Source organism: Camponotus floridanus, unplaced genomic scaffold (assembly GCF_003227725.1).
Source record: "Camponotus floridanus strain SB8 unplaced genomic scaffold, Cflo_v7.5 scaffold77, whole genome shotgun sequence".
Classification (NCBI taxonomy): domain Eukaryota; kingdom Metazoa; phylum Arthropoda; class Insecta; order Hymenoptera; family Formicidae; genus Camponotus; species Camponotus floridanus.
Genome location: NW_020229846.1, coordinates 122,700 through 236,756, shown reverse-complemented (window position 1 = coordinate 236,756; position 114,057 = coordinate 122,700). Strand labels below are relative to the sequence as shown.

Genomic DNA, 114,057 nt, shown 5'->3' with positions numbered 1-114,057 from the left:
TCATGTATGAGGTAGTAAGTGAAATCTTTTCTATTTTGTTTCAGAGAATAGATATGTTCGTAGATCTTCAAAAACGAGATTTCCTATGTAATGTTAGATTAAATAAACTTGTGACATAAAAAATATATTATATTTTATAAAATTTAATAACATCCTTAACATGTTAACAATAAAAAAGTAATAATATTTTTGTATTAGTATTTAATATATACCTGAAATATGAGCAAATGCAAACTTTATATTTAAAGTATACATATTCTTTGATTCTTCAAATCTTTAAATATTAAGAAACGGTGAAAATTCGTTTATTAAATAACTTTCTGTTGTTTCCATCTTACCATTATTGTTTATAAGCGAGAACGAACCTTCGATATTTTCTAACGATATTTCCGAATAATTTGTATTATCTTCCGATATGTTTGTGCAATACGTTTGATCGGTATTTAAAAGATTGTGAAATTCTATATCTTGATAATCCGGTAAATTTAATATTTCACTGCAATTTGTTCCAAATTGATCAATTAACTCGTTGGTAGATAAAAATTCCGGATTGGCGACTTCCACAGTAAGCACTTGTCCTGTATTTACATCTACTAATGAAAGAACCTGCGGAATGGAATCGATAACGGATAAATTCGTAAGTTCTGTCGATAAACTTGAGCATTCAGAGTTTTCTTCAGAATTTGACAATGGCCGTATTTTCAATGGTGAATCAACATTTACAACTTGTTCATCTATATTTGTAATTGAGCAATCTTTCTTCTTGTTCTCTGCAATTGATTCACACTCTTTTTCAGTTTTCATTTTATTACAGTCCTTGTTTAATTTTTCCGGCATTGGCACAAGATGACCATCTTCCGTTTTCATGAGTTTTACTACCTGTGTACATAATCATAATTGTATTAGATATACAGGGTACGCCAAAAGTCTGGATACATGTAAATATCTCACAAACGGTGCATTTTAGAAAAAAATGTTTCAGGCAGAAGTTGTTTGGTTTCGAGGGGGCCATAAGATGATACCATCGGTTTAACCTTGAAGAGTCCTTTGAAGGTCACGTGAAGGTCACATCAATTTTTTTAAATGGCACCCCCTATTTTTTATTACATATTCTTGTAGCTGACCTCGAGAGCTTTCCAAAACACTATAATAAAATATTTTTTCATTGAGTACTTTTTGAGTTATGAGCTTGAAATCATTTCTTAATTTTACATAAACCGTAATATATCTATCTAGTAAAATATTCATTTTTCGATTATCTTGCCTTAATACTTTTATGTATAAAATAATGAGAAAAATCAATTAGTGTAAAAAAAAACACATAGTTGTTTCAAAGAAAAAAATATGTAATTGTTAATTGCAAATTATGTATTTTTTCTTAAAAATAATTATTTGTTTTCTTTACACCAATCGATTTCTCATATTATTTTATGCATAAAAGTATTAAGATAAAATAATCGAAAAATGAATATTTTACTAGATATTTTGATTTATGTAGAATTAAGAAATTATTCAAGCCTCATAACTCGAAAAATACTCAACGAAAGAACATTTTATTATAGTGTTTTGGAAAGCTCTCGAGGTCAGCTACAAGAATATGTAATAAAAAATAGAGGGTGCCATTTAAAAAAATTGAGGTGACATTCACGTGACTTTCAAATGACTCTTCAAGGTCAAACCAATGGTACCATCTTATGGGCCCTCTCGAAACCAAACAACTTTTGCCTGAAACATTTTTTTCTAAAATGCACCGTTTGTGAGATATTTAGGTGTATCCAGACTTTTGGCACACCCTATATTTGATATATTAAGTGAGATTATTATATTTGAAAAACATTTATATTTGAAAAAGTATTTACCTTTTTCTTTTTTTCTAGTGTAATTTTGTGACAAGATTCCATGTGACGAGTGAGATGATGCGAGCGTTTAAATGCGGTGTTGCATTGCATACAGACAAACGGGCGATGTTGTTCGTGTGACAATTTATGCCTCTTAAGTAAACTGTTTCTTTTGAATGCTTTACCGCACACCTCGCAAATAAACTGTCGCTCTTTGCTATGAACATAAAGTACATGATCCTTAAGAATACTGATGCTGGTGAATGTCTTGCCGCAATGTTCGCACACGATGTTTCGCTCTTCTACGTGCAGTTGTTGGTGTCTATCCAAATCTGTCCTTCTAGCACATTGAAATGTGCATCCATATATATTGCATACGAATCGCTTTTCGCCCTTATGAATACGCCTGATGTGTTGATCCAAGGCTCTTTGCGTGAATAATTTTTTCAAACAGATAACACACGAAAATATGGCTCGTATGGGGGTGTCCCTGTTAATTTTATTTAGATGTAATGTAGATTCCAGGTGCCGAGAATAGTCATCCTTCTTGATAAATGTATGTCTGCATTTGTCACAAAAATATGGACCTACAACAATAAAATTATTAGATGATAAATGATAAGAGAAAAGAGACAGATTTTTTATTTTAACGTTAGAAAATTTTTTGATATACAGGATGTATCAGACCACCCGTGCCAGCCGAATATCTCAAAAACCGAGAATGGTAGACAAAAATGTTTCCTACAAAAGTTGTAGGGTTTTGAGTAACGCATTACATAGTAATATTAGTATGACCTTGAATAGCGTTGTCAAGATCACGTAAAAATCACCTTCAATTTCTTAAATGGAATCCCCCATTTTTCATTACCTTTTTCATATCCTTGTAGCTTATTTCGAGAGTTTTCCAAAACACTATAATAAAATATTTTTTCGTTGAGTATTTTCCGAGTTATGAAGCTTGAATAATTTCTTAATTCTATATAAATCATAAAATATCTAGTAAAATATTCATTTTTCGATTATTTTACCTTAATACTTTTATGCATAAAATAATGTGAGAAATCAATTGGTGTAAAGAAAACATAGTTATTTTAAAGAAAAAATATGTAATTTGCAATTAACAATTACATATTTTTTCTTTGAAACAACTATGTGTTTTTTTTACATCAATTGATTTCTCTCATTTTTGTACATAAAAGTATTAAGGCAAGATAATCGAAAAATGAATATTTTACTAGATATATTACGGTTTATGTAAAATTAAGAAATTATTTCAAACCTCATAACTCGAAAAATACTTAATAAAAAAATATTATAGCATTTTGGAAAGCTCTCGAGGTCAGCTACAAGAATATGTAATGAAAAATGGGAGATTCCATTTAAGAAATTGAAGGTGATCTTTACGTGACCTTGACAACGCTATTCAAGGTCATATTAATATTACTATGTAATGCGTTACTCGAAACCCTACAACTTTTGTAGGAAAGATTTTTGTCTGTCCGTTCTCGGTTTTTGAGATATTCGGCTGGCACGGATGATTGATACACCCGCCTGTATTTACCACTATTATTTGCCGATTCTGACTTGTTTAATTTTGGCACATGAACTGCCTTAAAATGCTCGCGTGCCTTTTTTTTTGACGCAAAGCTGACATTACAATTTGGACATTTATAATTATTGTGATTTTGAATATGAGACAAATATGTCTGTTTGATACTGAACGTTTGCAAACATTGTTGACATTTAAATTGTCTCTTTTTACAGTGATTTTCCTCGTGCTCTTTTTTATCTATATCTGCATTTAGCATTTCTCCACATTCAGAACAGACTTTACCATTTTGATAGCTATGTTTTGCTCTATGGCGATTTAAAAGAATACGTTTAGGAAAACTTTTGGGACACACATCGCACAAATAAGCATGTCTGACCACTCGTTCTCCGTGCACACGAAATAAGTGAACCTCCAGATGCTTCCGTCTAGCAAATTTCTCATCACAATGAGAACAATTATTTTTCTGATGACCTTCCAAGTGACGATCCAAGTGTCTCTTATATCTAAATGTCATTAAACATTGTTCACACTTTTGAACTTGTTCATTTCTATCCGATGGTTTTAGGGAAAGATTATCAACTCTAATTCCATGTTTTAACTTTGATATGACATTTTGATTTATACAATTGTTACCTTCATTTACATTAGAATTTATATGCTTATTATTTTTTTTGTGAAGCTTGGTAGAATAATTAAAATTCTCTATTATTGGCCTTTTTTCTGAACACTGAATTGTTACATCTTTGTTAAATGTATCAGATTCATTCTTGTTAATAGTTGTTACATCTGATTCTTTGCTTAGATTACATGAAAAAGTATTGCAATTTAGATTCACTGTGTCAAAATTTTTAATCGAGCATGAAATATTAACTTCCGATGATTTTTCTTGTTTTATTTCTTTGCTCTTTGCACAAGGTTTAGATTCCTCAGCATTTTGCAAGAGTAAGTTTTCAATTTTCATGAAATGAAAATCAATGTTATTCAAATTAACATCATCCAAGTTGTCTTGTAAATCAATGTCAGTGGCATTTGTGGGTATGGCTGATGAACTGATCCCAGAATCTTTATTTTCAAGATTATCGATGCACTTTTCCAAATAGTCGTAATTCCCTATCTCGCAATTCTCCATACATATGTTTGGTATAGCATCTAACGTCGAATAATCCTAAAAGATAAAATAATAATATACAATTTAACAGTTCTTGGGGATATAATGTATAATCATGTCATGCGTAACATAAAACAATCATAGTAATAATCTTCTGAGTAAAAATAATTTCTGCGTGTGCAATCTTACCTGATTGTCAAACAAACGTAGGGTCATCATTTCGGACTATGAAGCTTCAACAATCGATAAGTTTTGAAGTATTTGCTCGGAAATATAATTGTCACATTATTAAACATAAGAAAAAAATATTGTTTTATTTGTAACTTTTTTTCAAAAAATTATGTTCGATATATCAAAAAAATTCAAAAAGCATTTGTAATCTCATGAAACGTGATCGCACCTTGTGCGTTATTACAAGGAAAAAACATTCATATTATCTCAATATATGATAGATACACATGTTACATCTGCAGCTTATAAAAAATACGGATTTTTATCCACAAGGAAAAATGTTACGTAATAAGATTAATGGTAGGTGGCGCCACTAATGACCTTATCATTTCCGTTCGAGGCGCGAAGAGATTAATTTGAAAATGTTGAATCAAAAATTAAATTACAAGTATAAAAAAAAAATAGATAAATATAATATTTTTATAGTTATTAACAAATTTGTCTCAAACTTCTAATTTTAGCACATATATTGCGAGTAGTTCAAGTAAAGCGCGAAAAATCAGATCTTTGATCGAAAATCGATAGAATGAAGTTAGCCCAGGTAGAACATGAAACTCATAATGATATCATTATGACGTCATCATGATGATTTTATTTATTACTTAAAAGTTACCTAAACAAAAATGATTTAAAAAATGAGTTAAACATGACCAGTGTTTGCTGTAGATAATTTCAAAATTATCTAGATAAAGATAAAGATAAAAATCCGTAAATTTATCTTAGATGAGATAAATATGATTTTGTTTTTACTTAATCTAGATGAAAGATGAGATAATTATTGCGATAATCTAGATAATTATCTAGATATTTTTGTTTATTTTAGAAGACTATAAATATTTGTAAAAAATGTTACGCAGATTATAAATAGGATATTAAAATCATAAACACATATTCTTTCTCTTTTCCTAAAGAATATTTAAATAATAGCAAAAAGGTATATAAATGATGTGATAAATATTTATTTATTAATTTATATTTATAATATATTATAATATATTAATAATATAATAATAATATATTTATAATAATAATATAAAAAATATATTTTAGATATTTTAGATAGATTTTTAGAAGCTTGCCTGCATAAGTTCAATAATCGCATTATATAATTTTAAAAAGATTATGTTGCTTAAATGTAATTAAAATATACATGAATAATTAAATAAACAAGTAATTGTGTAATATATATAAAAATGTTTTTTAATTGCGTAATATATATAAAAAATATATATAAAAAATATATATAAAAAATATATATAAATAATATATATAAAAAATGATATTATTATGATTGATTTGTAAGATTTCATACGCGAAGTATATATATATTCTCCAACAGAGTTCGCTAGAATTGTTTAATATCAAAAATAAGTCACCAAAACATTGCCAAAAATATATCAAATGAGATCATTATGATTTTTCTAAAATGACTTTTAAGTGACGTCGTAATGATGTTCTGATTCTTCTCGTAATGATGTCATTATGAGTTTCATGTTCTACCTGGAAAAGGTATATTACATACTCATAAACTTCTATAAAAAGCAGAGAGATGCATCTAAAAGAATTGATATGAGAAAATTGGGTTTTATGAAGTTATGGATTCGATCAAACTAAACAGGATTGTTAAATTCTTTCTTATTTTTTCGATTTCTTTCTTCAAATATCAGATTATTATTTCAATTCTTACAGAAAGTAAACGAAAAATAAAAATATAAAAAATGTAATTATATATATTAAAATCACAAATAGATGAAAACGTTTTTCGATTTAATTAAATTAATTTTTTATTTATGTAAATCTAATTTATTTAATCTCCCTCCTTTTTATAGAATTTCTTGCCTGATTGATTGTCTACTCGAACATCATAAAGAGTACACAACAAAATGGTAAGTGCAAAAAGATGTATTTTTAACAAAATATTGCCAATTTCTTTGTGGACTAAAAATAATATAAACTCGCAAATATCGAACATACGTGAGAACGTATTCGAGGAGAAAACACTTGATAGCTAAAAGGAGTGAGACAGAGAAATATATTCGGTTTATTTTATATGCACCATCATGTATTTCACATTTAGCTATTAGAACTCTTTTTTTTTTTAAGTACTGTAATTTTGAACGATACATTTACATATACGTCATACACATAAAGTTTTTACGCTGGGATTAATTCTTACGATAGAGGTACTTTCGACTCAAGGCCAAGTGGCCGAATTTCTCTTAAGACCTGTGATAGCTTGTACATATGTATGTATCTATTCGTTACCACATCATGTTCCGTGTTTTGCGAACATGCGTTCGAACTTCCTTACAAGGCAAACTTTCTTACAGGCTATGATATGTAATTTTTGTGTGCAGTTCATAACATTTCAATCATTTCCTTAGCCCGACTAAGAGAAAAAAGATATGTTCTCACAGCAGAGATTTTTGATAAAATATATATGTATATATATGTATATATATATGTATATATAAAGTTATATAATAGCACGCGCACACACACATATTTACGAAATAAAATATAAATATATATATATATATATATATATATATATATATGTAATATATAAATAAAATATTTGCAATCAATCGCGATATTATTTTACGTCTAAAGAAGAAATATAATACGTACACACATAATACAATACATAAACATGTACAGATATTGCATAAATAATTATGGGCTCAATATTTATTTTGAATTAATGTTTCATATTTATACAAAAATAATAATAATAAAAATTAAATTTGAGAAATACTTTTTAGAATATTTCTTATTGATCTTATACACACAATACACTGAAATGGTGTTGCACATAATTAGATAGAGATAAAAATTTATTATTAACAACAATTTTCAAAGTTTGTTTAATTATTATTAATATTTTCTTGAAAAATGTTTACAGATCGTGACGATAAATAAGATGTCATGCACACATAAAAAAATTGATTAATCGACTTTATACATGTAATCGATCATGAATTCACAATTGTAAATAATCTTATATTCGTAATTTCAGAGGACAAAAATTTTAGAGGAGAAAAAGATCGATAAAAGATCGTTATCAAGCATTTTACATTGTACGGGATATAATGAACAGATGTGTGTATGTGTGTGTGTATATACGCTTCGAGAAAATATACGAATATTGTGTAAATATATAGAGCTTAGAGATTACATATGGATCAAAGATAAAAATATAATTTCAATAATGTAATATGTATATATAATATATATATATCTCGTAGTTAACATTCATATTTAGAACTCTCTTAAATGCATTAGGCATTTCGCATGATATGTTTTGAGTTTCCTTACACAGGTAGGTTAACGTTTTTTGGGAAGTACTCGAGAACTCTAGTAAGATGATTAATTAATAATATCGATCAGAGATTCTCTTCGAGGGACTTTCTTGGCGATCGAGTAGCACCACCGGTCGCGTGAAAAGCGAGCATTTGCTGAGAGTTTTTCCTTTTTTTTTTAATAATAAGACAGAGATGACAGGTACTTTACGCATACTGAGAGCATTGTTGTTATTGTTATTTGCTATTGTTGTTGTATGCGAACGCTTAAAACACTGCGTCTCCCACGATTATACTTAAAATATCGTGCGATCGATCCTTCAAACGATTATTATTTAACATTACACCTTTTTTCCGACGACGTTATAACGATTAATATTATAACGAATTTCCACAGAGTAATATTTCACATAACCACAGACTATATATATGTATATATTATGTATTTAGTATTACGATTTCATTAATATTAGTACAGTTAATAGAGAGCGATTTCCACAAGATTACGCAATAGAGCGATTTCCGCGATTAATACTGAACAGAGCGATTTCCGCGATCTTCTATTTAATAAACTTCTTCTTTTCTTAATATTCATTCGGGATTTTCTTTTTTTTTTAAACGAACAATATGCACACTTATATTTTTACTAAGAGTTAACGTATTTCTCTTTCTTTTATCATATATATTTATATATCTAACACTAGATATTTCTGAATATAAGCTAGCGAAGCAAAACTTCTCCCTCTTTGATATGTATCGTTTATCAGTGTAATCCTCCTATATTTTAAAATGTCTCGTTTTGCAACTCCACGATACGATTTACGTTACGAATACATATACATACCGACAAAGTATGTGTGTGTGTGTGTGTGTGTGTGTGTGTGTGTGTGTGTGTGTATGTGAAGTTTTTTTTGGAGAGGAGAATAGGGATAAATGTATCCGACATAGTCGAGTAAACGTCTAAATACGTCTTTTAAGGGTAAACTCGAAACATCGACCGAATTACAATATATTTTGCGCCTTTTTCAGCTCTTCCCCCTGTAGAAAATACTTTTCCGTCATTGAGACTGTCGGAACGACTTCGCGTTTCGTTCGCTAGACGATCGTTCGTAAAATGAACGAAAGAAAAAGAACAAATACTTTGCGATCTGTGCGTTTGAATTGTCCGCAGGACATCCAATGGCGGATTTATAGGTAACGGGATTTTTTACGAACTCTTTAAAAACCTTCAATTTCTATCGTTCTGCTAATTTATGGCTGTGCTTTATGTATTTAAAATGCTCGTCTTTCAATGTCTTTCCGTAATTAAAGATATTATTCGAAATATTGTTTCTCTAATCGTGTACATTTATTTTTATTTGAACCTTAAATCCGCCATTGCGTTTCTCTCATTACGTCCTGCAAAACTGCTGGCATCCGCAGACTCGTATTGGGATCTTTCTTTCGATCACCAACTAAAAATATCTAAATCTTGCATTGATACCTCTATTTCTTTTAGCTGCATTTTCCTCGTCTTTTTATTCTGTCAAATATTTATGACAATATATTTTACGCATGAAATGACACAAAAGTTCAAAGATTTTTCACGAAAAAAGTTTTAAAATTTGGAATGCAATTTATGATGTTTTTTCACTCTATGAATTATTTACAGAAAGAAATTACTTTAAAATTATATATAATTTCCACAGAGGAAATTATTTCTGTTAATATGTGTAATTTATTTTTGAAGTATATTTCGAAAGAATTCTCACGAAAACATTCATAAAACGCTATAAAATTTGGAATTCAATTTATGATGTTTTTTCACTCTATGAATTATTTTTTTGATACAGAAAGAAATTACTTTAAAGTTATATATAATTTCCACAGAGGAAATTATTTCTGTTAATATGTGTAATTTATTTTTGAAGTATATTCCGAAAGAATTCTCACGAAAACATTCATAAAACGTTATAAAATTTGGAATTCAATTTATGATGTTTTTTCACTCTTTGAATTATTTTTTTGATACAGAAAGAAATTACTTTAAAGTTATATATAATTTCCACAGAGGAAATTATTTCTGTTAATATGTGTAATTTATTTTTGAAGTGTATTCCGAAATAAATTCTAACTTTGTGACACGTATCATAAAAAAAAACGTATGAAAATGCAGTTAAAAAGTACACAGATCCGATGCATCGTAGAACTTGAATGACATTATCGTTCGCAGTGTCGACATTGGAACTTCTTATATTGAGAAAAATCTCACTTGCCATGCAACAACATCGTTGTATCTGCAATCGTTGAAGATACATACATCATTACCTCTCGAAATTCTCGAAACGTGGACCCACGACAGCACGAAAAGGCCAAAAGATGTCTTAAAAATGTCTAAAGGAATTTAAGACGTCTTTAAGTCGTCTTGTAGATGTCTTTTGGACATGTGTGCTGTCTGAGGACTTTGTCGACACACATTCTATTAGAGCGTATTAAGAACATCGTTGATTGACAGAATAAAATAATCAATGCTGACCCTGCGACTGATAATGAGGACTCTTCGCTTCTTCGTTTGTGCACGCCTCTCCACTTTATTCTCATTTATTATACTTATCTCTATAACCATGTACGATTTATATCACGAACAATTAAGTGATCCACTAATCTCTTACTACAATCCGAAAGGAAAGCTCAACCGATAGACCGGTAGATAAATCGTCTAATGGAACTTCTCTCGAACGTCCCCTATATACTTTACCCCTAAATCATTAAGAAACATCTTTGTCATATGGCGCTCTTATTCATCAGCGCGTTTTTTCTTAACATAACTATGCTAGCGTGTCTCTTATTCTTAGAGAGACCTACGAGACGGGTCAATATGATATGTGTTATAGGTGTTTTCAGTTACGTTATATATTCAAAAAAAAAAAGAAGAAAAATCTCGAAGTGACACCTCCCCGAATAATATTTATAATAATAATATTATTAATAATAATATTATTAATAATAATATTTAATTTTATTTTTGCCGCATGAGTTTCTTACACTACCCTTATACTTCCCGATGCATCGTTGGTGGGGGAGAGTTGGGACTATAGGAAGGAGATCGAGATAATGTCGAGTCGACAAACCTTAAACCTAGGTGACTTCACAACGACTAAAGGAGGATTTGATTTTTTTGTAGTTTATCTTACATTGTATACTTCACCTTCGTCGCGTATTGCCAGGTACGACGAGCGGGTATTTAGGCGAACGGCATCCGCTTAAACAGACGGTTGCCCTGTCCGGTAATCCGTTTCTCACCGGAGGTGTACTGGATCACGGACTTTATCTGATCCGTCGCCACCGGGCCGATGCAGACCAGAGGGTCCTTGAAGTACGAGCAAACCTGCCGAAATATTTTTTAATTATCAGGAGAGATTACTTGAGCATGAAAAAAAATTTTAATTTTATTTTTAAAAAATTTATTTTTAGTAGACTTTAGTGAAGCAATATTTATTTTTTTCTTACGTACACATACACAGAGAAAATCAGAGATTGATTACGCAAAAATAGAACTATATTTTTGAAAGCTAACGATTCGAAAAGCTGTTGAAAAAGTCGAGAACTTTTTGAATAATATTTTTTAAAACTCTATAGATATAGATATATTTCATTACCTTTCTAGGAGCTTGTCGGTGTCGCCTTTGTAGTTGACAGCATAGTCCACGACTGATGTCGCACTCGCTTGACATGGCGCATTCTTCATCTGTAACAAATTATATATTTTATTTATTATTAATATATATTATTTAAATATATATTAATATATTTAATTATTAATATATTTATATTTAATTATATATATTTAATTATTAATATATATTATTTATTGACGAATTGTATTTATAATCTCGCGCAGAATTATATTTTTTTTATATCTCGCAAATATAAATTATGCTTATCAACGCACTGTATAATTTATTTGAAGTGGTCGGCGGTTGACACGATTTTGTTTCACGTCCAGACATCTCGGCGCACATTAAGCCGGTTTCGCAATCGCTATCCCGCCTGCAGAGCTCACCTTGTGTCATGCCGAAATCGGAGACGCATGTTCCAGTAACTAAAACATTATGCTCATAATTACATTACCTTATTATAATATGGAATACAATATGAGAAATAATGGGTGTCTTTATTATTTTTAATTATTTTAGAAAATCGAATTAATTTTTCACAAGTTATTTTACGCGATTTTTCATTAGCAGAGTTTTTATTTACCTCCATTGAAATTCATGCAAATGGAACCTGGACAACAATGATCATTGTACATGCATTTCCTCTCATAGCAAGGTTCTTCCGTAGGTTCTGCTCCCTCTCCATATATGCCATCATATCCTTCCTGAAAAGAAAGAAAGCGATTACTTTATTTTAAATATATTTTTTTTCACGATTTTCTAAATATTATTTAAAACCGCAAATATTAAAATCGCATTTTCTATTAAATAATTTGTTTATGTTTTCTTTATTCATAATTCACTTAATATATATATTTTATTTTATTTTATACTTTATTTTATTATATATTTTATTTTATTATACATTTTTATTATAAAGATTAAAAACAAGAAGATAAAAACATTTGTTTAATCTTTATTAAACTGTATTATCAAATTGTATTATTAAACTGTATTAGTGTATTTTATTAAAATAATTTATTTCAGTCTGTATTAATGCATCTTGTATTAAAATTATTAAACGTAAAATATTTTAAAAATTCAGTTATAAAAGTGAAACTTGATACGATATTTATCAAAATTCTATAAATTAAAATTAAACACGGAAATGTGATAAAAAATTTTATATGCAACATTCAACTGTTTCATCGTAATCTGAGAAAGTAGCATTTTTTTCGTTGATTCCTCTGTTTTCTTAAGGATGTTTGGTATATACAATTCCAGCAAAAAGTAGCTGAAAATCAATATTGACGAATATCCACTTTTGGTATATTTTGAATATGAGAAATTGTGTGGAATATACAATTTGATTTTAGCTACAGTGCAGAGATGTATTTTTAAATATTCATTGCGTTTTTACTGAAATATTCCGAATTTTGTTAATTGAAATGATTAACTTTTGAGAATTTCGCCTTGTGACAGATACATGGCTAACTTCATTGAATTATATTTAATATCTTTTTAACCAGTTAGTACTTGTATAATATTATTTGATCAAATATTTCCTCTGTATCTAAACTTTTGCAAATTTTAATTCTGAATATTATTTTCAAGTTTTTTGTCATTTTTGTCATTTGAATCGACGTGGTTATACGTTTCCCATAAGAACACATTAATTCGAATTGCATGCAAATTAAAATCCTTATAACTTGTGAACGGTTTAGTGAATTGATTTAAAAATTGTACTGAAGATTCTAAACATATGTAAGGACATTTTGTACAATTTTCATTAAATTCTCAATATTTAAATAGGTTAATATTGAAAATAGGTACAAAACATCCTTAATCATCAATTTCCAATCATATTATTCATTTTCAATCATTTCCTGTCATATTATTTATTCATATTTGTAATTTCATCTAATCAATGTTTATCACGTGATGAATTTTTCATCCACAGAAAAGTCAAATGTGAATTAAATGATAAATGCACCCGATTCGTTCGCAAATTTATTTACATAAACTTTGATTTATTTACATAAACTTTGATACTTTGCACACTGTTCAAATAATTACACATTAATAGCAAGATAATTATACATCAATTTGAATGTAATAATATCATGTTGATTAATGAATAGGTTAGTACGGGCTTGCTCATTATGCGACAAAAGAGATTATCTTTATATATATATATATAAATCAAGCGATATACGGATATCAAGCTCTCGAATATAGTGGAGCGACTATAGTTTTATTTATTTATCACGTAGTTGAAAGCGCAGTAAAAGTTTTTATAGTAGCAATAATTTCGCTGCGAAGGTAATTCCATTCAATCTCCGGATTGCAATCTCGAGGTTAATTCACAAGTGAAGAAAAATGAGAAATAAACGGGGCCACCGGGGAGTTCTTGCAAGTTTAGTGCAAGTGCAAGTGCATGCGGATAGAAAATAAAATATTGATCGTACGTGACCCATACTGCGTGTTGCTAATTAAATCAAATATTAAGAAGTACAAACGAATTCTAAAAAAAGACGAAAGGGAATCTAAAAGAGATTTTTTTCTTAAAAGGATTTTCTCAAAATATGTCTAAAAAATCTGTTTCTTCTCTAAATATACAGGGTGTCCCAAAAGTCCCGGATCGGTCGAATATTTTATAAATTATGCACTTTAGGAAGAAATGTTTCAGACAAAAGTTGTATGACTTGAAGGGGGCCATCAGATAGTGGCAATGATTTGACATGGGAGAGTCATTTGAAGGTCATGTAAAGATCACTGTCAATTTTTTAAATGGAACCCCCTATTTTTTATTACATATTCGTGTAGCTCATCTCGAGAGCTTTCCAAAACACTATAATAAAGTATTTATTTTTAAGTATATAAGTATTTTATTTCTTCATTGAGTACTTTTCAAGTTATGAGGCTTGAAATCATTTCTTAATTTTGCATAAACCATAAAATATCTAGTAAAATATTCATTTTTCGATTATCTTACCTTAATACTTTTATGTACAAAATAATGAGAAGAATCAATTGGTGTAAAGAAAACACATAGTTGTTTTAAAAAAAATATGTAATTGTTAATTGCAAATTACATATTTTTTTCTTAAAAACAACTATGTTTTTTCTTTACACCAATTGAAAACCAATTGAAACTAACTTAATTATAATGTTTTGGGAAGCTCTCGACGTGCGCTACCAGAATATTTAATAAAAAATGGGGAGTCCCATTTAAGAAATTGATGGCGATCTTCACGTGATTTTCAAATGACTCTCCCATGTCAAATCATTGCCACTATCTGATGGTCCCCTTCAAGCCATACAACTTTTGTCTGAAACATTTCTTTCTAAAGTGCATAGTTTATGAAATATTCGACCGGTCCGGGACTTTTGGGACACCCTGTATAATTTAAAAATGTCAAAAATAAGAAATCTTCTAAAAATCTTTTCTTTCAGATCATTTTTTTATCGGTCCGGAGATATCTGAGGAGACTTGAAGTTTAAACGTTATAGATTAAAGTTCAGAAAATATTATATTTTTTCAAATATTTATTAAACATATTTTAATTGAAGGAAATAAAAATTTAAAGAACTTTACGGACAAATTTTACGGAACATATTTCACGTGTCTTTAGAACGAGATATAGAATCGCGGGTCGAATTTCCTTAAAAAAAGTTACGTTTTTTTTACCTGTAGTAGCCCAGGACGATTCATGTAGCTCCCGTGACCGCCGTAGCCGAGGTTAGAGAGCATCTCAGGACTAAAGCGGTTGAAGAGGCCACCCCATGCCTCGACACCGATATATGCCGTGTTTGCTACGAGCACTAGCGTTATTGCCGCATATACCCTCATATTGTTGGAGATATCCTAATCTTCGGGCACTCTGCAATCATTCGAGGAAGAGAAGGTGTTCATCATCGTTAAATCTTTGAAAGAGGGAGCAGATAACTAGACGTTATTAAAAAGCGAGTTTTAGCATATTACCCATTATTATGCAAATATCTCATTCTAACTAGAATTATCCCAAACGAGGAGTGAATTTCTCTCGGAAATTTGTTTAATTGCACTTTTTAAACGTGTAATGTTTATTTTGCATAATATTTGATAAGGAGGAAATTAGGAGTAATATTTGGAGTTTTATTTCTTAATTTTGCACAAAAAGGAATTTTCTTTTTATTACATAATTTATTAAATTTGAAACATGATTAGCAAGAGTCTATTAAAGTTATATTTATCTAAAAGATTCTACATGATTGCATTTACGATTATCGGTCTATCGATTAAGAATAAGAACGAAGAAAGATGCGACTTGTGAAACCGAGTGAGAAAAACATTCGTTACCGTTTTAATTGCATAAATCTTGCATGATCATTTCTTCATGTTCTCACGAACATATTTTATTTCTGTTTATCCCTGAATGTTTTTGCTGTAAGCAGTGATCCATAAGACGCGACTAGCTGTTAACATCGAACCCCTTTTTACACGTTTATCATGTCAGATGTCGATGATTGTAACGCTTTTTATCTATTCGCGGTCGCTAATACGCGGTTTCATAATATAAAAGCGATAAGAGAGACTTCTTCAAATAATTCATCGATGTCTTGATTATTACTCGAATTTATTTACCACGATTTACTGTTGGAAAATCATTGCGGCCCATATGTTGCATGTAATTCTGCGCTGCAATGTTAATTAAGTAATTAGTATTTGGTACACGAGAACAATATATCGATTACACTCGTTCAATATACATATTTAACATGATAATAACGCTGTAACATTATTTAGTAAATATATATGCGTAATTGTAATAATACATTATATACAGGATGTCCCAAAAGTCCCGGATCGGTCGAATATTTCATAAACTATGCATTTTAGAAAGAAATGTTTCAGACAAAAGTTATATGACTTGAAGGGGGCCATCAGATAGTGGCAATGATTTGTCATGGGAGAGTCATGTAAAGATCACCGTCAATTTCTTAAATGGAACCCTTTATTTTTTATTACATATTCGTATAGCTTATCTCGAGAGCTTTCCAAAACACTATAATAAAGTATTTCTTTATTGAATAAAGTATTTCTTTATTCTTCTTTTCGAGTTATGAGGCTTGAAATCATTTCTTAATTTTGCATAAATCATAAAATATCTAGTAAAATATTCATTTTTCGATTATTTTACCTTAATAATTTTATGTACAAAATAATGAGAGAAATCAATTGGTGTAAAGAAAACACATAGTTGTTAAAAAAAAAAAATATGTAATTGTTAATTGCAAATTACATATTTTTTTCTTAAAAACAACTATGTTTAAAATTATTAAGGTAAGATAATCGAAAAATGAATATTTTACAAGATATTTTACGGTTTATGTAAAATTATTAAGAAATGATTTCAAGCCTCAACTCGAAAAGTACTGAAGAAATATTTAATTATAGTGTTTTGGAAAGCTCTCGAGATAAGCTACACGAATATGTAATAAAAATAGGGAGTTCCATTTAAGAAATTGACGGTAATCTTCACGTGACTTTGAAATGACTCTCCCATGTCAAATCATTGCCACTATCTGATTGCCCCCTTCAAGCCATACAACTTTTGTCTGAAACATTTCTTTCTAAAGTGGATAATTTATGAAATATTCAACCGGTCTGGGACTTTTGGGACACCCTGTATATCATAAAGCGGAAAATTAAATATATGAAATTGCTTGTAAAATATTGGGAAACAAAATTCTTTCATATTCAGAGGAGGGACTAATTGCAAATTTATGATAACTTCGTTTTATGATACGAGTCATGTTGGGTCAATACCAGCAATAACTTTGACTATACGATCAATAATTCTTCTTTCTCCGATCTTGTCTCTTTTTCATTTGCAAATGTACTTTCGTAATTATTCTTATGCGTTTATGCGTGTCATTTAAATGGATCGTAGATGAAATAGCAATCCGTCAATTTAATTATAAATTTCATTTAATTTAATTCAAAATTTCAGGTTTTTAAATGGCCTGAATCATCTTTTATCAAATTAATTCAGTCGCGTAGATATCCAAACATTTCCGAACTCTATTTTAATTTTAACTTTATCTCAGACAATTATAATTTTCTATTATATCTTAACTATTTATCTATCAATCTATTATATCTTTAATTATCCATGAAATACGTCGAGGACTTTTCAACGTCAAGAACAAATCTGGAAAAGCGTATAAAGACTTCGAATGTCTGACACTTCTAACAATATGATAATATCTGAAATATGCAAGACACCTTCTCTTGTTGAATTTAATCAGGAATAGGCGACTTACAATACGTTCTTGCACCCTGAGCTCGTCTAGAACGTCTTTGCTCGGTCGGGCAGGATCGGCTACCACTCGACCTAAGATAGACTCCGCACAGGATCAACAAGTCCTCGATGGAGTTTACTGGAGGACTGAGTCCGTGCCGCGCTTGCTTCGGCAATCTATACTTCTACGTCGTTTCGGTCATACAAGCGCATATACCCGGTGACGCATGCGCAACCATCCACTGGCTCGTCTTCTTCCTCTTTTTTTTTTCGCGCCACCCGATCACGACCTACGTGACATTTTGTTCATTCAGATCTTCGGCTTTCTATCTATTCTCGAGATAACAGGCCGAGGGAGCTACTCAAGCACTCGCAGCTACTGTTGACAAATGCTGTATGACATCGACAATGCTATGATTGAGTGAGATGATGGTACAATGTGAGTGTTCGATTCTTCATTATAAAATTTATTTAGGTATTAGCGCAACAAAATGATTTTTTCTCGATTTTGCAAGAAGCTTCAAGTTTCGAAAAAAATCAAATGCAATTTTTTTAACCCATAGTATATACATTATCTCTTTCAAATTGCAACATTCTCCAGGATATTATTCTACCATTTAAAAAACGCGATGTTCCATAACATCCGGAACGAGCATTCGGGTTTGCGCGAAAGGTCAAAGATAAACTGAAAATAAGTTCATTCCTTTAGCAAGGTGAGTTTGTGTCGCGGATTTTGTTTAATCTCATTATGATATTTATCTGCGTTCCCGGATGAGGCGCGAGAGTGTTGTACTTTTGCGTCTAGGACCTCACGTTCTCATTGTTTCAGCGAGCTTACTTTTCCTTTGCTCACCTTTGCTAATTTTCTCACCTCCTCGCGCTCTTTCCGCCACCGGCGTAGTTTCGTTCTCTCTTGGCCGTATTGATCCAAGGTATCCTGATGTGCCCGCCGGGCGGCTCGCTTCTGCTCCATATACTCTCCTCACGAACCCCCGCGTGCTTCCTCACATATATTGAATAGTGACGAAGCGAAAACGATGTACTGCCTATTGTTGTTTAGTCCTTTCCATTCCGAACCGGCAGTTTAATGATACAGAGATCTAAATTTTTTATGAGAAATGTTTCGAGGCTGTAAATGAAGATTTTTTCAAATGAGAGAGAGAGAGAGAGAGAGAGAGAGAGAGAGAGAGAGAGAGAGAGAGAGAGAGCTGGTTTTAATATCTGAAATAATTTTCAAGTTTATTTAAAGTTTCTTTAGTTAACTCTTTCGTACCTTTGGGACATATATCTCATCTACGAAAAAATTCATAACTTTTAAACAAATAATCCTATCGACTTTTACCTTGGCTTGTTTTAAAGAAGAAGGTTCAAGCTTTATGTAAAAAAATCGTTAATTGATACAGAGATCTGAACTTTTCATGAGAAATATTTCGAGGCTGTAGATGAAGATTTTTTCAAATGAGAGAGGGAGAGGGAGAGCTGGTTTTAATATCTGAAATAATTTTCAAGTTATTTAAATCTTTAGTTAACCCTTTCATACCTTTGGAACATATATGTCCTACATACGAAAAAATTCATAACTTTTAAACAAATAATCCTATCGATTTTTATATCGACTATCCTTGGCTTGTTTTAAAGAAGAAGGTTCAAGCTTTATGTAAAAACATTGTGCACTTTGAAATGTAATGTTTACAGTACAATGTAATTATCTAAACTTTGTAAAACATCAAACTTTTAGAGAATGAAAATTAATCGCATATCAATTAATTGATACAGAGATCTGAATTTTTCATGAGAAATGTTTCGAGGCTGTAGATAAAATTTTTTTTCAAAATCAAATGAGAGAGAGAGAGGGAGACCTAGTTTTAATATCTGAAATAATTTTCAAGTTTATTTAAGTCTTTAGTTAACCCTTTCGTATCTTTGGAACAGATATGTCCCACTTATGAAAAAATTCATAACTTTTAAACAAATAATCCTATCGACTTTTACCTTGGCTTGTTTTAAAGAAGAAGGTTCAAGCTTTATGTAAAAAATCGTGCACTTTGAAATGTAATGTTTACAATACAATATAATTATCTAAACTTTGTAAAAAATCAAACTTTTAGAGAATGATGATTAATCGCATATCAATTAAAAAATCATAAAATTTTTTTTGCGCTAATTATAAACTTAAAGTTTTATTTAAATGTGATTACAATTTTATGATAAATATTATAATAATTTATATGTGTAATCAAAGTAAGACAGATATCCAAGTCTCGCGGCAGATGCGCGGCTTGCAAAAGAAAATGTATAACAACGCTATCGAAGTCGAACGTGTGTGTGTAAATTCAGGAAAAAACATAATATATATTTTAAAAAAACCAAAATAAAATCAAAGTTCATATTTTAAATATATTGATATTTAAATTTTTCATTATCGCCATCTTAAATCTGTCATTTTGAATTTAAATTTTGATGGTAAATTTGAAATCAGCACCCCAAAAACCTGTAAAAGCTGTCTTCATATGAAACACATCTTCTTTGGGAAAGCCGGAGGTACGAAAGGGTTAAAATAGTAATATAATCTTTTTCTCTTATTGAGAGAAAAATACGAGGAAAGTTTATATTATAAAAAAAATACTTTTTTATGTATGATAATTTCTAATTATTTTATTTTATTACTTTTTATTTTATAAACTTGTAACAATATTCTTAATTTATATTATTTCTAAACACGGAAAGAGATATATTTTATTTAATTAAAGATATAAAAAAATATCATATGTAACATTTTTCTACATATGCAATATATATATTTTTAAACTATATATTTTCTTAAAATAATTATATAATGAATGTGTTTACTAAACTATATTTATCTCCTATATTTGATATAGCGTATGCTTTATTTTTCGTATATTTCCTTTTATATTTATAAATTGTCAAATCAATTTGGCAGATATACATTAAATATATATTAATGTTGTCATATATTAAATAATGTTTCAACAATAATTCCTTAGAAAATTTGTTGTTTTAAATTTCACATGCAAAGAATCAATTTGTTTCTTTTCGATTCAGTTTTATTAATTTTTATTAATCGTCTTTTACCAGGATTTATTTCATATATTATCCTGCCTTGCGAAACCTTGGAGCTTTCAACTTTAATATTGTTTTGCAACTGATAATCAACCTTGAAGTCTAATTACGGCATTATTCTTCTCTTTTCCAGAAAAGGGCATTGAGCGGACATTTTCGCGGAGGAGGAAAACGAGTCGCTGGACGAGCGCGCGGAGACTCTAGACTTGTAGCGCAAATTGCATTTACCGTCGACGATGCAACCACCTGTGTGACGAAATGCCAGAGTACACAGGTGAGTACGCGAAGTGTACGTGCATCCACGGGTCGAATCATACGTGTGTATGCACGCGCCATTAAATCGCCACGCTTATTTCCGCTCCAACATTTCGCGGCGTGCTGCTTCGGAAACGTTACCTCGGCCTTGCGTGTCGCACGCGCGAACTTCCGAGAAACTTTATCCATTGTGACGGAACAAGCGTTATATTACGACGCAATAGGTCTGGAATGATCTCTATTACTTTTTATGAGAAATTTGTTTTCCCTCGGGATTGGTTTCGACACGCCACTTAATGGCTTGTTTGGCTTAAGGATGTATTGGAAGCATATTACAATCAATGAGATCGCCGTGAATTTTGAATTTAACATTCTTAATAACATTCTAAATCTCGTCATGAATTATTTTAAATTTTTTTATTCGCTCCTTTAAAAGTTATTAATTTTTGAATTTTGCGATTTTAGCATAGGATTTTATGTAATTTTTGAATTTTGCGATTTTAGCATAGGATTTTATGTAAACGTTCAAGAGACAGGTAAAACATTATTCACAAACTATAAGAAAACAATGATAAAAATTTCATTTTGTAATATTATATTCTTTATACATGTAAAAATGTTCTCACAAAGTTTTAAGGATGTATTGGAGATATATTACAATCAATGAGATCGCCGTGAATTTTGAATTTAACATTCTTAATAACATTCTAAATCGTCATGAATTATTTCAAATTTTTTTAGTCGCTCCTTTAAAAGTTATTAATTTTTGAATTTTGCGATTTTAACATAGGATCTTATGTAAACGTTCAAGAGACAGGTAATACATTATTCACAAACTATAAGAAAACAATGATAAAAATTTCATTTTGTAATATTATATTCTTTATACATGTAAAAATGTTCTCACAAAGTTTTAAGGATGTATTGGAGATATATTACAATCAATGAGATCGCCGTGAATTTTGAATTTCTTAATAACATTCTAAATCATCATGAATTATTTCAAATTTTTTTAGTCGCTCCTTTAAAAGTTATTAATTTTTGAATTTTGCGATTTTAACATAGGATCTTATGTAAACGTTCAAGAGACAGGTAATCAATTATTCACAAACTATAAGAAAACAATGATAAAAATTTCATTTTGTAATATTATATTCTTCATACATGTAAAAATGTTCTCACAAAGTTTTCAAACGATTTACTTGCTCGTTTTGAAATTATTATTAAAAAATAACTGTGATTATCGGTTTGACGCAATATTAATGAAAAAACGTGGCAACATTTTCTTGGAAATTAAGACCTATTTATATTAAAGAATATTTTGAAGTATGATTTCGTGATTTTTAAAAAATTTTTGATCAATTAGAATTCGTATTCTGCCCAACTTTAATTTTTTGGTACTTTGGATTAACTTTTGGATTAACTTTTCCAATATATCTCCTTAAGCCGGTCTTTTTCTACTGGAAATACAGCGTTGTAATCGTTCATCACATCGTAGATAGGCATTTATGTACATTTTCGTCTAAAATAATAATCCAACCGATTCGATTTTATTTTTCATCTATGGAATTTTTTATTTTCATATATTAAATAATGTTTCAACAATAATGTCTTGAAAAATTTCTTGTTTTAAGTTTTATATGCAAAGAATCAATTTGTTTCTTCTTGATTCATTTTTATTAATTTTTATTAATCTAATTTTATTAATTTAATAATTTTATTAATTTTTATTAATTTTATTAATTTTATTAAATTTTATTATTTTAATATAATTTTATTAATTTTTATTAATTTAATTAATAATATATCAATCGGGTATATTAAATAATATACTCGATTGATATATTTAAATTATGCATATTATATCATCTTTTGAATGCAATGATGCACAAATGTAAATGCATTCTCATTTTCTACAAGTAATGTGCATGATTTCATAATTTTTTATCTCTCAAAATTTATTCTAAGGAATATTAATAGCAGTTGTAATGCAATATTGATAAACAGTGTAAGAATTTTCTTTTATTCTGGATAAAATATTCAAGTAGATATTTTATAAATATATTTAACAGAATTTTTCCATACAAAAATTTTAACAAGCTAAATATGATATTTCGTTTCATTTTATAACGTTATATGATATAAACCTCCCAGTTATTATATAGGATTAAAATAATGCATAAATTAAGTCGCAAAATCGCTGACAAATCGCTGTTTTAATTCTGACACAATTTTCGATTGTTGCTATATTAAACGAACATATAACATGTACGTGCTATAGTTTGAAGTTTTTAATCAATACTGTATAACTTTCTAAACTGCAAGCGATAAAAAAAAGTTATGGACACACCGGAAGTGACGTTATCACCAGAAGTGACGTTATTAGCGCGATGACGTTATTCATATATAAGATGGGAATATTAAAAGTTCTATCGATTTAGAAAATATTTGCCGCTATTTTTAATGATAGAATCACCTTTCTCCAAGAGAATTACGATGTGCGATATATACATGGCAGCGTGATATCAAAATATCCTCAACCACGTCTTTTATATACGGGGTGTTGGTAATGAATGAAACAGTCACACGTGTTGTTATCGTATAAAAATGTATTTAATAAATAACATCTAACAATGAAATAAATAAGGCATGGAGCTCGTCTAAGTACTTTTGTACTTACGTATCGCGGAGTCGGCCGATGCGAATATTTACGGAACAAATAATACACCCCTCCGACAGAGATATAAAATATAAGGAGAAATATAGTTCAAAATTTAAATTTTTTAAATTTTAAATAAATTAATTTAAAATTTGCACGCGTGATGATGAGATTTTTTTTTATCGATACCAATTTGTTTCATCATAAAGTCGATTTTTTCTTGATAAAATTGCGTTCAAGATTAAACAATAAATAATTCAAAATTCTCATCGATAATATTAAAAATTCTTTTAACGAGTTAAATATTCTCGTTGGAAAAAAGTTACCTTTGAATTATTAGCGAAAGAAGCTACGATATATAGAGGATTGACGCGAGTGATGAATTATTTGCATTCGTTTCTTCGATCGTAGAAGGAATATGAAATAAATGCACAAAGTTGTCATTCCGAGAGTAATAAAATTAATAAAGGATTGCCGATGGATATTCGGAATTTGCTTTAAAGCCGGCTCTGCGAATACTCTGTGTGCACAGACACATAAGGACGAGTTTAAACATTGATACGCATAAATGCAACATCGGACGTTCGTCATGCGTCGAGAAACAATGTCCCGCCGCGGACAGTTTTGCACAGAATGCTATTTCGAAATTTGAATAACTCGAGAGTCGCCTCTCTCTCTCTTTCTCTTTTTCTCTTTCTTTTATGCTGCTTACACAATGAATCTTGCTCGATACTTATACAGAGTGTCCCAAAAGTCCCGGACTGGTCAAATATTTCATAAACTATGCATTATGCAAAAAGAAATGTTTCAGACAAAAGTTATATGGCTTGAAGGGGGCCATCAGATAGTGGGAATGATTTGACCTTGGAAAGTCATTTGAAGGTGACATGAAGATCACCGTCAATTTCTTAAATGGAACTCCCTATTTTTTATTACATATTCGTGTAGCTTATCTCGAGAGCTTTTCAAAACACTATAATTAAATATTTCTTCATTGAGTACTTTTCGAGTTATGAGGTTTGAAATCATTTCTTAATTTTACATAAAAACCGTAAAATATCTAGTAAAATATTCATTTTTCGATTATCTTACCTTAATACTTTTATGTATAAAATAATGAGAGGAATCAATTGGTGTAAAGAAAACACATAGTTGTTTAAAAAAAAATATATAATTGTTAATTGCAAATTACATATTTTTTTCTTAAGAACAACTATGTTTTTTCTTTACACGAATTGATTCCTTTCATTATTTTGTACCTAAAATTATTAAGGTAAGATAATCGAAAAATGATTATTTTACTAGATATTTTACGGTTTATACAAAATTAAGAAATGATTTCAAGCCTCATAACTCGAAAAGTACTCAATGAAGAAATACTTTATTATAGTGTTTTGGAAAGCTCTCGAGATAAGCTACACGAATATATAATAAAAAATAGAGAGTTTCATTTAAGAAATTGACGGTGATCTTCACATGACCTTCAAATGACTCTCCCATGTCAAATCATTGCCACTATCTGCTCCCTTCAAGCCATATAACATTTGTCTGAAACATTTCTTTCTAAAGTGCATAGTTTATGAAATATTCGATCAGTCCCGGACTTTTGGGACACTGTATAAGTATTTCCACGCGCTAGAGGAAATATAGAATAAATGCGTAGGAGAGATGATCTCTCTCGTTATTATCCAAATTATCGAGATAACTCTCTGATATTTCAGGTCCAATCACTTCCGCGGGTGTATTACTTAATTGAGCTTCGTACGCTCTATTCCCCCGAAGGGAAATAAATTAAGCTTCCTTTGTACATTTATACACAGAATGGCATCGGGTGCCGCTCATACATGTAATCACACGAGGACGTGATGATAATCGCCGATAATCCTCAGACTCCGGTAATGCTGTGTAGCCAAGGTTTGAAGAAGGTCGTCCTCATGTACACACCCGGTAGATACGGAGACGCACATTTTATACCGTGAGAAACGGTTCCAACCAGAAACCATCTGCCGTCCGGTCGTTCCATCACCAGCGGACCACCGCTGTCACCCTGAGCAAGATTATTAACCGTTATCCAGATTGTTTGTTTTAATGTTACAGGATAAAAGATAATTATTTATCATAATATCGATGTCAATTTGAAGGAATCGTTAAGGATGTTTTGTACCTATTTATTTAAAATATTGAGAATTTAATGAAAATTGTACAAAATGTTTTTACATATATTTCGAATCTTCAGTACAATTTTTAAATCGATTCACTAAAGCGTTCACAAGTTATAAGGATTTTAATTTGCATCGAATTAACATGTGTTCTTATGGGAAACATATAACCGTATTATATATTAAAATTAAATTTAATAAAAAAAAAGTAGATATCAAAAAACTTGACTAAAATATCTTCTCTAAATAATCAATTAAAATAATATTATTATATTAACTTTTCATAATTATTTAACTCTTTTATTTTCCAGATTATTAAAATTTTTAATTTTTATTTAATTAATTCTACTACTAAAAGGTACAATAATTTAAATTTACTGTTTTAAAATTTAAATATAAAAAATATTAATTTTCATATACATTACTTTATCTATAATATTAATAATTATTTTACTTTAATTACTTTAACATTATTAATCTAACTTTTTTTATAATTTTAATTATCATTTATAATTATCATTTTTATACCAACCACGTCGATTCAAATGACAAAAACACATGGAAATAATATTCAGAATTTGTTTAAAATTTGCAAAAGTTTAGATACAAAGGAAATATATTTGGTTAAATAATATTATACAAGTACTAACTGCACAGTAAAATATTTTGTGTTAAATTTAACATATTTCACATGTCTCAATTTATCCACTTTAATTTTAATGTTAATTTAACAAAAGGCAAGTATGTAAATAAATAACACAAGTAATATGTTTAAAAATTAACACGAAAGTGTAATACTTAAACTTTACCTGGAAATAAAGTTTATGTTAAATTAACATATTTATAATGTTAAATTTAATTAAAAGGAAAGGTTATTCTTACATTTTTAAGATAAATAACAGAAGAGATGTCGATTTAACATATGAAAATTGTTATATAGAGAAAAATAACCCAACTTATCTGTTCATTTTAACATATAACATATTTCATCAAAAATTCGTGCATTTACATATTAATTCTGTTGTTTTAATTCTTAGAAACGATGAATATTAACTCAACGCAAAAATGTCAAAATAACGCAATAATAATATGTTACATTAACATAAGAGTATGTTAAAAATTTAACACAAAAATTTTTACACGAGAAAATTTTAACAGAAATACAAAATGTTTTTACTGTGTGGTAAAAAGATATTAAATATAATTCAATAAAGTGAGCCATGTATCTGTCACTTTGCGAAATTCTCTGCCAAAAGTTAATCATTTCGATTAACAAAATTCGGAATATTTCAGTAAAAACGCAATAAATATTAAAAAATACATCTCTGCACTGTAGTTAAGATAAAATTGTATATTTCACACAATTTCTCATATTCAAAATACACAAAAGTGGATATTCGTCAATAATGATTTTCAGCTACTTTTTGCTGGGATTGTACATACAAATCATCCTTAATCGTGAAAACTTTAAAGAATCCATTTCGAGAAAATAAAAAATCTAGAATAAAATAATAATAATAGATAAAAAATTTAAAATTAGAATGAGAATATTAAAATTTCTATAATCGATCGAGTAAACATATGTTACTTGGGATAAAAAAAATAATGCTGAAAATTGAAACGTGTTTCACATTTTTCTCTACGGAACGAAAAATAATATTTACATAATCAAATAAATGGTTATAAATGAAAACACATGCAATCGACAAAGTAATCTTGTTATTTGTCGCGAGATGAAAGAGATACCGCTAATGGGAGAAACGGTGTTAATAAAATTAATAAATTACGATGAGAAGCGAGATATAATAAATCCCGCTGCAAGATTACCTCGCAGGAGTCCTTCTGACCGTTCGCGTATCCGGCGCAAAGGAAGCTGTCCAAAATCAATTTCGAGTGGCCGCCTGTTTGAAACATCTCCTGGCAGACCGCGTTTTCCATTATCGGCACCTGGACTTCTTGTAGCACCGATGGCACGCCACCATCTGTCGAACGTAACCGATGTCGTTAGTAGGGTCTTGACGGTGAATTGAGATGCGAGAAAGAGGGGAAAGTCGTGGCGGAATCGCGAGCAGAATTCGGACGCGTAGGAGGCCACGCGAGAGTCATCGTGAAAGTTGTTTTACTCCGATCTCGTCACGGTAACCTGTTCCATTTTATACTTTCTAGTCTTGCGGCAAATTTGCCGCGTGACTCGTACGCACATGCACCTTTATTATTATATTATATTTATATTATATTTATTATATTTATATTTATATTTATATTATATTTATATTTATTGTTCGCGATTTGTCGGACGCGAGCCAGAGTCGATGTACTCACTGTATTTAAGTCGGCCCCAGCCCGTGACCGTCGCCATCCGTCCAGTGAAGTCGATGCCGTCCTCGGGCATGCAAATCGGCACGATGTGCTCGTCGAATTGCACCGGTGACTCCAGCTCGAGAAGCGCCAGGTCATTCTCGAATGTCGCTGGATCGTATCCGCGATTCACGATGACGCGGCGAACGTTCTTCGTTACGCTGCGTTTCGACTCCAACTCGCCCGAAATGTCAAACTCGCCGAACACCGCGACCAAGGAAGCTAGGAAGCTGCACAATACAAGATATAATGCAATATAATATAATACAATACAATACAATATAATACAATATTTAAATATTCTTCATTTCAAAGAGAGAGAAGAGAAAGAGAGAGAGAGAGAGAGAAACATTAGTTTATTTATGCAAAATTATTATGTGGCATTATTTTAATCTGATATTACTTTTGTTCTAAATTTGGAACGCTTTATGGATGTATTGGAGATATATTACAATCAATGAGATCGTCGTGAATTTTTAATTTAACATTCTTAATAACATTCTAAATAGTCATAAATTATTTCAAATTTTTTTACTTGCTCCTTTAAAATTAATTTTTGAATTTTGCGATTTTAACATAGGATCTTATGTAAACGTTCAAGAGACAGGTAATAAATTATACATAAACTATAAAAAAACAATAATAAAAATTTCATTTTGTTTTATTGTATTCTTTATACATGTAAAAATATTCCCACAAAGTTTTAAGGATGTATTGGAGATATATTACAATCAATGAGATCGCCGCGAATTTTTAATTTAACATTCTTAATAACATTCTAAATAGTCATGAATTATTTCAAATTTTTTTACTTGCTCCTTTAAAAGTTATTAATTTTTGCATTTTGCGATTTTAACATAGGATCTTATGTAAACGTTCAAGAGACAGGTAATAAATTAATCATAAACTATAAAAAACAATGATAAAAATTTCATTTTGTATTATTATATTTTTCATACATGTAAAAATGTTCCCACAAAGTTTTAAAACGATTTATTTGCTCGTTTTGAAATTATTATTGAAAAATAACTGATTATTGGTTTGACGCAATATTGATAAAACGTGGCAACATTTTCTTGGAAATTAAGACCTATTTATATTAAAGAATACTTTGAAGTATGATTTCGTGATTTTAAAAAAATTTTTGATCAATTAGAATTCGTATTCTGCCCAACTTTAATTTTTTGGTACTTCGGATTAACTTTTGAAACAGACGGTCCGGCCAATACATCCTTAAGGATGTTTTGTATGTACAATCCCAGCAAAAAGTAGCTGAAAATCAATATTGACGAATATATCCACTTTTGATGTATTTTGAGTAAGAAATTGTATGGAATATTATAATTTGATTTTAGCTTTAGTGCAAAAATGTATTTTTTAATATTTATTGCGTTTTTACTGAAATATTCCGAATTTTGTTAATCGAAATAATTAACTTTTGGCAGAGAATTTCGCCTTGTGACAGATACATGGCTAACTTCATTGAATTATATTTAATATCTTTTTAACCAGTAGTTAGTACTGTGTAACTTGTAATATTATTTGACCAAATATTTCTTCTGTATCTAAACTTTTGCAAATTTTAAACAAATTCTGAATATTATTTCCATGTGTTTTTGTCATTCGAATCGACGTGGTTATACGTTTTCCATAAGAACACATGTAATTCGATGCAAATTACAATCCTTATAACTTGTGAACGCTTTAGAGAATTGATTTAAAAATTGTACTGAAGATTCTAAACATATGTAAGGACATTCTGTACAATTTTCATTAAATTCCCAATATTTGGAGAATAGGTACAAAACGTCCTTAATCTATTTATAGAAATCCGTATAAAGAAAAATAATATACAGGATGTCCCAGACTTAACGAATCAGCCGTTAATAGCAGATTCCTGAGATCATTTGGAGACGAAAATTTTAATACTAAAATGTTGAGGGAGACTTCATAAAAATGTTCAAACCACTGACTACTGTCGCATCGAAGACATAATCGCGCTCACTGCAATCCTATTTTTTATTTTATATTGATCCTTCTATTGATATCGATATTATCACGAGCCCTTTGATGCGCTATGTCCCTGAGCACAGGAGAACGTAACGCGCTGATTGGTAATCTTTAATCTTTTGTAGCGCCGAAACTACATCTTCCTCAACATTTTGGTATTAAGATTTTCGTTTCCAAATGATCTCAGGAATCTATTATTAATGGCTGATTCGTTAAGTCTGGGACAGCCTGTATACAATATATAATAAAATATGAAAATATTATAATTTTATAGAGGATTATATAATGCGACATATTTTTTTTATAAATAAATACGAATGAATTATGTATTTTTATCTTGTTTTCCCAATTTTCGGTCAAGTCTTGCACGACTTACCCTGGTTGGCAATGAGCTGCTGTGATCACATATTTGTCGGTGATAAGTACACCTCCGCATTTGTTTTTCGTGAACAGACCGAGCCAAGTCGCTTCGCGAACCAACACCTGCCATGGCCATTCCCCAAATTGCGCGCCCTTTCCGCCGACTATTTTTCCCGCTCTTGAGACCAGAGGCCTAAAGCCACATCCTGTCAATGCGACAAATCGTTACATATACTGATTGTAATATTACGATCGTGATAATAGCAATAATAACATAAAATTTTGCACATTTTTACAAGAAAGTCAAAACACAAAATTGTAAGATTTAATAAAAAAAAGCGATAGTGCTCTCTAAAAGTGAATCAGTGAAAATATCACTAATTTAAACAGTAAAATAAGATTTCACTGAAAATCAGTGAGTATTTTACTGATCTTCAGTGGAAACGCTTATTTTTTTGTTATTTTATCTTATATCTCACTAATTATGGTCAGTTAAAATAAAATTCACTGTAAAATCAGTAAATTTTACTGTAAAACCAGTAATCGCTAGTTCGTTCATTTACCGTTATAATCGCTATCTCTCTCGTATTTAATTTTAATTATAAGAATTATATAAAGTTTGCAAAGAGCGACATTTAAAATTAAAAGTATTACTTCGATTTAATTTCTAATACAAGCTCAATAAAGAGACTTCAGATATTAAATCGTTCTTTATAAGTCAAATAAATGTCTGGCGACTTAATAAAAATTATTTGTTCGTTATCTATTTAAAATAACAAGTTCAAAATGTATGTAATATAAATAAAATAAAATTTTTAATATAATAAATATTTAGTAAATATAAATAAAATTTTTAATTTTATATGAAATAGATAGAGAGATGAATTATAGTTAAATATTACTGACAATAACAAAAGAAATATTGAGAAATATTACTGATTCAAACAGTCAAAATTATTAATTGATTCTTTCAATAAAATATCACTGATTTACAGTGCTGTACTTATAACTGCTGTAATCAGTGACTATTTACTGTTTTTCAGTGATAATACACTGATTCACTTTTAGAGAGTGGTTCTGATTTTTTGATGGTGGAAGTTTTGGAAGTCGTTGACCGTTCGCTCACTTACGAGTCCGAAATTCGGGCTGGTTCGCTTCCACATCATTGCTCTCAGATGTACTCAACAAGGCCACACTCTGTTCTTCTGGCGGAATCGTTTCCGTGCTGGTTAACACAGTCGTGGGTTTCCTGGTCGGTTTCGGGCGTTTCGTTGTTGCCTGAGGTCTCTTGGTCGTAACGTTCTGCGACGTGACAGGTTTGGGCCTCAGGGTGGTAACTTTGGTGGGACGTGTTGGTTTTTCGGACGACGGTTTCTGAGTGATACGAGTGGGCCTCTTCGTGGTCGCCGATGGTCTCTTTGTCGGCCCCGTCGTCGCCGATAACGACGACGGTTTGGTCGTGGGCTTTCGCGTCGGTCTCCTTGTCGTAATGCTTGTATTAGACGGTTTTTTTGTTATGTTAGAAGGTGTCACTGGGGCTGCTGTAGTTCCATTTCCATTGTAAACCACGTCTTTCAAGCTCTGAAAAATACAATTAGGAAAAATATTTCACAAAAACTCAGATATCTTTCTTTCTCTTTTTAAATATGTACATATGTATGTATTTTTATGAATAAAATATCTATTTATATTTTTTTGTATTGTTGCTTTTCATATGTTATTTATTTCAAATATTATACGACATTTTGTACCAGATTTTTATTACGTAACTGTTCGCGTAAATGCTTGTTGAAAAAACATAAATATAAAATAAAGTTTAATAAAAATACAAAATAAAGTTTAAAGAGTAGGAATTTATAAACACAGAAGTAACAAATTACATAATTAAATAAACGTAATATTAAATATTAATTAAATATTAAATATAATTAAATATTAATTAAATACTAAATATAATTAAATATTAATAAAATATTAAATATAATTAAATGTTAATTAAATATTAAATTAAATTAAATATTAATAATATTTAATTACATTTAATTATATAATTAAATTAAAAAGCAAATAAATGAAAAATTCAAAATAACAAATAAATTTTTAATGTCCCGATTTCTATAAATGTATAATTTGTATATAAATGAGATTTAATCATATAAATTATATTTATCAAATGAGAGAGAGGAAGAGAGAGATAAAGAATCAGCATTAAGGACGTATTGGACGGACCATCTGTCTCAAAAGTTAATCCAAAGTATCAAAAAATTAAAATTGGACAGAATACGAATTCTAATTGATCAAAATTTTTTTAAAAATCACGAAATCATACTTCAAAGTATTCTTTAATTTAAATATTTAATATAAATATTTAATATAAATAGGTCTTAATTTCCAAGAAAATGTTGCCACGTTTTTTCATCAATATTGCATCAAACCGATAATCACAGTTATTTTTTAATAATAATTTCAAAACGAGCAAGTAAATTGTTTTAAAACTTTATGGGAACATTTTTACATGTATGAAGAATATAATATTACAAAATGAAATTTTTATCATTGTTTTTTATAGTTTGTGAATAATTGATTACCTGTCTCTTGAACGTTTACATAAGATCCTATGTTAAAATCGCAAAATTCAAAAATTAATAACTTTCAAAGGAGCGAGTAAAAAAATTTGAAATAATTCATGACGATTTAGAATGTTATTAAGAATGTTAAATTAAAAATTCACGATGTCATTGATTATAATACATCTCCAATATATCCTTAAACGTAATATTAAATATTAATTAAATATTAAATATAATTAACTATTAATTAGCTATTAAATATAATTAAATAATAATTAAATATTAAATATTAACAATATTTAAATAAATATTATTTAAAATTAATAATTAAATATTAACAATATTTAATTACATTTAGTTATATAATTAAATTAAAAAGCAAATAAATGAAAAATTCAAAATAACAAATAAATTCTTAATATTTCAATTTCTATAAATATATAACTTGTATGTATATAAATGAGATTTCCATATAAATTACATTTATCAAATGAGAGAGAGGAAGGGAGAGATGAAGAAAATTAGCGTTAAAAGCTGCCATTCGTAAAACCCGAAGCAATCTAAAACTTCGTCAAACACCGAGTAAAGCTCTCAGGTAAATAAGTTATCTCTCATCCTTACCTGGAAGTTACCCTGTAGCGATTCGACAAGCTTGTTAACGAAAGCATCCACCTTGTCCGTCAATACAACGTCTTCGAGGAACGTAGGTGTCGGGATATCATTTTCGCTGATCAGCTCGATGTCCGGATACCCGGTGTTGTTGTAAATCTCGACGATCGTCGGCTTCTCCTGCTGCGAGATCGGCACGGAAATGTTGAGATTCGGATTCCGCACCGGTGGGAAGTTGATGAGATCGTCGGGCGCCGCGGTCTCGTCGTCGCAAGGTACAGTCGTCGTGGTACCCTTGATGTATCCATCTTCGTTCGTGGTGTCCTTGAATATCAGGGTGCTGACCGGCGTCAGATTCTCGGCCGACCAGCTCAAGCTGGGCGTCGACGGTTTCAGACTGAACGTCGGCTTGCCCGACCACGAGGACACAGTGGTCCAGATCACAGGCTTCTTCGTGCTCGGACGCTGCTTCGTGCTATCTGTCTTCGTAACGATCGCCTCGGTGCTCGTTGCATCGATCAACGGCGTCGCGCTGGTGCCATCCTTCAGATTGACGCTGATGTAGCTGGTAGATACTACGTTGTTTGCGTTGGCAGCGTTGGAGATGATGGTGTTAATGTTATGGGTTATAGTGGTGGACACTCCGGGCTTCTTAGTATTGACCAACGTAGGTTTCAGAGGCGTGGTTTTAATCGGAGTTGAAATCGGTTTGATGGTCGCACCCGAGGGCTTCCTCGTGACGGGCTTCTCGGTGATCTTGGTGGTAAATTCCGTACCGAGTGGACCGAGAACTATCACGGTTGGCGCCGGAGGGTTCGTCGTGGGTCGGCTGCCGGCGAAGGTGCTGCTGGAAGAGCCGGAATAGGTAGTTTGCGTGGACGGACGCGAAACGTACGGACTGGAGGTCGAATACTGCGACGTATAAGTCGTTTCCGTGGGAATGAGCTCGTAATTGTAGTACGAGGAAAGTTTGGAGGGTTGAAGGGAACTGGGCTTGTAGTAAGTATACGGGAATGTGGAGGGCGCGAGGGTGGTAGATCGATAGTTCGAAGAACTGATTTTCACGTGAGAGGGCTTCGAGGTCTCGTCGATGCTCACCCAGCCCTGAATCGGCGAGGAATTTGCAACCGGAACGGTCACCGATAGCTCCGATTTTGGCGTAGTGTCGTTCAGAATGGAGATTATATGATTGATGGCGAGCTCCTCGTTGTCGAGAACATCGTCCTTCTTCTTGTTGCCCGCTGGCAAGTCGTATGTAATCGTCGGTACTTTAACTAGCTCTTCTTTCACGCTTGAAGCTGTCATTGGTGTAGTGGTTTCGAGCTTCATTGGGCTCGTAGCTCCTTTCGTAGATATCTTCTGCTCGACTGTGTTCACCTTCTCGAATGAGCCTTCCACAGTCAGTTGCGTACTTAATACGTCGCTCGTGAGTTTCTGCGTGTTGGCGTACATCTGAGTCACCATGGGTGTCTTCGGCATTATGGATATTGTCGACTTTGGAGCCTGCGACGTGGATTCCTCTGGAAACTTGATCCAGATATCCGACGTACTTCCACTCTGCGTGATCCTCTCATCGATCGACGTTTCGATGGACGGTTGGAAGATCTCGTCCGGATTGTTCGTTTCCTCGAGAATCGTGCCGTTCTCATTCAACAATATAGTCTCCGGATAGCTGTGATTGTTTGTACCCAGTCCCTGAGAGAACAGCGCCGGAAGCTGATCGACCGGATCCGCTATTTGCAGAATCTGATCCGGACTCAGCAACGTGGTGACAGGATTCACCGCCGGCATGTCCTGGTGATCCTGAATATCGTTGTTGGAGCCCGAATGTGACAACAGTCCCGGCAGTCTCAAGTCATCAATGATGTTTTGCTGACCCAGAAGAGTCGGGAACTTCTCAGCCAAGTGACTGACGTCCGCTTGCTCGACTAATTGCGTCTTTTCAGCGTTGTTCACCGAACCAGGCAACGGTGGCGTTGACAAGGAATCCTGATTCGAACTGGAGATTTTCGTGTATATGGGCTCCGGATAATTCGAGGCACCGATCGGTCTGTTGTCGATCTTTGTAGACTCGTCGCTTGACGGAATAGACATACCGATTGGCGTACCGTCTGGATTCAATAAAATGGGTATGTCGGGTACATGATCGAGCTGATGCAGGTGAAGAAGCTCCTCGGTGCCAAACGGTTCGCCATTGTCGCTCGTCGAGCTCTTGGGCGGCAATTGGCAGCACGCACCGAAGAGGAAACCGTCCATGCAGGCGCCGACCACCTCGCCGTTGCGCCGCGTGCATTCGTAATTGAACATGCATATCGTCGGTCCGCTTGACTTGGTACGTGATGGCAATGACGGACGGCACGCCTTTGGCACTATCGTATAGCCGCCAAACAGCTTTCTGCCTGGAAAATAATAGGAGTGAAAATAAAATCAGTTCCGAACAGGCAACTTCCTCTTCTATTATCACATTTTAATATTTTTGTGTACGTTATTTTAATTATATTTTCTGTTTATCTCGAGGTATTAAAGAAAGGAAAAAGTCAAACATAATTTAATTGAGACAAAATTCTCTTCTTTGCACTGAGAAAAAAATCTGGTTGCATTAATTAGAATTCTGGTAGATTTAATCAGTATATCTGTTGGAAAATGGACGAGCCAGAATTTTTGTAGAAATTACCAGATGAATCTGATTAATTTCTTCCTATTAAATTTATCAAATTTTCTGGTTAATAATACTAAACTCGCCAGCACCAAGTCGTCTAAAATTTTGTCCATCTAATCTCAAAAGTCTGTTTAATTGGGAAAAAAAATTACCATCGCGGGTAGAGAGGCGCTCGTGTCATAACAAATATGGCTGTCGCAAAGGGCGATTTGACATTTAAGAATACTGTTTTAAAAATTGTTAAGAAAACGCAATGTTGTCACTGCGTTTAGATACTTTGTGTAGTTATATCAATGCTACACCCTCTTCAAGAAATATGATTGAAGGCCAGAATGTAATAAATTCTGGCTTAATTATCATGTGCGGTAAAAAGTCGTGAAGAAATTTATTTATTTTCCTTGTGTCTTCATTTTTTTGTTTATTCTAATACTTCTCAATGTATTATTCACTTTTATTTCATAGAAGCACCCTGATTGCCGTATCTAAACAATATTAAATCGCCCTTTGCGATGGCCATATTTTTTAGTTTGCGTTGTCCACTAGTGTCGCATGGTAAATTTATATTCCCAATATTCTGAATTCCAACAAGATTATTGGATAAGTTCAATCCAGATTATTGAATAAATTATTTTAAATTCAGTTTGTTAGAAATTAAACTGATAAACAATGATGCAAGAAGAGGATGCAGCTCAAACACACACAATCAGAAAGCTAGCGTCCTCTTTCTGGCACTACTGCTCGTAAGAGAAAAAAAATATACTTTGGATTAAATGTTAATACTAATTCTTTATATACATTTTATGGCAAATATTGAATACGAATGAAGTTAAGAGTGGCAAGCGAAGAAATTAATGTAACAAGAAATTTTATAGATTCAACCAGAAAATACTAAATCCTTATAGTAAAATCTATTAAACGTTCTAATTATAAAAAATCGAGTCTTATCATGATAACTAGAAATTCTTGTTTAATTTAACCAAAATGCCTTCAATCATATACGTCTTGTTGGCATAATCAAACGATTTTTCTTAGTGTGTCTACCGATAAAATGAAGATGCGAGAAGTATAAAATGATTTTGATCTCTAAAGCTTGACAAAGAATTATGAAAGTTCACTGAACGTCTTATGTGGAGAAGGATTCGATGGTTTGATAAAAATTCAATTATTTATTTACACGTATGCAGTTTCAGAGAATTTTCACGATTTCTTAAGAAGTAATAAAAAGGAATAATTTATATAAAATGAATCATCCACGAAAACTCATCGCGTCGCATGACACGAAGAAGATACTCCCGAAGATCGCTCCGTTTGGTATTTGGGTTGTGGAAGAGCATCGCATTCACGTTCGGAACGCTGCCCCAATTTCAGCTTATCCTCGAAGAGAAATCGAAGGCCATCGTATCGAAGATTTATATCGAGTGCAATTTGTATCTGTAGCGGAAAGAAATTAAATAACCATTTTCGCGTCGGCCAAAAGATACACGAACGCGTTGTTCATCCTGAGCGAGGTAGGAAGCTGCATAAACGAATTTCGTGTCGACACTCGCTGACTTGTTTGAGAAAAGAAGAAGAAGGGAAGATTGTTTCTTCAAGAAATTGTCTCTCTAGCTTATTTCCTTTGTAACGTCACTGATAATGTCTTTCGTACAGTCACTCATAAAGAAGAAAATATGAATCATCAACGATATCAAGTTAACACGGTAAAAAGAACATCGAGATACACCGCCCGCTTCTCACGTCCGTATGTTGTGCTTGTACGCGGTTATCTCTTCCGGTTACGCTTAGCTGACCAAAGCATAGACGAGCAAGCATGTAGGCTTTGCTACACGTGCATTCCACACATCGATATATAATGACCTACTCCGAGATGCTCGTCTGGATCTTCACGGCCGACATTCCAGATTTTTCCTATGCACGGGCTCTCGCGTCTCACCATCCACACATCATGTTTATCATCATCAGTATACCGCGTTCCCTCGTCGTTTCTAAATACCGCAATATCTAAGGAACGTAAAATCCATCGTAAAGTCGTTTGAGAGATGTCCCAACTTTTTCATTAGTCTCCTAAATATTTTCTAGGCAACTGTCTCTACTTCAACTAACACATAAGAAAAAATATAATATAAATAGTTATATAAAATAAATACAAATATTATTATAATTATATAAATATAATATAAATATTTATAAATAAGATAAATATTATGCAATAATTAAAAAAATAGTATAGAAAATATATAATATGAATAGTTATATAAAATAAATACAAATATTATTATAATTATATAAATATAATATAAATATTTATAAATAAGATAAATATTATTAATATATATTATGCAATAATTAAAAAATAGAAAATTTAATATATATCAAATTATAATTTTATAACACATAAGAGAAAATATAATATAAATATTTATGTAAAATAAATATAAATATTATAATTATATAAAATAATTATATAAATAAATATAATAATTATATCAAATATAAATATAAATCAAATATAAATGTAAATATTTATATAAAATATAATATAAATATTTATAAATAAGATGAATATTAATTATTATGCAATAATTAAAAAATAGTAAATTTAATATGTATGAAATTATAATTTTATAACAAGAAAAAATATAATATAAATATTTATGTAAAATAAATATAAATATTATTATAATTATAAAATAATTATATAAATAAATATAATAATTATATAAAATAAATATAAATATTTATATAAAATATAATATAAATTTTTATAAATAAGATAAATATTATTATGCAATAATTAAAAAATAGTAAATTTAATATATATGAAATTATAATTTTATAACACATATGCAAAACAATAAAATATATGACAAGATACAATTATGCATATAATGGACAAGTTTGCATTCTGATTAGAAACTTGAAGGATTGGACTCTCATCGTCTTTGCTCGTGGTTTTAAGATGCAAAAATATATTCTTGTGCGAAAGAACTTTGCTCATTTTTCACAGCGTTTGCCGCGCAACCACAGGCTATTCAACTTTCTTTTCTATGCGACGGGGAAAAAAGTGGGCAATTTGCAATTTAGATTAACCGCGAGATTCTGCACAATGTCGCGAAATATGGGTTGGCTACGTGATTCGCTTATGGAAGCGCGATTATATGTCCATTGTGGAGCACGTAAGACGCGCCACTTAACGAATGGTGTGCGCAATCTTTATGAATCTTTATGAAAGCGTATAAAATGCGTGGTGTTGGATTAATCATAGCAAGCGCGTGACGTAACGGAATATATTATAAACGTTCGTTGTCGATTTTATGTATAATAGAATCCCGTTTAAAACGGGAACCGCTGCATTAAAAATGCACAACCCTCGAAAGCTTTGCGGGGAGATTCGTGAATTATTAATTTCAATCGAAAGCGTCACGTTGTCTTCTCAAGATCCTGACTGCTTCATAGATGTAGATTTATTCGAATTATGTAGATTAGATCTCGTATCTTTCTCTCTCTCTTTTTGAAGAGAAGAAAAGGTACTAATATAACAGTTTATTGATTAATAATGGGATCGCACGGGAAAATGGACTCTCTATAGAAAGCATTAAAATAGCATTAAAATCGCGATAAAAATGACGTGCAATTTCCTATTAAATATTAACCGGTCTCCCATTTATTCTAGTAGAGTAAAATATACATAGGGAACAACTGGTAATAATAATTAACCCCCTGCGGTGTCGGACTTTCTGCTTCCGTAAGCATTTCCCACGATACGCATATTTCTACGCTGGCAGAGTACAGGAGCTGCGCTTTGAAATAGATAAGGTGAAAGCAGCGAGAGAGAGAATAGTACGAGTATTTTTTTCAAAAGTTGCTACGTTCTCCTAATTTTATGTCAGAGCAGATATTTCAAATACATGAAATAAAGTTTTGATTGTACGGATTGAAGAAAATGTTCAACTTCGATGTGGATTTCATAAATTTCATATAGCAAATGTACAACGAGAAACGTGATACGTGATCAATTATTAGAAATGTAAATGTCACACACCGCAATATCGTGTGCGTTCATGCAAATTCTCTTGACACAAATCAACGTGCGAAAGTGGAGAAAGGTGAGTTTCTGATATATAGGGCGAAGCTGTCATGCATACGCTAATGTGCATTTAAATGCGATTGCACATTTAGCATGCATCGACTGTGAGAATAATTTCGAGAATATCGAATCAAAAGAACATTCTTTCTCATAACGTTGAAAATTCAATGTGTCTCAACGGAGACGACATTTTCTAATTCGCCGTCAATTTATTATATGTATAGAGTGTTTCAAAATTATTATTGCTCACAGTTATAAGTTCTGCGACAAATTTGAGATAAATTTTTTCCCTGCCAAAGTTTTACGTGAATTCATAATTTATCGCGAGTTTTTTCACAATTTTATTCGATATTAAATATTTTAAATAAATATGATGCAATATTTTAAATAAATATGATCCAATATTTTTTAAAATAAATAAAACTTTTAAACTTACAATTAATTTTTCAAATAAAATCAAATTAATTTTCTCATTAAAATTTCGCTTTTAAATTAATAAAAAGAAAGGGTTTTATTATTTAAATTTAATTGCGAAGTTTAATTTACTATTTGTTTATTGTGTTAAATATGTGCCTCGATTTCCGTCATTCAAATAATTGTCGCATATTAAAATTTATTTTTTGTAAATGCATCAACAATATATTTATACCAAAAAAATATCAGTTCAATTTTGAGAGACCTATAAATTTAAAACGATTGTCCGTTGTTTTCAAGCACGTATTTTAAAATTGTCTTGCTTCTTATTGATACAAATAGACCCGCGGGAGTGTCACCTCGCGCGACTTTCGCAAGAGGAGGTGTGAAACCTTAAGTAGAATTCGGTGTCAATATTTATCGTGTCAGAAACTCGTAAAAAACGCAAAGCTCGTTAAATCGTAAAACATGGACGACGCGCGTTGCTTTTCTCCGCCGACCCTTGACCTTCCTCTCGCGCTCGCCGGAAGGAACCGAAAGCAGCAGAGACATCGATATTCGCGCAACTCGGCAGAAAATCGAATTTCACCTCGTCCGTACGTCTATAACGCGCGACTGGAATAAAATAGCGAAAAGCTTCCTTCTGTACGACATCTCTTTGTGGTTCATTTTCTTCAAAGAAGAACGGAAAGTAGAATTTGGTGTCAGTAATGACTGCTGACTTTAACATATCATTTTGCGGTACGAACCGCGCGCACTGGCATGAATATTAACGAGAAGATATATATTAGCGAGAACAATAAAAGTAGAAATTCAAGTTTGTTTTATTTATGTTTCTTATGTATTTATTAAATATTTTCTCTCTAATATTCTAAAAGATACATGAATCTATTGACAAGAACACAAGTTACAAGACAACAGAATACAAGTATATTTAAATAAAAAATAAAAAAAGAAATAAAAGTATGAATTATATATTTTATTTTTACACATTATGTATAAAAAATGTGTATAAACTTCTGTTCCATATAATATATTTTCTTTAAATAAACAATTTTTTAAAGTAAAATGTTAAAAAAATATTCGCTTGATAAAAAATTAGAAAATATTATTAAATGTTTTACGATAATATTATTAAATGTTTTAAAAATAAATGTATAATATAGATAATACCAATTTTTTTTAAATAATTACCTTCATTTTGCGGCGTCCAAGAGTGAGAAAATACGCATGTCAAAGTAAGAAAGATGAATAACAGACGAATAGTTTTCCCAGCAGCCATCTGTAATGAAAAAAATTAATTGTTAATATCAAAAAATATTTCTGTCTTAAATAACTTATATTGATTATATCCAAAAATACTAACTAAACAGAGAATTAAGAAAATCTTTTCAAACTTAAAGATAGCTCTGCTTTAAGTCAACGTTAATTTATTTATAAAGGCGGCTCTTGGCACTAGTTCAACGACGATCTTAAAGTACCCTTTAGTTTTAAACCCGACTTTGAGACATAAAAGGTGACGTAAAAGATATGTATGTATGTTTATATATTATGTATGTATATATTTACAAGAAAAAATGGAAATAAATTGCAATTTTCGTGATATAAATTTTAGAAAATATAATAATTACGCATTAAATAAAACGACTAAATAAAAATAACTTAATATTATTTCAACCGGAATTTTATTTTTCACTCTCATAATAATTTAAACATATTATAATTTAAAATATATACAGAATACATATGCACACATATGATATAAGAAATATATTTTATCATTTGCATTTCTCTTTTCTCTTGCGTCGAGTGTGAGTTTATAAAGACAACTTTTTCATTGAATTGAATAAAACTCGTATCTTTTTAGGTTCAATTCCAGTATACGGTAATCGTTCAGCAACTGTAACTTCCTAGATCTCATTACCAGATCGATGTAGATATTTGTCCTTTGTAACGGTACAGAAATATCAGCTACTCGTATATGCCAGAAAAACTAGAAGTTGCAATATAATGAGTTTCTACTCCACAGGTTTTTCTAATTAATCTTTTGTTAAGAAGTGATAATTACTTAAATTCCATCGCAATGTCCCTCTATATGTACATTAAATAATATTTATCATTCAACTTAAGAAGATCGGATATACTTATTTCTAAAAATAAAAAAATTGAATATGATAAATATAAATCACTCATATATAAAAAATATTCATTATAGATTATTTATAAAATATAGCATATAATATTTTAAATATAATATTATAAATATTTATTATTACATTAACAATAAAGCAATATCAAGTGAAATTGTAAAACAAAATTACATTAAACATAATAAATTGATTTAACAAAGGACAAAATTAGAAGTTGCAATATAATGAGTTTCTACTCCACAGGTTTTTCTAATCAATCTTTTGTTACGAAGTGATAATTACTTAAATTCCATCGCAATGTCCCTCTATGTGTACATTAAATAATATTTATCATTTAACTCAAGAAGATCGGATATACTTATTTCTAAAAATTAAAAAATTGAATATGATAAATATAAATCACTCATATGTAAAAAATATTGATTATAGATTATTTATAAAATATAGCATATAATATTTTAAATATAATATTATAAATATTTATTATTACATTAACAATAAAGCAATATCAAGTGAAATTGTAAAACAAAATTACATTAAACATAATAAATTGATTTAACAAAGTACAATTATAGAGAAATATCGTATGATTTGTGAATAACAATTTTTTATTACATCACAATATATTGTTCCGTTATGCTTGGTTCATGCACTTTGTCATTTTAATTATTGATCCACAGAGACGAATATAATGGCTGATAATTTAATGGTAACAATGGACGAATATATACAACGAATTAACCAACATTTCACAAATATGGATCGATCTTTTATAAAAACGTGTGCACGTAGGTGTCGCTTACACACGAAGAAGATACCTCCGGCAATAAATGCAAGCGCGAGAATAACTCTATTAATAATTTTTGCAAAAAAAGAAAAAAACAAAAGGTCAAAACAGGTTTCCCGAGCGTGCCATTATAATTGATAAAAATACAGATCCGTAGTTAATTTAATCTAGAAATAATAAAGGATTTACAGAAAAAGAAGGAAGCGCAGAAGTAAACAAGATGAAGGCAAAGCAATATCGTCGAGCACTTGGAAGGAAGGCTAAACCCCTCGTTAAACTTCCTCCTAGATCTACCTTCGAAAAATCCCTCGAAAATTCCACGAAACACTGTTGCGCGTACCTTTCACACGCGAATCGTGCAAAATAAGGAGGAACATTGCCCTGGACCTATGCACATATCTCTTCTACCTCGGAGGAAGGTTCACGCTCACACGCGCCTCGCTCGCGGTGGACAACAAGCTGGCTGTGCATGCGTGTATCCCGCGGAATCCCGTTACAGTCAGTCACACGGGTCTGTACGATAGTCGTGAAGGCGAGGAACGGGGACGAGATATCGGTGGAACCTGAAGGTAAACATCGCGCCGGGATATCTTCGGCGGGGAGGCCTTGATGAGAAAAAAACGAGACGAGGAGAATGGAGAACGAAGTGAAGAGACGAGAATGAACGGCGATCGCTCTTTAACGCACAGGTTCACCAAGGCACTGGTAACCCAGTTTACCAATTCGCCGCCGTTCTGCTCCATTCTTTCTGCAGTCTCGTTAACTCGTTAAAACTTACTGTGTTAATGTGGTATAGGGATTGTTGTCATTTATCTAAATGTCTGATGAGTTTTAAAATTCCGAGATTCTGTCTCCCCGAAGTTGGTTCTTTGATTTCAATTTTATTTATTGTAAAACCGTAAAAATAATCTTGGAATGCAAAGAAATAGACTCTAGCGCGATATTAAAATTTACTTTTATTAAGATCGCTTGCACATGCAGCAATAAATTGTAATTGACAACTACAACTTACTGTATTAAGGTGATATAGGGATTGTCGTCATTTATCTAAATGTCTGATGAGTTTTAAAATTCCGAGATTCTGTCTCCCCGAAGTTGGTTTTTTGATTTCGTTAATTTTATTTATTGTAAAACCGTAAAAATAATAATCTTGGAATGCAAAGAAAGAAATAGACTCGAGCGCGATATTAAAATTTACTTTCATTAAGATCGCTTGCACATGCAGGAATAAATTGTAATTGTCAACTACAACTTACTGTATTAATGTGATATAGGGATTGTGGTCATTTATCTAAATGTCTGATGGGTTTTAAAATTCCGAGATTCTGTCTCCCCGAAGTTGGTTCTTTGATTTCGTCAATTTTATTTATTGTAAAACCATAAAAATAATTAAATAATTAAATAATTAAATAAATAAATTTAATTAAATAATTAGATAAATAAATAAAATTAAATAATTAAATAAAAATAATTATCTTGTAATCCAAAGAAATAGACTCGAGCGCGATATTAAAATTTACTTTTATTAAGATCGCTTGCACATACAGGAATAAATTGTAATTGACAACTACAACTTACTGTATTGTGGTATAGAGATTGTCATCATTTATTTAAACGTTTGATAAGTTTTAAAATTCCGAGATTCTGTCTCCCCGAAGTTGGTTCTTTGATTTCGTCAATTTTATTTATTGTAAAACCGTAAAAATAATAATCTTGGAATGCAAAGAAATAGACTCGAGCACGATATTAAAATTTACTTTTATTAAGATTGCTTGCACATGCAGGAATAAATTGTAATTGATGATACAGATTAAAGAGCGACGGTTTGATTGTCGAACGATCGCTTTTGTAAGCTACGTGTGTGCGATAATGATTTTGCATATAAATGGTCCGTTCGTGCCGCTCTGATTTTTAATGCGATCCGTTAAAATGTTAACTGTTATTCCATTCTCTCTCGCTTGTTAACCTAAAACTACGGAGCGTTCGGTAAATTTATATAATGTCGATGAAATGTAGCGTAATTATGTTAATCTTATTAAACATAGCGATATTATGTTAATTAAACTAAATGTACCGGAATTATATTACACATTCGCATTTTAAATATTATGTCGCTTGGCATTTAAAATGTATGTTTCGAGGCAAATTAATCAAATTAATAATTGCATCCGATGACGATGATTTCACATAAATTAGAAGAGTAGAAGCAGAAATTCTAAAGATAAAGAGATCGTTAAATATATATATTTTAATTTACTTTCTTATGCTATAAATTTACAAAAGACGATCATAAATTACACATAAACAATGTTCCGACAACTATTAATATAATTCATAATCATGAATCACTTTGTGTAAGTACGAGCATTAAAACGCGCACCGCTTCATTATGTACAGTTACCTTGATTCAGGGTTGGAATCACGATAACGCTGTTGTGTCACGTAATAGACTCGCACATTATACGGATTACGTCGTGAGAATGTGTGTTACATCGACACGTGTTGCGCTGTCAGAGATGCAATCCTTTCGTTCGCCCTAAGCACGGCCGTGAAGTCACTTTCGTTGCAAGTGTTCCGTTTTACCATCGTCGTTCGTATCGATCGGTATAAAAATTTATTCTATTTATTTTTTCCATCACCTCTCGTTTATACCCCTTTTTTCTTTACATAGTAAAAATTGTACATTGCTTTTTTGTCCGTCTAAAATTATCGCTTCGCATTTTTATTTCTATTATTGATCGCCAAGAGTGCAAAACCCACACTGAGAAAAATCGTTTGGTTGTACCAACAAGACGTATATGATTGAAAGCATTTTGGTTAAATCAAACAAGAATTTCTAGTTATCATAATAAGACTCGATTTTTTATAACTAGAACGTTTAATAGATTTTACTATAAGGATTTTTTAGTATTTTCTGGTTGAATCTAAAATTTCTTGTTACATTAATTTCTTTGCTTGTCACTCTTAATTTAATTCGTATTCAATATTTACCATGAAATGTATATAAAGAACTAGTATTAACATTAAATCTAAAGTACATTTTTTTCTTTTACGAGCAGTAGTGCCAGAAAGAGGACGCTAGCTCTCTGATTATGTCCCATACGGCACAGAAATATTGCAGCAACATTGCAGAAATATTTCTTTGCAAGATTGCAACATTGCAGAAATGTTGCAAAATATTGCTGCAACGTTGCTGCAATATTGCAGCAACGGTAAAATGTCCGCTTGTAGAAATATTGCAATGCAATATTGCAGCAATGTTACGGTGCAACATATTTGTAATATTAAAACGCGTTTTGCTACAAATGCAGACACCGTTTTAAATTTAATAAATAAACTTTGAAAATATAAAAAAATGTTTCAGAAAGATAGGAAAAAATGCCTTTAAAAAACATCTATTAGTGTTTTTATTAGATGTTTCTTAAATATTTATCTCAATAATATTGCATATAATTATTTTACATACATTCGACATCAGAATATTTTAATATGTGCAATAAATTAATTATTTTCTATTATTTTCTATTTTCAATTAAGAAAAATCTGTTTAATATTCAGAAATCCAATAAAGGATCCAGATTATTAAACAAATTATTTGTTTAATAATCTAGATCCCTCATTAGGATTAAGTAAATCAAGTCAGTTTATCGCCAGAAATTAAACTGACACAAGAAATATAATTACTACATTAATCCTTTGTAGACCTTATATCCATCTTAAATGAATTCGAATACGAGTTAGTTAAATTGGGTGTCACCGCGTAGCGGCAAGTAAAGAAACACATGTTATACATTTTCGCTATGTTAAAACGTTGCTACAACATTGCCAAAGTAATATTACAAAATAATGTCTCTGCATTAGTGCAGCAACATTACACTGCAGTGAGTAATATTGTAACATTGCAGCAACGTTGCAGCAAGCTTCTGTGCTGTATGGGGTGTTTGAGCTGCATCTTCTTCTTGCATCATTGTTTATCAGTTTAATTTCTAACAAACTGAATTTAAAATAATTTATTCAATAATCTGGATTGAATTTATCCAATAATCTTGTTGGAATTCAGAATATTGGGAATATAAAATTACCATGCGACACTAGTGGACAAAACGCAAACTAAAAAATATGGCCATCGTAAAGGGCGATTTAATATTGTTTAGATACAGTAATCAGTGTGTTTCTATGAAATAAAAGTGAATAATACATTGAGAAGTATTAGAGTAAACCAAAAAATGAAGACACAAGAAAAAGAAATAAATTTTTTTAGGACTTTTTACCGCACATGATAATTAAGCCAGAATTTATTACATTCTGGCCTTCAATCATATTTTTTGAAGAGGGTGTAGCATTGGTATAGCTACACAAAGTATCTAAACGCAGTGGCAACATTTGCGTTTTCTCAACAATTTTTAAAACAGTATTCTTAAATGTCAAATCGCTCTTTGCGACAGCCATATTTGTTATGCGACACAAGCGCCCCTCTACCCGCGATGGTAATTTTTTTTTCCCAATTAAACAGACTTTTGAGATTAGATGGACAAAATTTTAGACGACTTGGTGCTGGCGAGTTTAGTATTATTAACCAGAAAATTTGATAAATTTAACATGAAGAAATTAATCAGATTCATCTGGTAATTTCTACAAGAATTCTGGTTCATTCACTTTCCAACAGACATACTGGTTGAATCTACTAAAATTCTAATTAATGCAACCAGATTGTTTTCTCAGTGCACGTTAAGCTTCTTGCGCGAACGTTACTTTGCAGACTATCTACCGCGATGATCAAACTCGAGTGTTCGTCTCTCGATGTGCTTTACCGTCGATGAAGAAGAAGCTGCATATGATGGAATTTTCTCTCTCTTTTCCTCTCGGCGGAAAAATGTCCGCGAGAAAAATGCGGCGAGATCCCACGCTTGCCTCGAGGATCTTCGCCAGAAGGGATCCTCCAACCTCGACCCGAGCGAGGTCAAAGAATCGAAGATTCTTCCGCGTTCATTGGCCGTTCGTCAATGCCGGGTATATTAGTATGCGTGCATTATATGTACACATCTATTGGACCCCGGAGAAAGCTCAGTTCGACGTGTCTTGATTATTGGATCTGGGTGACCCAATTGCTTTGCACTCGACAGTAGCTTCCTCGTCCTCGACAATCTGTCGCGGATCCTCGCTAAGATCCTCTACAATTGACGCTGGCGATCGATCATATGAGCATGTATGTGATTGATGACATCAAAATGTATATTGAAATGTCAGTTTCAAGTCTTACTAAAATCTCATCAAAAGATTCAAAGTCAGAAGCTGACAATCATATGCGCACACACTATATACATGTATATATCTTAATTTTAGCTCTTTCGATAATTGAAATTTCTTTCTATAAATATTTGTACGCGATCTAAGAAGAAATATTCGCACGATTTTTTTTCTCTCAACCTCGTTTCCGCGATTCACTTCTCGCGGATAAGCGCGATTCGAATTAATTCAATAGGTCGGAACATCTTTGGCCTCTATTTTCTCTTCGCGTGAATGTCGATTATCGAGTCAACGGTGATTAGCGAAATAATCCGAGAAAGTAGGAGATCCGTGTTGTACGAACTTCCGCGACTTTTCGCGCGAAATTAGACTTGGAATGAGAATGCGATTGCAGACGATCTCTGCTTTCGCTCGTTCATTTAAGACAAGATATTTTGAGCGCGATCGTTCGTGCAAAACCGATCGTTTCTTCCTGTGTTAGATTTAATGCCAAAGACTTGTACGAAACATCGAAAGTGACATTTATACGTGAAGGTTTTCAGTATCGATTGCACGAAAAAAAAAATAATTATTAATAATAATTATTTATTATTACTAATAATTATTATTTATTATTATTAATAATTATTATTTATTATTAATTATAATTATTATTTATTTATGATTCCATTGCAAAAATATTCCGATGCGAAAATTCTATTTTTAATGAAACTTTCTGTAAACGAGGCTCGTTGGTTAAATATAGATATTTCTGACTGTTAAAAAAAAGTGTCAAAAACAATTTCAACCTTTTAAATTTATTTAAAATCTATTTATATATAACTCCACATATTTTTGAGATATTTCTAACAATAAGATATAATTTATTAAATATATTTTGAAGAGCATTTTTTAATTTAATAGAGTTAATTTTAAAATCAAGAAAAAGAGATAAAGGGGAAAAGTTTTCAAATACAAAAGAAAATATGTAGGTGTAATTCACTGTTGCATTCTCGTAATATTTTATCTCTTCCGGTGTAAAATCCCTATCAAAGAGAGAGAGAATTTCTCCGTCAGCGTTGTAATTAATTTTAAAAAGCGCCACGTGTTGCGCGTGTGAATGTTCTCCCATTAGTTGAACCGATAAAAAGCGTTATGTAAAAGCGTTAAATGCACAAATGAGCCTACATGATTGGAAAGAGCGACAATAAAGCGTCGACAACCGTTACGACTCGCTGCCACATACCTGACTTAGGTACACATCAGACGTGTGCGTGAAGGATGTGTGCGTTAGGAGCTGTTAGGGGTCAACGCGAGAGATCTTTCGCCTGTGGAGTTTTCTCGCCAGACAGTAGCGGAATTACACGTCTAAAAGTGAAAATATCTCACATATCGACTCGCTATTTTCGTAAAACTCCTCCCCGATCTCTCGATATTTTTAGAGATTTTTAAAAATATCCATATGTATAAAAACAAAAGAGAAAGAAAAAGAATATAATAAGAGAGGATGCACTGAGAAAAAATCTGGTTGCATTAATTAGAATTCTGGTAGATTCAACCAGTATGTCTGTTGGAAAATGGATGAACCAGAATTCTTGTAGGAATTACCAGATGAATCTGATTAATTTCTTCCTGTAAAATTTACCAAATTTTCTGGTTAATAATACTAAACCTTCCCAGCACCAAGTCGTCTAAAATTTTATCCATCTAATCTCAAAAAGTCTGTTTAATTGGGAAAAAAAATTACCACCGCGGGTAGGGGGCGCTCGTGTCGCATAACAAATATGGCTGTCGCAAAAGGCGATTTGACATTTAAGAATACTGTTTTAAAAATTGTTAAGAAAACGCAAATGTTGCCACTGCGTTTAGATACTTTGTGTAGCTATACCAATGCTACACCCTCTTCAAGAAATATGATTGAAGGCCAGAATGTAATAAATTCTGACTTAATTATCGTGTGTGGTAAAAAGTCGTGAAGAAATTTATTTATTTTCCTTGTGTCTTTATTTTTTTGTTTATTCTAATACTTCTCAATGTATTATTCACTTTTATTTCATAGAAACACCCTGATTGCCGTATCTAAACAATATTAAATCGCCCTTTGCGACGGCCATATTTTTTAGTTTGCGTTTTGTCCACTAGTGTCGCATGGTAAATTTATATTCCCAATATTCTGAATATTCTGAACAAAATTATTGGATAAATTCAATCCAGATTATTGAATAAATTATTTTAAATTCAGTTTGTTAGAAATTAAATTGATAAACAGTTGCAAGAAGAGGATGCAGCTCAAACACACACAATCAGAGAGCTAGCGTTCTCTTTCTGCTCGTAAGAGAAAAAAAAATACTTACTATAAAAATACTATATACTTTGGATTTAATGTTAATATTTCTTATATAATAGTTCTTTATATACATTTCATGGCAAATATTGAATACGAGTTAGGTTACGAAGCAAGCTAAGAAATTAATGTAACAAGAAATTTTACAGATCTATTCTATCAGATTTTATAATACATTATAAAATCTATTAAACGTTTTAGTTATAAAAAATCGAGTCTTATCATGATAATTAGAAATTCTTGTTTAATTTAACCAAAAATGCCTTCAATCATATACGTCTTGTTGGTGCAATCAAACGATTTTTCTCAGTGTGATAGATCTTGAAAAGTAGAATCTAGCCCAAAGGAAAAAAATAACAACGCACACGCAAGCACGTATCCTTCGCTTTCCTATCAGCTTGATCGTTTCTTTTCTATGAAACATAACTGTATTTAAGATTCGCCGGTTACGGTAGTGCGTGACGATTCCTTCGTGCACGTTAATTCGCGCGATGCCGATTTCTCGTGGCTCAAGGTGTACTAAGGCTTCACGGTCGTCGCGTCTCGTCTGCCGGCGAACCAGGGCAGGTCCGTGCAACGAGTCAGGTCGACGATACCTGTTACTTGCGTCATCGATTTCATCTGCCTGCCGGAGATCTGCCTGCGACTTTCGGCGTCTAGCTCTTCGCGTCGTGTCACGCACGTTTAACGATGCATGAACGAGAAATACGTGGGGATGAAAGATGCGAGCGCGAGCCGAGGACGAGAGGAAGAGATAAGTTGAAGTGCAACGGAGCATGTTATCGATGCAATCGGTCTTCCACGCGCGTCGAAATGCTCTGTTTTAAAACGTCGGCTGTCCTCACGATCGCGATTATCGTCATCCGCGTGATTATGCCGATTTCCGATCACGTCTTGATTCTGATAGACGTGCCCCGATCCTCGAACGCGCGCGCTTTCCGTTGCCGATCTTAAATCTCGCTGTTGACCTCGTGTTGCACTTTCTCCCACAAGATTAGAATGTATCTGGCGAGCCAATGATACGAATAAGAAATCATGTGAAGCGATTTTGCTATTATTTATCGCATTTAAATTTTAGACAGATGTGGATTAATTAAGAAATATTTGTTTAAGAATTTCTTCAAAAAAAAAGATTTTCTTCAAATTATAAAATTGTATAAAATATCGTTTTTTAAATAATTGTCTTTATCTTCAATGAATCTAAATTCTAATAAATATCTTATTTACATTTTCAAATAATATAACTCAGTTTTTGTATACATTAAACTGAGCAGAATTAAACATCATTATAAGATTTCTGTCATATTTTACTTCCGTCAGAAGTTTATTTCCTGCAAAATACCTACGCTAATGATACATAAATGATGCAATCAAGAATTCCGTTGTAATTAGATGTAGAAGACTTTTCAGAAAAACATCTCTAAGAAATGAATTTGTATAATTGATTTAAAATTCAAAATTAAAGCATGACATGTACGTAAATGTCGCAAATTTTTTCACCGAGAAATCTCATATTTTTCTAATATTTATATTTTAATTGCAAGTAATAAGCGCAATTTCAAAATTTTTTAAAGCCTAAAACATTTGTATATTGTTTAATATAAATATTTTTCAATTAAATATTTTAATATAAATATTTTTCAATTAAATATTTTAATATAAATATTTTTTAATAAATAAATATTTTAATATAAAAATCTTTCAATATAAATATTCTCTGGGAAATTTTTTCTATTCCTTTTTTTAAATTCTTTATTCCTGTCTAATTACTTATATACGATGCTCAGAATAAATGATTCATTTTTTATAATTCCCATGTAAAATGGAAAAGTGTGCGTTAAAAGTTTCCGGGTCAGAAATGCAATATATCATGAAGATGGGAGAGCAACTCGAGCGATTCCCTGTCGGCACATGAGGGAAATTACGTCACGCCCATTCCAGTCGCATCATCGATCAAACAACCCCTTAAGGGACCAAGCCACTTACCGTGCAGCGCATTAACCTTTAGGTGCAACGTCGAGAGGGCCCGTTAAGCGCGTCTCATAACGTCGTTTTAATTCCGGCAGACGACAGGTCCGCTCCTCCAGTCTGCTTCCTTCCGCGAGAGAGGAAACGCGACCTTGCCCTTGTCGTGTCAGCCAGTTAGATCGTCTCTTCCACGGGGCCTTCCTCTTCGAGATCACTGATCCTCCGCACTTCTTCACTCAACTTGCCCTCGTCTCGTCGCCGGTCAACTCGTTGGTCGATGCGTCGAATCATACGCTATGCAGATGATCGAAATTAACGAACCGATACCGATCTCGCGATTATCGAGCTTCCCTATCGCGCGCACTATCAGTCATATCGACGATACCAGGACTTGATTGTCGCGTGGCCCGTCGCCGAAACCGATCGTCCAACCTGGAGATCTCTTCTCTGGTGACTCTTACGCGCTCGCACCAATCTATACCGCACGATCGTCCATCCGGCCAACCAACGGGATGGTATCTGTCTGGTCGTCGTACCACGGCATGTGCTGCTGGAGTCGCATGGCTAAGTCATAAGCGGCGCCTTCGAGGATCGGTGGTGGTGGCCGGTCCGATGGTGGAGGTCGTTTATGGTGGAGGCAACGCTGCGTTCGACGGAAGCCCGGTTGAAGAGAGGAAGGGGCGACCGCTTCTTGGTGGACGGGGGCCATCGAGGGGACAGGTGGAACGAAGGGGACCGAGGGGGGAGCCTCATCGGGGAGAAAGGGAGGGAATCAGGAGAAACCAAAGTGGGTCAGTAGCCGGGTCACGTGGAGAAGAACGGGGCCCAACGTGCAGGACGGCGACACACTGTCCTACTCATCCAACGGTCGCTCTTGGCCGCTCCAGGTTCTGTCTATCCATTCAGGAAACGCCTCGTGATACCATCGTGAAAATGAGATCCATCTCTCTTTGTCGGTATCCATCTCGAGGAAAGGAGCCTTCGATGGAATCGCTCGAATATAAATGCAACGAGAGCCAGCAACTATAGTCAGCTGATAAAATCATGATAAGATTGCATAGATTATCTGCCTTCGTTCTATGTCGCGTTAGTAATTGCTTATTAAATTGATTATTAGAAATTCGCGTTTGATGACAAGAGCAGCAAATTGAAATCATCGAGTGATCCAAATTAATGTCAAGTCGCTCCCGTTTTTTAAAGAGACACTTTATCAAGTATCGCTCAAAGACTTGATTCTATGTTGAGTTAATAATTGCTTATTAAATTGGTTATTAGAAATTTGCGTTTAGTGACAAGAGCAGCAAATTGAAATCATCGAGTGATCCAAATTGACGTCACGTCGCCTCTGTTTTTTAAACAGATATTTTATCAAGTATCGTTCAAAGAATTGATTATAGATTCCATCGGCGCGTGAAATGTTATTCTAATTGAATATTAAATTAAATATTTATTATAATAAATATTTATTTATTTATTTTTAATTATTATTATATTATTATTATTATTATTATAAATATTTATTTATTTATATTAAATATTTAAATATTTATTATAATAAATATTTAATTTAATATTTAATTAGAATATTTATTATAATAAATAAATATTTATTATTGAATATTTAATTAAATATTATTCTTCATTGAATGAGTTTGCTTCGTAAAAGCGATTAAATAAATTTTATGTCTGGAATTCTTTTAAAAAATACATTTCTGGCGCACGTTATAGAAAAATTCTTGTTATGATATTTGTTCTGATATTTGTTCCGATCTGAATTAATATTGAATGATATTAATGATTATCGATTATATAAGATTTTTCTCCTCTCATTTGTTTTTTTTAAATCAAATTTACAGAACGACAACTTGATGTATTTTAATTTATATAATTTATAATTAATTTATATAATTTATAATTAGAAGAGAAGCATAATAGCACGCACTGCTTTATGTAGCACTTTGAAAGAGATAAACGAGTTTCCTTTATTATATTGAAACAAAAAATTCCGGTGCTTCGTCTTCGTCGTAACTCTCACGAGAATTAATAAGTTTTCCTTATTAAGAAGATATAGAGCGGAGAAGCAACTCTCCGTAATGTAAGCGCAATTTTTCTGGCGGATTACAACGTTACCAGCGCACACACTTTCGAGCAGGCAGTTAAATAACATCCGCATTATCTAAGTGGATGATTATAAAAAGAAGAAGATATTACTTTATTAAAACGTAAAAGTAAAATTTTAAAATATTTTAACGTTTTAAAACATTTTAAAATATATAAAATCAATATTTTATTTTTAAAATCAATATTTTATTTTTAAATCAATATTTTATTAGTTTTAACATCTCATGTAAATCGGATACCTTATTAAAGTTTCCTATTATTAACTAAAACTTCTCTTTTTGCAGAGAATAAAGAAGCTATTCATAGATTCTTAATTAGATAACTTTCTATAGAGTTTTGACACAAAGTAAGTCTTTATCATAAATTTTTATTTTAAAAGTGCAACAAAGTTGATCTCTGAACTTCTTACACGTAAATTCTCTATTTAATACAGCTTCTTTTTTGTTGAGCTTAGAAATCTCATTAGAGCGGTTAATGACAAACGTTCATTTCTAATCTGCGGTTTTCTTCACTAAATGTTCCGACTTTAAAATCCTGATTTAAAATTCCTGATTTAAAATCAATATTTTATTTTTAAATCAATATTTTATTAGTTTTAACATCTCATGTAAATCGGATACCTTATTAAAGTTTCCTATTATTAACTAAAACTTCTCTTTTTGCAGATAATAAAGAAGCTATTCATAGATTCTTAATTAGATAACTTTCTATAGAGTTTTGACACAAAGTAAGTCTTTATCATAAATTTTTATTTTAAAAGTGCAACAAAGTTGATCTTTGAACTTCTTACACGTAAATTCTCTATTTAATACAGCCTCTTTTTTGTTGAGCTTAGAAATCTTATTAGAGCGGTTAATGACAAACGTTCATTTCTAATCTGCGGTTTTCTTCACTAAATGTTCCGACTTTAAAATCCTGATTTAAAATTCCTGATTTAAAATCAATATTTTATTTTTAAATCAATATTTTATTAGTTTTAACATCTCATGTAAATCGGATACCTTATTAAAGTTTCCTATTATTAACTAAAACTTCTCTTTTTGCAGATAATAAAGAAGCTATTCATAGATTCTTAATTAGATAACTTTCTATAGAGTTTTGACACAAAGTAAGCCTTTATCATTAATCTTTATTTTAAAAGTGCAACAAAGTTGATCTTTGAACTTCTTACACGTAAATTCTCTATTTAATACAGCTTCTTTTTTGTTGAGCTTAGAAATCTCATTAGAGCGGTTAATGACAAACGTTCATTTCTAATCTGCGGTTTTCTTCACTAAATGTTCCTACTTTCAGATACAAGATAATTACAATAGAGCCATGTGTGCATTATATAGATAAATACAACTGTCCGTAATGCGCGTTTATCGTTTTATGTAGAAATCTGTCCACCTAATGTAAATTATCTCATTATCGGTAATGATGCACGTTTATTAATGCAATGATTATTGGATGAAAATCATAAATACACAACACGTTGCGATAAAATCAATTAGGGGATTAATTATTCTGCGCGCGTAATTGAAAACCTTTTTTATCTTTGAACAAATATCTCGCGTATTCGCGACGAAAATGTAACTTTACAATCAACCGGAGAGTAGCCTTGACTTTTTCACGCTTTACAATATTAGAAAAAGCTCGCATAAATTCTCATTATCGTGATAATAATGTCCTGAGCTACACGTGTAAATTGTAATATCACCTGTTTTCGATTACCATGATGAGCTTTTAGCATGTGCGTGCAACGCGCTGATTGCATAATGTAATGAGATTATTACAGTATATTTGCATATATTTGCACATATGCTACATTTGGATTTGTTGGACATTTATCGATATTTAATAAATCTAAGGGAATTTATCTTTGTCTCTCTTTTCTTCTCGCTTACTTCGAATGATATTATATTTATTGTGTGCAATGTAAACTTTTTTTTTATCAAGTCGTTGCAAGAAGATTATATTTACTGCTAGTTGAGCATTTCCAGTTTTGCAGCCTTACATTAAGCCTTGAATTGTATAACGTTCACGTTTGTCCCACTGTTGATTAATATATTCCGCCCATAATGGAAACAGGTTATTCGTAATCCTATTTGTGTAATCGGAGCGAGACGAAACGTTCGACAAGGCACATCATTGCTTTCGCGAATGACGATTCGCTATCAGGAATTTTAATTGAAACCATAGCCGAATTTCACTGCTTTTCGGAATCAGATCATCGTGACTACGATGATTAATCATTTTAAAATTCAAATGGCTTAAATTGTACTTATTCGTGTACGATAGTAGTTGTAATATTTATATAAAATTATAAACAAAGTAATACGATATAAAGTTACTAATAAATTAGTAATTATTTGAATTTTTTGCTAATATACAATGTCTCAAAAGTCCCGGACCGGTCGAATATTTCATAAACTGGGCACTTTAGAAAAAAATGTTTTAGACAAAAGTTGTATGGCTTGAAGGGGGCCATCAGTGGCAATGATTTGACCTTGGAGAGTTATTTGAAGGTGACGTGAAGATCACCGTCAATTTCTTAAATGGAACTCCCTATTTTTTATTACATATTCGTGTAGCTTATCTCAAGATTTTTCCAAAACACTATAATTAAATATTTCTTCATTGAGTACTTTTCGAGTTATGAGACTTGAAATCATTTCTTAATTTTACATAAACCATAAAATATCTTGTAAAATATTCATTTTCCGATTATCTTACCTTAATATAATGAGAGGAATCAATTGGTGCAAAGAAGAAACATAGTTGTTTTTAAAAAAAAATATGTAATTTGCAATTAACAATTACATATTTTTTTAAAAACAACTATGTACTTTCTTTACACCAATTGATTTCCCTCATTATTTTGTACATAAAAATATTAAGATAAGATAATCGAAAAATAAATATTTTACTAGATATTTTATGGTTTATGCAAAATTAAGAAATGATTTCAAGCCTCATAACTCGAAAAGTACTCAATGAGAAAATACTTTATTATAGTGTTTTGGAAAGCTCTCGAGATAAGTTATACGAATATGTAATAAAAAATAGGGAGTTCCATTTAAGAAATTAAAGATGACCTTTACGTCATCTTTAAATGACTCTCCAAGGTCAAATCATTGCCACTATCTGATGACCCCCTTCAAGCCATACAACTTTTGTCTGAAACATTTCTTTCTAAAGTGCATAGTTTATGAAATATTCGACCGGTTTGGAACTTTTGGGACACTCTGTATACAGGGTGTATCTAAAATGATGCACTAAATTTTAAGAGCGTATTCTAGAGGTCAAAATAAGACTCTTTTTCCTATAAACATGGATTCGAAAATAAACCTCCCTCTGAGCCAGAGATCTTTAAAGTTTGGAGAAAAAATTAAAAATTGGCTGTATTTAAGAAAAAAAAGGTTTTGACGTTACCTATCACTCTCTCTTGAGAAATAAATAAATTTGCGTCATTTCAGATACACCCTGTATGTCACCTAAAAATTTCACAGAATATAAAATATCCTCAAGAGATGTTTTCTATCAATACAGATTAATAATTATTAATAATATAAATCTTTTATAAAATAGATGTTTATTTGGTATTACGGATATTAATATCTAGATAGTTTTCAATGATATGTTTAAATGATATATATCATTGTGTAAAATAACGCTCATGAATGTTCACGTCGTCGATAAGTACTTGATCTTTAATGTAATGAATGTCGTTATCAATATTACCATTATGATACCAGACAATGATAGCTAGCTGTTAATGGAGCTTGATTAGGCCTCAATATAAGAAGTATAATTTCACAGCAACGAGCTGTCATCATCATTGAGGATGTGCATCAATAATTGACGATTGTATCCAGTAATATGTATACGAAATAGTGAAATTGCGGAATCATTTATTGCTCTCCCCATGTAATCATGGTGAAATTATGACCAGTCTCGAAGAATCCATGTGTGGCTCTTTTAAACGCAGCCTTGCAACATAGGAATGCGTAATTGATAACGGTCTCGGTACTCTTTCACTTCAGGCTGTTTTGTATTAATGCTCGGTCATGCATTCGAATAATATCGCGAAACCTAATTTCCCTACATATTGTTGCCGATCCTATATTCAAACTTTTTTTTTCATCAAAATACTGAGTGATATCAAGGTTAATGACTTTTCAAATAATTTTGCGAAAAATTTAAAATTGAATAAACGGAAAAAAAAAAGAAAATAAAATCTGCTAATATACAATAATCATATACGTGATCTTTCGTGTATTTTTATATCATTGTATTGTATATAATGTATGTATTTTGCTTAAGATTTATTATTAATATTCAATGAAATAACATAAAAATAGTTTGAGTCTAACCAGGGTTTACGATAAAATAAAAAGAAGGAAGGGTTCCATAATTTATTTATATATGCATGTGTAGATATATTTTTATTTTATTTAAGATTATTATACACGATTATTATACATATGGATATACATATGTGTATATATGTACATATATATGTATACAGGGTGTATCAAAAGTCTGGAAACGGTCGAATATTTCATAAACTATGCATTTTAGAAAGAAATGTTTCAGACAAAAGTTGTTTGGTTCGAAGGGGGACATAAGATTACGTCATTGGTTTGACCTTGAAAAGTCGTTTGAAGGTCAGGTGAAAGTCACCTTCAATTTTTTAAATGGAACTCTCTATTTTTTGTTACATATTCTTGTAGCTTATCTCGAGGGATTTTCAAAACACTATAATAAAATATTTTTTCATTAAGTACTTTTCAAGTTATGAGGCTTGAAATCATTTCTTAATTTTACAAACCGTAAAATATCTTGTAAAATATTCATTTTTCGATTATCTTACTTTAATACTTTTATGCACAAAATAATGAGAGGAATCAATTGGTGTAAAGAAAACATATAGTTGTTTAAAAAAAAAAAAATGTAATTTGCAATTAACAATTACATATTTTTTCTTAAAAATAACTATGTGTTTTCTTTACACTAATTGATTTCTCTCATTATTTTATGCATAAAAGTATTAAAGTAAGATAATCGAAAAATAAATATTTTACAAGATATTTTACGGTTTGTAAAATTAAGAAATTATTTCAAGCCTCATAACTCAAAAAGTATTTAATGAAAAAATATTTTATTATAGTGTTTTGGAAAGCTCTTGAAATAAGCTACAAGAATATTCAATAAAATCTAGGTAGTTTCATTAAAAAAAGTCGAAGTGACGTTCACGTGACCTTGGCACGTTCACTCAAGGTTAAACCAATGACGTAATCTTATGTCCCCCTTCGAATCAAACAACTTTTGTCTGAAACATTTCTTTCTAGAATGCATAGTTTATGAAATATTCGACCGTTTCCAGACTTTTGGTATACCCTGTATATTTATAAACAGCTACTTGGGGGCATAACTGAGGTGGCAAGGTGATTGCCTGCCATAAGAAGGATCTCGGGATCGAATTCCGATACAAAAATAAAAATTTTCTGCGATATCACTTTTCCTGTGTATATATAATTTATTATATAATATTAATTTATTATAATATTAATTTATTATAATATTAATTTATTTATAAATTCGCACGCATTGATCTTGATAATCTCATTTAGCGATCATTGTATCTGCTTCATCTAGCACAAAAACAGATCAGAGACTTTACATTTCAGTCCCCAATCCCAAGCATTAGGGACTCGAAGTCCCCATAATTATATGCTCGGTGATTTTTAATCCACGAAACATTTCTTCTCTTATCACGGCATATTTTATTTTTATTTCCAGACAAAAGCGTGATATTTTTATCATTATTTCGCCCGTTTAAATCGCTAAGTTGGGGAGAAATAAAGTACTTGGATAATCTTTTGCAGTATCTACCCAAAATGGCTAGTAAAACAGTTTTTACCAGTTCCAGTTTGAGATTGCGCAATCATACGTGCTCTTCATGAGGCGATATTTTTTCTTGGACAATGCCATGTTGCTATGTTATTACAGAAAAGATATCGGGGAATGTGTTCTCTACAATAAACGCTATCGCGCGGTGAGAAAGGATCGCTGTACATACATTGTTTGTATGGGAGTGCGCACTATTGCAAGTTCCATGACAAAACCGGAGGGATTACGCTTTACGATTTTGGAAGATTTGATATTCTTGCGAAAAATCCTGAAGAGAACGACAGGTGGAAGGCCATTGCCGAGAAGAACTGTTAAAAATCCGACTCGAAGGACCACAGAAAATGTTCGCGAGAGACAGCGTAGAATTAAGGAAACATGTATATGGATAAAGTCTTAGTCAGGTTGTGTAAAAATAAGTTTATTAAGGAGTCACAAAAATCAAACACAAATGAGTAGAGAAAATGAAGGATGTTTTGTACAATCCCAGCAAAAAGTAGTTGAAAATCAATATTGACGAATATCCTCTTTTACCTTATTATAATATGGAATATGATATGAGAAATAATGGATGTCTTTATTATTTTTAATTAATTAAAAAAATTTAATTAATTTTTCACAAGTTATTTTATGCGATTTTTTATTAGCAGAGTTTTTATTTACCTCCATTGAAATTCATGCAAATGGAACTTGGCAAAAATGATTATTGTACATGCATTTCTTCTCATAGCAAGGTTCTTCCGTAGGTTCTGCTCCTTCTACGTATATGCCATCATATCCTTCCTGAAAAGAAAGAAAGCGATTGCTTTATTTTAAATATATTTTTTTTCACAATTTTCTAAATATTATTTAGAACCGCAAATATTAAAATCGCATTTTCTATGAAATAATTTGTTTATGTTTTCTTTATTCATAATTTACTTAATATATATATATTTTATTTTATTATATACTTTATTTTATTATATATTTTATTTTATTATATATTTTTATTAAAGATTAAAAACATGAAGGTAAAAACATTTGTTTAATCTTTATTAAACTGTATTATTAAATTGTATTATTAAACTGTATTGGTGTATTTTATTAAAATAATTTATTTTAGCCTGTATTAATGCATCTTGTATTAAAATTATTAAACGTAAAATGTTTTAGAAATTCAGTTAAAAAAGAGAAACTTGATACGATATTTATCAAAATTCTATAAATTAAAACCAATTAAAATTAAACACTGAAATGTGATAAAAAATTTTATATGCAAGATTTAACTGTTTCATCGTAATCTGAGAAAGTAGCATTTTTTTCATTGATTCCTCTATTTACTTAAGGATGTTTGGTATATACAATTCCAACAAAAAGTAGCTGAAAATCAATATTGACGAATATATCCACTTTTGGTGTATTTTGAGTAAGAAATTGGATGAAATATTACAATTTGATCTTAGCTACAGTGCAGAGATGTATTTTTTAATATTTATTGCGTTTTTACTAAAATATTCTGAATTTTGTTAATTGAAATGATTAACTTTTGACAGAGAATTTCGCCCTGTGACAGATACATGGCTAACTTCATTGAATTATATTTAATATCTTTTTAACCAGTTAGTACTTGTATAATATTATTTGATCAAATATTTCCTCTGTATCTAAACTTTTGCAAATTTTAATTCTGAATATTATTTCCATGTGTTTTTGTCATTTGAATCGACGTGGTTATACGTTTCCCATAAGAACACATTAATTCGAATTGCATGCAAATTAAAATCCTTATAACTTGTGAACGCTTTAGTGAATCGATTTAAAAATTCTACTAAAGATTCTAAACATATGTAAGGACATTCTGTACAATTTTCATTAAATTCTCAATATTTTGAAAATAGGTACAAAACATCCTTAATCAATCATATTATTCATTTCCTATTATTTCCTATCATATTATTTATTCATATTTGTAATTTCATCTAATCAATGTTTTTTGACTTTGTTTTGCTAAAAAGTTTATAATATACATTTCTTACATGATAGAAAAACGAAAATTAGCGTGAGCGGTTGAGTTTCTCTATCAAACAAAAAGTCGAGAATGTTTTTGAGAAGGACCGTTATTATCGAATTTAATGGAATACTTATGTTAATTTTCAGAAAATATAAGATCCTGGTCGTAGTAAAATTCTAATGACTTTCTTTTTCGAACAGCATGAGGCACAAAGTTTTTGTATTATATAATTTCAAACAAACTATACTAATTGAAGTAAATGTGCCAAAATTAATAATTAGGAATTTGGCTCAAATAAATAAATCAAAATTAAATCAAAATTGACATAAGCGCGGTAATTGGGGCACAGAAAAAGAAACACTTCCTTACTTAATTATTTACAAATAATTATTGGAAATAAAATAATTTACAAATAATTATTGGAAATAAACAACAATCAATTAAGGAAGTGTTGTTTCTTCTTTGCGCCCCAATTATCTCTGTGGCTCTTATGCCAATTTTGATTTAATTTTTATTTAAATGTGTCAAGTTTTGCCATTTTTTTCATACATTTTTCATATATTTTTTCATATATTTAAATAAAAAAAATTTAAATATTTTAATATGAAAAAAATTCAACCATATATGCTGATTTTATTTAGTGAGCGTTGTTTGCAATTAAAATTAATCAAGAATAATAATCATATAACTAATAGCTTGGTCAACTTAATATTCATATTCGATTACAATACTTTGCGTAGAAGCAGCGCTCGAATGGTCGTCATTTTTTTGATGTCAAGGTGATTCTGAGAATAGAAATTTACGATCTCACAATGTATTTAGAATTATATTAGGCTTATACGGTACTTTGGGCTCATCCGGCTGACTTTTGGCTGAAGGAAGATTCCAGAGAGATGCCATCTCATTTAACATCTCTCTTCGCGCTTGGAAATAATCTCCGGGACCACCATGCTGGCGATGTTCGAACGGTCATTATCATCGAAATCAGCTTCCGCTTGAAAAACAAAAAGAATATATACCTCTTCAGAGAGCATGTAAAGTTCAATCCTTGAACGTGACCGGTTTAAAGTAGGCCAGGACCTGTATCTTTCGGCGCGCGTCGTCAAGCACCGAATGAAATCTCATTTACTTGCAAGTAACACGTACATACACATGTGTAACTTCTCGTTACCGCACGTTTTATGTATGTGAGACATGCACAAAAAAATATCGACAAGATAATTTCGCATTCTTTGCTCTTGAATCTCAACAAGGTGTACACATCATGCGTTAACTGGCTCAATTACATTATCTAAGTTTCGCCAAACGCATCCGGTACTTAATACTGCACCATCAAAGGTATATAGAAAAAGCGAGTTATTAACGTAATCTGTTACAGCTGATCTGTCGGCGAGTGAAACTCCATAAATTATCGGACGATTCTCTTCTCGACTCTGCGACGTGGACGATTCTTTTCTCTCAGCGACATGACGCATGCTGGAAGATCGAGCACACAAGCATTGGCCGTGATCGTGACTTTCGGTAAGTGGGTTAAAGTTGCTCTCCGTGTATAAATGTAATTTATAGAACCGAAAAGAAATGTAGAAAGCAACACACATGACGTTATGTTTATTATCGCTGTAACTCGATATTCGCTTCGATCGTGTCTTATACAGCACGTATACACGCGAATATATAACAATAATAATGAAATAGAGAACATGATGAGGTGCCGCATTATTATTAACTTTCGCCTCATGATAATTTACACGATAAGACCAACGCAAGGTTGGGGTTGGAAGACAGTAGAAATAGATGCATATCTGCATCATTATGCTAAATAAATTATTGCACATCACTTAGTACATTGTGTGCTGATTAATGATATTAAGATAAAGCAAGCGCTTTAATGAGGTATATATATTCAAATTTACCTTTTTATTTATCTGCTCTTCAAAGCTATATATGTTGATACAATATTAAATTCTTTTTATAAACATGATATATGAAATTAATGAAAAAACCCACTTGAGATTAACCATTTTTAAATTAATGATAAATGTCTTATAAAATAAGCCATAATAGACATTTTTAAAGTTCTTTCATTAAAAAAAGACAGAGAGAAAGAGGAATTATAATTATAATATATTATTTTGTTATAAAAAAACACATGAGTCTTTAATAATTTTTAATTATACATCACTTATGTGCTGATTAATGATATTAAGTTATAGCAAGCGCTTTAATGAGGTATATATATTCAAATTTATCTCTTTATTTATCTGTTTTTCAAAGCTATATATGTTCGTACAATATTAAATTCTTTTTATAAACATGATATATGAAATTAATGAAAAAAACTTACTTGAGGTTAGCTATTTTTAAATTAATGATAAATGTCTTATAAAATAAGCCATAATAAACATTTTTAAGTTCTTTCATTAAAAAAAAGACAGAGAGAAAAAAGAATTATAATTGTAACATATTATTTTGTTATAGAAAAACACATGAGTCTTTAATAATTTTTAATTATACATCACTTATGTGCTGATTAATGATATTAAGTTATAGCAAGCGCTTTAATGAGGTATATATATTCAAATTTATCTTTTTATTTATATGCTTTTCAAAGCTATATATGTTCATACAATAATAAATTTTTTTTATAAACATAATATATGAAATTAATGAAAAAAATCCACTTGAGATTAGCCATTTTTAAATTAATGATAAGTGTCTTATAAGAAAAGCTATAATAGACATTTTTAAAATTCTTTCATTAAAAAAAAGACAGAGAGAAAGAAGAATTATAATATATTATTTTGTTATGGAAAAACACATGATTCTTTAACAATTTTTAATTTTTATTTAAAGCACAATTTGAAATAATTGATTAATCTTTAAATTGCAAGTTTCGGAAATTAATCTTCGACGATGGCGACTTTTCTCAATTGAAATATCTAGCACAATTGTCGAAAACGCGTAGATAGATATCCTCTTTGCGTTTTTTCTTGATGTTCGATTATTCAAATTACGGTTCACGGTTCGCACCGTAAATTCAAATGACAAGTTTTTCAGCGGAAGATTGTTCCGAGAAGCAAAGAGCTTCGAGGCGTGCGAATCTCTCGCGACTATCGGGGAAATATCCGGAATGACAACAGTGCCGACATAAATCCCAATTAAACCGCCTCATACGCGCCGGTAAGAGACACCTGTAGACCGAGCCGACTAGATCCCAGCTGAGATATAAATTACCTGTACCACCAGGGAAGACAGAGAGAGAGAGAGAGAGAGCCGACTATTTTCTTAGTGCTATTATATCGCGCGCGCGACACCTTGCACCGCCATAAATCCCTGACGATCGTTACAGCGCCTAAATCCCAGGGAAGATCCGAAGCATTTGGGTCGCGACGCCATGACCAGAGAGGGGAAACAATCGATGGTCATGACCCAGGACACAGCTAGAAAACTGGGTCAGGATTCCACGTGCCCTTTCACGTGACACGCGCGTTCGTTTTTCTTCACAGGTGCTCGCGGCGAATTCCTAACGAGCGGACGATAAGTTTCATTCTCCCCCATATCCCTCTTCTCTTTCTCCTCTTCATTCATATCACAACCTTTATAAATCGCATTCTTTCTCTCCGCTCCTCTCTCATATCTTTCCTCTGCAAAAAAAATTAAAAATAGAAAAACGCCGCTCTCTAAAAATAAATCAGTGAAAATTATCACTAATTTAAACAGTAAAATAAGATTTCACTGAGAATCAGTGAGTATTTTACTGATCTTCAGTGAAAACGCTTATTTTTTTGTTATTTTATCTTATATCTCATATCTGATTGTGGTCAGTTAAAATAAAATTCACTGTAAAATCAGTAAATTTTACTATGAAACCAGTAATCGCTAGTTTGTTCATTTACCGCTACAATCGCTAGCTCTCTCGTATTTAATTTTAGTTATAAGAATTATATAAAGTTTGCAAAGAGCGACACTTAAAATTAGAAGTATTACTTTGATTTAATTTCTGATACAAGCTCAATAGAGAGGCTTCAGATATTAAATCGATCTTTATAAGTCGGACAAATAAATGTGTGGCGACTTAATGAAAATTATTTGTTCGTTATCTATTTAAAATAACAAGTTCAATATGCATGTAATATAAATAAAATAAAATTTTTAATATAATAAATATTTAAATATAAATAAAATTTTTAATTTTATAAATAAAAATAAATAATTAATTTTATAAATAATAATAAAATATAAATATTAATATAATAATTATATTAATTTTATAAATAAAAATAAATATTTAAATATAAATAAAATTTTTAATTTTATATAAAATATAAAATAGATAGAGAGATGAATTATAGTTAAATATTACTGACAATAACGAAAGAAATATTATTAATATTGAGAAATATTACTAATTGAAACAGTCAAAATTATTAACTGATTCTTTCAATAAAATATCACTGATTTACAGTGCTACTTATAACTGCTGTAATCAATGACTATTTACTGTTTTTCAGTGATAATACATCGATTCACTTTTAAAGAGCGCATGAAGTTCTTGTCTTGTTCACCACCAAGTGTCATGGGAAACTCCTATCGATTTTACCCAACATCGAAGATCTGTCTTTAAAGTAACGCTTCTCGCAGTGATAAATCAGAGGCAGCATCTAATGCTGCCTTTTCGAGGGGACCGGAAACAGCACGTGACCGTCGCGTCGGAAACGTCATCGAGTTCCGTCGAGCGTCACAGTGAGCGTGTACTATGTGGTGTAATTTCTCTGACGTCATCGGGAATTACCAAGGTCAAATCGTGACCCTGCGACACGGCTGAGCCAGGTCATGCTGATCCTGAAGAAAATCCGTTGATCGATCACGGGCGCAACGAAGTCGAGCGCCGACGCACCGCGTCCCAGGCAGCCGCTATCTTGCTGGTGCCATCGGTGCAGCACCAGAAACGCGACCGGTTCTCGCAACCTTCACGTGTACTATTTTTGCACCACGAATTGGTCACTCGCGGTCACGCTATTTTACCGTACGCGGCTAAAATTACGAGAAAAGTCGTCGAGAAATATTTATTTTCCTTCGACAAACGAGCGAATTAATTAAATTAACGAGAAATTTGTCTCCAAAAAAAAATTTGATCTTTAGAAAGTATATTTCTATACTATTCTTATTTTGAAAATATATTTAGTTTTAACATAGTAATCTTGAAATGAGATTATATCGCATTAATTTAAGAAAAATATAATTGCTTATTTGAATGAAGCCATTTTATATAGTTCAATCGAGAAAAATATGTTCTCATGATTTAAGATTTAATTTTCTTGAATGAAAAAGAAATAATGTTGGATAGAAAATAATATTTTTAAATTAAAGATTATAATTTTCTTCAAGTAGAATTAAATTTCAAGTAGAATTAAATTATATATTCTTGAGGTGACAATTACAATATTAAAATAATATTGTTGAAATTTAAAATTATTAAATTCTTCTAAGAAGATTATAAATTTTTGCGTTTATACAAAACAATGAATGCGTTAGTTTAAGTATATAAGTTTTGATTTGACACTTATTTTTTTTCTGTATAAGTGTTTATGGCACATCTCTTGCTTTGTCTATTTTTTGAACGCATTTGGAATTGAGTAATAATTTGCGATCTCTTATTCGCGAACCTGTTTATCCGGATATGCTAATTTTCTTTAATCATTTGTCTATAAAAATATATAAATCTCTAATACTTTCTTGTTGAAGGTAGAAACAAAAAATGCTATTACTAATTCTTTGTTGACTTTTATATGATTTTTATGCGATGAAAAGCCGATACGCGTATGTGATACTACAATAAACGTATGGTAAATATCGGGAAAGATGTTATGTGGAATGGTTACGTTTCCTGGCGAAATTTTTCTCGAAATATGCAGGTCATCGAATCAGAATTAAACCGCGTCTCTTTCAGTTGTTGATGAGGAATTGAGAGCGATGCGGCGAGCAATGATAAGATATAATCTCATGATTATCCGGCATCACGAGAAAACACACGTACTTTCGAGAGTAAATAACATGATTGCGCGATTAGCGGGGCTCCTTTTAATTTGCGATTTCTTACGAGTCCTTGGGGAAACTCGCAGTGACAGCGCACTTCACTGTCGCACTTTAGCGTTTCTGTTATTTTATACCACATGACTCATTTGCATTTTTGTTACAACAATCAATTTACATTTTTCCTTCTAGGTTTCACTTCGCATTGCGGTATCAGTGCTATCTAGAAAATTATATGTAATGTCATCTTGCTAGAAAAATTTCTAAATGTAATTTATATCTTAAGACTACGTCAAAATTAATCATCATTATATATATATATATATATATATATATATATATATATTAATAAAATCAATGTATATAAAAAATATAGTCAAAATATTCTGTATTGTCAAGAAATAAGCATCTCTTTCTTGCAAAATTTTTTAGAAATGCATCAAGTATTTTATTTTTCACTTTCAACAAATATGATATTTTTCTAACGCTATTAGCATGTTAAAATATTCTTTGCATGAATATTCTACGGTTGTTGAACAATATAATGAGAAAAGAAAGAAACTCAAAAAACTAAAATAAGTAACGTCTACTTTGTTTACGTTACAACAACGGAATGTACACTTCACTGCCATCAGGAAAAATTATTTATATTTACTCGAGTAAAATTTTCTAAACGATTTTATTACAAAAATGTAAATATAATAATAGATTTAATTATAACAGAATTTTCAACATTTTTATATAAAAAATAATAAGATAGTAAATGCATTGTATTAAAGAAATGATACATCTCACGCGAAAACGTTTGTTACAGAAATTTTCTCAAAGATGTTTATTTTCTTTTACAAAGTACAGGTACTTTTACAGTAGTACCTGTTTGTATCCCATCTGAGATATATTTTGTAACATGTTAAATTTGAAAATTTTTATACACAAACAATTAAAACAAATTAAAAAAGAAAAATAAAATAGACTACATAACAATTAGAAAATTACAATAACATTGGAGAGAAAGAATCAGTGTTTTCCCTAATAAAATTTTACCACAAAATTGTGTCATTATTTCGAGATAATTAAAATTAAAGGATTGCGGAGTCTGTTGAACACACGAGTTAATCATCGAAAAATTCATATTCTTTAAAAAAAATTAAAAAAGAAAAATAAAATAGACTACATAACAATTAGAAAATTACAATAACATTGGAGAGAAAGAATCAATGTTTTCCCTAAAATTTTACCATAATATTGTATCATTATTTCGAAATAATTAATATTGAAGTGCGGAATCTGTTGAACACACGAGTTAATCATCGAAAAATTCATATTCTTTAAAAAAAATTAAAAAAGAAAAATAAAATAGACTACATAACAATTAGAAAATTACAATAACATTGGAGAGAAAGAATCAGTGTTTTCCCTAATAAAATTTTATCATAATATTGTATCCTTATTTCGAAATAATTAATATTGAAGTGCGGAGTCTGTTGAACATATAAGTTAATCATCGAAAAATTCATATTCTTTAAAAAAAATTAAAAAAGAAAAATAAAATAGACTACATAACAATTAGAAAATTACAATAACATTGGAGAGAAAGAATCAGTGTTTTCCCTAATAAAATTTTACCATAATATTGTATCCTTATTTCGAAATAATTAATATTGAAGTGCGAAGTCTGTTGAACATACAAGTTAATCATTGAAAAATTCATATTCTTTAAAAAAAATGAAAAAAGAAAAATAAAATAGATTACATAACAATTAGAAAATTACAATAACATTAGAGAGAAAGAATCAGTGTTTTCTCTAATAAAATTTCACCATAATATTGTATCATTATTTCGAAATAATTAATATTGAAGTGCGGAGTCTGTTGAACATACAAGTTAATCATTGAAAAATTCATATTCTTTAAAAAAAATTAAAAAAGAAAAAATAAAATAGACTACATAACAATTAGAAAATTACAATAATATTGGAGAGAAAGAATCAGTGTTTTCTCTAATAAAATTTCACCATAATATTGTATCATTATTTCGAAATAATTAATATTGAAGTGCGGAGTCTGTTGAACACACGAAGTAATCACCGAAAAATTCATGTTCTTTAATATCGCGGTAGAAATACCCCGCGTATGTATCGTTCCGATCATCGAAAAAAGCCTTGATGAATCAAGCGACGACTCTCGGTAGCCTCAAATACAACTTTCACGTACGAAATACCCGCGAATGCAAATCCGCGGGTCTTTCGGGTTCCTGTGCACGCGCGCGTTGTCCCGATTAGGGGAATAAAACCTCTCGATGTACGACCGTGCGACGTTATTGTTCCTTATCGATTTGCATCGACGCGATGCGACGCGACCGGCAGGTGAAGGCCGACGTGATGATTTGCTGATGGATACCTCCATACCGCGTAGAGGTATTCCGCCTACGGTTTCGTGACTTCATAAGGAAAAGGCGGAGGTATAAGCTGGCTTTCTCCAAAGCCACTTAACCCGATCCAGTAACATCCATCCACCGAAGCCCGTCACGCCTGTGACATTTTCAGTAGTTTTGCATCGGCCGGCATAATCGGGAGGCACGTATGCGTAGTGTACATGTGTGTGTGTCGCGCTCAAGCAATTATTTTGCTATTATCGAGTACGAGAATAAAATCTCATAATATTGAATAAAATTATCTTGGCCTCTATTAATCCTGCTGAAGCTTCGTCTTAGTTTATCGAGACTTCTATGCGCTTTTAATTTATTTATTTCGCCACGATATTATTCCTCTATTAATTTCACAAATATTGGGAAATATAATTTAGAGTATGTTATATTGATCGAGATTTTTCAACAATTTTGCACAAGTTTGAAATATATTAAATTATAACATATCTTATAAAAATGTAACGCGTATAAACTATGTCTATCAAAAAATTTAAAGTAACTGAGTTGATAAAAAAATTAAAAAAGGAAAATGAAGTTAAAATAAAAAAAAATTTAAAAAGAAAAAAGGTACTTATAATTAACTTGAAAAATTATTATGCAAGAGAGTAATTCTTTAGTGTATACATTTTATCTCCATCTAAAAAATAATTGCAATAAAGAAGCATTATTTTATTGTATACGTTATTTTTTGAGAAGTTTTTAATGAGAGTTGTAATGTTCGCAATTGTACAAATATAAGATCGATGACATTTATCTGAATAAGTATTGATACTTTCTAATATACTTGGACGAATGGTAAACACAAATAGTAAACTGTGGTTTTCCGCAGCTCTTCGGTCAATATCTTAAATCTTGCGGATGCTAAGATAAAAAAGCCATAAAAACATTTGTACATAGTTGCGCTCTTAACTGTACTTTGACCACATATTGATGCACATAAATAATAGTTTTTAGCGGCTGATGATACACATTGAACGAATCTACCTGATGTTAGAAATGGTCGGAAACGCAATATGACAGATATTACAATGATTATAATGATTATTTCATACAGTCAAATAGACAGTTAATAGAAATGTATTATAGGATGTATAACGCATTGAATCAACGTGTGTGATTTTATCAATTTAAAAAAATATTTTGAAAGTGATATTTTGAAAGTAAAATATTACAAATAATTGCACATATCATTGAAACAAAAGAGAAGTAAAACGTAATTCTCTAATTAATTTGCATCTGAGTTTTCCGATGTTAAAATACCGAGTTAAATGCACATAGACAGAATAATTATTTGCATACCATGTTTACTAATTCTGCGAAAAATGAAATTTTCAATGCTATATTGAGTATAATTGCGATAAACGGATATGAAGCCAAGAAAGGTACATGACATGTTTGTTGATATACATTACATGTTTATGCATATTTCAATTTTGCTTACAAGATATACATCGATAAAATTATTATACGATGGGAGATACTGCGTATTCAATAAATGGAAACTTGTTCTGCAATAACAATCAATAAATTATGAAAGCAAAATGATAAACGAATTGAGACTTTGAGATCCAGATGTATTTTCATATCCTAAATATTTTTGAGAAAACAAAATCATAAATTATCTATCATTCTTCTTCACGTGTTTTGCCTGACTCTTATTATAGATACCGCAAAAAGGCGTTCTCACTTATAATTGAGCGTGTACGTACATCATTCCTAAGTTATCCCTTAGGTATACATATAATTCAACACACCTCGTGTAAAACGAACATATTGATCACTTAGTCATCAAATAGGAGAATAGCGATAAGTGTGTTACACTGAAAAATATACAATATTTCTTAGAATCGAGTCTTGTTTATGTAATGTACTCATATATTGGTATTCTGAGAAAAGAGAAAATTGTAATTCCACAGAGAAGTGGAACACTATAATAGACTAGAACTTGTAAAACGGGGTAATGTCCATCAAATATTTGAAGAAAAATGAAATATGTTTCTTAAAGGCATCCACGCAAAACGAGATTTACTCTACATCACGTGATACTTTCAATGCAAAACAAAGTCTGTAATTGTACTATTCAACTGTTTCCAACTTTCTAAGACAGCTAGTGCTATCGTGTCTCTTGATAATAAGCTTGAGATTAATTATATCATAAACATTGACCTATATATATATATATATATAATTTTAGATGTTTGCTCTTCATTTTTTAAATTTGTTTATTTAGATTCATGATAAATTTATCTACTGACTAAAACTGTTGTTGATTATTATGTTACTTAATTGAGTGACTATAAATAATTTACTTCTTTTTCACATAGATGCAATAATTACAGACGTGCGATAAAACCGGAAATAACAAGTAGAAATGAAACGAAGAAACGTTCCTGAAAAACTATACAATCTGACGAGATCTGAAGGAGAGGAAAATAAAGATATATAGATGCGGAATACTCGTCATTATAAATAGTAACTTCTTACTCAAATATTTCTTTCTTAAAATCAATGAATTTTAACGAGTATTTTACAAGTAGATCGTCTATAGAATAAAATAGATTGTGTCGGTTTTCTAAAATATATCTATGTTGGTTTTATAATAAAAATTTTTACGTTAACTTCAATTTTTTATATCTTTATTTTAGAGATTATAATTTCAAATATAAAGAAACGGCTTTAAAGAGTAAGTAAGGAGAGGTAAATAAATATTTCACAATACTAACGTTATTATGTAAATAAAATTTAATTATACAAGCAAAAAATATCAAAGACAATGTCAAGTAATATCAATGTTAAACAGTTACTGTAATGTAAAAACAACATGTTGGAAAATGGAAATTGTGATTTGACATTGTCTTTGATATTTTTTGCTTGTATAATTAAATTTTATTTACATAATAACGTTAGTATTGTGAAATATTTATTTACGCTCCTTAAAGCCGTTTCTTTATATTTATAATTTAATGGAGCAATGACTATATTTTATTATAATTTCACCTTTAACTGATAGAAAAAATTTGCCAATTACGTGATAATGTTAATTAAAAATGTCGAAAAAGACTTATACATACACATATAATTTATTCAATTTAATAGAGAAGGAAGAAAATAATTATATATTATTTTGATTTGAATTACAATTAAGCTAAATTAAAAAGAACTCAAGATTTACGGAAAAATTTTGTATAAATTTCGTAAATTTGATAAATATTTAATTAATATATTTTAGGAATTACAAAATATCATGAAAGATTTTATAACAAGTTTATATTTTTTTCGTATTGTATAATTTCGAAAAAGTGGAATAAAAAAGAATAAAATGTTCACCTACCATTTGTGTTGCTCGAGCAACACGAATCATATCGTTGAATTTTATTACTAGTATTATGTCAGGAAAAAGTTGTCCGCATAAATAGCATTTGAGCGTAAATATTATTTTAACAAGCTTATTTTACCGAGCGCTTGAATCGCAATGCGCGAATGAAATCACGTGGAAGGAGAAAAGAGAGAAAGAATCACATTCCGGACGAATTGTACTGTCGCATAAATCAACGGCGACGATTGTGTCGCGTTTGCCCCATTAAACATAATCTAAAAACCGCGATTCCTTTCTAGGCCGGCTATTTCTTTCGTTTTGATCGGGGAGTATCAAGCGCGTCGGCTGTCTCGGTAAATTTCCTATCTGGACAGCATTTGTATAAATTTCATATCCAAAAGTTGTTTGTTTTACAATTATTTTAAAATATTTTTTAATTATTTTTTTTTATTTTAATTGGAATTCACAATCATAACAATATTTTAAAACAAACATTTTGAGAGAAATTAAAGAATATTAAAATAAAAAAAGAAATAATGAATCATGCGCGAGAGAGAGAGAAAAAATTCTAAAAAATATTTTTCTATAGCAATTATAAATTATGATAAATATTGATTAATTAATTAATAGAGATAAAAGAACTTTGAAACTAATTATTTGATTCTTGTAGAGACAAATAAATCGTATAAAAAAATCGGTCACAACTACTTTTAACTCATTCCTATAACAAAGATAATGAAGCAGCGTAGGTGGAACCATTTTACCTGTCTGACAGTGACAATAGAGTGCCTGTGTGTGCCTGTCTTTCTCTTTTATTTGCGTTGAGTAAAAAGTAACGAGATTTCAATCTCGATTCTCATTAAGCTGTACGTTCGCTTTATTGTTTTACGATTATATCACAGCGTAAAACATGCACTATAAATTCGGCTTTATACCTTTATTGCTTTATCTAATCTATATGATATATATATATATATATATATATATATATATATATTCTTTTAATAACAATTAAGTCAGACATGATACTTGTTTGTAGCAAATTTAAAAACTCGATTAATTATTTATCTAAAATTAATTGAACATAAGTGTACTGTACCTAAGTTTGTTTTATGTAGAAATTTAGCTCGCTAAGATATTATTTTTACTTGACATTTCTACACACCATAAAAAAGTTCTGGGTGCACTTGTGTGCGAATAACATGATGTAATTACATGTAGCTTTACTCAAAGCCCTGAAGGGATTTTTCTTTGTTCATTATAATGATATTCTTTTTCGCTATTCTTTTACGATATTTAAAATTTTTAAAGATACTCTCGAGAAGAACAGAAGAATAAAGTGTTTCTTTGTACTTTGTGTGTCTTTTTAATTTTCAAAAGATGACTGATAGGATCTGAGATAGAATTTTCAATCTCGTGTACGAGTCCCATGAAATCGAAAAAATCGAATCTGTTCTATATTCAATACGAAATCGACTTCACTGCGCGGTAATTGTTGTAGGAATTGAAAATATATGTAAATAGAACGATAATAGAATTTGCGATAAATAGCAGTAAAACGTTAATTAAGAGATTTTGAGGGTTTATTGAATTTTAACTATATCTTGAAAGATGCTTGACGATTGATCGAGTGATATTTATTATTGACATTTATTAGAGAAGGAAAATTGATTTTTTCGAGTGTGAGTTCAACAGTTCTTGAGTTAGCATCAGCAAAATTTATGACCGTCAAACCCTTTGCAATATTTATCAGTCTGTTATGTTTAAAAATACGAGAATATTTGTAACTTGTCTCTCATCGAGAGTTTCTCCTATTTATTTAATATTTTATAATATCTAAAATACTACATACAAGTTTATAAAATATTAAATCCAATACAAAATCCATTAATTCTATTTTGATTTTAAATATTTTTTTCCTTAATTCTTCTATTAATTAAATAATTTTAGAGAAATGTAGATATAAATAAATAATTTTAGATAAATATATAATTATATAATTTCAATTAAATAATTTTAGATAAATTTAAATATTAAATAAATTTAGATTTAGATTTCAGACTTTCTGAAAGAAATATTCTTAGGTTTCCAATAAGGTTTCACTTTACATTCGAATGAAGTAAAAGGGAGAAGAGAAAAAGGGGAGAACTGAACCAATACCAGAATATTTTTGTATAACGTATATTTTAATGATGTCAAAATCAAAGTTTCCGTGCAACACTTGCGGCGTTGTATCACGATCTCGTCTCGTTATGAGTTTATCGAGCACTCCCGGTCTCTCATTAAAGCGGCGAACTCAATTTTGCAAAATTTCAACCTTGGTTTGCGCTGGCGCACGGCCAAGCAAGGGACGTGGGCGTTTACGACGCGTGGGCGATGTTCGAAATCATCGACCTCCTCGCTGCGCAAATATCAAACACCCACGGCATTGTTCGCGGAGATACAGAGGGTGGCGAGACGGGGAGCATAAAACACGCGATAAATATGCAGCGTCAGTGGAGGGAGAGAGAGGAGGAGAAAGGGGTGAACAAGAGACGTAATCCGCTCGAGCTCAAATACGCTTTTACGGAATGCGGATGATCGCTTTTAACGCTCGTCAATTGACTATAAAAGCGGACGGATAATGACAAGGGATGAAAAGCGGAAGGAGCCCGTCGCGCACATGAAACCGCATCATACCGCACATGAAACCACATCACATTACATTTCAATTCACGATCGATATCAAGTATTTACAGATGTATCAAAATCGTGTTATTCCGATTGCGCACTCGCACGTTTGTCGATACATTTTAATTAGTGAAAAACAACGCAACGCGAACGATATAATTTTATACATTTCGAGTATAATCGGTGCATACGTAGAATCCCATTAAACTGTTGACGTGATCGTGGGCGATGAATGTTTTTGAATAATTAAAATGTTGACAAATATTATTTAAAAATATGCTACAAAATATGTCTATATAAATCGCATCTCTGGAACGAACGCGCGAATAAATTACACGCGCGTATTTGTCTCGTTGTCTATATGTAAAGTATACGTAATATAATCTTCTATATCTTCTATATTCTTCCTATAGCTTTATTTTTCTTTATAAATTAAATTAAATAATATCTCTCCACATATCGCGATACAGATGCGCTTATTCTCTTTTCGCTCTCGATTTTACAGTCAAACTTATAATTACGTCGAATTAATTTCATCGATTTTTAAGATTGAAATGTACATGACGATTACTCGATCGTTCACGAACTTGAGATTAATGAGTACATTTTTTTTACCTTCATCGTAGAATTATCAGTTCGTTTCTGCTTGAGACTAGACTCAAGTAACTACGAAGTGAGGTACTCATTGTAGAGCGAAAGAGAAAGAGAGACGGAATTCGCGAAAGGGAAATGCATTTTCCTACGGTTCTTCCGAGGATCAATCGAGATAACTGGATATTCATGGAACTTCGACGAATGCATTAAAATTCTCATCGGAATTCATTCGGAAAATTATTATGGAAATCTATAATAAGGTTTACAAGAGAGAGAGAGAGAGAGAGAGAGAGAGAGAGAGAGAGAGAGAGAGGAAATGCATGGGAATGATGCAGTATGGAATTTTAAATCGTAGTAATGATTCAAATATATTTTACCCTATTATTACACTGGTCAACAAAAAAAATAATTTTAACTTTTTCCTCTCATAATTTTGCAGTTTTGGGTTTTAAGTGTGCTGATTTCGAGTACGACAGTAGTTTTTTTTAACAGCTCTTGTTTTTTAATATTTTTAGACTACCCCCTTTAGACATCACGACGTGCAGTTTTTTTGACTTTTACTCGACTCAAAAAATTATTATTTTTTTAACTTTCGATATGTCTTCGACTTGGAGACATTGTTTACATAATCCAGATAGTTTTTGTTATATTTGTGGCGAGTACATCTTTCAAAAATATCGATAATCGATATAATTGTAATATCTTATAAATAAAAAAAGTAGAGCTTAGATATAACCTATAATACATGTTAAATGTCAGGAAAAAATTTGAATGTTGACCAGTGTTATACATTATTTATTAATAAATACAACACAATTAATAAATAATGTATTTATAAAAGCGTTCTAAAATAATCGAATGAAATCTAGATAGTTTGATAAATGTAAAATCGAATTTTTCTCCAGTAATTTAGGGATATTTTCTGATATAGAAATTGCACGATATAAATAAATAGGCAGGAGTTAAGATACTCATATATACGGATTGTAGATCCTGCGTAGATGTTGCAATTTTTCTATATCTGAAATATATATTTAGAGGACTAAAAGATACAAAGTTCATTAAATTTCATTCTTTGTCCATTTGCAGCCAAAGGCTGTAAATTCTAAATAAAGCGCAAACAGCGGTTTCATTTTCTGTTTCTTCACAGAGTAAACTTGTCGTCGAATTTTTATTCGGGAGAAGTCTGACATATATGATGAAGAGGATATAAAATCTTTTCGTCAATTTCATTTCTAATTTCATTATTAAGATTTAAAAAAAAGACTTAGATTTCGTCTTTCTACAAATGTTCTTTCACTTTTCCCGCTCAATGCGCTCGGCGTATTTTGCATTATTGTTTTTAAATTCATGCCTTCGCCAGATTCCGAACTCGCATTCGTAATTGCCTCTTCAAGAATAGTCCTCAATTAGAGTTTCGAAGAGTTTTATTCGCGAGAAATTCGAATCGGTGGCGCCATACGTCGTCCGGTTTCGCAACACGCTGGGGATCTCTTATTTCTGTTCTTCCCCTTTTTGCACTAAATTACACTTGGCTCACAGCTCCGGCAGATGGTGCCATTTGTCCGCACAACGGTCGTTCCGAGTGTCCGAGGGAGTCGGCGCGAGAGCGCGAATTTCGAGCTTCCAACGATGAGTTCAGAACTGAAGGATCTGATTGATCCACTCGCGAAACTCCGAGATGCGCGTGTAAACTCCTGGTTGATTGGGCGCAGCGCAACCGATTCCCCAGCTGATGATCCCAGCAAGGATCCACCGCTTGTCCCGCGCTCTTTGGATGACCATCGGACCACCGCTGTCGCCCTAGAGAGAGAGCAAAAGGTTCTAGAATATACGTTATTATAGCTATGAGCTATGTTTAATGTTTGTTGGTATCTAGATAAAACTATCTAGATAATTATCTAGATAAAGAAATGGATCGTCTTTATCTTTAACTAGATGAAGAAATACAAAGTATCTTTATCTTTTTCTTAGGTAAAAAATATATGTCATCTTATCTAAAAATTGTCTAAGATGACGTTTTCATTATGCAAAAGAGTTTTTTCCAGGCAAGCTTCTAAAAATCTATCTAAAATATCTAAAATATATTTTTTATTTGGAAAATAATATTATAAATATACTTTATCTTGTACTTGTTTTATTTAAATTTGTGCAATGCATTAATATATATTTTATAAAAATGATATATGTATTGTTACACATTGATTATTATATTATAAATATATTATAAATATATTATAAATATAAATTAATAAATAAATATTTATCATATCATTTATATACTTTTTTGTTATTATTTAAATATTCTTTAGGAAAAAAGAAAGAATATGTGTTTACGATTTTAATATCCCATTTATAATCTGCGTCACATTTTTTACAAATATTTATAGTTTTATAAAATAAACAAAAATATCTGGATAATTCTCTAGATTATCAATAATTATCTTATTTTTCATCTAGATTAAGTAAAAGCAAAATAATCTCTATCTCATCTAAGATAAATTTACGGATTTTTATCTTTATCTTTATCTAGATAATTTTGAAATTATCTACAGCAAACACTGACTACGTTAGTATAGCTACGAGCTTTCATGACAATAATGTAAGTCTCTCAGGCAATTGTCACGTGTGTCTGAGAGATATCAAAGATAGATGTCAAAAAAAAGAAAGATGTCAAACTTATCTGAAAGTTGTAATCTCCAGAGATATGTTTTAACAAAATTTTTGTGGTAATATATATAGGTAATATATATAATGTGGTAATATGTATAGGGTGTTCCTAAATTCGCGATAAATATTTTAATAACAAATTCTTTGTAACATTTTCATCAGGCTATAAAAAAATGAGAGGCTATAAAATTCTATGTCGAGGCTATGAAATTCTTGAATATTTTCACAATAATTTCAATGTCAAAAGTATTCGATTCATGAAAGCACCTTTATCATTAGCCATTTTGTCATATGAAAATTATTATAGCCTCGACATTTTCGTATTAGACTTTTCATCTTAAAATGTTACAAAGAATTTGTCATTAAAATATTTATCGCGAATTTAGGAACACCCTGTATATGTAAAAAATAATATGTAAATATGCATTATACTCTCTCTTATATAATTTCTATTATAAATCTTTTAATCAAAAAATTTGATTGAGAACATGATTGGTAAATTTTTAAAATAAAGAGTACAGTGTGGAATCATACGTCACTAATCTTCATGTTTTTTATTTTCATCATTATGTTAACAGTTATTTTCTTATTCATATGCTTAGAATTTTATCGACACTTTTTGCTGAGTATGTTTTTTCAAAATTTTAATCTTTTTATTTAGTTTAAATAAAATCAATATTTTTGGATCCCTTTAATCGTTTGTAATTTTTTATAAAATTACGACTTAAATCGTATGATCATATATTGATTTGAAAAATAAAATCAATCGAACGAGTGATTCTTAAGGAAAAGATCGAAGAATATAATTTTATTTTACAAGAGAATATTTAAAAGGAGATTTGATGCTACTCTTATATATTCAACATTACTTTTAAACTTTTATAAAAGAATTTACACGGTTTAAATATTCAGCAAATTCTTCATTTCTTTTTAAACTCTTTAATTCTTTATTTCTTAAAAAACAAAAAGAATTTTATAGTTATTTTAAAACCATCTATTTTTGCTAAATCTATGTAAAGCAAAGAATACTGACCTCGCAAGAGTCAAATCCACCGTTTCTCCAACCGGCGCAGATAAAAATGTGCGGAATGTGCTCGATGTAACCCGCGTTTCTGTACATCGCTTCGCATACAGAGTTATTAATGACTGGTACTGCAACTTGCTGTAATACGGATGGCAGTGGTCCCTCTACAAAAAAATAGAAAATAACATTTTCAAGCATTTGCGTATTTTGACGAAGAAAAAATTGATATGACTCCCAATAAAAAATTGCTTTTAAAGTAATCAAAAAATTTTCAATTTTAATGTTAACGTCACAATTAGCACACATGTTAATTATTTAAATGTACAAGTACCATCGTAAAGTCTGCCCCAGCCAGTAACATAGGCGGTGCGACCAACGTAAGTCTCATCATCGTCGGGCAAACAGATCGGCAAGACGTTCGGTTGGAAGGGTATAAGAGGCTCGTAGAATCTCAGAAGGGCGAGATCATATTCAAAAGTCCGCGCATCGAATTGTGGATGAGTCGCTACGATTTGTACTCTTCTTTCTTGATATCCGTATGGTTCGTCCTCGTTCGCCAGATCGTGTTCGCCGATTCTTAATAACAGATCGGCAGGTAGTACACTGCAAAACACACATTCTGCCATTAATTCTTCAGAAAATAAACTTCTCTATCCAGAGATAAAATACTATTAGTAATCTCGCGTTATATTTTAAATAATATGAGTAATACACTGAGGGAAAAATTTTTTTAAATCAAATAAATATGTTTTCTTAAAACTTTTGCTTTAAATGGAAGGAATTGTTTATTTCATTTAAGCAAATGCATTTAATTTTAATTAAATATGGATGTTATATTATGTATATCATTTTCATTTACATATTTTTAAATACTATTTTCGTAAAATATATACTATAATTTATTAAATTAAATATATTATTTTTTAAAATTAAAAAATTTAAAATTTTTGGGAATAAAAAATGCATTTTAATAAATATTTTGTAAAATTAAAATATAAAAATATTTAATTAAAAATTATATTTTTTTAAGCATATATATTTTTTAAACATATGTAAATAAATTAACTTAAGCAAACAGACGTTTTGAATACAAGTAAATACGTGATTAATACCCACCGAATAAATAGCTTTCTTGAGTTAACTAAAATATTTTTATTTCAAGATAATTTTCTGCTCAGTGTATAAGTAATAATATAAGTATACAAAGTGTTTAGATAAAAATGGATAATTTCTCATGGAATGATAAAATAAAGCGGATAAAAATAATCCCACAAATTAATATTTTTCTACAGCAATGCATTTCTTTTTCGAGACATTTGTCTTAAAATTTGAGAAGCATTTTTCTTTCTACACACTTCGATGCTATCGCACGTTATACATGTGTTTATAAAATTCAAGAATTTCTAAGATTAAAATTTTTAATGTACGTTTAATAGGTTATTTCAATAAAGGATATTTATAAAAGATATAAGGATATTTATAAAGGATATCAGTATATTTCAATAAAGGTAAGCAATCTTTCGTGGACATGTAGAGGAAGTAAAAATAACTACGTAAATTATTTCTTATCATTCTGTAGATTCAATGATTTATAATAAGTATTTTTATGTTTAATAAAGATTTTTAAAATAGCGTGGCAGATTTCTTGATATTACTTATATATGTATATATATTTAGAAATATATTTTTAAAAATTTTTCCTACATCTTTTTTTAAAAACAGCATACTCCTGTTTTATTTCATCAAAACTAACTGTTTAAAAAAAAAAACACATTTGATTGATGGAAAATAAATGATAATGATAAAAGATGCATCATAGAAAAAATGTTATAGGAATGTGTATAATTATTTTTACCTGCTTTATAATATCTTTTATTGAAATAACCTATTAAACGTATATTAAAAATTGTAATGTTAGAAATTCTCAAATTCTAAAAAACATATGTATAACGTGCAATAATATCGAAGTGTGTAGAAAGAATTTTGTAATTCTGATTCCTGATAAACGATGCAAAGCTTTTTTACGATGCAGAAATCCATGATAATCATTATCATGGTGATAATCTTTATTATAATTTATGATAATCTTTATCTTTATTCTCCGCCTTTCAAATGCGTTAGATGAGAAAATATATGGACAAGGAAACAATCTTTTTTCATCGCGCGAAGAGATCTACAGACACGCGAAAAGTCTCGAGAAACGTCCTGGGAAAAATGGCTGGTCAACATGAGAGCGGGGAAAAAATTGGATTATGGGCATCGTACCAGCAAACACGATGTACACTTACCTTTCGACGCAGTGCGCCGCGGTAATAGCCCAGTTCTCATTCAACAATGCGGCGCCGCATTTGTGCAGATACGTTTGCGATCGCCATTGACGCAACGAGATCTGCAAGGAAATCTGCCAATATGAGAGACTCGTCGATCTACGCATTAATTCTTATACACAATACGCGTGAGTGATTATTATTTTCGTCGTGGAAGACGTTCTACTACCAGCATTATCATTACCTTCTTCTGTACTCTCTAAAAGTGAATCAGTGTATTATCACTGAAAAACAGTAAATAGTCACTGATTACAGCAGTTATAAATACAGCACTGTAAATCAGTGATATTTTTGATATTTATTGAAAGAATCAATTAATAATTTTGACTGTTTCAATCAGTAATATTTCTCAATATCAGTAATATTTCTTTCGTTATTGTCAGTAATATTTAACTATAATTCATCTCTTTATCTATTTCATATAAAATTAAAAATTTTATTTATATTTACTAAATATTTATTATATTAAAAATTTTATTTTATTTATATTACATGCATATTGAACTTGTTATTTTAAATAGATAACGAACAAATAATTTTCATTAAGTTGTCAGACATTTATTTGTGCGACTTATAAAGATCGATTTAATATCTGAAGCCTCTCTATTGAGCTTGTATCAGAAATTAAATCGAAGTAATACTTCTAATTTTAAATGTCGCTCTTTGCAAACTTTATATAATTCTTATAACTAAAATTAAATACGAGAGAGATAGCGATTGTAGCGATAAATGAACGAACTAGCGATTACTGGTTTTACAGTAAAATTTACTGATTTTACAGTGAATTTTATTTTAACTGACCATAATCAGTGAGATATAAGATAAAATAACAAAAAAATAAGCGGTTCCACTGAAGATCAGTGAAATCTTATTTTACTGTTTACATTAGTGATATTTTCACTGATTCACTTTTAGAGAGTATATTTAAAAAAAATCAATCACTACGATTTTCAGACGATGGCTTTCGATCCGAATTTTTTATATATTTTTTTTTATTAATATTTAAATGTAAGAATATATAGATAAAATTGTAAAAAAATCCTATCTCTCGTTTGGAGTATCTGTGCAAAAAATAGGAAATTTTTAAATTGCGTGCCACTTTTTTCATGCTCACCTGCCAGGGCCACTTTCCGAAGGAGCTTTGGTCACCGCCGACTATTCTGGCCTCCGGAAACAGCCTTCGTCCGCACACTGCAAGGATAAACATCGTCGAGTTCATACCCTTCAGTAAATTCGCGAGTTGGACGGTCATGTTGAAGAACGGACGGGCTGTGTTCGTTCGACTGGATAAACGACGGTACCGTTGCGCGGATGCATCGCTCATTTAATTCTTTAGTCTCTACCCGCAGGCGGAATTGGGACTTTCGTATCGACAATATTATGTGCGTAACATTTGCAACGTTCAATTGCGCATATCACATTAATTACGGGAAATTACACGTGTTTTGAATTTTATTCATGACTGTACGCCGCATCATTATTTAAATTAAACTGCACTAGCAGCGATGGCAGGCAACTTAGATGTAATGATATAAAAAGTGCTAAAGTATACGTTAGCTTGTAAATTATAGCGTTTATTCTATGTAATTTTAACTACTTAAGTAAAATATAAATAATAAAAGTTATAGAGCGGTTAAAAATGGATTGATTCGCGAAATATGGCGATGAATGTAGGTGAGAAACAGCGGAATTGAATGCAGATTTGAAAACTTGTAACTGTACATTGTACACTGAAAAAAAAGTAAAAAGTGTTGAAAAAAAGTAAAAAGTGTTGAATTAACAACATCAGTGTAATTGAAATTTATTTTATTAATTTAATAATATTTTTCACTGAAAAAAAGGTAAAAAGTGTTGAAAAAAAGTAAAAAGTGTTGAATTAACAACATCGGTGTAATTGGAATTTATTTTATTAATTTAATAATATTTTTAATCAATATACCATGTATTGATTGGATTAATGATATTATTGAATTAATAAAATAAATTCCAATTACACTGATGTTGTTAATTCAACATTACTTTTTTTTCAGTGTAGTATCAATACATTTTATAAACAGGATAGTTGAAAAATTCGATACTAAATATTTCACTCTCAGCAGAATTTTATAAAATGCAATCGCTCTCTCAGGTTTGACAAGTTGTCCTCCTCATCGAGCAAAAAGTCGGATATTGCGAGAGGAAGATGAAGACGTCGGATCATCTTTAAAGTTTAACTGGGGCAAAATCGAACGGAATAACGCGAATTCCGACAGTGACCCGAATGCGGTTCCGCATTTCACCGGTTATTTTGTTTTTAATCCCGAGACTAGTTCTAGTATAACGATTCGTTCCGGTCACCCAGTGTGGGAACGATCCAATTTCTTGTATTCGCTTCTGCATAACGCGTGTATGCTGTAACATTACATCGCGATCCGACCGTACAGTATTTAAGCATTAACCTTGTTTGTAGTCCGACATATTGAGAGTCTCCATCGGTACCGGAAGCTCCGTGTCGATCGTAATACCGGTAATCGCTGAAGGCAAAGTGGTCATCATCGGTTTCGTCGTGATGTCGGGACTGCTGGTAGTCTCTATTAACGGTTTGGCTAAAAAGAAACAAAGTATTTAAAAATTAATCATTATAATTAATAAATTGTAAGAACAATATTTTTATCGTAGCGTTTTTTCTAATATATATTTTTTAAAAATATATATATTATATTATACATTATTTTAAGAAGTTGTGAAGATTTTATCAAGTATAAATTTGTTCTTAATACTAAAATCCAACGAGAACTTTCAGTTGATTTCTTTAGTATGAATTGGAAGATATTTCCTCCAAGTTGTTGTTTGTTTGCGCGATTACGCCAACTCTTGAAATTTCTTCAATTGCAAGCAAACTTCGCGGAGAACGCTCGCAAAGGCTACAATTAATATATCTTACCAGAAGTCAAAGACTGTACAGTGGATTCCGCAACCGGTTCGGTCGTCGACTCCTGAGTCTGCGGTAATTTTTCGGTGGAGGGCGATTGAATCATTATCCAGCCGTCCGGAGTCGTTATCGGGGACCAATCAGTTTCCGCTTGCTCTGCGAAGCGAATAGACAAAATAGAGTCTAATTGTATTTTAATTCATCGTGAATTTACAAACTAAAGAGTTCTCGTTACATCTAAGGAACAAGATTGGAGATTATTCATTGCGATAAAAATAATTCATTCGAAAATAAATTGATTTCAAGTTTGGCCACAAGCTTGAGGTGACTGAGAAAAATCGATTGATTGTACCAACAAGACGTATATGATTGAAAGCATTTTGGTTAAATAAAACAAGAATTTCTAGTTACCATGATAAGACTCGATTTTTTATAACTAGAACGTTTGATAGATTTTACTATAAGGATTTGATTAGTATTTTTTGGTTGGATCTATAAAATTTCTTGTTACATAAATTTCTTTGCTTGCTTCTTAACTTAACTCGTATTCAATATTTGCCATGAAATGTATACAAAGAACTAGTATTAACATTAAATCCAAAGTATATTTTTTTTTCTCTTACGAACAGTAGTGCCAGAAAGAGGACGCTAGCTTTCTAATTTTATGTGTTTGAGCTGCATCCTCTTTTTGCATCACTGTTTATCAGTTTAATTTCTAACAAATTGAATTTAAAATAATTTATTCAATAATCTGGATTGAATTTATTCAATAATCTTGTTGGAATTCAGAATATTGGGAATATAAATTTACCATGCGACACTAGTGGACGAAACGCAAACTAAAAAATATGGCCGTCGCAAAGGGCGATTTAATATTGTTTAGATACGGCAATCAGTGTGTTTCTATCAAATAGGAGTAAATAATACATTAAGAAGTATTAGAATAAAGAAAAAAATGAAGACACAAGGAAAATAAATAAATTTTTTCACGACTTTTTACCGCACATGATAATTAAGCTAGAATTTATTACATTCTGGCCTTCAATCATATTTCTTGAAGAGGGTGTAGCATTGGTATAGCTACACAAAGTATCTAAACGCAGTGACAACATTTGCGTTTTCTTAACAATTTTTAAAACAGTATTCTTAAATGTCAAATCGCCCTTTGCGACAGCCATATTTGTTATGCGACACGAGCGTCCCCCTACCCGCGGTGGTAATTTTTTTTCCCAATTAAACAGACTTTTGAGATTAGATGGACAAAATTTTAGACGACTTGATGCTGGCGAGTTTAGTATTATTAACCAGAAAATTTGATAAATTTAACAGGAAGAAATTAATTAGATTCATCTGGTAATTCCTACAAGAATTCTGGTTCGTCCATTTTCCAACAGACATACAGACTGGTTGAATCTACCAGAACTCTAATTAATGCAACCAGATTTTTTTCTCAGTGTGGGTACAAAAAGAAATACACTGATAAATTCTGTTTTCAATCCGTGAACATTCGTTTCTCAGAATGCCTTAGTTTCGAGCAGATATGTTATGTTAATTTGAGGCAGCGCGAACCGGTTTGATTCTCCGATTTGGGATGGTCGAGAGGAGAGCGAGTTTTCTCTTTCTTCATCTCTTTCCGCGAGGTAGCGAAGCGGAGCATAGTTATTAGAAGATAATTCTCGCTTGCACGATGAGGTGGATAGAGATACGTAAAGAAGGTGATTATGATCGCGTCGGCGGAGAACTCAAGAGATGGCCGGTTTGTAAACCGTTACGACGTTCCCAATGGTATATCATAACGCCGTGTTGTCGAAGCAACGGCGTGATCCTCTTTCAGGATCTAAGTAACCTTGATTCTATAATAACCTTGAATCTATAATATTAGTTAAAATTTTTCTGCTATTTTTTAACTCAATTTTCATTTTAATACTTATTTTCATATTTTAAATAATTAGATAATTTTATAACCTTGTCGAAAATTCTTCTAAATCGGAATTATTCGTTTACAGCCTATATAAAATACAAGCTTAATTTCTGTATAAATTAAATCAATTGCGAAAATCTCTAGGTTTCATGAGAAAATTAAGATTGAAAATAGGAGAAAAATTTCGACTTTGGTAAACTCGACTTGTTAAAGCAGAACAAAATATTCGCAGTTGAACAGAGAACTATAAAAAAAAATAAATATATGATGGATTATCTGCTTATGCATCTCGATGTATTCTAGTTTCGCGCTCTATATGCAATTACCGAGTTGCAATTATACCATTTAAGGACGTGTGTCCGTTTCTCTTGGACTTGACACGTGGCCAGCGACATTCGAGGAGAACCGGTTGAAACAGATTACGCCGAATCATTGACCTCATAAAAAAACGTGAATTTTGGAAGCAGATTAAACCCTTTTGCGTTATAAACGCGATATTAAAATCCGGAAGAGAAAGAGATGTGAATTTCGTTTTATAATCTCGAAATAAGCAGAATGTATGAGTCATGTTCAGAGCAAAAATGGACCAAGTTCATGAAAACCTTTTGATGCAAAATCATATATTTATAGAATTTTATAAGTTAGTCTTATTTTTTGCGTAAAATCATAAATAATATGAATCTTTGCTTAATCATTTATCCTGTAATAAATTTTTGTCATTGATGTCTTCATTACACTCAGCGATGCGCGATTGTGAATTTTAAATACGTTCCCTTCGTCGATCACTACCTTCGAAGAATTATTGGAAACGTGATTAGCAGCCTTATTCGTTCTGCGTCTGTATGTTAAAACCGGTGAAAACGAAGAAAACGAACGTTCATTGTGTAATGCTATGCCCTTATCAATAGAAAATGATAGCGATTCACCTGGAACGCCGCATGCATCAAACGTTGAGAATAGCGAAAGCTCGGTAAGTTTGACGGATTGCTAGTAAAATAATAATTGCTTTCGCCTTTCTCTTCCGATTGATGATATGATAAATAGTTAAAAAATTCAAAATTTTTCTCTTTTAAATATTTGCGAGAAGTAACGTAGAAGAATACAACAATTAATCTTAAGATTAATTCATAAATATTATAATAATATATTAAATTAATTATTCAAATTAATAATTTAATAATTAAAATTAAAATTAATAATTTAAAATTAAATATAAATATAAATTAATAAATATTATAATTATAAAATTTATATTTTAATTAATAAAAATTATAATATTTATTAATTTATATTTATTAAATATAAATATAAATATTTATTAATTTATATTTATTAAATATAAATATAAATTAATAAATATTATAATTATATATTAAATTAATTATTCAAATTAATAATTTAATAATTAAAATTAAAATTAACAATTTAAAATTAAATATAAATATAAATGAAAATGAAAATTTATAATTTAATAATTAAAAAATTTATTTAAATTAATAATTAAATTTAAAAACTCTTACATCACAATTACCAAAAGAAAATTCGATGACATTTATTTTACTAACCTGATGATGTGGCCTCTGTCGACGTTGACGAGGATGTCTCCGGCGTCTTTACGGTAACTTCATCAGAATTCGAACTCCACGTCACTAAGCCTGGGGAATAGGTAGTCAACGGGATCTCCTCGAGGGTGTGATTAACATTCTGACCCTTGGTAGGAGGCACATAGGTCGAGGTGCTTTCGTTCTTAACGGTAAACGTGGATATCGAACTCGAGATACTCGTGGTGACTTCTACAATGCTGGATGACATATTTACAGGAATCTTCACCAAAGGTGTAGTCACTGGTTTTGTCGTGGTGGGTTTAGGCCTTGTAACATTGACCGTCGATCCAATGATCGACGACAACGATGGCTTCGTCCTCTCTGTAGTCGTCGTGGTGTTATTTTCATGTTCAGGTCTAGTAGTAGTCTTAGTTGTTGCGCTGGTAATTTTAATAGGTTTCGGTCTGGTCGTAGTCGAAAGCGATGGTATGGACGTCGTCGTCGTTTTATGAGTCGTTGTTTTAGTTGTCGTCGGTTTGCTTGTCTTGATGGTCGATGTTTTCGTCGATGTTGTCGTCTTCAGCGTCGTCCTCGGAGTTGTTGTTTTCGCGATAGTTTGATCCGGGATTTTCGTCGTAGTGGAAATCTTTGGACTGCTTGCGCTTGTAGCTGTTGATGTTGTGATGGTCGACGGTCTGGTTCCAACGGAGGCTAAAGTACTCTCCGTGATGCTTATGTTAGATGATCCGATGTTGCTGAAGGAACCGGAGGTCGAGAGAGGTCTACTCGTCACTGGTACAGTAGAGGTACCAAGACTGGAATTCACGAGAGGCCTCGAAGAACTCAATGGTATCTTCGTCAGAGTAGTAGGTCTCTTCGTGGTCGTCACCGGACGTTTCGTTGCCACGGTGACAATCGTGGTGGCAGGTCTCTTGGTACTGTGAACAGTGCTAACGGGCTTTTTGATAGGTGTCTGAGTCAACGGTTTGGGCGACGTCGTGTTCCTCGGCGGGAATCTGGTCGAAGGTACCACTTGCTGCGTAGTCGTGAGGACATTCTTCGACGTAGTCGATTGAGGGATCGGTCTGCGAGTGGTCGAAGCCACTGGCTTCCGAGAGGTCTGCGTCGTCGGTTTCTGCACCGTTGTCGTGGAGACGGCAGGTTTCTTCGTGGTCGCTTTCGAAACCGTCGTGGTGATCGCCAGCCTCGTTGCATCTTCGCTGCTGGGCCGCAGAGTGGAAGTCGAAGTGTACGGTTTCGTAGGTTGCCTCGTCGTGCTTGGGGATATACTTGCCGGTCTAGTTACTGTACTAGCGGTGCTCTTCGACAACGCAGCTTCCGTGCTGGACGAGCTTCCAGCGCTTTGCACGGTTTGGAACGTGGTGAGACGAGTAGTCTGCGTAGTCATTTCGACCGTCGTGATTACTGGCTTTTTCGTCGGCAATTTTGTCGCGTTCCTCAATGTACTCGCTAAAGTTTGCGTGCTTTGCGTACTCGAGATTACAGGTGTTGTCTATAAAATTATCGATACATTAAAATTATTGATAATTAATCTGGACAGTATGCAATATTATTTTTACACTACACTGAGAAAAATTGTTTGATTGTACCAACAAGATGTATATGATTGAAGGCATTTTGGTTAAATCAAACAAGAATTTCTAGTTACCATGATAAGACTCGATTTTTTATAAGTAGAACGTTTAATAGATTTAACTATAAGAATTTGATTAGTATTTTCTGGTTGGATCTATAAAATTTCTTACATTAATTTCTTTGCAAGCCACTCTTAACTTAACTCGTATTCAATATTTATCATAAAATATATACAAAGAACTAGTATTAACATTAAATCCAAAGTATATTTGTTTTCTCTTACGAGCAGTAGTGTCAGAAAGAGGACGCTAGCTCTCTGATTGTGTGTGTTTGAGCTGCATCCTCTTCTTGCATCACTGTTTATCAATTTAATTTCTAACAAACTGAATTTAAAATAATTTATTCAATAATCTGAATTGAATTTATTCAATAATCTTGGTGGAATTTAGAATATTGGGAATATAAATTTACCATGCGACACTAGTGGACGAAACGCAAACTAAAAAATATGGCCGTCGCAAAGGGCGATTTAATATTGTTTAGATACGGCAATTAGTGTGTTTCTATAAAATAAAAGTGAATAATACATTAAGAAGTATTAGAATAAAGAAAAAAATGAAGACACAAGGAAAATAAATAAATTTTTTCACGACTTTTTACCGCACATGATAATTAAGCCAAAATTTATTACATTCTGGCCTTCAATCATATTTCTTGAAGAGGGTGTAGCATTGGTATAGCTACACAAAGTATCTAAACGCAGTGACAACATTTGCGTTTTCTTAACAATTTTTAAAACAGTATTTTTAAATGTCAAATCGCTCTTTGCGACAGCCATATTTGTTATGCGACACGAGCGTTCCTCTACCCGCGGTGGTATTTTTTTCCCAATTAAACAGACTTTTGAGATTAGATGTAAAAAATTTTAGACGATTTGGTGCTGGCGAGTTTAATATTATTAAGCAGAAATTTTAGTAAATTTAACAAGAAGAAATTAATGAGATTCATCTGATGATTCCTATACAATAATTCTGGGTCGTCCATTTTCAACAAACATACTGGTTGAATCTATCTATAAGAATTCTAATTAATGCAACCAGATTTTTTTCTCAGTGTATCTTTAAAAAAGCGACATCCTCAAGAGCTGATTATCTGATAAAGTTAATTTGTATTTTTTATAATTTAATTAATTTTTTACAGCATTTCTGAGTAAGAGGAAATAAAACTTAACGTATGTTGAGTGATTCAAAAATTGTAAAATTTGTGTATGTTAAATTCATACATATATTTTGCTACATGTATACTGATGATCAAGCATTTTAATGAGTAACTTTCTTTCTTGAATATATGAATCGATTGCAAGATTACGTGAGTTACTACGTTTATCTCGATGATCTCACGCAGAGAAAGTTATTATAATATCTGAATGAGAGATGAGGAAACATGATGTCTCACGTTCTACGTATTGTAATTCAAATTGTATTCTCACCGTTATATATTCGTTTTTTTAAAAAAATGTTAAACCAAATTTTCTACATAATTAAATTAAATTGCAAATCGATTTCCCATCCTAAAAAATATATGAGCACGATTCAAATCAAGCGTCATCGAGAAGAATGTACGAATTATTCATTATCAGTCTATTTTATCTAATATTAACTCCGCAGGGATGACTTGACAGAACAATTATATATTATTCTCGAGAGACGTTACTTCGATTCCATCGATTCGCCTCTAACAATTTCAAGCTGTCATACTACTCATCTCGCTGACACGTAGCGAGGCCGTCTAGCTGCTTCATTAGCAATCGCTACGTCTACTTGCCGTGGTTTGAGGAGCCTCTGTTGGTTTCCTCTCATCTGTCGGCTTTGGTCTCGCAAAGTACTCCGGGATGCTGTTGCTCGGGATGGGCTTGCGAGTCGTGATGAACGGCCTTGGCGGCGGCGCCGGCGGCCCGTCGTCGATGCTATTGTCCTGCGGGAAGATGTCCGGCTCGTCGTCGATCTTGCAGCAGCTACCGAAGTAGAAGCGATCGATGCAGGTGCCGAGATGCGTGCCATTAGCCTTCGCGCAGGTAAACGCAAACATACACACGCCGGTCTCGCCACTCCTGCGTGACACGCAGGGCAAGTGCCTGATGTTTCTGCCCGTGCCTGCAAAGTGGAAGAAGAAAAAGAACGATTGTCATTATGTTTCTCGTGTTTGTCTCTACGACAAACTGATCAGAATCCTCTGATCAGCATTCCTCATTCCTCAGTACTTCTCGATGCAATACGAGATAAGAGAGTATTAATTAGATAAGAGAGTATATCCTTATATTGCTATTAAATATATTGCTATTAATATATTGCTATTAAAAGTTGATTTTTTATATAACGACTCCTCTTAGTTTCTACATATTTTTAGAATTCTTGATTTATATTCTCGCAAAAGATATAATTTGCAATTAATCATTACATATTTTTTTTCTGAAACAATTATGTGTTTTCTTTACACCTATTGATTCCTTTCATTATTTTATATATGAAAGTATTAAGGTAAGATGATCGAAAAATGAATATTTTACTAGATATTTTATGGTTTATGTAAAAATTGAGAAATTATTTCAAGCCTCATAACTCGAAAAGTACTCGATGAAAAAATACTTTATTATAGTGTTTTGAAAAGCTCTCGAGGTAAACTACAAGAGCTTTTTTTGGGAAGATATTACCCTGATACCATGTAAATAATATTAGTATTCTTCTTTATTTATTCTTCCTTTCTTCGTCGACTTTAAGAATAATTCACTGGAACTTTGTTTCATAACAATACGCGATTGTTTCAGGCGATAGACATAGAATTCTTCCGTTCGGGAAGATTACACGCGAGCATTAAGGATGTTTTGTATGTATAATCTCAGAAAAAAGTAGCTGAAAATCATATTGATGAATATATCCACTTTTGATGTATAATATTTTGAATATGAGAAATTGTGTGGAATATTACAATTTGATCTTAGCTACACTGTAAAAAAAGTATATAAAATTACACATATAATCAATGTAACAATTATGCTATTTATAACAGAAATATATAAATTCATGTACTTTTACAAAAATTAGTTATTTTACTCTTTGTTGTGTAAATATTCGTTTATATTTGATAAGAAATTACAAGATTAAAAGTGTAATTTTTGGATTTTATGTAAATGTACAATTTTTTGTAATATTTATATTAAAATTTTAAAATTATACTTTTAACCTTGTAATTTCTTATCAAATATAAACGAATATTTACACAATAAAGAGTAGTAAAATAACTAATTTTTGTAAAAATACATGAATTTATATATTTTTGTTATAAATAGCGTAATTGTTACATTAATTATGTATGTAATTTTAAATTAAATTTAATATGTGAAATTGTATAAATACATATACAAAATGTATTATTACATAAACATTTCTAGAAATCTACTTCTAACATGTAAATTTATTGGTACAAGATGCTTACTTACCATTTAAGATAATAATTTTATCTATGAAATATAAATTTAATAATGTATGTAAATATACACCTTTAATAGTTGGTCTCAATATTACCCACTTTAATAGTTGTAAATTTACACAAAGTTTTTTACAGTGTACAGTGCAGAGATGTATTTTTTAATATTTATTGCGTTTTTACTGAAATATTCCGAATTTTGTTAATCGAAATGATTAACTTTTGGCAGAGAATTTCGCCTTGTGACAGATACATGGCTAACTTCATTGAATTATATTTAATATCTTTTTAACCAGTTAGTACTTGTATAATATTATTTGACCAAATATTTCCTCTGTATCTAAACTTTTTAAACAAATTTTAAACAAATTCTGAATATTATTCCCATGTGTTTTTGTCATTTGAATCGACGTGGTTATATGTTTCCCATAAGAACAAATGTTAATTCGGTGCAAATTAAAATGCTTATAACTTGTAAACGCTTTAGTGAATCGATTTAAAAATTGTACTGAAGATTCTAAACTATGTAAGGACATCCTGTACAATTTTCATTAAATTCTCAATATTTGAAAAATAGGTACAAAACATCCTTAAGGTAAGCTAATCGAAAAATGAATATTTTACTAGATATTTTATGGTTCATGTACAAATTGAGAAATTATTTTAAGCCCCATAACTCGAAAAATACTCGATAAAAAAATACTTTATTATAGTGTTTTGGAAAGCTCTCGAGGTAAACTACAAGAGCTTTTTTGGAAAGAGATTACCCTGAGTATACCCTGTAAATAAGATTAATATTCTTCTTTATTTATTCTTCCTTTCTTCGTCGACTTTAAGAATAATTTGGACAACTTTGTTTCTTAACAATACGCGATTGTTTCAGGCGATAGACATAGAATTCTTCCGTTCGGAAAGATTACCTCGCGAGCATTAAAAGCCCGCTTTATCACGGGGAGAAGAATACGCGAATTGAAGCGTTGCACGTGAAAATGCCTCGAGGAGAAATTTGCTCCGTGCCGTCAATGGCGATTAGATAAATGCTTCCGTGTTCCTTGATCTCCTTCGAAGAGTGTATATCAACCCCCTCACCCGTTGTCTATAACTGTTCACTTGACGATACACATTCCCGGCCGTAACACTTCGCTCTCGTATCGTCAACCTATCCGCTTATAATTCTCTCTTAATGGTCTTGCCGTACGTTCAACCGCGATCTCGTGGATGATGGAAGACGCGGGACGGCATAAACGGCGCATAATTGCGAAACGGAATCAAAAAGAAAATGCGGCGCAAGTATGACGGATAGCTTCGACTCGACGAAATTGTGATAAGCGCAAATATCAGCCGAATACGCGAGCTGATAACCGTAATATCCTATTAATATACCGTCCACACACGAAAGCTACCGTACTTTATCGGTATTGTTTTCCGTAATTTTGTTTACAAGTTTGTAATAATATTATTTAGAGGCTCTTTCTATTATTTTGAAGTACTTTTGTTAAAGAAAGAGGAAGATCGTACGTATATACATTATTAATTGGGATGTCAAGAATCTTCTATTTTAGCGCATTATGTCGACCGAGCGGGAAATGGATAAACAAACAGATGTCATATGTAAATTTAAAATGTCGGAAATATCAGAGACGTATAACGGAATGACAAGAGTCTGCTTTGACAATGATTCATACGGTCGTGCAATACAGTTAGCCGTGAAAGAGCAGCGCGCATCGCAGGAAGGTAAAGAAGCTCTCCGTCAAATAAAATCTACGCTTTCAAAAAGTAGAAGGATTTTAAAATATCAGCAAGAAGTTTTTACTATAATTATATAGAAGCTTCACGTAGCTAATGAACATCGTAGGGATAGTTTTACTTGCAAGATTGATTAATGACTCAAGAAGTAAGGAAAAATAGCATCCATTAACGACGACTCGAACAAAAGTTGAGAGAAGAAACTCGTCCTTGGTTCATCATGAAAGATTTCGATGTAAGTCGTCTCGTAAAAGCCCAGGATTCGAATTCTTTCACAGCATCGTGCTTTTCAAGCGACTGATTGTAAGCTAAACGCTAATACGTATACGGCGTATGGCGCATTTCATCGAAGAACGAATTGATGTCAGGCGAAGCGAAGCATCTCGGTACCGTTAAGTTTCAATGTATGAGCTAGTTGCCCGACCCAAAAGTGGGTCACAGTCGTAGCCTAATGTAACAGCCCGTTTCCTTCTAAGACACCATCACAATCTCCTCCTCTCCATCTTTTTCTTTCTCTCTGTCTTTCCCTCTTCCTCCTGGGTCTTCAATCCAACGAAATCACCGTATGCATTCCAGAGTGTCCCGGCTTGGCATGATTAAACGGCCATGCCTGACCTGACGTGCCTGGATGGACCAACGGGTTCTCGGCATTCACTTGGAAAATCCGTGAATATCCATGGCACACCGTGTATATCGCGCCAAAGAAAGTGACAGATCGTTTAGCGCGATGAACACGGGAATTTACGTTGTTGAATAATACTACGTAATATTTACATCAGCTTTAAATAATACTTCTCCTTAGTCCTTTTGTTCGATTCCGAACATGGTGATCTCTCTTTTTCGTACACCTGCGTTGCGTACCAGATGATCACACGTATATGGGACCTACAGTTTAATGCAAATTCCGAACTGTACATTAGAGAGATGTTCTTGGCAAGATTTCTCGGTGGTTTGCCATTGCCTTCCGAGAGAGGAACGAGCGTATACAATTTTTCGGTTCAACCGGGACTCGGACCCGGGGCCTTTGACTTTAGACTAGTGCGCTGTCTATTGTGCCACGCTTCGCTCTTAATAATCGCTTCGCTTAAATAATACTAGAGTAGAGAAAATAGAAGTGACACTTGGATGACAGATTCGAAGTGCCATCCATAAAATTCCAAATGGAATTTGCCGATTAATTCGTTTCATTTGATTTAGCGAGCCCAACAATAAACAAATTCATAAACGACGGTCAAAGCCAACAGTTAGAATCAGCGCTTCAGAAATCGACGGGCCGTTAAACCGCCGTCGTTTTTCCGCGAATGTTTACTTTCTTTTGCGGACGCTTCTCGCAGCGAGTGAAAATCAAGCGTAAAATGGTTTGCGGTTCCAGCCATTCGAATTACCAGGTCAGTCGGTCAGAACGCTCGCCCAAAAAGTCCTGCGCCGGTCATCCTTCCGCGTTGGGAATGCGTGCTAGCGGAAGTGACACGTTAGTTAGTCATCGGCATGAAAGAAAGTTGACGGCACCTTTATGCAGCTGACGGAATTTCAGCCGACACATACTCGCATCAGGTATGCGTTGCTCGCCACCCACGCAATCCTGCGCAAGGAATTTCACTCGTGCCGCGATTCACATGGCAGGAAAGTGCTTTATCTGATATTCAGGAACGGAAGTTTCGCGCGCCAATCATGGAAGAAAGATCTGTCATCGACAGTGATTTACATATTAATATCATTGGGAATATAAATTTACCATGCGACACTAGACAACGTTTAATAGATTTTACTATAAGGATTTGGTATTAGTATTTTTGGGTTAGATCTGTAAAATTTCTTGTTACATTAATTTCTTTGCTTGCCGCTAGACAGCAAGCCACTCTTAACTTAACTCGTATTCAATATTTGCCATGAAATGTATATAAAGAACTAGTATTAACATGAAATCCAAAGTATATAGTATTTTTAGAGTAAGTATTTTTTTCTCTTACGAGCAATAATGCTAGAAAGAGGACGCTAGCTCTCTGATTGTGTGTGTTTGAGCTGCATCCTCTTCTTGCATTACTGTTTATCAGTTTAATTTCTGACAAACTGAATTTAAAATAATTTATTCAATAATCTGGATTGAATTTATCCCATAATCATGTTGGAATTCAAAATATTAAACAGACTTTTGAGATTAAATGGAAAAAATTTTAGACGACTTGATGCTGCCAAGTTTAATATTATTAACTAGAAAATTTGATAAATTTAACAGGAAGAAATTAATCAGATTCATCTGGTAATTCCTATAAGAATTCTGGTTCGTTCATTTTCCAACAGACATACTAGTTGAATCTATCAGAATTCTAATTAATGCAAGCAGATATTTTTCTCAGTATATTTTTTTTTCTTACGAGCAGTAGTGCCAAAAAGAAGATGCTAGCTCTCTGATTGCGTGTGTTTGAGCTGCATCCTCTTTTTGCATCACTGTTTATCAGTTTAATTTCTAACAAACTGAATTTAAAATAATTTATTTAATAATCTGAATTAAATTTATCCAATAATTTTATTGGAATTTAAAATATTAAACAGACTTTTGAGATTAAATAGAAAAAATTTTAGACGACTTAGTGCTGGTAAGTTTAGTATTATTAACCAGAAAATTTGATAAATTTAACAGGAAGAAATTAATCAGATTTATCTGGTAATTCCTACAAGAATTCTAGTTCGTCCATTTTCCAACAGACATACTGGTTGAATCTACTAGAATTCTAATTAATGCAACAGATTTTTTACTCAATGTATTTTTTTTCTCTTACGAGCAGTAGTGCCAGAAAGAGGATGCTAGCTCTTTGATTGTGTGTGTTTGAGCTGCATCCTCTTCTTGCATCATTGTTTATCAGTTTAATTTCTAACAAACTGAATTTAAAATAATTTATTTAATATGGATTGAATTTATTCAATAATCTTGTTGGAATTCAGAATATTGGGAATATAAATTTACCATGCGATACTAGTGGACGAAACGCAAACTAAAAAATATGGCCGTCAAAGGGCGATTTAATATTGTTTAGATACGGCAATCAGTGTGTTTTTATGAAATAAAAATGAATAATACATTGAGAAGTATTAGAATAAAGAAAAAAATGAAGACACAAGGAAAATAAATAAATTTTTTCACGACTTTTACCGCATATGATAATTAAGCCAGAATTTATTATATTCTGACCTTCAATCATATTTCTTGAAGAGGGTGTAGCATTGGTATAGCTACACAAAGTATCTAAACGCAGTGGCAACATTTGCGTTTCCTTGACAATTTTTAAAACAGTATTCTCAAATGTCAAATCGCCCTTTGCGACAGCCATATTTGTTATGCGACACGAGCGTCCCTCTACCTGCGGTGGTAATTTTTTTTCCCAATAGTATAGTAGAGACACGAAATTGTGAGTTAGTCGCAAGGTGCGAATAATATCTTAAAATTCCATAGGATTATAGAGGATAGTTTCAATACATAGCTTTAATTAGGGGAATGACGATAAAATATAACGAGATCGTCGTTCGCGGCTTTGGTATTCGTAAAAAACAAACGGATGATGGAAAAAATCTTTGCAAGCCACGTGGCCCGATGACCGTATGTGACCCACTTCTACAGAAAACTGACCAGTCCGCCCACGTTCCGTTCGAATACAAATTCAAGGTAGGTTCAATGTCGCTGCGCGACAGAGACAGGTAAGCGCTTACGCACACGTATAGAAAATGATCGGACCTTGCTGTGCCGGTTACTGGTATTTGTATACCGATCCGTTACTCAGCTGACACAGGAGGAAAATGCAACGAGCGTGAAAGAGCCAGAGCGAGACGAACGTTGATATATCGTAGGAATCAGTTTAAAATGCATGCTGCGTCCACAATATCTAAAATCAACATTTTCAATTGTAAATGCGCGTATCGAGATATTAATTTTGGAAGACTGAGAGAAATATGTCGGCGGAGAATTAATTTTCTTTGCGTACACAATAAATTAGATAAATTAATTATAAATAAATATAAAATAAATATAAATAAATACAAAATAACTATAATACATAAATGTAAATATAAATGTTATAACTAAATATAAATATAAATATAATAATATATAAATATAAATATAAGTAAAAAAATAGATATAAATAAATTATTAAATAAATAAATTCCTATAAGAATAGAATATTTCATGAAATTGAATTTGATAAACATTGATATTTGCAATATTCACACTGCGCAAGATTTTCATCTAAGAACATCGTACATCTTGCAAAAATATCATGCGAACTTTATATTCCCAGATATTGCCAGAAATATAGAGCAGTAATTTTAAGCGGCATCTTCATATTGTCCTGGATCGATAGCGGGTCTTGAGAAGCTTTGTAGCCGTGTGAAGAAGTGCAACGAATTTATTTCGGTTATATTCGCAGAATTATGATCAATTAAAAACTATTTATAATCGGAGATCGATCCGCCGGAGGCTCAATTTCCGTAAGACGACATAACGGTATTTTAATCAGCAAATTGCGATCATTGAATATCGCTTTAGACTCTCCAAACTATCCGGAAGATAGGCCCCCATGAACTATCGATGCTATCTGAAGGAAAACTATTGATACACTCTTCTCGCGAATAATAAAGCGATCTAAAGTACTTACTTCCCGGTAGAAATTGAGGAACATAGATCGGACTGGCGATAACAACGGTGTGCATCAACACGCTGCTGATGAAAACGACGAACCAAGCCTGTTTTCGCCGGTCACACATCTGAAACACAGACGAAAACAATCAGAAGTTAAAACGCTAAAATTTGATTTTTTAATTTAATAATTTTAATTTCTTACAAACGCTTATTTTCGCATTCTTTTTGAAAAATGAGTAGTAACGAACGAAAGATAAAATTTTATAAAATTACAATGGCTCTTTATTTTCTCAATGTAATTAATGTCTTACATTCCAAGATTTAAATAAATTCAGACAGTATCGACATTTACGATACGACATAATGAGTCTACACTGAGAAAAAAATCTGGTTGCATTAATTAGAATTTTGGTAGATTCAACCAGTATGTCTGTTGGAAAATGGACGAACCAGAATTCTTGTTGGAATTACCAGATGAATCTGATAAATTTCTTCCTGTTTAATTTACCAAATTTTCTGGTTAATAATACTAAACTCGCCAGTACTAAGTCGTCTAAAATTTTGTCCATCTAATCTCAAAAGTCTGTTTAATTGGGAAAAAAAATTACCACCGCGGGTAGAGGGACGCTTGTGTCGCATAACAAATATGGCTGTCGCAAAGGGCGATTTCATATTTAAATATATAAATATATATTAAATATAAGAATACTGTTTTAAAAATTGTTAAAAAAACGCAAATGTTGTCACTGCGTTTAGATACTTTGTGTAGCTACCAATGCTATACCCTCTTCAAGAAATATGATTGAAAGTCAGAATGTAATAAATTCTGGCTTAATTATCATGTGTGGTAAAAAGTCGTGAAAAAATTTATTTATTTTCCTTGTGTCTTCATTTTTTTGTTTATTCTAATACTTCTCAATGTATTATTCACTTTTATTTTATAGAAACACACTGATTGCCATATTAATATTAAATCGCCCTTTGCGATAGCCATATTTTTTAGTTTGCGTTTCGTCCACTAGTGTCACATGGTAAATTTATATTCCCAATATTCTGAATTCCAACAAGATTATTGGATAAATTCAATCCAGATTATTGAATAAATTATTTTAAATTCAGTTTGTTAGAAATTAAACTGATAAACAGTGATGCAAGAAGAGGATGCAGCTCAAACACACACAGTCAGAGAGCTAACGTCCTCTTTCTAGCACTACTGCTCGTAAGAGAAAAAAATATACTTTGGATTTAATGTTAATACTAGTTCTTTAATACATTTTATGGCAAATATTGAATACGAGTTAAGTTAAGAAGCAAGCAAAAAAGTTTATGCAACAAGGAATTTTATAGATTCAACCAGAAAATACTAACCAAATCCTTATAGTAAAATCTATTAAACGTTCTGGTTAATAAATAAAAGTTAAAAAATCGAGTCTTCTTATCATGATAAATAGAAATTCTTGATTTAACCAAAATGCCTTCAATCATATACGTCTTGTTGATACAATCAAATTTTTTCTCAGTGTAGGAACACGAGATGAGAATAGACTGCCCGTTCCCACGAGATGAGAATAGACTGTCCGTTCGACTGGACATAATTACACCTGCAATTGCATTTGATTACAGCGAGATGCTGCACTTTAACGTTTACACTTTTTGCCACTCGTATAGCGACTGCCTAATTTTAATTTATCATCTAAATTTTGTTACTTTTCACGCGATGATCTTTTTCTGCGACCACTGTATCATTTACATTTCTTACAATCACAGTTACAATTTCGGAACCCGATTATTTACTCCAAGATGTCAGAATGATATTGAATCACTTGACAAATTGCTTTCTTATTACACCGAAGGGCAACTCATTCATCTTTCAATGACAAATAAAGCAAACAAATGTTCAACTGTGCATATCGTATGCACGACGCGAAGTGTAAAATGTTTTCGTGATGTAAAACTAGATGCTAGTATCTTAATTAATTATGATTAATTGATGATTAAACACAATTGTTTTAATAACATAAATGTTAAGAAACAAACGATAAACCGGATTGTTTATCGAGCGTGAAATTACATTCGGATTTAATTAGCTATTGATTTATATATTCTTGTAATATATCCATCAAACATGCTTGAAGCATGTGTTTAACATTATCTTCAACACACGAAATAAATCAAAAATAAAATTAAAGGATACATTGGGTTTTATAAATATATTACTCTCGATCTTTTCCTAATTTTTCTAATTTTCGCTGATAGTATCTAGATAGGAATTCTGACAAGAGGAAAAAAGTTCGGCAAGTTTACAGCTGATCGCGAACTGTATGATAAAGTATAATAATTTCAAGGTCTCTCATGACAGTCGCTCTTTCTACAATTCAGTCTCAACAGAAGACGAATAGATTCCGTCAACGATTAGGTTGATCGAAAAATGCTCATTTTACAGACTTCATCGATCTGCCATCGATAAAACTGAGGAAGGGTAAGAATCAAGTTGATTCGCCTTCAGTTAGGAATATCAAGATTTTATTTCCGATTTGTAGATTCAATTTTTGACACTTCGCATCTGTATCTTACGTCATTTCGAGGTACCAAGAACCATCAGCGAATTCAGTGACGACTACTCGATAACCATCATCATATGATCGGCACCCGGAACCGAGTTACAGTTATTCGGAGGCAGGAATTTGGGTGTAACGTCATACTTTGCCGAGATCCTACTGCGGCGATCAACAAAGCGATCCACGGGTGTACTCTTTATATTTAAATCAAAAAATTCATTCAATTATTATAACCACGAATTTATCCTTTAATTTAATTAAATATTAAAATAAGATTAATTTAAATCTATTAATTAATCTTATTTTAATATTTAATTTAAGTCTTCTAAGAAATTTTCATACTATTTTTTTAAATAAATATTTCCTCCCCCATAAATACGTCTATATTTTTACAGTTTGTGTAAAACACATAATTTATAAATAGCGTTTTTATAAATAACATTTTATAATACAACATTCTCTTTACGGGGAGACGGGAAATTACAGAATTTACACAAGTACACCGTCCGAGCGATTGTATCGAGAAGCGAGCGAATATTTCTACATTAAATCTCCGGTCATTTACTGGCGGAGAAGATGCAATGATTTCATTCAATGTACACTCTGCTTCATCTCGAGGAAGCGATAAAAAGCGTTACAGTTATACAGAGACAGGAATTCGGGTGAATGAAGCAACGAGCGAAAGAGCGTCGACGTGAGTTGCGTTAGCTTGTCGATGGTCAGGTCATCGATTCTTTTCCGACTTCTAAAACGTTGGGCAACGGTTATCTTCGCTGGTCGATGCATTTCTAATTAGTATCTTTCTTTGCTCAAAGTACAAGCACTCGGTGCCCCTATTAATTGACTTGGTATACATAATCTAACAGAGCGTCAACTCGCAATTGGCGATCGAATACACTCGATCGTTGGAGAAACGAATCGTTCTTCTCTTTCCATTTACGTCAAATAATTTAGAATATTGTCATGTTCTTTGTCGGTCAAAAAGCTGCACTTAATTATACTTTATAAAATGGGAGAAACTGTTTTTGAAATAATCAATCTCTTAATGATCTTCAATAAATTTAATGATCACCGCGATGTTGCAGCGAGCTTAAAAGATGTAACGTAACATATTTGTAACATTACTTATTTATTTCGTACAGAGAAATAATTTTTAGAAGATTCCTTTATTTTTATTTTATCAATTTTATTTTTATCAATTTTACTTCATCAGTTATCATAGGCGTGTCTTATCACGCTAATATAAGTGTCCTTTTTCTCCGCGCTTAGCATATTAATTAGACTCTTGCGTATTCACGGAATTGATTGTTCTCTTTCGTTTGAGAAAAATGACTGTTTGAGAAACTTTTATCAATTTTACTTCATCAATTATCATACGCGTGTCTTATCACCCTAATATAAGTATCCTTTTTCTTCGCGCTTAGCGTATTAATTAGATTCTTGCGTATTCACGGAATGGATTGTTCTCTTTCGTTTGAGAAAATTGACTGTTTGAGAAACTGTTTTTGAAATAATCATTCTCTTAATGATCTTCAATAAATTTAATGATCACCGCGATGTTGCAGCGAGCTTAAAAGATGTAACGTAACATATTTGTAACATTACTTATTTATTTCGTACAGAGAAATAATTTTTAGAAGATTCCTTTATTTTTATTTTATCAATTTTATTTTTATCAATTTTACTTCAGCAATTATCATAGGCGTGTCTTATCACGCTAATATAAGTGTCCTTTTTCTCCGCGCTTAGCGTATTAATTAGACTCTTGCGTTCACGTCAGAATTCACGGAATTGATTCACGGAATTGATTGTTCTCTTTCGTTTCAGAAAAATGACTGTTTGAGAAACTGTTTTTGAAATAATCAATCTCTTAATGATCTTCAATTAATTTAATAATCACCGCGATGTCGCAGCGAGCTTAAAAGATGTAACGTAACATATTTGTAACATTACTTATTTATTTCGCACAGAGAAAAAATTTTTAGAAGATTCCTTTATTTTTATTTTATCAATTTTATTTTTATCAATTTTACTTCATCAATTATGGATTTCAACGAACGCGTTGCAGAAATGTCTCGAAATATCCACAAGAATTATCGCCATCGTTTACCGAAAAATAAAAGATTTGCTCATTCTTCAATCGATGCTGATCAAATAAAAGGCGAAACTGAGGATATTCCAGAAACAAATAGTGAATTAAGCGAAACTACACCCGATATTACGAAAATTACTGAACGTTGGATGTAATTATTGTAAATTTACAGAAAAATGCAATTTTGGAAGTTAATTACGAACAAAGGTATATATTAAATGTTTTTCTTCGAAATTCTCTGACGTATGCAGAGCAAAATGATTTTATATAATTATAATATAATATTGCATAATATTTAGAAATCTATTGACATTCTTACGAGTATCTTACTTCGTAGAAGACGTCAACTCAATTATACGCGTGTCTTATCACGCTAATGTAGGTGTCCTTTTTCTCCGCGCTTAGCGTATTAATTAGACTCTTGTGTATTCACGGAATTGATTGTTCTCTTTCGTTTGAGAAAAATGACTGTTTGAAAAACTGTTTTTGAAATAATCAATCTCTTAATGATCTTCAATTAATTTAATAATCACCGCGATGTCGCAGCGAGCTTAAAAGATGTAACGTAACATATTTGTAACATTACTTATTTATTTCGCACAGAGAAATAATTTTTAGAAGATTCCTTTATTTTTATTTTATCAATTTTATTTTTATCAATTTTACTTCATCAATTGTCATACGCGTGTCTTATCACGCTAATATAAGTGTCCTTTTTTTCCGCGCTTAGCGTATTAATTAGACTCTTGCGTATTCACGGAATTGATTCACGAAATTGATTGTTCTGTTTCGTTTCAGAAAAATGACTGTTTGAGAAACTGTTTTTGAAATAATCAATCTCTTAATGATCTTCAATTAATTTAATAATCACCGCGATGTCGCAGCGAGCTTAAAAGATGTAACGTAACATATTTGTAACATTACTTATTTATTTCGCACAGAGAAATAATTTTTAGAAGATTCCTTTATTTTTATTTTATCAATTTTATTTTTATCAATTTTACTTCATCAATTATGGATTTCAACGAACGCGTTGTAGAAATGTCTCGGAATATCCACAAGAATTATCGCCATCGTTTACCGAAAAATAAAAGATTTGCTCATTCTTCAATCGATGCTGATCAAGTAAAAGGCAAAGCTGAGGATATTCCAGAAACAAATAGTGAATTAAGCGAAACTACAACCGATATTACGAAAATTACTGAACGTTGGATGTAATTATTGTAAATTTACAGAAAAATGCAATTTTGGAAGTTAATTACGAACAAAGGTATATATTAAATGTTTTTCTTCGAAATTCTCTGACGTATGCAGAGCAAAATGACTTTATATAATTATAATATAATATTAATATTTAGAAATCTATTGACATTCTTACGAGTATCTTACTTCGTAGAAGACGTCAACTCAATCATACGCGTGTCTTATCACACTAATGTAGGTGTCCTTTTTCTCCGCGCTTAGCGTATTAATTAGACTCTTGTGTATTCACGGAATTGATTGTTCTCTTTCGTTTGAGAAAAATGACTGTTTGAAAAACTGTTTTTGAAATAATCAATCTCTTAATGATCTTCAATTAATTTAATAATCACCGCGATGTCGCAGCGAGCTTAAAAGATGTAACGTAACATATTTGTAACATTACTTATTTATTTCGCACAGAGAAATAATTTTTAGAAGATTCCTTTATTTTTATTTTATCAATTTTATTTTTATCAATTTTACTTCATCAATTGTCATACGCGTGTCTTATCACGCTAATATAAGTGTCCTTTTTTTCCGCGCTTAGCGTATTAATTAGACTCTTGCGTATTCACGGAATTGATTCACGAAATTGATTGTTCTCTTTCGTTTCAGAAAAATGACTGTTTGAGAAACTGTTTTTGAAATAATCAATCTCTTAATGATCTTCAATTAATTTAATAATCACCGCGATGTCGCAGCGAGCTTAAAAGATGTAACGTAACATATTTGTAACATTACTTATTTATTTCGCACAGAGAAATAATTTTTAGAAGATTCCTTTATTTTTATTTTATCAATTTTATTTTTATCAATTTTACTTCATCAATTATGGATTTCAACGAACGCGTTGTAGAAATGTCTCGGAATATCCACAAGAATTATCGCCATCGTTTACCGAAAAATAAAAGATTTGCTCATTCTTCAATCGATGCTGATCAAGTAAAAGGCAAAGCTGAGGATATTCCAGAAACAAATAGTGAATTAAGCGAAACTACAACCGATATTACGAAAATTACTGAACGTTGGATGTAATTATTGTAAATTTACAGAAAAATGCAATTTTGGAAGTTAATTACGAACAAAGGTATATATTAAATGTTTTTCTTCGAAATTCTCTGACGTATGCAGAGCAAAATGACTTTATATAATTATAATATAATATTGCATAATATTTAGAAATCTATTGACATTCTTACGAGTATCTTACTTCGTAGAAGACGTCAACTCAATCATACGCGTGTCTTATCACGCTAATGTAGGTGTCCTTTTTCTCCGCGCTTAGCGTATTAATTAGACTCTTGTGTATTCACGGAATTGATTGTTCTCTTTCGTTTGAGAAAAATGACTGTTTGAAAAACTGTTTTTGAAATAATCAATCTCTTAATGATCTTCAATTAATTTAATAATCACCGCGATGTCGCAGCGAGCTTAGAGATGTAATGTAACATATTTGTAACATTACTTATTTATTTCGCACAGAGAAATAATTTTTAGAAGATTCCTTTATTTTTATTTTATCAATTTTATTTTTATCAATTTTACTTCATCAATTGTCATACGCGTGTCTTATCACGCTAATATAAATGTCCTTTTTTTCCGCGCTTAGCGTATTAATTAGACTCTTGCGTATTCACGGAATTGATGTTCTCTTTCGTTTGAGAAAAATGACGCGTCTTAATTGGCGGACGAAAGCGACTAGAACGCACGTGCGTACCACGACGTATACATATACGCATCGTAGGAATAGCTTTTGTCGTAAGCCAGCACTCGCTTAATAACGGTACCTGCCACTTTCATTTGTACTCACGTATCTAATGCGAGGCGCACATGTGGGTTGGCGCCGAGATACGTTATGCGCGAATAAAATCCTACGCTCAATCCCTGGATCATTATCGTAGATTATTTCCCTTTAGTGGATAACGCATTTACAGATATTACATGTGTACGGTAGCTTATGTAAAATTGGCTTGAACTATGATTACGATGACGACCCTTCAGCTCTCATCCAAGAAAATTGTCTGAGAATTTTATGAAGCGAATTTTATTTAATATTGAATAAGTAATAATAATGAGACATACTATATATGTATGTATGTGTGTGCCACAAAATTGGCTTGAACTTTGATTATGATGACGGTATCTGTCAACTTTTATCCAGGAACATTATCTAAGAATTTGTAAAACTATCCAGCTATTTATAAATCTACTATTTGAATTTCAATTGAGATTTCATATAAGGATTAAGATGTTTCTGAATCGAAAATTTGCTAATTTTTAATTTAAACTTTCTCACGTTTATAAATTTCTAGCAGATTTATAAATAATTTCAGATAGGTATATGTACATAAGAATCGACTTCCTATTTTGTATCTCAAATAGACAATAAACGAACAAAGATTTCTCATTTAGAAAATGATAAAAATTTTCGCCATAAATTAAAAAAAATTTTGAAGGAAGATTTGATTGTATTTAAAATATCAAAATATAAATTGAAATTTAATTAATGAAAATAGAAGAAAAATGTTGACTCGAATTATATAATTCAAGGTTTTTCCTGATAATTCGAAATTACTACCCCGATATCGCTTTTAACAAATTACAACAAAAAAACATTCTGACAAACAATAGTGCGTCTTATCAGCGATAATTCATATCGCCTTAAGAAAAGCGTTTAAAAGAGCTATTTTGTTGAAATAAACACTCTGTTTCAAAGAATACCAGATTTTTTCTCAGCGAGAGCGCATGAATAATGCATGAAACGACGTAAAATCGGAAACAGACGTTAGTTTACACACGTACAGGTATACGTACGGGTGCCCGGGTGCCACGTACGAATGAAATTCAGCTGAAACGAGTCAAGTATACCGCTATTCTAAAGACATGCGGTTGACTTCGACAACGGATCGGCAATATGTCCCGCTCGTCGATGTAGTACGTCACGATAGTATATGAAATTCTGAATTGATTATTCGGCCAATAAACCGCGCTCATCAGGCGGATAATGAAATGAAGCTACTGTGTAATCTATCTATTCTTACATTTTTTCCTTGGCTTGAGTTTAATTTAATCAAATTTATTTATTTATCATTTTGTCCCTTTTATTTATTATATAAACAAGATTTATTATTTTATAAAATTAATTCAACTGTATAGCTTGCAAGATAAATTTTATATGCTTAATTACATAAAATATATCTTGCTGGAGCAATATTATTGGAGAAATATTATATTTGACAATACAATTTTTATTGTTACATTTTTTGCTTGACTTGAGTTTAATTTAATCAAATGTAATTTATTTATTTATCATTTTGTCCCTTTTGTTTATTATATAAACAAGATTTATTATTTTATAAAATTAATTCAACTGTATAGCTTGCAAAATAAATTTTATATGCTTAATTACATAAAATATATCTTGCTGGAGCAATATTATTGGAGAAATACTATATTTGACAACTATAATTTTTATTTTTACATTTTTTGCTTGACTTGAGTTTAATTTAATCAAATGTAATTTATTTATTTATCATTTTGTCTCTTTTGTTTATTATATAAACAAGATTTATTATTTTATAAAATTAATTCAACTGTATAGCTTGCAAGATAAATTTTATATGCTTAATTACATAAAATATATCTTGCTGGAGCAATATTATTGGAGAAATATTATATTTGACAATATAATTTTTATTGTTACATTTTTTTGCTTGACTTGAGTTTAATTTAATCAAATGTAATTTATTTATTTATCATTTTGTCCCTTTTATTTATTATATAAACAAGATTTATTATTTTATAAAATTAATTCAACTGTATAGCTTGCAAGATAAATTTTATATGCTTAATTACATAAAATATATCTTGCTGGAGCAATATTATTGGAGAAATATTATATTTGACAATACAATTTTTATTGTTACATTTTTTGCTTGACTTGAGTTTAATTTAATCAAATGTAATTTATTTATTTATCATTTTGTCCCTTTTATTATATAAACAAGATTTATTATTTTATAAAATTAATTCAACTGTATAGCTTGCAAGATAAATTTTATATGCTTAATTACATAAAATATATTTTGCTGGAGCAATATTGTTGGAGAAATACTATATTTGACAACTATAATTTTTTTATAGATTTGTTGATCACTTCAAAGCTACATCTGCATTTTTAAAAAGATTAAGATAATATTTTAACTCAGAATCTATTGAACTATAATAAAACTGTATTTATATATTCTTTTTGATTTGGGACAAGTTAAATTTTGATCTATCAATAATTACTGACTATTCGATCACAGAAATAAAAAAGAATAAATCGCGCCGCTGTTGATCCCAAGGATCAAGGACGATAGACCGCAGGAGAAACCACCTGTTCGCTCAAGTTCAGTATCCACCGTGAAACCCGCGGCAGCGCAGGAACCGCTTAATTATCCGCGAAAGTGCGTCGTCCTCCCCCTCCGGCAAAAACGATATCGACCGTTGTCTGTTGTAATCTCAGCGAAGGCCACCCGTACAAGAAAATACGACGCTTCTTCATATACCCGGGACCTTGAGACGTGAGCATACCTTGACTGACACTGCCGAGCTGCTGTTGCTTCTGCTTCTATCGCGTCTTTGCGTCTATAGTTCTTCTCAGACCTCGCGACGATGCATCGTCGCCTTCGAACGAAACAGTGTTTCGAGCCACCGAGTCAGATTTTCGGAATGTCCCACGCCAGATCACCTGGAGAACACCTGGAACGTCAGCCACCCAGGCCTGGCACTCCCGATCGCAACGGGCACCTGCGGCCACGTGGTCGAACCCTGTCGAGTGATGGAGCCTCCGCGCCCGGCGCCTCCCCGTCTCATCTGGGGTCCCACGGCAACCCCTTTGGGTTTGGAGAACGCCCTTCGAGCGACTTCGGGGAACCCGCGACAATCGGACCGGCTGCGAGAACCGCGGCAGGATGAAAGAACGTGTAACCTCTCGGCGTACCTCTCGGACTGGCAGCCGCCGGCTCGATCTGTTCGCCACGGCTGGCACCTATCTAACTGGTTTGCTCGGTTCACGACTTCTGGATCAACCGATCCCTCGATCCAGGTGAGACTCGCTCGCGGTCTCGCTCCCCCTGCATGAAGAATCGGCAGGCCACGACGACACGCATCGGTCGAGCTCGCTCGCGTCCTCGTGAGAGAGGAGCACAACAGCCCCCCCACGAGTTGGTGGGTAGGTAGATAGGTAGGTGAAGCCGAGTAGGCAGGTATAAACGACGGCAGGCTAAACTGCGGGACAGCCGCGGACGGTAGACCGTGTCGGGGTCGACGCTTTTCGTGACGACGGGGACTCTAGCGCGTATGGTCGGGCTCTCTCGAGGTGAGGTAGTGGCAATGACCGTTCTCTCCCGCGTTCCTCTTCGTTTCTCTCGCGCGCGATCTTCTTCTCTTCCTTCTCCTCGCCCCCTCTTTCTTCTACCTGTTGCGGAGATTCTGCCACCACCACCGTCACGACCACCACCATCACAAATAATCACCATAGTCGGTTTCCTTTTCCTGCTCATGTGTGTTGTCTTCCCTTACCCTGGCTGCTCTTCTCCCGTCTTCCCCACTACGACTTCGTTGTCGT

General features: G+C 31.6%; 4 protein-coding genes across 5 annotated transcripts; all 4 read right to left on the bottom strand.

The window, feature by feature from the left end:
* Positions 1-276: 276 nt before the first annotated feature.
* Positions 277-4,988, bottom strand: LOC105251148 (zinc finger protein 93). The gene is made up of 4 exons (XM_011257715.3): positions 4,688-4,988; positions 3,400-4,555; positions 1,860-2,425; positions 277-879 (listed from the first exon to the last, which is right to left on the bottom strand). Exons 1-4 carry the CDS (start codon positions 4,715-4,717, stop codon positions 277-279), a joined length of 2,355 nt encoding a protein of 784 aa, XP_011256017.1. The 5' UTR covers positions 4,718-4,988.
* Positions 4,989-11,006: 6,018 nt separating this feature from the next.
* On the bottom strand, positions 11,007-18,137 carry LOC105251147 (ITG-like peptide). The gene is made up of 6 exons (XM_011257714.3): positions 17,976-18,137; positions 15,358-15,550; positions 12,271-12,391; positions 11,963-12,112; positions 11,670-11,758; positions 11,007-11,398 (listed from the first exon to the last, which is right to left on the bottom strand). Exons 2-6 carry the CDS (start codon positions 15,517-15,519, stop codon positions 11,255-11,257), a joined length of 666 nt encoding a protein of 221 aa, XP_011256016.2. The 5' UTR covers positions 15,520-15,550; positions 17,976-18,137; the 3' UTR covers positions 11,007-11,254.
* A 7,283-nt stretch (positions 18,138-25,420) lies between these two features.
* LOC105251146 lies at positions 25,421-54,185 on the bottom strand. 2 transcript variants are annotated; one of them, XM_025414121.1, is made up of 8 exons: positions 53,671-54,185; positions 42,372-42,459; positions 34,030-36,416; positions 31,969-32,419; positions 30,855-31,044; positions 28,433-28,698; positions 27,938-28,092; positions 25,421-25,998 (listed from the first exon to the last, which is right to left on the bottom strand). In XM_025414121.1, the coding sequence occupies exons 1-8, from the start codon at positions 53,680-53,682 to the stop codon at positions 25,837-25,839; spliced, it is 3,711 nt and encodes a 1,236-aa protein (XP_025269906.1). In that variant the 5' UTR covers positions 53,683-54,185; the 3' UTR covers positions 25,421-25,836. The 2 variants fall into 2 exon arrangements, with proteins under 2 accessions (XP_025269906.1, XP_025269907.1); XM_025414122.1 differs by lacking the exon at positions 53,671-54,185 and adding an exon at positions 44,455-44,471.
* Positions 54,186-79,603: 25,418 nt separating this feature from the next.
* Positions 79,604-113,556, bottom strand: LOC105251145 (serine proteinase stubble). Its single transcript, XM_011257712.3, has 11 exons — positions 113,022-113,556; positions 102,571-102,679; positions 94,517-94,845; positions 91,118-92,609; positions 87,644-87,787; positions 87,159-87,305; positions 85,835-85,911; positions 84,682-84,782; positions 82,725-82,996; positions 82,403-82,557; positions 79,604-80,502 (listed from the first exon to the last, which is right to left on the bottom strand). Exons 2-11 carry the CDS (start codon positions 102,677-102,679, stop codon positions 80,338-80,340), a joined length of 2,991 nt encoding a protein of 996 aa, XP_011256014.1. The 5' UTR covers positions 113,022-113,556; the 3' UTR covers positions 79,604-80,337.
* Positions 113,557-114,057: the final 501 nt, after the last annotated feature.

Coding starts and splice junctions, on each gene's coding strand:
- LOC105251148 (XM_011257715.3), bottom strand. CDS start 4,717: ATGATGACCCTACGTTTGTTTGACAATCAG. Junction 2,426..3,399: donor AGAATCGGCAAATAATAGTG/GTAAATACAGGC, acceptor TTATTGTTGTAG/GTCCATATTTTTGTGACAAA. Junction 880..1,859: donor CACTAGAAAAAAAGAAAAAG/GTAAATACTTTT, acceptor TTATGTACACAG/GTAGTAAAACTCATGAAAAC.
- LOC105251147 (XM_011257714.3), bottom strand. CDS start 15,519: ATGAGGGTATATGCGGCAATAACGCTAGTGCTCGTAGCAAACACGGCA. Junction 11,759..11,962: donor CACTTCAAATAAATTATACA/GTGCGTTGATAA, acceptor AATTTGTTACAG/ATGAAGAATGCGCCATGTCA. Junction 11,399..11,669: donor ACCGACAAGCTCCTAGAAAG/GTAATGAAATAT, acceptor ATATTTCGGCAG/GTTTGCTCGTACTTCAAGGA.
- LOC105251146 (XM_025414121.1), bottom strand. Junction 32,420..34,029: donor CGCTACAGGGTAACTTCCAG/GTAAGGATGAGA, acceptor TGTATTTTTCAG/AGCTTGAAAGACGTGGTTTA. Junction 25,999..27,937: donor GTCAGAAGGACTCCTGCGAG/GTAATCTTGCAG, acceptor AATCTTGCTCAG/GGTGACAGCGGTGGTCCGCT.
- LOC105251145 (XM_011257712.3), bottom strand. CDS start 102,679: ATGTGTGACCGGCGAAAACAGGCTTGGTTCGTCGTTTTCATCAGCAGC. Junction 87,306..87,643: donor TGTACAGTCTTTGACTTCTG/GTAAGATATATT, acceptor GTTTCTTTTTAG/CCAAACCGTTAATAGAGACT. Junction 82,997..84,681: donor GCGGCGCACTGCGTCGAAAG/GTAAGTGTACAT, acceptor TGTGTTTTGCAG/TGTACTACCTGCCGATCTGT.